General features: G+C 28.0%; 11 protein-coding genes across 14 annotated transcripts; 4 read left to right on the top strand and 7 right to left on the bottom strand.

Moving 5' to 3' along the window:
• Window positions 1-44,075: 44,075 nt before the first annotated feature.
• On the bottom strand, window positions 44,076-47,194 carry LOC112688184 (probable 39S ribosomal protein L24, mitochondrial). The gene is made up of 5 exons (XM_025561257.1): window positions 47,093-47,194; window positions 46,838-47,023; window positions 46,576-46,778; window positions 46,382-46,518; window positions 44,076-44,269 (listed from the first exon to the last, which is right to left on the bottom strand). The coding sequence occupies exons 1-5, from the start codon at window positions 47,192-47,194 to the stop codon at window positions 44,133-44,135; spliced, it is 765 nt and encodes a 254-aa protein (XP_025417042.1). The 3' UTR covers window positions 44,076-44,132.
• Window positions 47,195-47,454: 260 nt separating this feature from the next.
• Window positions 47,455-51,215, top strand: LOC112688183 (WD repeat-containing and planar cell polarity effector protein fritz homolog). Its single transcript, XM_025561256.1, has 12 exons — window positions 47,455-47,780; window positions 47,892-48,027; window positions 48,106-48,286; window positions 48,349-48,646; window positions 48,726-48,828; window positions 48,896-49,120; window positions 49,553-49,812; window positions 49,885-50,093; window positions 50,164-50,287; window positions 50,350-50,689; window positions 50,775-50,901; window positions 50,970-51,215. The coding sequence occupies exons 1-12, from the start codon at window positions 47,698-47,700 to the stop codon at window positions 51,050-51,052; spliced, it is 2,169 nt and encodes a 722-aa protein (XP_025417041.1). The 5' UTR covers window positions 47,455-47,697; the 3' UTR covers window positions 51,053-51,215.
• A 609-nt stretch (window positions 51,216-51,824) lies between these two features.
• On the bottom strand, window positions 51,825-53,816 carry LOC112688165 (39S ribosomal protein L48, mitochondrial). The gene is made up of 4 exons (XM_025561232.1): window positions 53,426-53,816; window positions 52,329-52,573; window positions 52,156-52,258; window positions 51,825-52,089 (listed from the first exon to the last, which is right to left on the bottom strand). The coding sequence occupies exons 1-4, from the start codon at window positions 53,444-53,446 to the stop codon at window positions 51,898-51,900; spliced, it is 561 nt and encodes a 186-aa protein (XP_025417017.1). The 5' UTR covers window positions 53,447-53,816; the 3' UTR covers window positions 51,825-51,897.
• Window positions 53,817-54,201: 385 nt separating this feature from the next.
• LOC112688200 lies at window positions 54,202-57,751 on the top strand. The gene is made up of 12 exons (XM_025561275.1): window positions 54,202-54,346; window positions 54,687-54,893; window positions 54,988-55,064; window positions 55,154-55,298; window positions 55,427-55,639; window positions 55,753-55,815; window positions 55,869-56,057; window positions 56,138-56,275; window positions 56,368-56,577; window positions 56,684-56,760; window positions 56,853-56,997; window positions 57,114-57,751. Exons 1-12 carry the CDS (start codon window positions 54,248-54,250, stop codon window positions 57,258-57,260), a joined length of 1,710 nt encoding a protein of 569 aa, XP_025417060.1. The 5' UTR covers window positions 54,202-54,247; the 3' UTR covers window positions 57,261-57,751.
• Window positions 57,752-61,020: 3,269 nt separating this feature from the next.
• Window positions 61,021-65,935, bottom strand: LOC112688151 (60S ribosomal protein L27). Its single transcript, XM_025561214.1, has 4 exons — window positions 65,825-65,935; window positions 65,250-65,481; window positions 62,923-63,062; window positions 61,021-61,123 (listed from the first exon to the last, which is right to left on the bottom strand). Exons 2-4 carry the CDS (start codon window positions 65,466-65,468, stop codon window positions 61,075-61,077), a joined length of 408 nt encoding a protein of 135 aa, XP_025416999.1. The 5' UTR covers window positions 65,469-65,481; window positions 65,825-65,935; the 3' UTR covers window positions 61,021-61,074.
• A 2,588-nt stretch (window positions 65,936-68,523) lies between these two features.
• LOC112688172 lies at window positions 68,524-73,562 on the top strand. Of its 3 annotated transcripts, none has more exons than XM_025561240.1 (4): window positions 68,524-68,738; window positions 71,102-71,225; window positions 71,415-71,526; window positions 72,836-73,562. In XM_025561240.1, exons 2-4 carry the CDS (start codon window positions 71,110-71,112, stop codon window positions 73,526-73,528), a joined length of 921 nt encoding a protein of 306 aa, XP_025417025.1. In that variant the 5' UTR covers window positions 68,524-68,738; window positions 71,102-71,109; the 3' UTR covers window positions 73,529-73,562. The 3 variants fall into 3 exon arrangements, with proteins under 3 accessions (XP_025417025.1, XP_025417026.1, XP_025417027.1); XM_025561241.1 differs by having other exon boundaries at window positions 68,524-68,778; XM_025561242.1 differs by lacking the exon at window positions 68,524-68,738 and adding an exon at window positions 68,806-69,038.
• A 1,888-nt stretch (window positions 73,563-75,450) lies between these two features.
• Window positions 75,451-77,658, bottom strand: LOC112688166 (cyclin-dependent kinase 1). Its single transcript, XM_025561233.1, has 6 exons — window positions 77,411-77,658; window positions 77,214-77,349; window positions 76,959-77,117; window positions 75,867-76,030; window positions 75,652-75,793; window positions 75,451-75,592 (listed from the first exon to the last, which is right to left on the bottom strand). The coding sequence occupies exons 1-6, from the start codon at window positions 77,602-77,604 to the stop codon at window positions 75,476-75,478; spliced, it is 912 nt and encodes a 303-aa protein (XP_025417018.1). The 5' UTR covers window positions 77,605-77,658; the 3' UTR covers window positions 75,451-75,475.
• Window positions 77,659-79,828: 2,170 nt separating this feature from the next.
• On the bottom strand, window positions 79,829-93,526 carry LOC112688208. The gene is made up of 7 exons (XM_025561289.1): window positions 93,004-93,526; window positions 92,327-92,901; window positions 89,719-89,935; window positions 85,607-85,986; window positions 81,645-81,837; window positions 81,182-81,469; window positions 79,829-81,108 (listed from the first exon to the last, which is right to left on the bottom strand). The coding sequence occupies exons 2-7, from the start codon at window positions 92,530-92,532 to the stop codon at window positions 80,692-80,694; spliced, it is 1,701 nt and encodes a 566-aa protein (XP_025417074.1). The 5' UTR covers window positions 92,533-92,901; window positions 93,004-93,526; the 3' UTR covers window positions 79,829-80,691.
• A 307-nt stretch (window positions 93,527-93,833) lies between these two features.
• Window positions 93,834-98,802, bottom strand: LOC112688207. Its single transcript, XM_025561288.1, has 6 exons — window positions 98,378-98,802; window positions 95,802-96,006; window positions 95,222-95,610; window positions 94,939-95,134; window positions 94,395-94,682; window positions 93,834-94,325 (listed from the first exon to the last, which is right to left on the bottom strand). Exons 1-6 carry the CDS (start codon window positions 98,611-98,613, stop codon window positions 93,888-93,890), a joined length of 1,752 nt encoding a protein of 583 aa, XP_025417073.1. The 5' UTR covers window positions 98,614-98,802; the 3' UTR covers window positions 93,834-93,887.
• A 186-nt stretch (window positions 98,803-98,988) lies between these two features.
• LOC112688206 lies at window positions 98,989-99,715 on the top strand. The gene is made up of 2 exons (XM_025561287.1): window positions 98,989-99,118; window positions 99,221-99,715. The coding sequence occupies exons 1-2, from the start codon at window positions 98,989-98,991 to the stop codon at window positions 99,523-99,525; spliced, it is 435 nt and encodes a 144-aa protein (XP_025417072.1). The 3' UTR covers window positions 99,526-99,715.
• Window positions 99,716-100,385: 670 nt separating this feature from the next.
• Window positions 100,386-132,004, bottom strand: LOC112688118 (ATP-binding cassette sub-family G member 1). Of its 2 annotated transcripts, XM_025561155.1 has the most exons (12): window positions 131,501-132,004; window positions 119,728-120,034; window positions 116,444-116,561; window positions 111,397-111,634; window positions 108,398-108,543; window positions 107,249-107,487; window positions 105,143-105,244; window positions 104,832-104,959; window positions 101,602-101,770; window positions 101,433-101,533; window positions 101,191-101,346; window positions 100,780-101,127 (listed from the first exon to the last, which is right to left on the bottom strand). In XM_025561155.1, exons 2-12 carry the CDS (start codon window positions 119,834-119,836, stop codon window positions 100,780-100,782), a joined length of 1,854 nt encoding a protein of 617 aa, XP_025416940.1. In that variant the 5' UTR covers window positions 119,837-120,034; window positions 131,501-132,004. The 2 variants fall into 2 exon arrangements, with proteins under 2 accessions (XP_025416941.1, XP_025416940.1); XM_025561156.1 differs by lacking the exon at window positions 131,501-132,004 and having other exon boundaries at window positions 100,386-101,127; window positions 119,728-119,836.
• Window positions 132,005-144,179: the final 12,175 nt, after the last annotated feature.

Here is a 144,179-nt window from a genome sequence, read left to right as displayed (position 1 = left end):
ATTGGCAGGAAGTAGCTGAGGATAGAGATAGGTGGCAGTATGTTTATCTAGAGGTATGGTCTTGAATGGCCGAAACCAAGGAAGAAGAAAGAAGAAAAAAATAATTTTTTTATTAGAGCCACTCAAAATTCACCACATATTTTCTTAAAAAAATAAACATATTTTATAAATATAAAATTTTAAATTATCGCATAAGCATCATTCTAAATGTCACGAAAAATTTTCGAAAATCCCCAGCATTAAAACATTTATATGTTAAAAATAATAATCTTTAACAATGGTATTTTTCATTTAGGAGGGGATCCGAGCCGTCTCAGCCGCCCCCCCCCCCATAAAAATGCCCCTGACGTAAACAATAACAGTACTTTATTTCGCAACAAACATTCAAATAGATATTTAATTGCAATCATAAAACCTATTATAAATATTCTCACTATTCACGTTAATCATACGTTCAACCCTGTCTGGATCAAATAAAAATACGATTATTCACAAACGTATTTTTTTTTGCAACATCATTGTTAATTTTTCAAAACATTTTTAGTATATAACACTATAATATTTTCAATGTTCATTTTTTTCTTTTTGTGGTGAGAAAACGTAATGTCGACATTTTTTTGGCTTTTAGTCAAACTATCTCACAGAAGAATGGTAAGTATTTTCAGAACCCCTAGGGGGCACAGAAAATAGAAGACATTGAAAACGATTGTATCTTGATTTTTTTTTATGAAAAATGGTAAAGCTACGTTTTTGTTTTTTTACTAGTATGATATATCTTCCTTTCATTGCATTAAGGTACTTCAAAATAAAATGTATATACATTTAATTTTGCACATATAATATTCATAACACGCAAAATTTTGAGAAAAGAACTATACTCAAATAAGTAATATTTTCTAAAATATAACTAGTTAACGATTTACATATAACACATACTCATTATGTATTAGACATATATTACACATAAACATACATACACATCTAATGAGTATAGGTTTTATATTTTAACTATTAATTTATTGAAATCAATTACCTACGTGGGTAGTGTGAAAGCCGTTTTTCAACTAATCAATTTTGTTTGATTTTTATTTATTGATTATTAATTCTAAAATGTTAGTAATGGTACTTCCGGTGGTAGGTCATAACTCATGAGTATTATACGAACATTCCAATGCAATGTAAACAGGCGAGCATCATGGTTGTCACTACTGGGTTTAAGTGTATATGACGGTGAAATCCGTTTTGCAAGCATTTCCGGCCCGCAAAAACGTTACCACCACCGTTCGACCTTTTACCCCCATTTTATCCACTTATCGACTATGGCCTAACCATTGTCCAGATGTCACCATCCTCTCGTTCTCCTCCTCCATCTGCACCTACCCTTGAAAGTATTAAGAACGGATTATCTCCGGCAGCGTGGATAAGTCCAATTTAAATGGTAATGTGGTGACGGTTAACGGTATAGCAATAGATGCAACGGCTACGTCCGTGAAGCGCACCAGTATACGTATGCGTATATATATATATATATATATATATGTATTAAAATAACAGACCGAAACCCCGTCGTGAGGTCCTGGATCGTGAACAAGAGGAAAGCGGTGGCGGACGAAAGACGAGGCGATCGGGGTAATTATAAACTTTACACCGATAACCCCCGGAGTTTCAATTACACGCGGGCAGGTAGTAGGCTGAAGCGGGCGGCGGCTGGATAACTGCTGAGCCAGATGAGTATTATAATGCGCGCTCGTATCCACTATTGTCGTCGTCGTCGTCATCGCCGCCTCGTCCTCCGTGTCGCGACCACACTGCTCCGCGTACCCGACGGATCGTGATACAACCGTCCGCGCGACTTCGAAGATTACCCGCCTAGCGCCCTAACCAGAACAACCGACAACGGAGTATAATGCGGTAGATATATATTCCCACAACTGTTTCCCCGTTCCGGCGATCCGCGAGAGCGCAATAATAACGCGATATTATAACAATAATTTTAACACTCGCGCGCGGTAGGTGCACGCGCAATAATAACGATAACGATAACGGTAACGTTATTACGGGCACAAGTATATTATATGATTGGCACGGAGCCCGCCTCCACCCTGCATCCCCGTGGCAACGACCCCGGCGGACCAACACGCCCGTCTGGCGCACACGTGGTCCGTACGCAAACGATACAGCTAACAGATTCCGCCGGCAAGGATCGTCCCGTGCACTTCTGTGATGCGTGACGACACGTGGATCCGCCGAAGGACCTACGCCATGCGCGCTCATCACTTCCACGGGAGAAGCCGAACCCCGTCTGCATATTCTCTTATGGTCACGTTTACCGTTGCGATTTCATTACGTTTACGCCACCGCGGGTTGAACAGAATTCCATTCGCTCCGTGCGCAGCGACTTTCAACCCGAACGATATACCGGACGGCTCTTTTGGCGAAGCTTCAACCGCGATGACACCGGTCCAACCTTTTGAGGTTCGTGGGCCGATTTACATTTCCATAAAAACACTAAGGGAAACAAAAAAAAAAATAATAATAATAATATGTTATTATCCTGTAAGACCTGCAGTCAATAATTGCCGCCTAATAACGACTATTAATAATAATAACTAATAATGACTTCCACGATCTCCCACCACGAGAAATCGGTTAGAATTCAACCATGGTTTTGGACGTTCGCGTACACCTACGTAAAAAAAACATAAAAAGTATACAATCAACAAAGATTTTCTTGTAATATTGTGATATATTTTATTTAAATACATCTTACGTAATAAGTTTTCTATGGAGGAGAATAAAAAAAAAAGGCTTCGAGGGCCGTGGGTTGAACCAGCCTGCCGTACGACGACGTACGAATTTTTATCGATTACCGTGTGTGGACTTGGATCGATTGGATATCGCGAAAATAATTTCAGGAACTCTCGGACCGAAACTGAAATATACCGAAATTTCCCAGATGTGCATAAACGTACGGTTCCAACCCGACCTCCAGTAGTGGTTTAAATCTCTAGACAAGAGATGACAATCGTTTCGGAAGACGAAAAACTGCCGTCATCCTCTCCGCTAACTAGTTAGGTTAATCGATAGCGAACAGTTAATAAGTGCTGAGACAGAAATAGCTCCGTTTGCTTGAATCTCTCACAAAACAAAAAAAATTTAATCATGTTGCATTATGATTATTATTCAATGCTCCATTGTTATCTGTTATTAGGATAACTACTCAAATTACATAAACAAAAATGGCGAGTGATTTAAGTACATTTACTAAATTGTATAAGACTAATGAAAAATGAGCACATCTTTTTTTTTCAAACATTTTATTTTGTAGCTTATGTATATCGTTGTGCATAATAAAACATTTCAGGTATAGGCTTTTTAAATACGTGGTAACCAATGAACATATTATAATACAGTTATTCTAACTAATCTGTTTACTGTCAAAAAGTAAAAAAAATACTACACGATTCGGAAGAAAATAAATTATCTGAAGCGTGCAACATTGCTTTGCGTTCGTGCTAACTTTTTTTTCGAAAATTATTTGAAAAAATTATATCTGTTCTACATTAAAAATTTAAAAACAGATACATTTCAAATTGATTAGTGTATACTGAAAACAGTCGTGTTGATTTTCTGTCTCCGTCTAAATACACGCTTAACTAATCATTGTTCCGTTGCGTAGGATTTGCATTTTCATCGATTACAATTGAAAGGGATTGGATTGAATGTATTGTATTTTTATTAAGTCAATTTAGACCTAAAACGTTGACAAAATTACTTTTAGTTGTACTTAGAATTTTCTGACTTAAATTTCGAAAGTAATTATTAATATAATTGCTTTATTTCCTACAAATATTATAATAGAATAACATTATCATTATTTAAGATGGATTAAAAATGTTTTTTTTTTATGATATATTATTCTAAAAGATTTTATGATGGGGTGAAGGGGTAAGAATAAATTTTAGAGACTTAGGACATAAACACGGTCCAAATATACAAAATATTTTGTAAAACGTTTCACCGTTACTGTCTGTACATAGCTTTAAGAAAATATTCACTTTGGAGTACAATTTATTCATAAATCAAATTATAAAAATTAATTTACGAAAGAAATTACATATAAGATTTGTTTGTAGCTACATCGTTATACGAATAAATTCTTGATGACAGTACATAAATCTTCTTTCCGATCCATATTTATCTGTTCAAAGGGCCATAAAATGAAGTCTCACAATACACAAATTATAGTATATTTTATCGGATATACAGAGAGAAATTTAATTTGCTATATGATGGAGTAACAAAAAGTTATATAATACATAACGTTGTAAATAAAACATGTTGATTTTATATATGTTAAACGTTTCCAAGATAAAACTGTAAAACTGGTGGATTGAAATTAAATTTTAAATTACGTTATAATATTTAGTCTTTTTTTTAAAAAATAATTAATTTTTTAAAAAAAGCTTACTTAAACCGTATTTATCTTATCCTAGACTACTATTTTGATAGTCTATGTGCTTAAAATATTGAAGTACATTGTCTGTTTAGCTAACGCTGACGGTCATGTTATCTATGGCACCCATATTGACTATTTTTAAATACTATGGAAAAATATTCCATTAATATCCTAATTATTCAAGCATATATTGCAATCTTCTATACCACATTTATAAAAATGAATATTTAATGTTGAAAATAGTTCCACTTAACTATTATCTCAAACAATTGCTAAAGTTATAAAATTGAAAATTACATACATTTTTAGTTATAAATATACGATTTTTAATTTATATTTTTAAAATAATTAACATACTATATAATATAAACTTATTTTTTATTTAAATGTACATCATAACATTTTATTACCTTTAGTAATGTTATTTGATTTAAAATTGGCCAATCTACAGAAATTTACACAATAATTGTATTAATATTGTATATACAATATTATATATATATATTGTATTATTTAATTACACAATTATTGTGTTTTTTTGGTAAATACGCTTATTCCATTAATATTGTTTAAGAAGTTTGGTGTACCTATATTATATAATTATTCGAAATACTGTATTTCTTTGAATTGGATATTGAATGTGTTACTCGAAAAGTCATTTTTTTAATTTCCCAAATGCATTTCGAAAAATTACAAGTAACAATCGAACTACGAGAAAAATGGTTAACCAAGCTTTACTCAAAATATTTTTATTAATCCAATGATTTATCGTTGCTTTTCAAAGTAATAATACAATGCTGGCTACTTTTTATTATAATTTGCAATTCACAATAAAATATAAGTAGATAAAAAAAGTTTTTGGCTATCTAATGCTTTTTTGAGAAAATATAGTATTATATTGTAAGAAATAAACTTAAATGTTAGTACTGAGTCCTACCGTTCTTCCAGTCGTTATCATTCTTTATATAAGTATGTGAAAACGAAAATGTTGAGCAAAGTCGGTTTGTATACATTTTTTTCATGTGTGTCGAAATTCGACCTTGTAAATTGATGTCTTAAAATTTTATGCGTAAAAAAAAACTTAAACAATTTGAATAAATACTTAGGTAGGTAGTTCCATTATACATAAAAATAAAATAAAAGTTTTGTTTATTTATTTATTTTTATTTATTTATTTATTTTTTTTTTAAACGTTTTATCCAGATAAAATATATTTAACTTTTTTTTCAACCCGTAGGTTTGCAATTATTCTCCTCATGTATTTAATATGATGAAACAAATTAATATTTATCATACATTTTTTTTATTGCATTTACATAATACATGTAAAAACCATTTCAAAATTCAAAAGTTTTATTAAATACTAATTCACAAACTCGAGGTGTATTATTAAATGTTACAATTATTACAATATATTAACTATAATGAAAATCGAACCCAATATCCCAGCATCTATGTTAATTTTTTATTACGTACTCATTTCATATAGAATTATTTTTATCTGATGTACAATATTAATATTATGATACATATTTTCAAAAACAATTTATTATTGATATTCTATAATCATTTGAAATCTGCTATTAAAAAAATTACTTATTTAGTAACATAAAATGCCTAAAAATATTTATCTTCAATTTAAATATTATAAGTAACTATATTATGTCTAATAAATTTAATTAAAAATGATTAATATTTACTATTTCTGACAATTATTATAAATTTCAATTTAAATAAATACACTTATATTTGCGTATTTGATAATATTATTAAAACCTATTAAAAATTATATAAATAGCAGTAATTCAATTTTCAAACGTTAGCGATTAACGAAGGAGTGAAAGTATAACGTTTTTTTATCACCCTTATTACATGAATTACGATCATTGTCGAAAAAGTAAGATTATTTGTGTCAAATTTACTTTGACGTTTTCTTTATTTTCAGAAGAACTTTGTTAATCGTAAAAAAAAAAAAATCTGCATACGAGTAAACTAGGTCGAAACTCGTAATAATTTAAGCAGAATCGTAGACATTCCGCTAGAAAGGGTAAAACTCGAATCGTTTGTCGTTCCGCTTTTGTGGAACTTCTTGGGACGTGAAAATGCCAATTTGATATTGAATCGTTCGTTACACATTGTTTGGACATTATTCAATGGTCCAAACGACAATTAATCGAATTCCTTACTGACCCCCTCCTCCTCCTTTCCGCATAATCACAAAACATAATACCCACTAACGCGCTTGAAATCTATTCAAATTTCATAAACCTCAGGCGACGGAGATAAGTTTTTAATAGTATCATGATATTCTATAGAAATGAATGGTAATATTGAAAATCTAAACCATTACATGATATTATAAAAGTCTAGTTCTACGGTGCGACAATTAAACTATGCAAACAAATACAATATCAAACAATGTACCTACCTGCATTTCAGAACCACCGATGTATTCTAATATTGTTACTAGTTAAATTATTATTCAAGAAAATACGTTTTGTTGTTATAAAATATTTTGACAAACCACTGAGCTATACTTTTTAAATTATTATTAATAATATGGAATTATACAATAATAAATCATACCACAAAATATCATAAATTAGAAGACTACATGAATAAACAAAAAAATCAATTAAAGATTTTAAATTATAAATATAATTTTGTTCTTGGAAAAAATTAAAATATCAAAAAACATAAAGTTAAAAAGTAAAATAATTTTTGAAAACACAGTCTGAAATAACGACATTAATAATTTGTTTATAATTTGAACTAAAATTCAAAATATTTCGTATATTTCGTATTTTAATCGTAATAAAGTATATAAATAATACCGTACATGTATTTTCCTTTGCAGACTCAATTATCAATAAGATTCTATTAATTTCATATTTGAAAATAAATTAATCCAGATTACCTATTTTTAAACCATTTTGTCAAAAGAAAGTACGATAAGTTTAAATTTTAGATTTATTGTAAAAGAACCAACCCACGCGTACACCGATAAATACAAATCATATTTCATATCTGTCAATATAAATTAGCAGCATTGAATATCACGATATTTAGGTTAATAAATATTCCAACTGACAAATCCTACTAAAAAATGGGTTACTATAAGTTATTAATTGTTTATGCTGAATTGAATATTTTAGAATCAATAAAATGTATAATTTAATTGAAAAGATAAATTTAAATAGTGCATGAAGTAAGAACACTAAACTAATAATTCGCAATTAATCAAGTGTTTGAAGTCGTTAAGTATTTGTTGACAAAAATCGTAAGTTTTAAATGCATTTATTCAGGTAAACTGATTGATAACAAGAAATTTCTCGTCAAATTAAGAAAAAATATGATGATATAAATTGCATCTATTCGATTTATGTGAAATATTACAACTAAAAAAGCTCATTATTCGTTTGAAAATTGAAATATCGTAAAAAACATAATTCATCGCACAGATAAAAATCTTCCCATTAAGTTTGATAATAGGTCAGTTTACTCAAATATTAAAACTTACAGTACAAAATTTGTTCTATTAAACGCAGATTTGCTATGATGTACGATAGTAAGACGGAGACTACACATACGGCTATGGCGTCTTCTTAATGCCTTTTCACCACAACCCTTGGACTTAAAAACTTTTTTTGAGGTCATATCGCAATGATCATAGAACTTATAAGTGTATCATATTTTTTCAAAAAAAAATCTTAAAATAAGAATATCCTTGGAACAAAATATAAAACGACCAGAAGAACTTGTTATACTGTGGATTTATGTTTTTATTTTTTTCCAATGATTCCACATTGTATCGATTCTTTCAGAAAGTTTGCGAATAAATCCGTTCATGAGTGCAAAATTCTTTTATCAGGGTAATGGTTAGTTTGATTCTATTTGATTCTAAGACGATTCTTTGTACTTAAAGTTCATTTTGAATTGGATTAACGTAAAATTGTTAAGATTTATTATATTTAAAGTAGGTATCTATAAAAAAGAATCAAAATAGTTTTTTCCCCTATGATTTTGTTTATTTATTTATCAAGAAGAAAAGAGTTACAATGGAACCCCACCGTTCAAGATTTGGGTATTATATTTTTAGTAAGACCGAAGAGCTAAATTAATTTGAAAACAATTTTAATGGAAAAACAATATACGCATAATCACGATAAATGTATAAACTGCAAAGAAAAATAGTACCTACTGACAACTCGGTGAAACTTATTAAACTATCTATTGTCTTAATAATACCTTATTTAAGCTTGAAAAAGTTTAAGTTCGATTTTATTGTACATTAAATGAAAGTATAAAACTCATAACAATAATTATGTTTTGCGTTTTTTAAGTTTAATCAAAAATGCAATAACTATAATCATCAGTGCGCGATCATAAAATCATAAGTTATAATTAAATAAAATATTTTGTAACTCTAATTGACTTAATAAAACAACTGCATTAATCATTTAAACAATAGTAAAAATTGAAATTTCCTTAATGGATCAAATCATAAACGGATAAAACGAATATTAAACAATCAATGAACAGCCGAGGATAGATTAACTACTAATATCACATAGTCACGTATCTCACGTCATAATTCGAACAGTTCTAAAAAAAAATGTATAATAAATGGAATTTTCAAACTAGGTAATGCATATATAATAGAAAACACTCTTAGTATAAGCTAGTTATTATAAAATCTACTTATTCCATTTCATACCTAGTATGTTATTTATTTATGTATTCAACATTTCGTAAAGTTATAAATTATAATATATATTGTGATATATTTTTACATTTTGGAAATAAATGGAAAAAACATTATAGATTTAAAAAAAATATATTTATTAATCTAATTTAGAAAGAGAATGCATAAAGGTTATATATACATAAATATTTTATATTTTGATATATTTATATTTAGCCGAAATTTAATTTCCTTTTGCAAAGAAAATTTCTAATATAAATACATACATTTTGGATAACTGCTAAGGCATTTTATTTTGTAAATACGTAATAGTAATACTATACTGATCAACCATCTAATACTTTAAACTTGAACATCCTTATGTTAGACTCAATATTTGTCATTTTCATCTATCATATACAAAGTAAATATCACAAAAAAATTTCTAGTTTTACAGATGTTAAAAATTAAAAAACAATATTTAGCAAGAATCTTCAGACTATTTGAAAAACTCTAAATTATGAAAATGGTGAATTTTTAGATAGAATATAATCATGTGAATGTAAATACATTAACTAGATATAACTTACGCATAAAGTTAAAATAATTTTCACTGCTTTAATTTATATGACATATTTGTTGCCCTAATTAAAAAAAAACAAAATATTAGAATCTTAAAGTGGCTTTATTATAGTATGTTATACATATATAATCACACGTGATAAACATAAACAAAAATGTACAATGACATCTTCTCAAGTTGAGATATTAAAATTATTACTTGAAATTAAATGTCAACAATGAATTCTCATTCAATCTCATTCTATTCCATAACAACTAATTGATACATATATCATATTATATTTTATAATCTATACTTTGACATTTACAGCAAACTTTAGTGTCAAAAAATGTTAGTTATATATAGTTAAATATTTTTCATAAAATCCAGTTGAAAATGCAATGAAAATACTAAAATCAAATCTCATAGAGTTTTTCTCATCATGGTTCTTAAACTCTATTCAAATTGCAGCTAGTAAAACCAACATTGAAAACTGAAATTACTACTCGAGTAATGAAATATAATTTTCTTAAAACAAAATATACAAGTTTTAAATGTATATCGTGTAATCTATTTGGATTGCACTGGCGCTTACAGTGGTACGTAAAGTTTACCAAGAAAAATCATTCCAAATAATTTGTTTCTTTTCTAGAACTGTAATGAAAATAATGCATTTTGTTAAGCTATTATGGTTAAATTTATGATTTTTTAATACGTCTACAAGTTAAATACATGAAACCAAAATGCCGTTAACTTCTTAACTGGTTCGAGAAATAATTATGAGATAATCAAATTACAACTGAAAATTTCGTTTTTTGTTAAATTTCAATACTTATAAACTTTTATTGACATTTACTAGATTGCTTATTTGTAGGAGAAACAACCAAGACATTGTTTATTATTTTATTTTTATATTCAATACATCGTCAAACTTATGTACAAATGCTTAATGTTCATGACATTGATAAACCACTAGGTAATTTGTTCAACAGTCACCGCATACGATCAATAAGATATCCAAATAAGTTGGAAGCGAGCCACACGTAGTCAAATTTAAACAATAATAAAATAAGATAATGAATCTTATTTGTTAGTCGTCTATAAATGTATACCAATACATTTATAGATGACTAACGAACTAACTAACTGGTTAAGCATAAATATTATTAGAGACTAATAATATATCTAAGGAGGAAAATACATTTAATGTTCAGGAATATAAAGTGCAGTTGTCCGATGAAAATATTATTTCCAAACAAAGATTACACAATACTGGTTTGGTATGAGCTAAAATTATAAATATATTTTCCCAACATTGCATCATTTAAGATAATACAAATGATAAACAGTTACATATAAACATACAAATGTAATATACTTAAAGTTTAGAAATCTTACTATACATAAAAAATCTTGATTATATCTAAGAATTTATTTTTAATTTTAATTATTATGCGATTTAAATAATTTTTTCTGAGATCTAAATTAATTTTGAAACATTTATTTCAATCCAAAATTTGTTTACACATATTCGCGCTTTACGAAAAAAAACATATAAATGACTAGTTGTTTAATTTCTAATTGATTTTAATTCTTAATCTCTATTTAGAAGGGAAAAGAGAATATAGTTATTGATTATTGGATCGCGAAACCGAAAAATTATGAGATACTTAATCAAACACAATCGCTTCGTAAAGAAAAATTCAGTGGACATAATAGAAAAAGACGATCGAGAAAAATATTCATATAATTTAAATTGCTGTAGTAATTAAGTATAGTAGAAGTAAAGAATATCAATTTAAGCTCTAATACAAAATAAAAATTTCTTGGATGCTATAATTTGATATGTTATATTGAAATATTGAACTAATAATTTACGGAATATCTAAAAACAATGTTTATCATATTACATTTTAAGTGCAAACTGTAAACAAAATCAAATGTATTGAAGGTTTTTTTTTAATAAAACTTATTGAACACTTTTTTAACACGTAAATTTATTAAAGATATTAGAAAACGAACTATTCAATTAATTAATACAATCTTTATTCTACTCATAGTGTTATTATTCTGCTAATAATTTTGTTGGATTTTTTTTTTTTTTAACAACGATTATTTATTCCCTCTTTTGAATCGAAGCTTATTCTTAAGAATGTGAATACCTATACTAGATACAATTAACGACGTTCTTGATCTAATTTAGAGTGGAGTATAGAATAAGGCTGAAAAGAAAAGGAGGAATAACGAACAAAATCTTGTTTAATTTAAGCTTTAGTCTGAAACATGCGTTCAAAAACATATTAAATCCCTTCTACCCAGAAAAGATAAATTATTATACCTACAACAACTGTGTTTACGAAATGCGTTTTTCATTTAACTTGACCTTAATAACAGCCGTCGTGGATTACTAACTATGGATACAAATACGAACTCTTCCAACCAATTATTGTTTTCTGCTAATTAGAAAAGAAGTTTATAAATAGATATTTTACAGTAAAAACATACTATGAATTAAATACATATTTTATTTATTCTTTGGTATTGAATTATAATACTTGTCTGGCTTTCAAACAATGGAATGTATTATTACTTTTATTGTTTTTATTATTATATGATAATATACATATGATCAAATATGATCAGCAGTTAATCATTTATTTATTTAACATCGCAAAGTTATTTTAAAATAATTTATGTCTAAATGCCCTAAACAGAACACGAGCCTAATAACTCATAAAAATATTAAACATTATAAAAGTTCTACATTAACACAATACTACCTCGTACTAATTTTTTTTATTTTTTTTTTTAAGTAAGCATTAGTCGTTATAAAAAAAAATATTACTCTGATAAAAATTTTTATGTTCAACATAAATATTAAACAGTTCAACACTGTATTCTGTAAGCAATGTTTTCATTATATTTCATCATAATTTGCATAATTTTATAACAACTTTTTACAAAAATAATAAGGTCATCGAGTTGAAAAATATTCAAGAATTAAAATATAATCGATATGGCTAGAAAATGAAAATAAATAGTAAATAATCCTAGTTACCAATAATGCATAAATTATAAAATATAAAAAGAAAAAAAATAAGAAAACCTAAATTAATAGAAAAAAAATAATATTTATGGAGGTTAGAGAATAATAAAAGAAACAGCAGAACCACCTCTTGTAATAATACCAATCAAAGATAATCAAGGAGTCATCCTTATCGACAAATACATTGCAAAAAATGTATAAGTACTAAAATAAAGATAAATATATATATATATATAAGTAGTAGGCATTAGTCTTTAAAAATCATTATAAAACACAACAATCAAAATAACATATAAGCGTAAAAAAAATATGTTAATATTTGAAGAACCGTAATTGGTAATCAATATTTTACGGATTATAAAATTCACTAAAAAAATATAATTTTAACTCGATACCATAGTTTCCAAATTTCAAATGACTAATGTCAAATTTTTAGATATGTTCTGCAACGAAAATTTTAGTTTCACGAAGAAAATGTATAGTCTTTTTAGTGTAACGTTGAATAAAATATTAGTAATTTTCCATTCTCCGAGAAATTGTTTTGAATTATTGTCACTTTGTCTATCCCGCTGTAACGATTGAACCTTTAAGACAAGTTTTCTCTCGGGAAGCTGAACACATTACACTTATAAAGTCATAGGGCTTTTTGATTGAATCAATTTTTTAAATTAAACATTTGTAGAGCAGCTGTTGTATAAATTATTATAATTTGAATTAAAAATTAAAACTTCTCAGATATTTGGATTAAATATACGATTTAGTCGTATTTTGTTGATTTATTATTCAATATCATATTAACTGTAACATATCGAAATCCGTATGAATATCCATATATTTTAATAATAATTACAATTTTTAAATATCGAAGAAAAAAAGAAATTGAAACTTTTCTTCTTCGAAAATATTTTCCTTAACGTACCTACCTGAAAAACTAGTGATGTGTACGCCTATGTAAAAAATGTGAGTGGGATTAATTCCTATCCTCCCCCCCACCAATGTCCATGAACGATTAGATTAGGTCACAAAATTAAGACTATTGTAGCGATTTTCAGCAGTATAACGGCTTTTTAAACTATATTACCGTGCAGTACCATTAAAATAGATGTGTAAAATTTAAAAACGAAAACCGTTCCATAGAAAAACGATAACAAGAAAATATGATTGGGATTTTTGATTTTTTTGATTTTTGTACAAAAAAAAAAAAAAAAGGACAACGTTTACTGTTTACAGCTATAGTTTATAGTAGCAGCCGTATACCTGCGTATCACGTATTATAAGTAAACAACATAAAAATGGACAAGTCGTTACACGCCGTATACGCTCCGCTACACCGCTGCTGAAAACTAAATGATACGTATTTGTACACGATATACGTGAACGTACATAACAGAACCACCGACCATCTTCGTATTGTTCAGAATATATTTGATTCGCAACGGTTTTTCCGATCCTCGAGTGGCGTACTCGAATCGTTCTCGCTGTTCGAACCCAAACGGAACCTTATCGAACGTTTTGTTTTTGATTCTTCGCGCTCAACGATCCTTGAAGGATATTACGATTGAAACGATGACGTCGTTTTCAATTCGATCAAGCCGCCGCACACGGTGGGCATTCCGTTTTGGGAGTGATCGGGGGTCGCTATAAAAATGCGTTACCGCGTTCGGGTGCTCCGATTGAGCGGTCGTCGCCCCCCGGGGGAGGGGGGGCGAAAACGGTTCTCACTGCGCGCGAGGGCCGACGAGTCTAGGTGCACCGGTCGCGCGCCCATTCCTCCCGCGCGTACACGCGCAAACGGAACGGCGTCGCCGAGCGTTTCGCAATCGTTGAACGCGTTTTCGCGCGCGATTAATTTATTATTGCAACTAACGCACGGCCTTTTCGGAACAACTCCTCCCGGCGTTGTCCTCCACCCCCCCCCCACATCCATCCACTACCGGTCACGGATCCTCGTGTTGTTGCACGCACGGCTCGCGGGTCCCGCAGCCCGACGGCCGATTGCACTTGCTCGGCGGCCGCGCGAGTTGTTGATTTTTTCCCTTTCGGAAACGCGCCCCTAACCGCGGGCTTCTTTATTATTCGCGCGGGCCAGGGAAATTAACGTCCCGGAATCGGAATTTTACATTTTACCACTCTGCTACAATGCCGAGTCGGAAATAAATTGGACAAGTTTTACCATACACACACACACACACACACACACACACACACACACACACCCGCTTGGCAACAAAAGTTTTCAAAACTCGAAAAACCTGTTAACGACAACATGACTTATTATATTGTACGGATGCCCGGCGCGAGCTAACTTTATGATATATATTTATACGCACTACGTTATGCGCCGAATAACATTCTGTCCCCTTTTCGTTTAATTAACCTAGCTAAATATTATATGTACGATATCGCTGCAGTTTTGAGAACCACCACCGCGGGTCGCTTTTACATGATATGACGCCACCGCACACCGTTAACCTCCTGAATCGGCTGGCACTTTTGTTTGCAATGCAGAAATCGATCGAACGACACATATTTTAAAAAGGAAATGAAACATATATTATTTCGCTTTCTCTCTTTCTCTCATAGACACACACACACACACACACACACACACACACATACGTAGATTATTAATCATATCATACGTCCGATACAATATCGGTAGTTGCTATGTTCCTGTACCTATTAGTTTTTATTTTTTTAGTGGTTTCAGTCAACAAGAAACGAATTCCGATATTTTTTAACACAACGAATAGTTATAATAGAACGAAATAATTTATTATTCTATTTCATAACGATACGGTTACTTCATGAAAAACATTAAATTTATTTTTAGTTGCTTGAAAATAAAAAATAATCATCTAGACATAAATGTCTACCGATAAATTACCGATAAATCCAAATCGGGTTTCAAAAAATAGTATAAACAACTTAGAAAATCATTACAATTGACAGAACATAAGTGAATCTTAAACAGTTTTAAAAGGCTTTGCGTGCACAACAAGGATCAATTATCAACGGAGAGGTTATCGCTTGAGCGTACACGAATTTATGATTTTATCCCATTCATTTAGTCATATACACTCAAATAAATTACGTTAATTTACAATGAAAACACAAACACATGGGTATTAATTGATTATTTCCGATCCCATATAACCCTTTAATCAATCACCACTGAGTTTATCAAGATCAACGAAGTTCTAAATTTTCCGAGTGTAATAAAACCACGTTAGTAGCATCAAACTCTACATTTTACAATAAAATACAAACAAATCTATCGAAAGAGAGTTGTACGTTTATATAGTTTAAGCGAAATATCGACTTTGCTTCACTTTTAAAATTATTATTTTCAAATGAAACCATAAGTCAATTCGTAAACGTCGGACTATTGTAAAAATAATACAACCGGAGAGAGGCGTGCCATCAACATCTTAAAGAGATAATATTTTATACAAAGTATTATTTTCAACTATCCCCCCTTTATCTCATTTCCAAATTTTAATAAAATTTTGATGATTCCATTTTCTATATCAATTTAGTTGAAACTTAACTCAAAACACCTAACGCCTCCAAGTGATCCAAAATAATATTTAAAACGTAAACTAAATAAGAATCTAATTGAAAAATATCAAAGTAGAAAAAGTAAGTCAATAGACAGTAGTAATAGTCAGAGGCACTGAAAGTAATAAAGTTTAACTACAGTATAATAAAGTGAACAAACGATAAAACATCACTAATGGAAACTATATGATATGAGTCTTATGAATACATTAACTCAGCCAATTTGTTTTCTTTTGAAATAAAAGAAAAAACTATTATTATCGATAAATTTGCAACGAAAATTATTTGAAAATTATAAGGAATTTCGATTTATTTAATTGAATAAATATATTTTAAAATACCTATTTAATAAAAATCCTTATAAACTTGGCTCGTAAATAAAAAAAATAATTCAATAAATGTGAAAATAACATTTATTCTACTTTGAACCTCAGAATTCTCAATTTTAATTATTCTAATCTCATATAAATTCTAATGTTTTATGAATATTCATTTTTTCAAGTATGATATAAGTAGCTGAAATTTGATCACGAATAACATAAATTGACATAAAGTTACAGTGATATAAGGTACTGCTCGTTACATGTTCAAATATTTATTAAATAATTGTATTCTTTAATTAAATATCAATCACAATGCATAATTTTAACTAAGCAATGCGCCCTTCTTTTAAAAAGCTAAAATTATTTACTCAAATACATAAATATATGTATATATGTATAAATTCTTATATATTAACGATGATTTTGAATCATCTTTATATGGGTCAGTGTCATATTACTTATGACCAAAGTTTTTGATTAGCTAAATTTTCAAGTCATACCATTAACCTATGCTATCAACTTATTATTAATGAATATATTTAATTATTTACATATTCATTAGAACTATTTAATTAGTTTTTTATGTTGTTGAATAATTAATATGTAATTAAAAGATATTAAATAATTTAAAAGTTTTATATAAACTATCTTAAAAATACTTGTTTCACCAGACAGTTTTTAATTTTTTATACAATATTAATATTATATGAATAATTGGAATAATTGAAGTCTAAAACGCGAAATTTCTTGAGAATTGATTTATTTGATTTCCTTATATAAAGTAATTTTAATGAAAAATTAGAAACATACTGTTTGAATATAAAATATAGAAAATATTATACCGTATCAGAGCATTATACTATGTCCTATTTCTAGTCAACCCAAATACCATAATTTATTTATTATATAATATACACATGTACACGGACTAAACTTTTTAGAAAATACATTTTACGCAATACACAATTATTTTTTACAACATTTATTACTAAATATTAACATTTTAGTAACATACGTATACACTACATTGGCATTGGGTATAGTCCATCTAACAGGCTATTTTTTTAGATAGTAAACGGCACTAATATGAATACGACCCCCTAGATTTTATATTTTATATAATTATTGTAAAGAAAAATAATTCAAATATGACCTACGTAGTAGGTACATAATACATAAAAGTATTTTGAAAAAAAAACATAATGAGCTATATATATATGAATATTCCTTGACAAAATACATTTCTTTATGGTATAAACTATAATGACAATAACAATTTTATTTTATTACTTATAAATACAGTCAACAATTTTTTAAATGAGGTTGTAAGCGTCGTATAAAAGAACCTACATATTTAGAACAGTATAAAGTATTATTAACTACTTCAACTGAACAAGTCCATGTTGTGGTTAATTCTCCTGCTGAAAGTTATTGAAAAATATATTGTTTTTATTCAATACTTGTTACTATTATTGCCAATATGGAAAAAACGATTTTCATCAGAAAGTTTGGAATTAGCTCAGTCTGTAGATCAATTTGTTAAACTAAACTTTAATAGCAATTTTAATTTCATTGACCATTATAAGACAGAGACTTACTCGTAATTTAAAAGTAATTTAGGTAATAACCAGTAAATAATAATAATTAGTATTCAACTAATTTAATTATTAAATTTAATAATTACTAGATTGTTAATGTTAATGATGAACATATATAATATTTTTTAGAATTTATTTAGTATATTTAAAGACTCCTTAAGATTAAAAGTTATGGTAATAAAGAAAGTTTTAAAAATAATAATAATTTGGATATTGTTACAAATCAATTTAAAATCATTAAATAGTCAAGAAGTTTTTCCGAATTATTATAAATTATTCAATATAGCAATAAAGTTACCAATTAATTCTGCTACATTCTAAAGATCATTTTTTGCAATGCGAAGATTAAAAACTAGGATTAGATCTACGATATTACAAGATCGTTTTAGTAGTTTGGGTTTACTCAGTACAAAAAAAAAGACATAAATATTGATGTGGAATCGGTCTTAAATAATTTTGTGAACTCAAAGAAAAATTAATTTAATTTTATAAAAATTAATTAAAATAAAAATTGTATAAATGTATTATTTTATATGATTGTGATTTTTTTAAATTTAATTAAACTTTTATCTTGCAATATTACACCTGTTAGTGTTTGTCTTTAATAATTTAAAGTTACGGGGACGAAGCCTCAACTTATAATTTTTGATTAAAAAATAATAGGGAAGGATGAAGCCTCTCTCCCCCATTGAAATTTCCTATTTACACCTTGAATATATTGTGAAAAAATATATATATTATAAAAAAATGTTGAATAAAATAAAAGTGATAAGGGGAGTGACAAGAGACGATAGAATAAGGAACGAATAAGTAAAAAGTATTATTGGTGTATCGTTTATAGTGAACAATATGGAAGAAAATAGACTGAAGTAGTTTGGGCATGTGATGAGACGAGGGAAAACAAATGCAATAAGAGTTGTTATGAAAATGAATGTCGATGAGAAAAGAGGAAGAGAAATACCAAAAAAAGAGATGGTTTGGATACAATTGAGAATGATATGAGGACCATTACACCAATGGTATATCACACCGTGTATAGGGGATGTAAACAATCGAAACGAATGGAGGTTTAGGACAAGGTGGCCGACCCCACATAGTTAGAAGAAAGGTGAAGAAGAAGAAGAAGAAGTTTATTTAAAATAAAAGTACCATCAGGTGTAATAATTGTGGTGTTTGAATTGTCAGACTAATTTTGATTTATTTAAATGTTTATATGTATAAAATTTCTTCAATGTTTTTATTTTTCGAATTAACTACCACAATGATTTCGAATTGCGGTAAACACTACGTTGATTATGAATCAAAAGACTTGCACAAAAAATGGAGAAAAAACGTCCGCCGCTAACTCGTAATTAAATTACAACCAAACGAACAAAAGACAAACAAAAACCGAGTGTGCCGCAGTATTATAATATATCGAGGTAATGTAAACGAAAAAAAATTGATAAAAATGAAAACGTTTCGTTGATTGTGCGAAGAAAGAAATCGTACAGAAAAATCATATAGTGACGCACGTTCAAAGCTTCAATTACAATTATAAGTCGTTCGCGCTCAACTATACTCTATGTGGGACGTTTTTTACGAGGTACAAAAAAAAATCAACAACAGTAAATGTTGTACCAGTAATAGTGGTGGTAGTAGTACGTGTACATGCTATACATGTGTAAATTATAATATGACACACACACACGCGCGCACGCACACATAAAAACACACGAATAAACACGTAATATTGGATTGCGAGAGAGTACACGGTGTATGTGTATAGAGCGGCGTGCGCACAATAACAAATGGGCCGACGATGACAGGACTTTAAAACAATGGCAGTTTGGGCGAAACGCAAAGGCATTGGGAAGATGTGTGCGCAAGAACGGCGCGTGTGTCCACGAGGAAAACAGCTGACACGTTTTACCGTCTTCTAGCGGGTCTAGGTTAGGGTAGAGGGTGGAAAAAGACTAAAAAAGGAAAGAAAAACTACTGGAGCATCCTCACTACACACACGTACGTACGAACGAACCCGCATACCCACACACCCACACAAACACACACACACGCACATTCACGCACGCACGCGCGGTATAATAAAAGAACATTTGACATCGAATACCCACCTCCTCGTATAACACCTCCCTCGTCCCTTAACTTTTCACTACCCTTAGCATGTATACTACTTACGACGAACGCACTTGATTTATGACGCTATTCTTATATATTGCTGAGTCAAGATTTATTTATGGACCATTTCGATTCCCGTAGCCGCCGTCCGCGAATTGACATTAAGTAATAATAATAATAATAATAATAATAATAATAATAATAATAATAATATGCGAAAAGAATACCTTTAAAGTTTTCCGCACACCGATGAATAGTTCATGCATGATTTAAGTGAAACACGAACTCGCGCACATCTTGGACCAGAATATGTTAAACGATCGTCGTTAGCGACGCAAATATTAAATATCACCGTCGGTTTGAGGACAAAAAACGACACTTGAACAAAAACCCCCGTTATAAAGCGTATACACAGTGTACGGTAAATTGTTATTGAGTAAACGTTTAATACATGATACAGCATAGTACAAGATTAAGTGTGTGGAATTAATACAAATGATGTATACAGTAAGTCCATTCGTGTAAAATAAAATAAATATAGTTGTTTAATTTAAAGAGCACTTTAGATCGCTGATCAGAAACTATAAATAATTTGTCAAACATGTGTTCAACCACTCGAGTATACTATCAATCTTGTGAAAATATTTTTAAATCTGAGAATAATTCTAGAAGTAATAAAATGTGAAACGTTATCAAATTTTATGTTGAGTTAGAGTAACTCAAATCCTTGTAAGCCAAAAAAATAAAAAATCCCAATTTAGTACAAACAATTTATAATAAATACCTTCATTAGCATATTTAAGGGTGAAGCAAGATAGGGTTCATTATCCGTAAAAATAAAATACCATAAATATATACACTAAATTAATTTATTCTCCCCCTTTAGAATTTTACATATAGCTGTCCAGGTTCGAGTTATTTATTGTATTGCTTAGGTTGATTCCCTACAACTTAAGAATTAGTGTATTTACATTTTCAGTGAAGTATTCTTAATTGTAATATTGCAATTGCATTCGTGCATTAAGATTCCTTATATTTAAGCATAAATCATATTTTATTGATTCAAAAATAACTATTGCCTTACTAAAAAAACTTCATATTAAAATAATTAATACTAATAATAATAACCAATAATACAAACGAATGATGCAGTATAAAAAGAAAAGAAAAGGAACTTTGGAGCTTGAAAATAATTAGGATTTCTTGCCGTTATTTAGCTTGTACGCAGTACGATTCAATGATGTTTCTCTGTAATTGATAACTGTAAAAAATTGTTTTTTTTTTTTTTTATTATAATATTGTCCAAATACTTGCTTTCATATAAACATTATTCTATCAAGACAGTAGAAATTATTTTAATGTTTAAGTTTACAAGTTACATAGGTGTTAGCATTTCAATGTAATGATGGATGTCAAGCAGTGGCGTGGCGAACTCAAAAATGTTTAAAGGCAATATATTTTGTCGATACCTACCCAAAGCCCAAAAAACTAAGAGGCGGCCACCTCTCGATTACTCACATTGCTACGCTACTGGTACCAAGTGTTTTATTAAGAACTGTATTTGAAACTCTTCTAGAAATAAAATAAAATATATTATAAGTGATCACATTATTAAGTATTAGAAGTTATACATTTATGTTACGTCTTACGTGACTGTGTTGAAAATACATGTGTATACAACCAATTATTAAATTAATTTAAGGTTCAAAGTTACATTATTTTTACTTCCATCTTTTATTTTATATATTTTCACTAAATCAAATAATTAAATCAGTTGGTCCCAAGTAATTCTTCGAATACATTTTTTTTATAGTTTTAATTAATTAAGATCATGAAGCTTCGAAATACATACTTTATCAATATAGATTAATATTATAGTGTGAAGAAACACACTATAGTATTCTTATATACTGTATTATTCATTAATACACATTAATGTAGTATTTATTTTAAATAAAGATTTTATTTTATTTTATTTTATTATAAATAATCCTTTACTTTTTAATAATAATCTTCTTTTATGAAAGTTTGTAAAATGCATGTACACATTTCAAAAAATAGACAATTTTAATATTTAGATATTATACGTCTTAAGAGATTTTTAATTTGATAGATGGTAAGAATCTCTACTTAAAATTTGGCTTGAAAAAAATAACTGTACTAATTTTGTACACGAAATATGCAAAAACATTTCTAAGAATACGCATGTTAAATAGAATAAAACAATTTCAAATGAACTATGAACTACTGTGATCTACTATTTGAGAAATCAACAACTATAAAGAATAGTATAGCAGCTTAAGCATCTATGTTCCAGCCAAACTTTGTTCAACCGACTGTAAATTTTCTATTTATTTTATGTTTATACTTTTTTATTTTTATTTCTATATTATTGTGAATAGTACTATAAAAACAGTTATTAAAAATTGGTTGAGTGAAACACGAATGCATTAGTTTTATCAAGAAGTGTTTTATATTTTATTTTTCCCAGAAAAACTTAGCCTTCCCCAGAACATTTTATTGGGTAGTAAATATGCAGTTTCATGCAGTAACCTTTTAGATAGAAAATCGGACATAGACGGTACTTTAGAGAGGTTATTTTCAATTTTCAAAGTAGTTTTTCTAAGCAAAATAAAGATCTTGAAAAATAAAATAAAATATTAAAAAATATAAAAGTAAAACTTGGCAAGCAAGAGATAATATACTATTTTAATTCCGAAATAATAAATATTCCTAGAAACTTATGATTAATTATTATAATATCATGCAATTTATTTCAAAACATTTTGAACATTTCAATATTTTTATAAAATTTTGACTTTTTTAATTTATTTTAATGCATGTTTATTAAATTTACAATACTCATTATTTATTTGAACTTAAACACTAACTAAAAAACTTTTAAATAAAAATACATGATATATTATGTTATTCAAAATAATTATTCGATTAAATCTGAAATTTCTAACCAAACAAATATTTGTTTATTTATTTAAACATTAACAATCAAGTTTGTTAATTATTATGCTTTATAACATATTGCTTTTGGCTATAATTCTTATGTGTTTTTAATGACAAAATCATTGTACCTTAATAACTACTGTTGTAATTAATGTATACTCGTATACATTTTACTCAATTATTATACATGTATGAAATAGCAATTTGACAAAAAATACAAATATGTTTTATTTATAAAAGAGGTATCTCTAGCTGTTAATATTTTAATAAAAAATTACATAATACATCAAATAATGGTACAACCAATATATTTTGATACATCGACTACTGATCAAAGCTAACGCTAATCATCAGATAAAATGTAAATTTATACTTCTGTAATATTACTAAAAACAGGTATACAACACGTTCAAAGTAAAAATATTATAATTTCCCAGTTAAAAAAAAAAATCATGACATTTTTTAAATTTTCTATGCTGTCAAGTACAACGTAGAACTAAAAAAACAAATATAGAGTAATTTAGCATAGAAATTACTAATTAGAATACCTAGAACAAATTAGCATTTTTGCCATACGTAGACATTTAAATTTTTATAGATAACAATGTTGAAAAAAAATACAAAATAATTTTCATTTAAAATAAATAAAATATGTTGTAGTACATACAAAAAATTTTATATGGTATTTAGATACACGCAGAGCCGCGTTCAACGGAGGACCAAGGGGGGTAATTGCCCCGGAGCAGCAAATTTATGATGTTTGATGGGACGACAAATTTTTGAGGATCAACATAAAATAAAAAATATATAATTATAATAAATTATTTGTAATAATACATATTATTTCTATTACATATATTATTTTTTATTTTAAATTATAATTTTCTTAAGGGTGGCATATTTTAATTTGCCTCGGGGCGGCTACATAGCTTAACGCGGAACAGGATACACGTCTTAAAATGTTTTTCTTTTAGATTTTGAGTAAATTTAGGATTGCATTTTCATTCACGAAGTTATATAAGCTTATAAGATATTTATTTAATTTATATATCTATTCAATTTCTTTCAGCTAAATAGAAGATCATCTAGGATGAAATTAAAGATTTTATACAGGCAGATAAAATAAATTATTTAGATCAATAAAAAAATTATTTTATAATCTTATATTACAAATTTGTTTGCATTATCGACCATGTAAAAAATTACTTTAGAAACTGAAACGTCAATTCCCACACGTATTATAATACTTTAATCAAACATTTATTCTTTTTTCTGAGGTACCGGTATTTTTTTAGAACAAAGCAAAAATATTTGTACTATAATAAATAAAAATATGAATACGAATTTTAAATTTAACTAAATAATATAAATACTACTTTTTTCCATAAATTTGAAGGAAAAAACTACAAAAACTGTACAGTTGATTTATAATTTTATAGATTAAATTGTTTTTTCCAAATATATAACCTATCAATTTCAAAAACTTATGCTAAAAGTACATGTATGTTCCGACTTATACTTAAAAAGAAATCCAAATACATTCAATAATTTATAGCTTGGTGGTCTCCTGGGGTTCGAAGAAGGATCACGCTCACCTTGGGCAGTTTTCGGATATCTAGTACCACGTTCACCCCTTTGGGTGTCCATAGGGAAATCATATAACACTGGTACACTGGAATGATTACCATGCGACCTATTCCCAACGTAAGTCTACCGAAGCACCGAGGCATTGAGTATTTAATATGAAAATTACAAGTAATAATTATTGTATTATTAATACTCCCATGACCCGCTTTATACAAACGGTTTGAATCATTCAACAACACTAGTATTCGCAATGTAATTTTCTTCATTAATTCTATGATCACGGCGGGTAGTTGCTTGTAATAATTTAAATGTAACAATTTTCTTTTCACAGGCATTGTCAAACTCACGTAATAATCACAAGAATTTTCATTTTTATACGTTCATCGTATTGTATATTATACCATAATCGACGATGACATTTTAGTAAATAGCACGTAAAGTAGTATTAAATGCAGTTGGGTGTAATCGTTCAACAAAGATACTAAACTCGACTTGTTTAGAGATATTAAATTTATTTAATATAGATATGGTATAAAACTCAAGAAAAGTAAAATATAAAACTTATAAATAAAAAATAAAAATAAAACTTGCAACTTTTTCCGTTACTGGATTTATTTGCTAGTGATTTTCCGCAAAAATGTGTAAGTAGGTAGTTACGATTTTACTTTTACCAAAACTAATGTCTTGCGGACAAGATAAAATTATATATTATACGCTTCAGCTCAATCGTAAGCGATTTGTTTTAATCAACAGTTCGTCGGCGTTTAGTGAACCGAAAAATGGTACACACCCGCAGTGCCTACTTAAACGAGTGGCGCACAGTTCCACACGCGTGTACGTAATAATATATGCACGATAAATGTATGTACGACACAACCGCACGCACAACAATAATATGATACGATTATATAATTATGATTACACGTGATACTATTGTAGGATTTGTATTTAAAACCTTTTTAACTTTTATTTTTATTTTGTATACAAAAACAGAAAAAAAAATCACAATTGTAAATAACCATCTCGATTCATAACGTTGAAAAAGGTTGACAAGTAGCGGTGTCCCACACGAACGTTTTCCGCCGCCACCGTACATTTTTTTTTCTTCTTTGCTTTCACGTCTATTCTTACTCGCAGTTTTTTAAACAAATTATAATTTGTAAAATACGTGCGCTACAGAAAATGAATACGAATGGCACGCAGTAAAGAGAGAACGCGGTGGATCTGTGGAGGCGGTATGTGCGGTTACGGTTCACAGAGACGCGTACAAATGTGCCCGTTTAATTAACAACAGTTAGGCGTAAAAAGTTTCGATGGGGCAAAAAATCACGTCGTTAAAGAATGATATAAACAAAACTGTCATCCAGTGTCAAGTGCAATAAAGACCGTGCATATCTCGTTCTGTATATAAAGTTAAAAAGGTTAACTGTTGATCGTTTATTATGAGAAAAAACAATAATAATAATAATAATAATGAGAATATAGCAAAACAATGTCTATTGAAAGCAGCAACATTAAACACTATACACTCCAACCCTTTGTGCGTGAATAAATTTATTGTCTAAACTGCCAAAGAACAAAATAATAATACGATAAATTATTCTATAAATCAAGCATGCTGAAAAATATTTTAAGATAAAAACGCCAAGACGTTGGCAAGCAAAATCGTATACATACGACGCTTACGATAAGTCGACGTTTACAAAAATTAAACAGTATAATGTATTCCACAACCGTTAGTTAGTCGGATATGAATCAAACAAATACAATCACTGTGTATATCATTATAAATAAATCTTTTCAATAAATTTGTCAAGTATAATTGAAATATAAATATATGGCTCAAATTAAATTTAACTAATTTCCCAAGCGTATTGAATTTATATGGGTTCATACCTACAACGTATAATATAATAAAGATTACAATATTTAGAAATTGTCTCGAGTTAAGTATGATTATTCATAAAGCAAAATATTTTTGAATATTTATAATGATCAATAATTACACCAATAACTATGTAACACAGTTTAGTAGATATGCATAAATGAATACAATTAAATAAAAAATATATTTCGATACTAAATAACAAAACTTGAGTATGGTATTATACTTGTATACTTCAAACATTATAAATTAAATAAAAAAATGCATTCGTCAAAAAAGTAACTTCTGTAGGCTGACACTTAATTTTCCAAGTTGATCTCGACGCGTATTTTATAAAAAGCCTATGTGTTATTTTTTTAATACATATAATGTGGTTTAATTTAGGTAGTTTTAATAATTATAATAATATTCATCTATTTTTGTCGTGTGAACTCATATTTTAAAATTCTTATACTTGTATAATCATATAAATGGTGATTAAAGGAGAAATTTAACGCCATTAAATATTTATAAGTCTCACGAAATAAAAATAATATGGTTTACATATAGTGTAAATAATTTTAATGTCACGATTTGATTTTTTATTTTTTACATTTCAACCTCCGAAGATAATACTAGATATTTGCCTATGCTTATATATTTCATACATCTTATATTAGTTAAATTCTTACACGTAAAATAAACGTATTCAATGTTATAAACAAAATATTATCATATAATATGATTGCTATTTAATTTTTTTTCATACAAGAATATATTTTTAAATTTATTTATTCATCAAAGTAAATTAATAATATAATTTACTCCAATATATTTATTGTATATTAGGCCAATTTTTAAATTTATAAATACAAATAATTGTTTTCTACTGCAAAAACCATACTGTTTTTATAATAATAGACAATGTGTTTCGTTTTAACATTAAAATCTCTAAGTTTGTGTTTTCATTTAAATTTCAGATATTCAAGGAAAATCTATCAGGAAAATCATTTACTACATAGTATGTAAAACATTATAGTATTACATAGTTTTGGTTTCGTATTTAGTTTTTAAGTTCTAAATGGTAAGTTTGGTGTGTGGAGGCTATTCTTACTTCTCAATAATGAAAATTGTAATGTTTATTTTTACGGAAATAAACGATCGTGTTTGTACTAAAATTTTAATTAGATACTAGAAAACATGAAAAATAAGCTACAAAAAAACTACTTGACAAATCAATAATAGTCCAATGTTTTTGAATATCCGTAAACTTTCACCTCCACGGGTACTACACGCGCAAATACAATATAACAAATAAAGAACCTAACCTAACCTAACCTAACCTAACCTAACCTAAAATATTCTCTTGATAATATTTATGTTAGCGCATGAAGTACTCGCAATAGTTTTGAGCAGCTTGGGCGCAACTTGAATTTATAATTAATAATTAACAAAAAAAAAAAAAAAAAATAATTGTGAACTGTATAATTGATATAATAAATTTAATTGATACAAGAATAATAATATAATAATAATAAAGATCACAGCCAGTTGTAATTTATGTTAAAACAGTAATAATAATAAATTTATAATAATAATGGCAATGCAAAAACAATAAATGGTAAATAGATAAATGAAATAAATAAACGAAATAAATAAATGAAATGTGTGGCCCACACGGCACACACCAAATAATGAATATAATACAAGTGTTGGCCCTACAGCGGCAAAACAATAAATATATAAATAAAAAATATCAAATAAATATAATAAATAATCTACGGCCCACACGGCACGCAAATACAAATAATTTAAATACAATACGTGGCCCACATGGCGCACGGAATATAATAAATAAATACAATAATATAAATAAATAACGTGCCTACGACGGCTAGGCCCGTCGGCCTTTAAACAAAAATGAACAAATATGGTCGACCAATACTCACTTGTGACTATGTTGAAATGGCTGATTCCATCCACGCGACCGCACCAACCCTGTGATTAAACAATTGCCTATGACGGCCCAACGCAGTGTATCAATAAAAAATAAATCACAGAATTGGTACGTGCGACCACTCAAGCACAGTCACCAACGAAAACACTGCAACGGTCCACAGCCCTGGACAATGAAACAATGAACGAAAACCACGTCAATCACAAAACGAAAATGACACTACTCAACAAAAAAACGTGGTTTGAATGAAAATGGCTGCGAACACTTGAAAACGAAATTTAATGTGCACATCACGAAGACACAGAAACGAGAGACCGACGGTGCCGACGACATTCACCACGATGGCTATGCCGCCGAACACCACAATGAAGATAAAAGGCCTCAGTGCTACCGCACAAAACTGAAGAACACTCGAAATTGATGAACTTTGTGGCACTGAGAGCATGACTATAACTTTAACTGGAGAACATAACCGACAAAATTTGAAAACGTGGAAAAACAATCATTCACGCGCGACGATAACAGCGCAATAACGTATTCGGCCGGTCGCACGCGGAGGCTTATCACCACCGCCGACGAGGGCTGCGAATACGCAACGCACCGCTACGCATCGCACGAAAATAATGACATGAACAAATTTTACAACAGATAATTTTGGCGCGAAATTCAAACAATATATACAGCACGAACAATTTGTAAAATGTATTTATAAATGCCTTCACGATTAAAATATAACAAATTTAGTAGGTAACCAATATTACTCAGAGGAATTAATAAAACAATAATCGAAGACTACTAAATTAACTTTCATTGGAAATTAAGCGCCACCGTCAGTTTTCCATCTTTTTTAAATTTGTAACAAGTCAAAAAGAAACGCTTTTTGCGTAAATGTTCATTCTGATTAGCGGTTAGAAACCACTAAATTCTGGTATCGAATTAAATGAATGTTGTTATATTTTTAACGATTTTATTTAAATGACGAATGGCAATGAATATTCAAAATTTTAATAATATCATGCCGCGCAGATAGAATAAAATACATACATACTTACCGTCTGCAAGTTCTTAACCACTTAAGCGGTATTAAGTTAGGTATTTTACGACTTCCGGGTTTTCTAAAATTATTACAATAATTTGACTGCTATAAATCAACTCCGTTTTATGTATTTAATAAATAACGTGTCGTATAAAAACAGTGTTTCATTTTTTAAAACATGTGTAGGAATCTATTTTAACCAGTGCATGTACATAAAATATAATACTGTTAATTTTTATATTCGGTTATTATTTATGAAGGGCTAGAAGAGCTTACCACTTATGACTAAAATTTAAAATGTATTAAACTAGCCCACAGCTAGATTTTGTCCCTTGTGCCATCAAATAATTTAATCCCGGCTCAAACATTACACAGTTGATGAGTTTAGTTTATACCTATTCAAATTGAAATTAAAGTTATTAACTTGATTTTTTGATAGTTCAAACAATGTAATGTATAAATTGCAGTATTACGAAATGGTTCGTTACTATAGCTGGCAATATTCCAGATCCAGAAATTGATAAAATAAATTTAAATAAATTACCAATAAATTATTAGAAAATGCAACAAAACAATTATTGTAATAACAATGATGATCAAGATTAATAACAGTATAAATAATTATTAAAAAAAAATTATTTTTATTAAATTGATTAAATTAATTTATTATTTTTATCCAAATCGGTACAATTTACTCGTGTATAATATTTTGTTTAAATTTTTCAAATCTGCCACAGATAATGCAGCTGCAGCTCTACTACCGAGTGCAAATAAGATAATCTAATATTTATAGAATTAAAATATATTTTTTTAACAGTAACATCATTAAAGAAATAACCCTTGTAAATATAATTGTACTATAAGCAGCGAACGAACTCTTACAGTATGTAACTTTTAAAGTATAATTAAAAATATAAAAAGGCAGATGACTCGGTCGGTATTGTGAATAGGAAATTAATTTAATAAAACTTTAACAATTAGAGTTTTAATGATAGTTAAATAAATAAATAATAAATAAATTATTACTATTTTTTTATTAAATAAATAAATTGTATTTATTCGAAAAATATGAGCCGTATGTTTTTTTTCTATGCCAAAATAATTCCAAATTTGTATAGAAAACGATTAGCTTTACAGCTGTATATTTCTTTAGGGGTTAAAAATTTCAATCATTATCGCGTCTGGTAAAGATTTTTTTGAAAAATCGGTTATTTTTCTCATTATTTTTTTTATTTACGGTTCTGAAGATATGAAATAATGATTTATGTTTTCAGAATTGAAAATTTTCGAGCTTTTTCAAAGCGATAAGTATAATATGTAAATATACACCGAGTCACAGCGATCGAAATAGATTTTCTAATACGGCTGCATATGGAACAATAATGATTTGAGACGCATTTTTCACAGCCAATACGAACGTGTGAAATCTCACGAACGATTATTTCAGATGATTAGGAGAAGGACCGACATCTTGGTACACGGGTCAGCAGAATGGATCCAGTGAACGTTCACCGGCGCATGGTCGTCGCATGGAAATCGTTCAACTGTTCATGATATGCTGTCGTTGTCGGTTCGATTGCAATATCGATACGGCTGTTCGCAGAGGCGTAAAGACAAAAAAGTCTAATGTCGTCGGCACTTAAAGCTGCGCTACAACGCGTGTATATATTACGGCACAGTTCGCCGTCGCCGCGATCCGCACCCTCACGACCGGCGCACGACGACTGTCAACCAACCCCGTGCACGTATACCTATGCATACATGTACGGTGTACTAGATATGGATACTTATTCTTATAGCTTCTTACCCCTTCATGTGGTTAGTATAACCTAATCTCCGTATACCACACATAATAATACGTCATAAACACGTACGGAGGAGGTAGACAACAAATCGAGAGTGTTAAAACGTAATATATCACGTCATGCATATTTTTTACGGGGTTTGTACCACGTTTGAATACCGATCTAATTATGATTGGCCACGCAAATTTTGTTATTATTTTTATTGTTATATTATTAAAACTTTAAGTCATTATTGCATTATTAAGTACGGGGCGGTAAACGAGAGAGAGGAAAGAGAGAAAGAGAGAAAGATAGAGAGAGAAAACGAAAGAGAAAAATAATAATAATCATTTGACGCACAGCATTATGATAATAATACAATTTACTAAGAATAAAAAACACGAATATAAATTTACATAGTAATATGTTAAAATATAATATAGATATACAACACTGTACGTGTAAATTTGAGTTCGTTTAATATTTTTGCCGCGAAATCCAATACATAAATACATGTTATTATTATAATAATAATTCCATTATCGATTTTCTGTTTGGGATAGACTCCCATAGTGCGGGGTAGGGTAAGTATGCTGCGCACGATTACGAAAGACGCCTTTCAAGAAGTTAAATCTGTAAATCGACCGTCTAAAAATTTAACTCGCGTACCTAAACGTTACATGGTCAAAATTACTTACGTCTAAATCGTCACTATTGACACACATAAAAATTAATTAAATGTAATATTTTATTGTGATTTCTACTGTGTGCACTATAGTCCAATTAGAAATTCATGTATATGACACATTAGACTTATGTACAATTTTGTAATCACCCCCTCTCCCACCATCACTACAACCAGAAACCACTATTTTCATAGCATAATTTGAATTTCAGTGTGTGTGTGTTTAATATTTATATCTTTCCCATTTAAAATAAAATCATACTACGTTGATTAACAATAACAATATAATTTTAAAAATATTTAGGGATTTAAAATAAATTATTTTCTATGGCTCTTTAATATATGAAATTTCTAATTCCGTCATTTACATGTGTTATTTGTCACAAATATACCGTTAAATTGTAACCTTGCACGATAAGGATTATGATAAATATATTTATGAAACGTGCACAATAAAGATTTTGAAAGTATATTTGAATTCATCCTACTTAAAATCAACTTCACCGCATTTTCGATATTTCAGTTTTCTGTAATCTAAATCCTATCAGAATATAAAATTAACATTTTTTTTTTTTATGTTATAGTATATTTTAGTCAAAAATTAAAGTGTAGAGAATTCGACTCAAGTAAACTTAGCGCGCAAATCCAGATTGGGTTTTAAATTTTTTATTGCATTACAGATACTACTAGAATACTAAATTCATGGATGTGTATGCATTGGACCATGGATATGTGTATCATTATGGTATATATTAAAATAATATGTATTACTTCGTTGACTAAGAAAACCAACAATTGTCGGCCTTTAAACGAACAATATACACGAAGCAATGTAATATATATTTTCATATACGTGGAATTTATTTCTAATTATTTAACATTAATCTTGCTTCACGTGCTGATACGTACGGTACAGTACAGCGGTTAATTAATACTAAATATAAAAATGCGAGAATAATAATATCGTATTCGAGAAAAACAATTTGATCCAAACGGTTGTACTGCTACTTGCTACTTATTTCTTTTCTTTGCCGTTTTGTTTATTCGCGATCGTCTCTTGACGATTAATGGGAAATTCGAAAATAGCCTCTTTAAAGTAACATCTGCGACCGATTTGCAATCTATTGATGTCGGTCATATGAAACTTTCATATCGCTCATTTTATCTAAAAGCTGTTTATATACTCGTACATATACTACACAAAAAATAACACACACGCATACACATTGTTACAATAGAGAACCCACGGGTAGGAATGTCATATCAAAAGAAAGTATCGGATATTTACTCATATTGATATCGACATTTTTATCGTATCATAGCATTGAAATTTAAGTTGGGTGTAATTATTAGGCTTTTAGAGATGTTTGATTATTCGAACAATTAAATCAATAATAATTATTATCAAAATTCGTGGCTGATATAAAATAATTTTATATCAGCCACGAATTTTGGTAAATTTGTATGTTTATTAAGATGTATCATAAAATTCGACGTATTTCTATAGTAGATTGACATGAACAAATCTTGCAAGCAGCTATTACATAGTCTACTGTATTAAAGTAAACTCAAGCCTTACTTCTTAGAGGAGTCATGTTGAGAAAGTTAGAGAATAATTTGTGAAAAAGTAACGCGAATTAATTAACTTCGACTTCAAAAACAAATAATAACGGTCAACGGACACGTCTCAACGTAACAACTAAGAACAAGTACATCGGTCATTTTTCAATAAATGTAAAATTATTAATAATCATGTAATGCATTAATGAAATCATTTATGCGGACATGATTAATAAAAATTCCATGAACAATGAAAAAAATGCATTCGATACGAATAAAATATCGAATAGGTGGTATAAGCACCAAAAGTACTTGTATAGGAACAAAAGTATCGATACTTTACTCATATCACTTATATCGGAAGTATCGCAATGTCCCAACCCTCGGGACTTCCGGATAACTCGGTTTGGAAACCAAAAATAATGAAACCTATCGGTATTATGCACGTATGTGCATGTGCACTAGTCACGTACCATGTGCATGCTTGTACAAAGGTAAAAATAAAGTATATTAGAAAATATGGTACTGCCTTTAGGCACAGGTAAGTCCACGTCTGCGGTAGGTACATTACTTCTTACTTAATCCCTAATTTCCCCCATCTCCAGCCTGGTTTACATATTTCTACAGACGTCCTCGCGTAGGTACGGTTGACGGCCGCAACCTTTGAAGGATATAACGTGCGCGCTTAAAACCCAAAGACCTGTCGACGGAAGATGAGAACGGTGGCGGGATTGTCATTCAAAAGCCGGCCTAAATCTACCGCGACAATAAAGAAGAACCCACTTCAACTCTCGATGAAAAGTATTTTTATTTTTTAATGATGTCGACCGTCGACGCCGACGATTGAAAAAAAAAATATTTTTAGATGATATAAAAATAATTTTATTTTTTTATTTTTATTTTTTTTTTTTTACGGAATGTCAACCACACACACTACGTGCACCTTTTCACCGCCGCCGCCTCGTCAGTCCAAATCAGTGTTTCTTAAACTTTTCGAGATCGCGGAATTTTTTCACGCGGAACCCCTATGACAGTTATCCTTAAAAAAAGGAAAGTACACAAAACATGGCGATAAACGGTTACACAAACACAGCGGTTCCCAAACTTTTTTTTCCGTGGTGCCTTTTTTTTGACTCAATTTAGCCACGAGCACCTGTTGTGAATAACATGAAAGATAGGACAAAAAAAATACTCATTGATAATTTATTTTATTAATTCTATTAAAATTTAACTTAATTACAAATTAATGCATTTTTAAACTTAAGAAATAAATTAATAAAAATTATTGTTATTATTATTATAATTATTACATAATAATATTATAAGATTAAAATGAGAATGTCCGAATATGCAATAGAAAATATTTAATTATTTGCTAGAAAGTTTTTACGAAAACAATAAGAAAGAATTCTATACATTTTAAACTATTTGTTATGAACCGTATGAACCACGGTGCCCTTAAAAGGTGCTCGCTAGGAGTTTGGGAATCGGTACACTATGTACAACGAAATGCAATTAAATTATTTATGTACGGTGTATAATTTTAAAATACCTGTCACATATTATAATTAAAGCTTATTTTGTTTCAGTTAAATATTATAATAAAACTATTTGTGTACGAATTTTAAATTATATTGCATACATAATAATAATAAATATATACATACAATATATTCATACAATGATATGACTTTTTGATGTCATAATATGTTTTAATTTATTATGTCAATCATCCGGATATTTGCTTATCCCGACCACCCTTGACATTAATTAGTACAGACAATCGGAATTCTACTGTACTTAAAAATAATTCTGTTTATGGAAAATGACTATACTTGTATTATTATATCTGTCAGGACATTGGCGGGACAAAACATTTTCAGGTAAGGCTATGGCTCTGGCGCCGCCACTACATAGATTTCGTAATCACAAAACACGGTCGATGGTCGTATCGAAACCAAACCGTCATTTTATCTGTTATAATTACGTGAGCACGTACTAATTATTCGTCGTCAAAGGTAGGTTTTCGACCTTTCTTACATTGTATTGGTACACAATTATTGACTGTATATTATTATTTATAGTACATAGCATACTGTAAATTGATTACATGAAAATATAACAGTATTTTATAAATAAGCACGATGGTTATTTAGATTTTTCAAATTAATTTTTTTTAATATTTTGAAAGAAGCACTTGAATTTCGTGGAAACAGTTTAACAAACACTGGTCTAAATAAACTAGTGCCCTTTGGTAACGTTTCCAGAAATAATAATAATAATACTGAACCCGAAATATAGCTCCACAAATAGGTACGAAATCAAATTTAATGGGTCGATCGGAAAATGGATTGCACAATATATTATTGTGTACTTACAAATCGTTTACAATCGTATAATGTTATATTGACCAATAATAGTATTACACTCGCCGTGACGGGTATAAAGATTTATGATAGTTTTTTACCAAGACAATATAAAATATAAATACGTCACATTATTTTAGTTTAATTGCAACCGTGAATGGCTATCGGCGAACAAGAATCCTACGTTATTTTGAAGTTTTGAATCTCCGATCTCGAACACGTGTCATTCAATGATATTTACATTATTTTGGCCAAGTGCACGCTATAGCAAACATCCGCTAACATTATATCATGTATTGATACTAATGTGGCAAAACCGAAATGGAAACCAATATCAATACTTACTCGTATTAATATGCAGTTCCCACGGAACAGAGCCTATTTTTAATATCACAGAAACAAGCTTCCTTGTTCACATCCGTCAGAATCCCCATCGACCTTACTCTTATCCTAAATGGCTGCCTATAAATACGGTATCCATTTACCCATACATTTAGAATAGTAGAATGATTTAAACTAGTGTTAACTAATTACTCCACTTACTGCACCGACACTCATCTGATCGTGAAACCCGCGCGCCTCACATCGCCGCCAGCTCTGAGAGTCAATCTTTATTATTCTCGGGCAGAGCTTAAATATTCTGTCCTCACACTTTCAACTATAAATTACTATCTTATTTGTATTAACCACATATATATTTTATTTTATTCATTATTATACATATCTGTATGACTTTAAACCATCGTGTTTTGTCATTTAAACACCTTCCAACAACTCTACATCACAGACGTGAACCGTTCAAGTATATTCGTCAACGGTGTGTTGTGTCGTCCTCTTGCAGGCCGGCCCACTACAACGCGGTGGAACTATTTCGAGACAAAAGTTGTAAATCAGTTGAACTTACAACCAGTTTGCGACGACCTGTTCGTAACTTATGTCCACACGCGGAAATTACTGATTTTGAATCAGTTGAGTCGATGTAGGTTCGTGAAAAAATAAACAGAGTATCAAAACAAACTGAATATACATGTGCACGAAGAATACAGTGGTTCGGTGAAACTTAATTGCAACGCGACTGCGATCGCGGAAAACGATTGCGTACAATTGATTTTAAACCGATTGCGAACTAATTTCATTTTGATCGCCTCGTGTGCGGACGCCGCAGCTAAAACGAAACTGATTTGCAACTTTTGTCTCGAAACAGTAACGCCGTATATGCTTAGACTTAGGCCTTCTACACACGGAGCTATTAAAAAAAAATTAAACTGTTTTGTGATTGAAATTACTAATCGGTTACAAACGCATTGGTGACTCAGACCCATACACGAGGCTACTCATAACATACCTACTCGTGATCGAAACCTGTAGTTTGTTCTGAGTGACTATGGATGAAAGACGTTTTTCGTCATCTTTTTGCTACACCATGGATGTTGACAGTGATTCTAGTGATGAAGAAGTAATAACAGCATACTACTATTACAGAAGAAATCAAAAAAATAGAAGGTGTTGGGTTCATCCATACTTCGAAAAAAATTTTCATCACCGATTATTCATTGCTACAGGAGAATTGAACCTTTCCGATACTAAATTTTTATGTTTTTATCGGATGTCAAAAGAAATTTACTTATATTTGGTGAACCTGATTTCCCCTGCCATAAACAAGCGAGATACAAATATGAGAGAGTGCGTGAATGTCTTCCTACTTCACTCCAAGCTTTTTCTGTTTCATCCTTTCTGGAATATCCCGAGAGCGTGAAGTTATATAGAACGGGATATTTTTCTACTTCTTCCACCAACTTTAAATTAATTTTTTGTTCGTTCATTTTTACACAAATAACAAATTTTTGCAATAGGTAAAACAAAATAAGTTTCGTTGAGCACCAAAATATTAAAGTGAGAAAACTCAAAAGTGACTCGACAGTTGAATCACTCGGAACTTATCACTAACGCGTTAGTAACTGGTTAGTAACTAGTAGCGCCGTCTGTTATGTTCCATTGAATAACATTGGTAGTGACTCTACGGGGACTAGTTAGTGATTCGCGTCAGTATTTAGTTTCAAATGAGTAGCTTCGTGTGTAGAAGGCCTTAATCATTTCAACTATTTAACCTACGCTGGGTGTACCAACGTTGCTGCGATGTATCTTAATCATTTTGTGACAGATCTACTTCGGCCGTCACACCATTACGACGCTACGGCACGAACGGCATAGGTCAACGGGATAGGGTAATTTTAATTTTTTTTTTTTAACTGAAAAACGTCTTTACGTTCCATCAGTGACGCGAGACTCGAGCAATATTTTAGTGTTACAAAAATGTGAAATTAATGAATTGGCGGTAGTAAACTCTCACTTGAGTTGAATTAAGTTAAATTAAATTGGACGATAAGGTCTTAAAGGCCGAATATCAACGAGAAGAAAAAGAAGAAGAAACTCTCACTTCGTGCGCGTATAACGGCCGCCAGCAGGAGGAAGTGATTTTACGCGCTTACTGCGAAATGGAGTGCGAAAAATTCAACATTTCATAAAAAAAAAAAAAACAAGATTTCAAAAACACGAGTGCTGATTTTTTTCAAGATGGAAGGCATTCGTGAAATCGTAAAAACGAACGTAGATATGCGATCAAGGCCGGATTGGACAAAGTCGGCCCATCGAGTTTTCTGTATGTTACCGGCCCACTTACTAACTGGCGGCTCTTGTCCAAATTTTTTTAATCGCATATTTCAATAGGTGCACTAATCTTCAACTTTAAACTATTAATATTTTCTGTTAGCGGCCTTTCACAACTTAAAAAGCCAAAAATTGTTGTGGCCCACCGAGTTTTGCTCGGTAACTCGCCGTGCCAATCCGGCCCTGTTGCGATACTAATACGATCGATCGACCGTTGAAATCAATACCGACGTCTAGAAGCCACTTACTGGTATCAGTTGAAACGTTTTTTAACGTTTTCTAACGAATCACGTCAACACGGAATAAAATACAGTAACTCCATACTTATAAAACATCGTAATTTACTCCTTCGTTACAAATGATTCTTCAGAGATTTTCCCATCACAGCTTATCTTTTCGTCTAGTCATGTTGATGCAACGACAAAGTCTGACAGAGCACATAGTATGCATTTTAATGTTTTACGCGTTAAAAAGTTTTAGGTATACTGACAAGGTAAGGATACTTTGTACTCGTAAATCGACAATCAGATATTATTTTACACGTAGGGTTGTTGAATAGTATTAAGTTTAAATTAAATAGGTAATTTAATTACATTTAATATTAATAATCCCTTATTTGAACCACTGCGGCTATTCCCCACCTTAATCACATCCAAATGAATAGTACACGCTTATAAAAATAACATACATATATACATACATACAAGTACTGGTCAGATAGGAATACTATGTAGAGTGACTAATGCAAAAACAATTTTTTGAGAACGATTTGTAAACATTAATCATTTTTTGATTTAAATTGTCATATTAACTAAAATGTATTTAATATGAAGGTAATTTATTATGTTCGCTGTCGGTTGTCACCGACAATCACAATGATACTGTTTAAATGATCAAGCAATTTAAAACGAGTGAAAGGAAAATAGTAACCAAAGAAATGCAATTAAAAATAAATTAATGAGTAAAATATGAACATGCTATACATTTTGGAACTATTTTGAAGAGCAAAAATTTAGTTTGATCAGCAGCAAGAAAATAAAAATCTTACATAACTTAGGTAAAAGTTATTAAACACTGAATAATGGGTGTTATTTTTTGGACGTTTTATTTTTTTATATATATATATTTTTTTTTTTTGCATACGTTGATAATAACGGCATGCATATTACCAGTATATGTATATGGTCTCGGCACTAGGTACAAAATAAATAATTTTCATTGGGCCGTTCAAAATTTTATATTTTACTGCGCTTTCGTCACCGATATTTTGATAGCAAAATTATTATCAATAATAAAATTATACATAGATAAATAAATAATATTCAACATAGGTATTTTTAACATGTCCTACATTGACATACGTATTTTGAATTATTATTACAAACGTTTACAACTAACAACCGAGAAGTCTCCGAGCACAGTAACTAAACTATAGTACGTAGTAAACGTACTGGACACTAAAAAATATAAGTAATCGTAATGAAAATGTTTTGGTTATTGAATCAAATATGACGAAAGGGTGTCGGGTATTACTGAATCGAATGGATCTTTTAACTCTTCAGAGTCTCGAGACGAGCATATTTGAAACGATAGGGTCAAAAAAAAATAAATATACTCTACCTGCAGTGATTTAACAGTTTAATAAAATAACAAAATGTATGAAAAAGATATTCAATCAACCCATTACCGTAGAATATATGACTAAGGAATATTCGAGACGAGTTAATCAAATGCGATACTGCTGATAAGGAACCTAGTTTTATAAGTCAGTTAAAAGTACTGGCAAGCAAACAGCTGGCAGACAATGTCGTCGATGAACTGGAAAATGATTTGGTAAGTTAATAAAAAAATGTAATTAACAACCCTGGTGTAAACAAAATAGTCTTTTGATCATAACATTATGGTCCTAAGATTTATGATAAAAATAATGCTAACAACAATGAAATTACTAATGTATTTTATACTAATTTATCAAATCGGTAAACGCTCGGTTTAGGCTGCGTGGACATCGGAAGACGTTGCGCGGTGAGCGATGAGCGACGAGCGTTGACAAAAATAAATCAAAAATCGGTAATTTTATTGGAGCTGTGTACACTGACTTTGAGCGTTGAGCGTCAGCGATGCGTTGTTTTATTTTTTAAGACGTCTTGAATTGTGACAAATATTTGATTGACAATGATACTCACGAATATGGACTATGAACTTGTGAGTAAAATCAAGACTCGACACTTGAAGAGTTGATTTGAGTAGTGGTAATGTAATTCAAACAAACAATTGAAGAGATGGGAGTCGATTTTTTGATCCGACTCATTACACCGAACCTAGTTGAAAGATTCAGTTCAGCAGAATGAGTTGGAATTCTCATCCCTATTAAATATTGTGGACAACGCTGATCGCTTGCTGTTTAGTTTGCTCTCTTCACCGCTCACCGATCAACGTTTATCCCCCACCGCTCAACGCTCGCCGTGTGTTTGTACGATATTTATACTCCGTGTTTTTCTCAGTCTCCGTAATTTTTTTCAGTGTACAATTTAATACTATTTTCAATGGTATTAAACCAAACTAGACATCTGGCTGACCTGTTATGATCAGTCATATGTTTGGGCACAACCAAATAAACAATTTTATTTTCATATTTCTCATTGGTATTTCGTTTAATTCGTATCATACTATAGCAGTGATATAAAAGTGACTCTCTGAGGTAGGTACTCGAATAATATTAGAAATTAAAGTGACCACGAACGTGTTAATTATTAAACATCTTATTTTTAGTTAGCTTTTACTGCTATTAAATGTCTAAAATGTTTAATTGTGAACTATGTTCATCACTGTTGAAATCACGGTCATTCATCATGGTGAACCGTGATTTGCCCGCACACTAGAAAAAGTATGACTGCGTGCTTAACGACGTATGAAAAACTTACATGGTGAATATTTATTATTTTACACTTAATGTATATTCATTATTAATACATTTTATTTGTATTTATTTGCAAAAGAATTTTCAATGTTCCCGCAAACCGCAACCAATATACAGATGGCGCCTCAGATTTTTGTTCCAGATATTCCAGTTGGTACATCAAATGCGGATTCCCATTCAATCAATTCTCGTTCTAATGACGAAATTTGTATGGCTGTAGTTAATAGTTAATTTTAAGTAAATTTATATCAAAGTTTCATAATGTCAATATTTTAAAAAATTTTATATTATACCTAATATAATTTATTATATAAATATATATATTTTTTTTTTAAAAATCTTACATTTATCACAAGTAGAATAATTTGATTTATTGTTTACTGTGCCAACAATAACGAGCTCACTCTTCTCACTAATTTCATTGAAAGTAAGTTCTTTTTAACATTTTTTGTGTGTTAGTTTTCAATGAAATAAAAATGTATGTAGGTTTTTAAATTTTTTTATATTTATTTACTAATTAAGAAGGGGTACACAAAATAGTTTATTGATTAAAAAGAGTACAGTATTAGTAAAAGTTTGAGGATCCCTGATCTGTTGGATGATGACGATTTGTGCTTAAGAGCAATAAACGATTACGAGAAAAAAATGAATATCGTGTCTGATAAGGTTTAAAAATATATTTGCACACTAACAAATATTTAAACAAAATTTTGGATGATGAATCAATTATTTATGTCAGCAACATGCTTTAGTACCGAATTTTTAGAAGAATAAAAATAAAAATGTTGATAAGTATCATAAAGTGATTTTTGTAAAATAACATTATGGAGTTGAGAATAGTTAACATAAAAAAAAATATTGTGATCAATACACTAGCAGTAGTCATTTAAGTATACTCATAGATTTTACAATAAATTTTCAAATTAATCTTATTTTTCACCTTTCTCCCAATTATTTGAGGTCGACCACCATTGTCCGAAACCTCCACTTGTCTCAATTTTTTACATCCAACTGCCCTTATATTATTCTCAATTGTATCTCCAATCATTCAACCTGTTATTAACTTCTTCCAGATTTTATCCTACCAAAACTATCAACAAACATCATACACCATGGTATCTCACCCAGTATGTCATTAATAACTTCATACATTACCTCGGAGAACAAATAAGGGCTTAAAGTCGACCTCTGATACACACCAACTTCTACGTTAACATTTTCTGTTACTCTACACAAGTTCTTAAGCTTTCATACATATCCTGAATCAAATTTATGTAATTTTTGGAACCTCCTTTCTCATTAATGCCCACTTTAAAACTTCCCTCTTGGCACTTTGTCATACGCCTTTTCTAAAATTATAAACACAAAGCAAAATATTTTTTTCTTTTCCCAAAACTTCTCTACTACTTGTTTAATTGTAAATTTTCAAATCAATAATATCAATAATTAGTAGATCCAAGAGGGATAACAGCTACTAGAGGTTATTTTTGTGAAGGCAAAATATAGTAGACATAGTAATTACATAGCTTAACTAGTATTGCATATTATAATAATTCCTCATTCAACCATACCTACAAAATAAATTTTTGTTCTAACATAGTTGAATAGTTTTTTGATCAAAAAGGCCACACACTCTCTACGTATAATAAATGTTGAATAACGAAAATATGATATCAATATTCTTCAAGAAGATAACTAAAGGAAGAGTAATATTGGATGCATTAGTATATTATACACAAATATGATAAATTGAAGACTGTCTATGATCTCCAACTAATTTTCTCTAGAATACTAGATTACAAATGAAAACAGTGTTTTCATCTTATTTGGTTAATAACGATGAGAAGAAATATTCGATTTTGTCAAAAACTGATATATTGTAAATTTTGCCATTTTTTTAAATTTTCCATTTGTTTTTCGTAATTCTTATGTAAACTATTAGAATGTTCGTAAAATACCCTTCATTAAAGTATCAATATGATTACATTTTATATTAGAAGTATCAATTAACTGTAATGATCGGAGCAATCCTTATGGTTGAAACTGTATAAATAGATGAAGATAAAAAATTGCACACACCATGATGAAAATAAAACATTCCTTATTTCACTCAGAATCAAGAAAAATTTGTTAAGACTTATTATTTTGTAATTATTTTTAAATGACTGAAAATATTTTAATTTATCATGATTTTTTTTTAATCAATGATGTAGAATTTAGAATAATGATGCACTACATTACTAAGGACTTATAACCAATTTGCTCATATTTTAATGACAATCAATAATCACAAATAAAAATGAATCATAAATTAAATTTATTTATATTTTAATACAAAATTCATATTTTTTACGGTAAAAACTATTTTACTTCTATTTATAATAACACAAATCATAATCAATACCAATAAGTTGGAGCAGCAACTCTGTCTTCTTTTATACCCATATTTTCCATGATATCCATTTCAAATGTTTTCAATGAAGGAGCGAAAGTTATTTCTGTTAAATCTTCTTCTCTGGTATCTTTTTCAGATTCTAAATATAAACACAATAAAAGAAAATATTTAAATAAATACTAAATACAATATATTATATAATATATCATTATTATTATAAATACATTATTTGTGATCTAATGAAATATTAATTTAAGAATTAATTATTACAGTGGCATGGAATAAAAATTTGAACACAACAATTATTAACAGTCCTACCCACTTATTGAAAAATGTAGTGAAGATTAAACTTAGAATGCAAATACATTTTAAAATTATTGTATTTTTAATAATAATAATTCAATGTATTCATCACAAAGAAAACTTACATAAATTACAATTCAAATTAAATATAAAGTAAGATGTTCAAGTAGGTATGTTACTATAGATATAACTTATTACTCATTTTAGAAAAAATGTGTAGATGCCATTGTTTGATATTCATCAATATTTTATACGTTGATCAAGACTTGCATTTAAAAAAAAATTTTTTTTACGTTATTTACAATTAAAATGTTATACAAATTTTGAGTTTATTGTTATTCAAAATTTAAACATTATTCAACTTTTGCGTTTATAGTTATTCATAATTAAAACGTTATACAATTTTTGCGTTTATCATAATTTAAAATTCAAAAGCATTTAGATACCTGTTTTAAAAGTATACAGGCCACAATTTAAAAGTGACTATGACCTTTTTTGAGGGACATAATTTCCCTATTCTGAGTTTTGAGTAGGTATTGTATAATTTTATTTATTTTATTTATTTAATTAAATGGGTTAGATAACCCAATTACATATTTTTTACAAAGTATAGGGTACAGTGATACAGATTAAATTACAATACATAGGTTGTTTGTAAAAAAATGGAAACAAAATAAATGATAAAACAGTATGATAATAATTAATCTTAAGAGTAATAAATAATAATGTATTATTAAATTTAATAAATTATCTAGGCTCTAAGGACTTTATAATAAAATAATAAATATAAAAAAAAACCATGATTATTATTTTGAAATTTTGAATTTCGACTATGAATAAACTAATATATAAAAACGTATGCACGTTAAAACTATAAGTATATTAGTATAAAATATAAATATTAAACATTTAACAACAATTAGACAAACACTGACGAGTGACGACTGGACAAATCTGAGCAAACTGAACACCGAACACAATAGTTGAATAACTTTCAAGGTATAAATTTCGACCATAGTACAGATAGTACAGTACATTATCAGAGTATCACTATTATTAGCTATTGGTAATTAAATTATTCTATTAATACCTTCTTATTAAATTTTAAAATAATATCTAATACGGGATCTCTCGAATAGGCTGGATACGAAATAAAATTAATTCTTGGATTGAATAAATAATTGAATACTACTAAGTTTTATTAAATAATTGGAAATTAATTATTACGTTTAATGGAATACAATATATACCGTTTTGCGTTATGTTTTGTTTAATAATATATCATTTATTTTGTTAAATGTTACGTTTTGTTTTGTGTTATTTATTTATTTATGTTTATTGTTTTCCGTTATAATTACGTTTACAAATTTCAATCATTTTTTTATCAAATATAACGATATAATCATAACGTTATTATAACGTTTGCAAGTCCTGATGTTGATAAATAATCACAGAATACTCACGTTTAATTGTACTAACATTTTTTTTTTATCAACACTGTTGACTAAAATGAATTTAAAAATGTTTCTAAGCATGAATAAAAGACATAACAATTATATAATACACTTAAGTAATTATAAAGTTACAATTTATTTTAAATTCACAATTTAAGAAAAGCTAAATTGACTTAATTTTGAATAAATATTAATTAACCATTTACCTACGAAGTATATATATATATAATAGAGTAAGTAATTGATTGATAAAAGATGGTTAAAAACTTGAACAATCTAAAGAACCCTTAAGTATAGTTATTAATAGTGTTTTTTTTCATATTTTCTATACTCTATTTCACATAAGAAAACATTGACAATTCAGCTTACAGCAATATCAAAACTGAATACAATTAGGAATTAAACTTGTTGATAGTTGACGGTTTACAAATTTCATTACAAATTTTTGTCTGCCACTTAGTATATTTATAAACTAATATTAACAATTTACAAACCTTTGTATGTTTTTGGTGTTTTATAGTCATAAGTTTCTTGAGCTAACGATGGTATTGGAATTATTTTTCCCGTTCTAGTAGATACACGTACTTTTTCACCAGCTTCTGTGTACCTCCATTCGACAGTACAACCTTGCCTAATTAAATTTAATCAGTTAAATATATTATGTACATAAAATATTCAATATCCTTACAAGTCTGACGGGTCAACTAATGATACTTCACTAGTGACTAACAGTGGTTTCTCCTGCATTTGGATCATTGACAAATGACCTTTATAATGAGAAACTTCTTCTATTTCACAGTTCAAACCATCTACAATCACCCAGTTCCTCTCCTGGATTACATTTCCGACGATTCCTTGTTTTCCCTTGTCAGGCCCAACTAATATTTCAACCTACACACAATTTCAAGAATATTGAAAAAATGCTCCTCGCAATGTAACGGCATACAAACCCTGTCCCCTTTGAAAAACGACCATTCTTTGATTGGTTCTACGAACACTTTTGGTTTCACAGAGTTGACATTGTTATCAGCAGAGAAACCAATCGACCACGGTCTGTGGGTAGAGAAATGGTATTTCTTTTTCTTAACAACTCTTGGTAAATATCGAGGGTTGTTTTGTGGCGTTTTCCACACTACCTGTTGAAATAATATTAGCAACAGTAAAACCGGCTATTACGTTTGATTTCTCCGCAAACATCTACTTACTCTCTCCATGCTACGCTTGATGTACGAATCCGGTAGGTTAGCATACTTCTTCGTCAGTTCGCCAATTTTTTTAAAGTCGTTCAAACAGTTAGTGAGTCTCATCGTGATGTTAATGTATCACTGTTGCAGAAATTCACCACAGTCCTCGCTGATGGTGCCGCAAAAGGATGCGCAGTTTAAATGTTTTCGAACTATAAATCGCCAGTCGATTCGTCGGGTAATATCGATTTGATAATATATTATCACACAAATGCTGATTAAACGATCGTGGAATAAAGAACGCCGACGTGGAGGTAAAACTACTGGCACAGCTACCTGTTGATTATATCAACCCACAGCTATAGAAATGGTCTAACGACTGATAAAAACGAAATAGTAATCATTTTGGCATTTTTTACTTTCGAATAATAACAATAATCAAAATAACTGTACATGGACGGTGGACGCTACTGCACAAAATCTGTATATACTCGACTCATAATTGAAAGATTTTCGTTCCGAATTTGCTTCAATTTGTTAACTGATTGTGTTTGTTTATTTTTAATCGAAAACATGATCCAAAATGAATAATAAGTGCGCACAATTATTGTTTAGTTGAAACAGTAATGCTTACATTTATTTGTGAATTTCATTACTGGACGTTGAAAAACGATCTAACCGTTAGCAACACAGATTTTAGTCACTTTAAGTATGTACAAGTGATTCAGTTAGTCAATAGTTTACTTGACCCACTTGGTCATTTAAAAATAATACCATAACACCCATTATGGCACTTCATCAAGGTACTATTTTTGTGTAGGTATAATGAAAAAAAAGAAACGGAAACGTCTACAGATAAGATCATCAAAAGAAACTATGTAAAGGCACGCGGATTTAATTGGTCAATATCAAATAAAAGACCTGCAAAATTAAGGGAATCATTAAAAAATTTCGAAGTAAGTAATCTACGTTTAAAGCATTAATATATGTGTAGCTAACTGTGTTGTATATATTATTTCCTACTATTATAACAGGCAGAGCTCAACGATCATCATTTGATTGCTGTTGAATGGATAAAAAAGGACAGAATTGCATTTATCCTAGATAATGGATCAACTATATTTGTTACATTTGACCCTACTACTTGTAATTTAATTGAAATAGTTTCAGACAAATTTCTGCAATCAAAATTTCAATGTGAACAACTAGTTAACAGTATGTTGTCTTAATAGTGAATAATGAAGGCTTAAAGTTAAATACATTTTATTTTATTCCAGTTTCCTTCATGAAACAAGTTTTGTTATGCTCATTTTCGGATAATAAACTGGGTATTATACATTTTGGACGTTCATTCGATCGCACTCTGAACAAATGGTCCTTACTTGAGCCAAAACCTGGATTATTTGATTTCAATAATTCAGCCATCAATAGGAAAAATGAACGGAAGATTACGTTTAATGTATCTGCGACAATGGTGGCCACATGGTCGAAGTCATCATTGAATGAAGTTTATCCATGGAATCCATTGGTAAAAGATGAACATAGAGCTAATATTCATGTTTATAAAATTATTGGGTAAATCAAAATATTTCTAATCTTATAATCACAATGTTATATGTGTTATATATGTTAAATACAATATGTAATTTTTTAGCTCTCGACTAGAACTTTGTTGCTATTTTCACACTAAGCAAGATCCTCTCATTGTATCGTTTAGTAAAACAGTATCAAATATTTTATTTATTTTGGAACATAAGGTAAATTGATATTTTTTTATTTGAATGATTGTAAATTTTATAAATATAAGCAATAATATATTTTCAGAACTTCAACGATCCTCGAATTGACTTTAGCACATTTGAAGTAACTAATACAAAATTACATCTAGTCAATGTAGTGACAATTAGTCCTTTCGATTGGTGTTCAGCCACTATAATTAATGCTTGGTTAAATAAAGATGACTCACGTTTGTGTTTTTCATATAACGATTCTATATTATTTGTTTATGATTTCAAATTATGTATTACATGTTCTGTAAAAACAGCTTTTGTGAGTATATTTTATTTTTTTAATTATTATATTTATTAACTTTTCAAAATTGTATTATACAATTTTAGTGATGGTTTGATTCAGTGACGTGTTTAGGGGGTGGGCCCGGTAGGCATGTGCCCACCCACATTTTTATATTAGTACTAGACTATTGTAAATCCGATAATCAATGAAAAATGAAAATATGATTTATAAATAGTTAGAAAAAAATTTGTGGCCCATCCACAACAAAAGTTCTGGACACGTCACTGGTTTGATTAATATAAAATGAACTAATAAGTAATAATATTCAATTCTATAAATATTTTATGTTAGTTATGTTATGAATGATTTTAATACTTCATATAACTTCTTTTTATTAAATTCTGTCCCAATTAGAAACAGAAATGTGATTTTTCAAAAAAAAATTTTAATTTATTTAAAATTATTTAGCCTGTTGAGTACTTAGATTGGCATCCAGATGGTAATTTAATCGCTGTGTCAGATAGTAATGGTAGAGTACAATTTTACGACTCGTGTTTATCGTGCATTCGTCTACAACCAGTAACGGAAGAATCAGGGACTTCAGATTGGTTAGACCTTCAATCTAAGGTTGGAAACAAAAAACTTTTCCATATAAAATGGATGCCTCACGAAACAACAAAACACTCTGTGAATCTAACTGATGCCATTCTTCATCTTATTTTTGAAAAGTAAAATTATTTTTAATGTTTTGTTATTCTTTTACTATATACTTATACTAACTACTTATACTGTATTTTCAGAGGTCCTGTTGTAGCTATTAAGGTGCTTGGCATTGGGAAGTTATGTGTTAATCATTTGGTGTCTATGTACCTTAATGAAAATGATGTTGATCGTGCTCTCAACTTTCTTTTAGGGCTTGACTGGCATTCTGATGGGCCACTATGTTTAACAACTTTACAGCAAATAACAAATTATTTGTTCCGATTACCGTTTACTCCTGTAAGAGAAGGTATGTTTTTGATTTATTAGTAAAAAGTAAAATTAAAGATTATGTGATTATACAACATTATTCCCTAAAGTGCAATTACAATCAGCAATCGGTAGTTTCTATCAACCCGTTATACCGCTTAGTGAAGACGTTAAACATGAATATTTTGAGCCCATTCGGAATATTGCTCGACGTTTTTTTCATCATTTAGTAAGGTACGTAAACATTACATATCACAGTTTGCGATCTAAATTATATAAAATGCAATTTGTTCTAGGTATGAACTTTACGAAAAAGCTTATAGCCTAGCCATTGATTTGAATGACAGAGATTTATTTATGGATCTATATTGGGCTACAAAATCAGGGATTGGCACCAGATCAATGGCCACTATGGCATTAGAGAAAGCAAATCAAATAGTGTCATCAGAATCAGATGAGTCGCATTCCAGTCAGTCTTCTGACTGTGAATGCAATGAATGCCATTCGAGTTCTCCATCGAGTTCATTGAGGCCGCCTTTACCAAATGTGCCCATAACGCCAGCTTCTCCATCATTATTTGTTCCAACTATTCAAACCAATAAGTCTTTGAATAATGTTACAACAATTAGTGTACCGGTATGTAGTACAACTACAACTAAAATTTAGTATTAAAAATTGTTCTATCTATTTATTTGTGTTGCTTGAATTTAAATGAATTTAGTATACAAGCACCCATGTAGAACATACTCATGTCAAAAGTATTGAGCTACCAGCTACTTCGTTAGAAAGTGTGTCGCACATTAAATACCCGTACGAGCAACAAATACTCACTCAAAATCCACATCCTGGTTTGTATTAAATTTTCACCTTGTTATTTATTTTTAATATTATTATTTAATTTTATTTTAAAATTTAGAGAATAATAATCAGCAAAGTCAACTTCCAAATAAACCACAGCCTGATAAAACTATTAAAGTTGTTCATTTTGGAATTGTTTAACATTTTTAACGAACAATTAATACTATTTAAGTAACTATAGAAAAATTATTAGTATATGTAAACCTATAAAGACTGTCTAAATTTATATCACTAAGTTATAGTTATGACTATGATTTAATATAAACCATATTCATGGTGTTAAAGACATAAAAATAATATAATTTATTTCACTTGAGAAAATTCTAAATTGAGATAATTTAATTTTAATATATTTACAATTATAAAAAATGAATTAAATATTCATTAAGGTGGTTTGGTATTCACTAAAAATTATGTAATTAAAGGATTTAATTAGTTTTTCTTGCCCAAATCTACCAAATCAATGCCATATTATATTATTCTTGTTAATAATGTTGAATTTAATAGTAATTAAAGTTATTTAAGTTATTATTATTTAGTTATTTAATTTTATAGTTATTAGTTGTTATTCTGTTTTTTCGTTACTAATAAGAATTAATTTGCTTTAATAACATTGTTATCAAATGTTTTCATTATATACATTCAATATTATTTTAAACACCAAATTTAGTTTTTAATAAAACCACAAATCAGTATTATATTATTATATTTTTTTTACATGCATTTTATATTTTTTTATATACTATTATTTATTTTTATACTTTTATAATTTATCATACTTTGTTATTTATACATTTAAAAATTGTTTAATGAGTCAAGTATTAACATTTATTTGCCATTAACATTTTATCTTAAGATTCATTACCAATGTTAAGACAACATACAAATTATTATTAAAACAGTTTAATATTAAAAAAAAAAAAAGTTGTATTATTTATATTAGGCACTACATAGTATTATAAATATTAACTGAATAACAAAATTGATCACTTTTTCTTCCTAGCTCCACCCATATCTTCCAATTGATCTTTCAACATTTTTAACTCATTGTCGGGTATATATTTAAGTACCTCGTGTTCTTCTGTATGTTTGTGAATTGATACCTTGACGCCTGCTGGTAGTGAATCTTCAATTACTTCAATAAGCAAAGAAAGCTTATTTGTAGGAACATCAACTACCTACAAATCATAAAATACCCAAAATTAACTAACTACTTGTTCTATTTTATTTTGAATATTAATTACTTGTATGTTACGTTCATATACATTTAATGTAAATTGAGCTTCTATATTTTCACTGTTTTGAGTAAATCTTTTAATATTTATTATTTGAGGAGGTAAAGCCCACCTAAATAATATACCAAAAATAAAGAATAATCATTAAAAGCATTTGCATAAAACAACTTATATTAATTTACCCATCGGATACTTCTATATTCATATTTTCAGCAGTAGTATGAACAAATTTTTGAAAAGATTCTAATACAGCAAAATCATAACCTTTGATCTGAACATTTATTTCTTCGTATTCTGGAATATCTGGTTTTAAACTGTCCAGGTATTCTGGTTCGTAAACACTACTGTAATGACGAAAAACGATGGGAAAACTAATTTTAACCGGTTTTAAATGTGACAATCTAGCTAACTTGAAACACTGCTGAGCCTAAAAAATAAATTCATATTTTCACAATTATAAAAATATCATTTAATTTCATATACAATTAAATAAAAACAAACTATAACTTTTAAGTAACTAATTTCTATCAATGTATTTTATAACTATTGAAAGTATTCATGAATTTTGTAAATTATTAATAAAATGTATAATAGATTTACAATAATATTATAATACAATTAAAAACCATCGCACTTAATAAAAATCTATTGTGGATTACAATTTCGACTTTGTAAGAAATCTAAAACACGTGAAAGCCATAAAAGCTACCATAATTTGACTAACTGAATAGATCCAAGGTGTGTTTAAAAAGCATCAAAATATTTGAGAACTGGATGAGTTACAACAAACATTAATAAGTTGATGTTTATATATTTTCTACACAATAGTTGTAGAACTCCCAAAAGGAAAGACATTTAGTGACCAAAATGCTTGGGTAAAATGATATTTAAAATAACTATTAACCAAACAAATCGTAGGAAGTGAGTCTGTGATGTAAATAACAAACGAATGTCACTATAGGAATTTCATCACAAATATCTTATATAACAACTTAAATAAAAACTAATATCATCTCCGAAATCCATATCTTTATGTTGACCATTAGCACCCAATAATACCAATGGATTGTAATAAACGGAAATATTTTTTAGTAAATAGTATCTAAGATTTAAGCATAATTTTATACATTGAGAATCGAAAAATGGCTATTATAATAAAACATTGGGGCTTAAAGTGTTTCAATTTATTTTCTATGAAAACCGTATGCATTTTATACATTTTAACTAGGAAAGCTGTGTAGACCATATTTCTTTTATAGTTGATAAATAATGTACTTACCAAACATTTCGTCGGGAACATGTTTCGGTAAAAATAAAACAATTGTAAAAATTAAAAAAATGAATTAACAGCAAAAGACCGGATTGGTTTCGTAGGACTTCGAGACTACATGGGGTGTAAAGACCTAATATAATCTGCGAATTATATTATTACAATTCAGTTATTTTGCCGAGTGATAAGAGCTAGATAAGAGAATATGAATGAAATTCTCGGACTATTTAGTCAATGATAAAATTGTCGATACATTGATTACAGTTAACTTAAACGCCCCATACACGGAACGATGTCGTCAAACTTGTCATCAAATAGCGTTTGACAAACCAAATCCGTCACGTATATGGACGTGTTTGTCATTTTGTCGTCGAATAGGGACGTGGTATCGAAAGAAAAGTATTGATAGGTACTTTTACTTCGTCGTATCGAATCGAATTAAAATAATGATAAGAGTAAAATATAAAAATGACTGATATGTATAAACGTTCCGATTAAGAGGAAACCTATTGACGCTATTGTATTGTGGACTGTGGTTTCTGGTCCTTGGAAATAACAATATAATCGTATAGAGCAGTGGTCTTCAACCGGTGAGCCGCGAGCCAATTTTGGGTCGTGTAAGCTTTAAGATTGGGTAGCGATAAGTTTTCTGTTTAAAATTTAAAAAAATCATATACATACATTATATAATGTATGCCATATGATATTGCATAAAAATGTTTTCGAATAAACCCGAAACCATACTATTTTATACTATTTTAAATTTGTAAAATATTAGAATGAACACTTTTTTCTCACTCATATTTAATTAGAAAAAATCCTCAAACCAATATGCAACATATACCACTAATCATTGTCGAACACATAGTGGAGGAGTGTACACAATTTACCTCAATTACGAATCGACCTGAACATGCCATCCAACATAGTGTAAGTACTTAGCGAAAAACAAACTCGGAAAATTGTCACATTATTAAATATCACAAATATTATTTTAGTAAATCTTAATTTACATCTAACTTCACCTTTATATTATTTCATATGTAATATTGTAATTTTAAATCTAATACCTAATTCATCAAATATGTAACATCTAATAGCTAATAATATTTGCTGTTGAATCCTCAATTTTCAAATAAAAGAAATCAAATAATAAACAATCGAATGAAGTGATAGCTCGACTTAATTTATAAATCTCATTTACATTTCATACATCTATAAACTGCATATTTGTGGTGTATATTTTTAAGCGTGTTACAAAAATTTTCAGGCCATAAACGAACCGAATTTCACTCCGCAATACGCTTACATATGTACGGCATTGAACACGAAAGAAGCACAGCAGAACGGCGCGAAGTCGAAAAATTCGTTCAGAAAATTATTGACAAAGTGCTGTGAAGACCGGTTGAACGAAATGCGAGTTCACGAAGAAACTTTGGCAAAGGATCTTCGAGCAATTGACGAATGTCAAGATCAAGTAAACATCTCGTTCCAACCTCTGATAAAGCTTCAATTTACCATGACACCACCATCTCTCTTACCAATTGTACAATAAGAATACAATTTTACAGGGTGCTAAGGATCAGCTCAAGTCCAAGTATGACCAGGAAGAAGCGGTCTACAGGAAAAGATCCATAGGGAATTGCAGGCACGAACATAACGAACAAAAATTAATTAATTGATTAACTAGTGAAATTAATAATCTCGGCTGTAAACGATATATTTTTGGGTTTTCAGATATATGTGCGAACTCTATAAGGTGAGCATATTAACGAGCCGCACTCTGGAGACGAGTTTAAAATATTTACTAAAGTCGCCAAGTGAAGAAACGCTCGAATGTGCGTGTAGCATACTGAAACATACGGGAAACACATTAAGACACGTAAGACAATATCGAGTTCTGATCATGAAGTGTATGATACTTTACTAACACAAATGTTCGACGTTGAAACGTCATAGATTTATATAAAAAATTTGTTTTAATGTTTATTGGTTGAATTACGGTTACAGAAAGCCACTTTTAATAAGCTTAACGAGTACATGTCTGCGAAGTACAAGAGTAAGATTCCGACAAGAATACGATTCATGATACAGGACACGATAGAACTCAAGGACAACGATTGGGTACCAAGAAATGCCCGTCCCAAACAGCAGGTCTGCAACTCAGAGACATCGTCGAATCCGAAAAAACTCTTACCACCGGCACTAGATGTATTATCGACAGTAAAATAATTTTATTTTTTTTTTCATTTAACAAAAGTTATGCGTACCCATAACACAATCGAAATAATTTTGTTGTAAAATACGTGTTAACATTCTCGCATTGTTTTTATTAGAAAAACATACCACGAAAACCGAATGAGCAGACGAAAATTAAACTGCCAAAGGAAATTCGAAAGGTAATTGAATGTTGTTAAATATTTATTTACATTCACATGTTGTTTTTCTTTAGGTTGTTGTGATTCAAGATAATGAATTAGAAAATACCGCAGAATCAAGTGGTCTTAAAGAGGCATCGTTATCCAATGGTTCAAGTCATGTTAAAAAGAGTAACGAATCACTGGTATTGCCATGTGTAGACCTAGGGACCGAAAGCATAAATAAATGCCATTCGTCGAACGCTGAAGATGTTGAAATCGAAGTATGTTTTATTCGACGAAACTCGATATTTTTTGGAGCAAAACTTAGCGTGCGACATAACGTATTCTGTTGTTCATGCAGGAAATACAAAAAAAATATCGATCGATTATTGACAACATAACTCCGGAAAATATTGTGCCGATGACAAGACATATGATTTCACTACCAATGAAAACAGACGGTTGTCTGAAAAACTTGGTCGGATTTTTATTTCAGAAGGTACCTATATAAAAAAGAATCGAATCAAATGATACAAATTTGATACACATGCTTTAATTCTGTGGATAATTTGTTATTTTTAAATTCTTTAGGCTTTGGACGAACCGGAATTGATCCATCAATACGCACATGTTTGTTCGCTAATGAAAGACACGGTAGTACGTTCAGTGGACCAGAAATGCAGTACTTCGTTCAAAAAGCATTTGATTGGAACTTGTCAAAAAGCATTCGAGGCGATAACGTTCAACAGGAAACGAACGGTAGCCAAAGACCGCATCGAAATCGAATCTTGTAAAGATAAGGTATGAACGACTCTCAGCTGCGCCGACCGACGATTTGACAAAAAATAAAATGTTCGTCCTTGATGTACGTATATGATATTAATGCGATATGGTTGTAACGTTACAGGAAACGCGGAGACTACTTCAATCGAAATTTGACCAAAAAGAATCGGATCACAGGAGCCGTTCGATCGCAATCTGCAGGTATACTCGCAAACGATAGTTTGACAACGTGTTATGATCGGAAGAGATGCAATAATAATAGGTGTAAAAAATGTTTATCCCCTAACTTTCAGATTCATATGCGAACTATTGAAAGTGAACATTTTGGTGCCTCCTATACTGGAAATGTGCGCGGCACAACTCGTACAGAGCTCGAAATGTACGTCAATCGAATGCGTGTGCGTTATACTGAAGCACGCCGGGAACGCATTCGACATCGTAAGATCTACTGTCACTTCAATTTACTTTATTTCGGATATTTCAGCGATAAATATTATTTTGAATACAAAACATCTATCGCACGACACGCGCGTTTAAAATATCATAAATTATAGAGTGGCGTGATTGAGAAGCTTAGCGAGTACTCGATTTCGGACAAGCAGAAATTGTCCTCGAGGATGCAGTCCGTGGTCCTGGACACGCTACGGCTGACTAATAACGATTTTATGTTACTCGAGAACCGTGATAATGTATACAGATAATAAGGACTTGTTGTCCACTAAAAGCAGGTGAAAAAAAAAATTAGAACAAGTAATTACGTTAATCAGCTGGTTTGTTGTACACAGCTTATAATAAATGCTAACGTAAGTGTTTGTATGATTACTGGCAGGAGTACGATCTGAAAAAAACATTCAGAAAACTGACGAGTACAGTGTTTCGAATGATGTGGAAGTGATGTATTCTAAACGTAGTAGTGTGATCCTTAAAGAACTTGTCGCCATACGCGACAATAAATGAGTCTTGTAGTGAAATTAATTAACATGGACCAATGAAATCGAGGGTTCTCATCGATTGTTCATCCTCAGACGCCAATGGTTTCAGTGAAAAACAAACTTTATCATTAGTCACTATTATTCATATTTTTACTTTTCATATAGAACAGCGTAGAAACCATATGTAAAAGCACGTTTTTATCCATGAATAATTGTGGAATTGTTACTCTTTAGTCATTCGTGGAATGTTTTAAATTTTTGAGGAGTGACCAAGGTAGTTCGAAAAACCTTAAATTATATCGTTTATATTATTTATTTAATCAAATATTTTATACAATATTCAGATTACTTGAATAGAAAAAAAAAAAAAATTATAAACCATATTTTTAAAGTGAAGTGAGGTATTTTCGTGGCATAGGAAATGTCGTGATATTATTTGTTGAATATATAATGTAATTCACTGTTACACGATCGACTTGAAAATTACATTTATCCTTAAAAACTCAGCCATTTTACGAATCAATGTAGTTTTCCAGTCAATTGTGTAATAGAGAATTACATTATACGTTCAACAAATAATATCATGAAATTGTCTATGAATGAAAATACCTTACTCTACTCTAATTAAAAATAAGTTTTGATCACTCTTCGAAGACTCAAAATATTTTTCATTTGGCTATGAAATAAAGAGTAATAAAAAAAAATCGTTTCTGTAGGAGTTCATGATTGAATTTTGGCCTTAAAAATTAAAAAAAAAACCGTAACTGCAAATTTACCATTAATTTTTAAATAAAATATAAGTGCTTCACATACTTATTCGTTATGATCACATTAGTATTACATTTTTTTATAATAAATATATAACCATTGATTGTTAATAATTACTTAAAGATGTTTAAATAATTTACTTTTGTTCACCACACAAACATACAATCAACGACTTTGAAAAATAAAACGAAGAATTATTGAAAGTTCCATCTGTAGAACAACAGTTATTGCAATTGAAGATCCGAAATATGAACCGAGTATATTATGCAGCTACGTTGCACAGACAATTGCGCCGTCTTATCCAATGGGATCAAAATTTGATATTAATATAGTTAAATATTTTTGAGTAAAAAACACATAATGACAATATTTTACAGCTTATGAACGAATTACATTATAAATATTTTTTCAGTATACCGTTCTGAGTTTATCACCTACTGGTAGAACAAATCATTTGAACAACAACATGATTCGATTTCATATGATACCGAGGAAGACTTTTGGCGATCGAAAACCAACCAAATGTTATGGGAAATATTCAGATCAAGTTGGCCGAATATGCCGAATAAAACGTCTCCAACCGCATAAACGTTGATCGTATGAACACATCCCAGATAGCAATTGTGTGATGATAATAATATAATATTATTATTATAGTACATAGATAATATTATATAAAAAATGTTATTGTAATAACATAATTATCTTATTAATATAATATCGTTTCAGTAATTCAATAATATTTTTTTTATGCAGTAATACAAATATTATTTTAAGTATATTATAATAAAATTATTATAATATTTTTTCCGTATTTAATTATTAATAATATTATAATATATTTTATGTATGGTAATAATAATAATAGTAATAGAGTTATTATAATATTTTTGGTAAAATTAGTTAATAATAATATTTGAATGTTTTCAACATACGGTATTATATTAATACTATTTAATTATAATTAAGTAAGGGCAGACGGCGTGAGGGAAGGGTTCTGATTTAACTGAACTTAAAATATTTTATTAATAGAAATTATAAGACTCAACATTTATTTTGCCCAGGGCCTCGCAAACTCTAGCACAGTTATTGAGTAAGGGTATATATAAAGTGTAATACGTCGCTTTTAAAATACCGATTAGGCATAACAATAAATATTACTACGCATAAAGATGAATAAGAGTGTACCTAGCTATTTATAGGTACATTGATTTTAAAAATTTTTGTCAAACGTGTTTGAATAAGTGTATAATCAGTAACCATTAATCAGCATTTTTATAATTTATGTTGGCACTTGGTGTACGTGCGGGCTCGTCGCGAGTCACTCGTCTTTCCTAGTTGCAATACGTAGTACCATTGATAGAAGCATTGATTATTGATATCTATCTATAATCAATGCTGTTATTTATGAATATTTTACTAGTTTATTTTGTTACGTGCCAACCGTTTGATCCGTGATTTCAGTACTAACGTCTTAGTTAACGCTTGGATGTAGGTGTAGTAGAGAAATAATTTAGACTCTTTGTAATAATTTAAACTATAGAAATTATTCTAAGTCCTAACAATTATAACTTATAAAAATAGTTTGAAATATTTCTAAATCCGGACCATGACATACACTGACGTGAAGGTGCTCAGTGCAGCATAGCTAAAACTCGTCCGATTTGCCCTTGTTTTCGGGTCCCTTTTATATCTGATATATCCAAGTTGCGTGTGTATATGAAAAATGATAATAAAATATGATAATTTCCTGTTTTAATTATCTTTCGACCGGCCTATAATTATTGACACAAAGATCCAGGATATGGTCACTATTGTTTTGATTAACTATTTTATTTCAATTTCACATAAAATGATTATGTGAAACAATTAAATAGAATTTATTTAATTTATCTCACGGGTGTGTCACAATCAATACAATTATTCCTTATTGAATAATGTGATATTTTGTGTTATCCTAATAATTATTAATTTGTCTCCTTGTTTAATTCTATGTAGGTGTGTAACGTTTGTGTGATAATGTGTATACTTTAATTCATAAAATTAATTAATAATTTAATTAGTCAAATGTTCCGTAATGTAGGGTGATCATAGTATTTATCTAAGTACGTGGCACACGACAATTTCCAAGCACACTTCATCAAAATTTCATAATTGCTTAATAAAAGTATTAAATGAATATGAATACACATTTTATAAGAAAATAAATAACCTAATGAAAGCATATAAAAATAATTTAAAAATAAACCATTTTAACTATACACTGCTCACTAAGTAAAAAAATAATGAGCTTTTAAATACAGGTCAATCGTGCTGTAAAATACACATGGAACTAAATAATTGAATTATATTACATATTATATACATTATTACATACATTTATGAAACAATAATATTGAAGGTTTAGCTTCAAGGTTTGTTAACACACTTAAATGTATGTAATAATGCAGATTTACTGATATTTATAATATTTTTGTTTTTGACATAAAGTGATTATATAATACAACATCTTCAATATGTTTTATAACTGGATAAATCAATTAACTATTAAAGATAGTTCATGATAATTTTTGTTATAATTACTACACTCAATATTCACCTTGTGAAACCCTTGACATTGTCCCATGGAATACACTTTGGGGAACACTAATGTATAGCATAAGATATTCATATTAGTATTAACTATTAAAAAAGTAAATCTTTGGTTTTTTTTTTATTAAATTGATTTGTTGATGTTGAATTATAAATAAAATACACAATCTGAGGTTTTTTTTTTTTATTATCCAATAAAAAGATAAATCTTACATAATTTCAACTAGAACCTTAGCTTTTGGAAAAACCATTTATTTTTCCCTGACTTGAACCTGAAAGAAAAAATAATGTAATTAGAAAATTTGACCATTACAACCACATTAAATACAATATATATATATACTAGCGATACATGTGAATATTGTATTTTGATATCTGACCAATTTCAACAATATCGATATCAAGTAGTTACAATTTTTATTTTTTAATGTAAAAATTCAAAAAAAAAAAAAAAAAAAAATCTGTTAATAAATTTAGAATAATATTGTTTTTAGTTTTATAAATTATATTTTTTAATTTTTTTATAGCTGTAATCACTAAAAATTTGCTGCATCAATTATTAAATATAATAGCCCAAACATTAAATCAATTTTAATTTTTAGATAATTTTTATAAACCTCATTGTTTGGACAATTAAGTAAATACTATATAATTTTTTTTTTTTTGTTACAAATTATGTATTTTAATGAAACACTAAAAACTTTGCAGCTCTAAGCAGCTACCAGTTCTTACTTTTATTTAACAGTTTATGATATTAATATCGTTTTTTTTTTTTTTTATATCAAAATACAATATTAATATAAATCAGGGTTGAAACGTATAATATGGTATAGTATAAAACAAGTACTTATATACGTTTTATACTGTATAAAAAAAAAATTCCATATTAACAAAAAGGCATTTATAATTCAAACACAATAATACAAAGAAATATAAATTATAAATAAACAATTGTGGTGCTATTAATCCATTGTTAATAATAATCATTATTTTATTGCAGACATATTTATAGTAAATTCATTGTACTTGTGATATTTGTAATACTTTTAACCCTTCACCTGTACACTTATTTTTTGGGACGTTTGGTCATCTGTACACTGGGTCATAAATCGACAAACATATTTTTTAGTACTAAAAACACTTAGGAAAAGTTTCTGAAAAAATTAACATTTACTAATTGAGGGTTGCTTTTTAAGATCCTGTAATTTGTCATACAATTCATTCATAATTACATTTTTATAACATTGTAAGTGACGAAATTGCAAAAAAAAAAAAAAAATGCATAATCAAAATATTGGTTGTGCCATAACAGACCCAGTGTACAGACAAAAGTTAAATGGATAATATAAAATAGTAAAATAAATTTTCAATTTTTCAAAGTGAATTTCACAAAACAAACCGTATTATACGTTTTATTTAAATATTTATATTACACATGGGATATTATACTTATAACGTAAAAAATGTTTTATGCACGTATATTACCAACCCTGATATAAATGAAACAATATCGAGAATTGAAAAATATTAATATACAAAAATAATAAATATATAAAAACAGATCAAGCATAGAAAAAATACTTATGTTCTTATATTTCCTATAAGTATTTAATTTATTCTTGAAATATTAAGTTTACAAATTGCAATAATTAATAAGTGTAAATTTACAAAATAATTAATCAATTTAACTATAAGCGTAATATCAAAATATATTATTCAAGAAATAAAATACTAGTTGAAAATAATGTAGTTTGAATGTCCACTGCCCAAAATCAAAAATTGAGGAATTAATCTTGCACATAATATTAGGACTCGCCACAAAATTTTAAGAGACAATTGTTAGATAAAATATTGTTATTTCATGAATTTACAGAAGTACAATTTATCAACACAGTTTAATTTAAAATTTATTTTTATTAATTAAGTTTAACTCACAATTTAAAACAATATAAATCCAAAAATACAATAAAAGATTTTATTTTTGTAGACTCTTAAACATTAACTTTTTTAGGTAGAATTTGAATGACACAGATTTATACATTCATTAAAGAATTATTAATGAGTAACTTACTTTTCTTCAAATTTAACCCTAGTCTGGAAACGGTATTTCTTTTTAATCATTGGATCTTTTAAATCTTTAGGTGAAACCTTATCTACTGTTACATCTTGAACGGAGTATCTAGTTGGCATAAGGTGGTTATAGTTGAGCACCTGAAAAGTTTAATAAATGCAAATTTAGAATAATTAAGAAATAGTAACTTAACAAGAGTACAATTTAAAAAAAAATGTATTCAATTAGCAGTTAGTTACATAACGGTTAATCAATAATTTAGTTTTAATTCAATTTTCCAATGAAAACAAACTTAGTAATTTTTATCAGATATTTTGTTATCAACATATATAAATATGTCAGACATATGCTTGTCTCATTAATATCATCATTAAGAATTTAATCACACAGAATAAAAAAATCACGTAAATCACTAATAGAGTAATTTTTTATAATTACATAAGTAGAACAATAGTAGTACAAGTAGTACTTAGGAAGTATAAAAGCTATCTACTGTAAACACAAGCATTTAATTTTAAAGTAATTATTATAATTTCACAAAATCAATAAATAAATATACACACATGCACATAAAAAAACACTAACAGGTATGTCTATTACTACCATTAAAGATACTAAAAATAATATAAAATAAGATAAAAACTAAAACAAAATTCTCACAAATAATTTTTTTTTTTATAAGACAATTACGTTGAGATGTGAGACACCATTCAGTATAAAATTCAAAGAAGAAACTTTTTTAGTTTGTTTTATAGAAAATAACATTATTTGTATTGTAGAAATTAATTTTTTTAACATTAAAAAAAGATTGAAAGTTTTTTGAAGAACTACAAAAATGATTGAAATAAGTTACTTAAAAAATGAAAATGATACTACTAGGATATAAAATCTTTTAAAAAAGGATCTTCTACTAAGAATTTATAAGAGATGTTTTTGTCCCATTTAAAATGGGTTTTCAATATTAATATCAGAAAGAAAGGAACAATTGCAGTTTAGCTACCGAGGGATTTGTGCAAATTTTTTTTTCGAAATCTATGTAAATCAACGTTTTAAAAAATTATAGTGCCAAAAAAAAAAAAAAAAAACGGTGCCGACGTTTAGTTTTTGAGTTATAATGGTTTGAAATATCCTTCTGCAGTGACTACATGTGTACATGTGTATCGGCACTCCGTAAATAGAAAATATTCCTCGTCTTGTTATGCAAAACCACCTCATGTAGGTCACAGCCCACAGGGTAAAAACTAAATAAATTAAAGTATTTATATTATTATATTAATAAGAGGCGACAATCTGATATGATCTATTGGTAGGTACACTGAAATAGTTCCCAAAATTCGAGGATTCTCGAATTTCAAACCGATATAACCCTTTCACGACGAGCCTTAATTTTTGTTTTAATATATTTTACAACTAGCACACACAATTGTGTATATAAATCTATATTATCTTTAGTCCTGCCTGATTAATTGATTTTAGTAATTGGTATTAACGAACCTACACAAATGTGTGGTTGGTTTTTTTAAAATTGTATGATTTTATATTCGTTTTTAATTAGACACACGCTAACCTACACAAATGTGTGTGTTCATCGTGAAAGGGATAACATAAAAACCAATCGCCGGCGCCTATTTTTTTTTTTTGGCATCATCATTTTTGAAACGTTGATTTACAATAGGTTTCAAAAAAAAATTTGCAAGAATCTCTCGGTAGCTAAACTGCAATTATACCAAAAGAAATATTATTATTGCATTTATAGTTCTATAGACACTTATCACATGTATGTAGGATTAACCTCTATTGTCACATATCCATGAATCATTACACCTAGGATAGATGATTAAAAATTATGTATTCTTAACCAATTTGAGATTAATATAATTAAATTATTTAGAAAATAGTATAGTTAAATAATATAATTTATTAATAGGACCAAAATACATGTAAATATTAAATAAATGGTTAATACATTATAATTTTATTAAAAATAAAGTTGCCTATTGATAAAAACAAATTATTGTTAATTGTTAATGTTAATTTAGAATTTGAAATTTATTTTAAAATAAATGGGTTAGTTTGTAATAACTTATGTTGGGCATTGTTTTAAAGGAGATTGTGATTTACTGTAGATATAAATAATTTAATAAAATAATAAGATATATCAAACTTTGAAAACAAAAATTACTCGGAAATGAGAATAAATACTGAATTTAGCGAGATAAGCATTTATATTCAAGCCCAAAAACCATAGACAAGATGCTTTAAAGAGTTGAACAAAATATGTTAAGTACATGTGCTTAACATAGTTTAAGTTAAAAATAATGTCTTACTTTCAGAAATGGTTTAATTTTAGATCGTTTTTTCAGTTTCTCCTGTGACATACGTTTGGTGACTTTCCGAGGATAGCGATCTATACCGGCCACCAGTGCGTGACCATACTGTCTTTCCGCTGTACCTTCATCATAGGTTTTCATTATGACTGCTTTTCGGCCGGCGTATCTCCCAGATAACACCAGCACGATTTTGCCAGATTTCATTATTTTACCCATCGTGCCGTTTGTGCTGAAATTACAAGGACAAAAAATTTAAACGGAAAACAAACACAATTGTATGTTTTGAACCTAAGTCAACGGTATAATCGGTTAAGTTAATTCGCTATTAAATATAGAAAAGGACGTCAAAATATATTATATTGAATTCAATAAAATGTAATTGAGTTCAAAGGAAACGATCGAGACATTTAGTCACACGTTTGGAACGTGAACATCGGGTATATCACGTCAACAAATATCTGGTTATATAAGATTTTTATTCACGATGCGTTGACTTAAGCATAAACAATATGGAAAAATGCTTAAGTAAAAAATAAACTCACTGATGAAATTAATTATTTTAAATTACTTACCACAAAACTACGCGATAGTTACACGAGGCAGGCTACGAACGCCAAAAAAGAACTATTTGTTTTCAGATGAATTTTGAGGTTATGATAGTAGAAGTTCTACCGACTCGTGACAGTCGCGATTTCGTCATGGAGCAAACGACAACCGTCGACTGTCATATGCTTAGTTTTCTTACCCATGAACTTCTCACGGAACGTTTAATTTAAAATTTCCATGGATTTCGAGCATTTCCGGATGAGAGAGGTTCAATACATTCCTTTTAAATGTTGCAAGAAAAAAGTATTGTTTTGTTTAAAAAATAACATGTCGTAACGTCATAACGTATGGTCTTATTAATTTTTCTTATTATTAACTTCACTGTTTTTTGCTGTATGTATCGCATAAACAATAAGTACTCGACAGCCGTGGCCGATCATCGCGAATTATATTTTATTGCATTTTCGCTCTATTTAAAAATATTTTAATATTACACGAACAGACGTAGTATTACTTAATAAATAACAAACAAATCTACCATACAAGAAAAATCTTCACTACTGGTATACAAACAAATTTTTCTTTCCCTAATCACATACACATGCCCAATATAGGGTAAATGTGGAAAAAGCCATCTAAATAATATCCAAATTTTTCAAAATAAAATACTCTACATAATAACAAACAAATGCATCCTGGTTCAACAGAAATAGCTCTTTAAATATCTCGAAATCTTGCTTATCAACGATTTTATTAAAAACACGACTAAAAACTTCCATAATACATTAAAAAACTCTGGAGCACGACACTACCAACAATTTATGAATATTTTGAAAATAAATGAGAATAATTAATTTAAATTGATTTCATTTTTATATTTACAATGAGTTTATTATTATTAGTTTATTTTAATCATTTTATTTAATATTTTATTTTTATTTAAAAGGTTGAATTTATTTTATGTAAGTTAAATAATTTTGATTTTTATAGAATAAAATTGCTCGTGTAATTGTGTAATCTATCAATACAATAATGATTACACGAAATATCACAATATAAAACTCACAGTCACAATCTAAAAATAGATATTTCTCGGTCAGTATATTTTTGAGACCGATAACACGTTATCTCTAATTTTACTTCAAACCATTTTGAATTTTTACATTCATAGTCCAGTGGTTTTCAACCTTTTTAACAATGCGATACACTTCATCTAAAAATGTTCGCGGCACACCAGTTCATATATTATGAGAACCTTATTTTATATAAATAAATATATATATATGTACACTGTTTACAATTTACTGTATTAGAGGGTTATTTATTGTGAAATATATTAATGCAATCGATCGATCGAGATGACTGAAACGGGCATACTTAAAATAAATAATATTATATGTATCTATGATTTATTCGATCAGTTATCAAATATCGAAAATAAGCTGGTAAATACATACTTATAAAACAATTTATAGATATATCGCGACACACTTCAAGAGCGCTTCAACGGCACACTGGTTGGGAACCATTAATGATTAGTCATTCCTTTTTTCAAATGACAAAATAATACAATTTAACAAATATTATCTAAAATCAACATGGAATATTTAAGGGGAGCTAAATCTTGGTCCGGGGGACTAATCCCCTTAGCCCCCCCCTAGTTGCGCCTATGATTTTGCTACAAAGAAAAACTAATGATTATTTAAATGTTGAAAGTCACAAGGCTTAGTATATTAATATTCTGTGTATCGGAAGTCTGACTCGTTGGCGCACCGTCACGTCAAAGGGACTTGTCAGCACATTTGTTTAAACCAACGATGTTTTAGTACAGGGATGAACAACTCATAGTAAACTTTGAGGGTCAATTTATAGAACTTTAAAATGCGGTTGGCCAGAGTAAAGTAAGCAAAAAGTAAAAATAAACCATTAAAACAGAAAATTAGCATTTAGTTTTTAAAATTTAATTTTACGACTAAACCAATATAATACTTACCTGTGGCGTATATAAGTGGGGGGCTTAGTGGGCTATAGCCCTCCCCCTCCCCGAAATGTTTTAAAAAACTTAAAAATTATTTTAAACGTTTGTTATGTTTTAATGGTGCTTTATGCTTATTTAGAATTTGCGTCCAACGTCAAATCGTTTTGGGACATTCTGTAAATTAAATGTAGGTAAGTACCTACTGTGTCTTGTTTGTAATTTTTAGATGGCAGTTGTAATTTAACTCTGTCCATAGTAGCCCCTCCCAAAAATATTTTCTGTATTCGCCACAGATACCCAATACCTATAGCTGTGTTAGCTATGCCAATATGGATATGTATTATATAGAAATATAATAAATTAGCTGCAGTTAAATACTAGAGAAAAATGTAATATTAGGTATCATTTTACGATCAAAGTGATAAATGAAATACCGTTAAACGCTGAAATGTTATGAAGTAATTTGAAAATGTAACAAGGGCCAGATAACAAAATCACAATGCCCGTGGGCCACCAGTTGCCCGTTCCAGGCTTATAAGAAATATAACATACAATCACATAATAATACATAGATTAAATAATAATAAACTAACACTATTATACTATTATACTCAACTTATTAAAACCAGGGGTTCATATCAACACGTATTCTCATAATATTATAGGATCATTTATTTGTTGAGAAGAATGTAAAATCCCCCTCACAAAAAATTTAAAAATATGCCACTGACACAATCAATGTTACTGGAATAATAAAGATACCTAATCTGTACTTAGTATTTGCCCATTCCAATAATACGTGTGGTCGTGATGCATCACCCTAACTCGATTCAGTGATAATTACTATTTTTATATTCCGTGTGTTTGAAAATTGTCTCCATTGCGCGATCGTCGTTTATCCGATTATTGTCGTCGCTACTCAGTTGATTAATAATTTTCTATTGTTGTTAGAATCTATGCGAGTAAGTTAAATATTTCATATTTTCATATTATTCTTTACGAGTAAGTATAAATATTGTTTGCATTTCATTTTAACATTCGTACTATACAGTGACGTAATTGAGAATGTTTCATGGGGGGGATCAAAATAAATTTGTATGACAAACTTGTGGGGGGAAATGCCTCCTACACCTTCTTTATCTAAAGTTATCGAAAGTAAACGTGGAAACAAAACACCAGTACTTAACAACTTTAAATTTTTTATTGGATCAGTTAACAAATATCAACTAATTTTATATATAGTTACAATTTACATAACCAAGGTAACCCATACCATAATAAATCATTTTTTTTCACATTTTTATATCTGACAATTTTTTTAAATAAAATTTAACATTTTCTAACCTATGTTGTATATATTATATGATGCCTTTTCATTTATTAAATTAATAGTATATGTTAAATAAAATTATTACTGTGCTATAGCTTTTAATTTAAGCGTAGTATACAATTGTTTTGATAAAAATGTGATCAATATCTCATTTTGTTGAAAAGGGAAAGATATTCTTTTGGTGGAAACGGGCATCGCCCAATTTAGCATAGGTACCTTCAAAAATTTCAGAATGGATTGAAAATCTTTCTTCTATTTGTTGTATAAAAAAGTTTAATTTTATTCAACACTTAAATTGGGATTTGGGTTTGCTCGATTTACTTGTCATTTAGATATTCTTTTAGTACTTAAGTCTATATCTATAATTACTGACATCTCCTATTACAAATGTCAAATATAAACATAATTCTTTTCATATAATTCATATAATAATATACTTTATTTTAGTATACTTTAGCAAGTAAAAACAATTTGTGAAATTCAGTATCACAGTTTAATCTGATATTTTTTAATACAATGATAATATCTTCAGCAAGGCTTACTACTTCTGTTACATCAATTTTTTCCCTTATTTTTTCTTTTTGTAGAAATTTACACTATGGTAATCCAAAATAAAAAACCAACTAGAAAAATATTTTATTATAAAATAAAATAAACTATATTTATTAATTACTATTTACTTGTATAACTTGTAAGGATATAAGAATTTCTGAATCAATAGCTTTTAATAGTATATTAGCTTTAGATTCAGTGGAAACATTCCAATTAGAAATATTTTCTAATGATTCAACTACGAATGCAAATAATTCATTGAAATCTGTTACTGCATCATAATGTTGCATTCATTGTGTAACACATAATCTTTTTAAAGTTTTAATCTTAGGATCATCATTACTATTTTCAATGTTGGTTCAAAGAACATTTTGATATTTTGGTATATTAGAGAAAACATAGACGTTTACGGATAAATATTTATAACCGGGTTTTTTTTTTTTTTTTTTTTTAGTTTTGTAATAATTTATAAGTTTATATTTGAGCTATTTGTAGGTATAAGAAAATATATAAATACAGCTCATGGGGGGGATCTATCCCCCATATCCCCCCTGTAATCACGCCCCTGGTATTATATTATATTACCAAGCATGTATTTAATGCATAGGTTCTTAACCCGGGGTCCATGGACCCTTTGGGGGTCCGTAGATGACTATTCGGTGGTCCACGGGGTGGCTGTGAGTTTTTTTGAAATAAGCCAAAATAAATTTGTTTTGATAGTATTTTTAAAATAATTATGATTGTTAAAACATTCGAAAGCCATTTGAAAGACAACAAAGTTTTTAAATATAAAACTTAGATTACGATAATCTTATATGCCATAAAAAGCTATCGTAATCGTAAAATAATATAACATGGCAATACAATCTAACGAGCAGTTCAATTTAACACTGAAACCTATCACTTTTGTTGACCCGTTGCCGTATAATAAAAATTATATTTATTTACCTATACATATATTTTTTTTTTTTGCAGGGGGTCCGTGATTTTATTTTACGCTTTAAAGGGGTCCATGACTAAGAAAAGGTTAAGAATCTATGATCTAATGTAACATTATGAACATATTTAATGTACATAATGTTGTAATACACACTTAATCCTTACGACATAGGTGGTTTTTTTTTTTTTTTACTGTGTTCGTTTTCGAATTTACAATTTTTAATCAATTCTTACTTTCATTTTTAAATAAAATTCTCTACAATATGGTCATGCGTCGTTCACCGCTGTTTATCATAGTTTCTTTATGAGAACCTTATAATTAAATATTTATAATTTATGCTTAATCTATATACTAATACAAAAATATGATTTATTTTTTTAATTCAATTACATAGCCATGTAGATATTTTATTTATTTTTATTGTATATTTAGTTGTATGGCTTTTGAATGCCATTCATTATTTGATTAAAATTCATGCTAAACTGTTGTATTTTCTATTTCAGATCCAAAAATGTTTTGCTGTAGTGTTTGTAGTGTTATGTTTAATGGTGTTTATCCAGAATCCGTATTGACAACACTTTGTGGCCATTTATTTCATTCTGAATGTATTTTACAATGTTTAAAAAAGTATTAATTGTTTCAAATTCAGTTAATTTCATATTTTTTATTTTTGATAAAAAGAATCATTTAAAATTATAGCTCCCATTGCATTGTTCAAGATTTACTTCAGATTCTATTTTTTAATATTTATTATTATATATATATTTTTTATTATATTATGTCATTAATCAGATTTTGTACAAACCTGTTTTATAGATCACATAAATGTCCTTTTTGTACATTACACGTTGAGGAAAGCCAATTGATCAAACTAAACTTCCAAATAGATACTAATTGGAAAGATACTGCAGCTGCATTAAAAACTAAGGTATAATATTTTACTTTTTTTTTTTAATACTCTTAAATTTTTACCAATTACAGAGGACTTACAATAAATAATTATAATTTTATTATTAAACTAGTTAAGAAAAACTGTTTATAAATTTGTTTTATATTATTGTAGATTATGTTATTGATAATATTTCAATCATGCAGCATTAAGTTACTAGGATCTTGAAATGGCATGGTCTCAACAAAATTATTTAATTATGCAAAGTAAATTTAAAAATTAACAACATTGGCTGTCAGAAAATAAAAAAAAGATTTGTAGTATTTCACATATATTTGTATAATATTTTATACTACACAAAGGACAAACAGAATAATAAAGTTAGGATACTTAGCCTGCTTTAGCCCCCCCCTTATATAGGATACATAGGTTATAAGTTAGGTACATTATTTTATTTTCGTTTGAAAAAAAAAATAATAATAAGGCAGCTTCCCATTACAAAAATATTTACTAATTTAAAATTATTATCAAAAGTCTTTATAAAGAATAAAAAAATAAAATTAATATGATTTTTATATATCTAAAATTATTTCACTACAAAGTATTTTCTTATTTAATATTACTTCATTTTCTTAAAATTACTGTGGAAAGTAAATTACATGAAAAATAGACTGTTTTACTTTCATAGAAACTAAAATATGTATATTTGTTATTCATTAATATTTTATTTCAATGGTAAACAAGTGTAAAATAATGAATTTGTAATAAAACTGAGTATTTTACTAGGGTTGAGGTATAGTTTGGTAGAGTATTATTAATCTCTATTTTGTATACTTAGCCTAAGTTTATATGTTCTGATGGAATTTCTACTCTGAACGATTGATTTATAAACTTGTACATACTTTTTACCTTTATTTTTTACATAATACATTTAATTATCATTCAATTTTACATTTTAATTATAACATTTACATCGATCAAACTATAAAATAATAATTAAATTTGCTAGCTACTTTAAAATAATTATATTTTTAGACTCCCCTCTCTTTAAAAATTCCTGGTTGCGCCACTGATCTGAATACAATACATACAAAATATAATTTCTTTAATATATCCGCCTTGGATGTAATTATTTTTTCTTTTTTTTTTAATAAAATTAGATGTGTCTTGAACTATACTTAAGTTTAGTTTTAAAAATGAAATAAGATTTATGAATTATAAGCTAAATTAAATGGTAATTGTATTTTAAGTTTGGAAAAAACTTGAAACCATTTTATTAATTAAATGTAAGAAAATTATTGTACAAATTGATCAAGTGATATTCATATACATCTATTTTTCTTTTCAGGCCAATACAAGTGTCATTAATTTGGACGAATCATTGAATGAAACTATTAAAGACCTCACTTTATTTGGCAATATAAGTCTTATTGAAATTGATGAGGATGAATCAATTTCGGGTCGTGAATTTTTTGCAGTGAATAATCAAATAGAAAATGCTTTGCAAAACACAAAAACACTACTGACCACATCATTATCAAGTGTAAAATTATCAGTGACTGCACATGATTTACTTTTAATTTTTAATGATATTATTCCTAATTCAATCATATTAAAGCGCGAGCTTATATCTGAACTTAAAATAGTTAAAACTGCTATGGACCAAGGATTTACCAATTTATTAATTATAAATACTCAATCTGGTAATCCAGTTGGATTAACTTTTTTTGATTTATTAATACATCGTAAAACTTTTGTTGCCCTATCATCCTTTGAATGTTTTAAGTATAGTAATACTGTTGGTAAAATTGAGGTACCGCAGTTGGTTATAAACTACGATAGGAATTTGAATGAATCTCAAGAGTTTGTATTAACATTTTTCTCTACAATTCTTCCAAAACAATGTGATCATAAAACTTATGATTCAAATACAATTAATATTAATTATTGCAATGATTGCGAATCAATGAAATTTGAGTTTAACTTCATCGGTCTAAAGTTTTGTATGGTACCACAAACTAATTTTAATATTTTGCGTTAAATATCCTATGTATATACTGTATTTATTGATAATTATTTCCAATTTATTTAACAAAGATTATTTCATAGTATGTTTACAAAATAATTAAATTTTTCAAAATATAAGATTTATGAAAACCATAAGTTCAATGCTACAGTTATATACTTTTTATAGTTTATTTGTTTGTTTTTTTTATTATTTTATTTAGTTTGCTATATAATGTGCATTTGATGTTTATTTAATTTTATGTTGATAAAAAACTATTATTAATAAAACTCACAAAATCAAGTTAAGTTGTATTAAATATTGTTATTTTTTTTTCTTTATTAATTTTATTTATGTTATCCAAATTTATTAATTTTTTATTATAATTTTATTATAAGAATATAATGATTAAATAGTTTAACAACATGGTAACATATTGTTATAACAATTATAACATTATGTAAAAGTATTATTTCTCAATAAAGCACAGTTATGATTTTTATATTTAATCCTTATAGTTTTGTATACCGAAATAGGTAATATAAATATTTTAATCAGTTAATGATGCTAATTTAGTAGTGATAACTATTGGCCAATTACAAAAATTTATAATTATTTGTTTGGCAAAAATATATATACTATGTATTAGATATGTTCCAGGCACAGTGATTCTTAGGGAGAGTTACCAGATTTTTTTTTTAATTGGGCGGTCCTATCTAGTGTCTGGTCATCATACATCTTATGATTTTAGTAATGTGTTAGTTTTAATAAATAGGTTCTTCTAGTGTAGCCATACTGAATACAGTATAAACATCCGTCATATTACTTTAAAGAGTTAAGACCACAATCTAGATAACATTTTATTGTGATATATCTTATGTAACTTTTTGGTATAACTATAGGAAAAGAAAATTAAAAAAAAATTACTTAGTTTAGAAACAATTAAATATAATATTTAAAATAGCATACAATATACATGATAAATAATTTAACATCACACAAACGATTCCACAGAAAAAAAAAAAATTTAAAAGTATATGAATTATAATATAACAATATATTATTGGCTGAACAATTTAGTAGGTATTTAAATATAATTACAATATTTTTTCTTGGGGCAGAAAGTAAATTTTTATTTTAATTCTTAATAGCTTAAAATATTTTGAAACGTATATATAATAATTTTAAATATGATTATAATATAATTTTTTATATTCAATGGCAATAATAGCAAACAATAATAAATTGTGCTAAATGTTTACAAACCTATTTCTAGTTCCGAATTCGTGAAAAAATTATATTATGGATCGAATAATATTACATCTGTTGACTACATATACTATGAAGCCATACCCTGGGGTACCAACTTGGACTGCGCAATGTGGCCTTAGACCCATTTTGGTAAGATAAAAGTTTATGTTTCATTCTTGTAAATCTATGAATGCCTTGTGTCTTTAACTTAGGAAAATTCACTAGTCATTAATGTTATGCACATACCGTTCAAACGTTCATTGTTTTTGATATAAATATTTTATCGTTTTGTTATTTTTCCTTATATTATATATTTGGCCTACACCCTATTGGTTAGGGAAATTCACTAATTTGTCATCCTTTTTCAATTTTATTTAAAACTTTAAGTGTTTTGTCTAAAGTTAAAAAGTATGTTTTCGTTGTCTTTGTTGAGACATATTAATTTAATACGTAATACAACACTTAAACATACAATAAAAAATGTCAACATTAATTGAAATAAAAAAAAATTAAATATCTAATTGGTCTGGTCAGATTTATTCAGTTAGTTTTATAGTTTACTATAATAATTTTATGATAATAACAAAAAAATAAAATACAATCCGAAATTAAGAAAAAATGAAATAATATAAAATATGGTAGTGATATGAAATATATAATTGTACTTAATACTTCAATTTATAAAAAAAAAAACAAAGATTGTAACTATTAATTAATTAATCGAGTAAATATTTAAAATTTCATATTTGGTAAAGCTGGTAAAATGGTTTTGTTTAAATCCTTGAAATAATGATGCTGAAGTGCATCTCTTGCATTGATTCTTTTACTTGGATCATAAATCAACATTTGCTAAAATTAAAATAAAACATTAATAATTTTAATTAAAATGGTTATTTGTTTAAAATTACCTGTATCAAGTCTATTCCATCAGAGTTGAGGTTTTTAATTGAATCCTTTAATATGGATTCACTCCATTTTGGGAATGTTGGTTTATAATCTTTAAGTTCTGAAACTCCTGGCCATGTGTCTTCATTTGGAGTAGTTAAAATCCTATACAATTAAGTTCAATACAATTTTTATAAAGAAGAATAAAGTGACTAAAACTAAAAATAATTTACATTACCTGAAAATATGAAACAATTGATCAATTTCTGAATCTCCCTGAAATAATGGCTTCCCTTGTGCCATTTCAGCAAATATACATCCTATAGACCAAACATCAATTGGGCAACCATAACGTTGAGTATTTAGTAATACTTCAGGAGCTCTATACCATAAAGTTACAACCTAAAATAATAATTTAATGTATACTAATATTCATATAAATTAGTATCAATTCCCCACGTAAAATGTGCCAATCACAATAATACAGTGAAACTTCTATATAACAAAGTCTAATGGGCAACTAAATTTTATAATATAGAACAATTTGTAAAAAAAATTATAGATTTTTTTAATAAAATTATATACATACATGTATAATTTTAGAATAAAGTTTAATAATTGACAGTGACAAATATAGATTTATTGTTGATTAATTTATTTGTAATATAAAAATATCAGATTTGTTATTTGGAGAAAAATATACATATAATCAACAATAAGACATAGTTTTTAAAAATACTTCGATACATGGATGTTTTACTTTATTAATATTTAATTAGAAGTACTTTCAATTTTTTTTATAAGCACTTAAAAAACTTAAGCACTGGTTAGAATTGCTTTTACAAGCATTATGATATATTAATTAATAATATATTTATCAGAGAGATCCATAAAATTTATGTTGTAACTAATATACTAATGATAATTAAGGTAAGATAATATATTTTTATTACTAAGCATAAAAAATAAAAGTAAAAGCTAAAGAAGAAGAAGAAGAAGAAGAAGAAGAAGAAGAAGAAGCATAAAAAATATTTTAATAAAAAAAAATCATTAGAAAAGTGAATTATAAATTAAATTAAAACATTTTAGACTTATGGTTGTATATTATCAATAATAAAAGAAAATATTTTCTTTTTTATAGTTCATATTTTAAATTGATGTTAATTAATTTAAAGTTGTTAAGTGAATACATAATATTGTAATAAAATCAATAATATTAAAAAAAATTAACAGATATGGAATAATATCAATAAAAAAAAAGTAAGGAAAACAAGTATAATTATTTTAGAAGGTTCTTACTTTTAAGTATTGATAAAATAATTTTAAATACCTCATGTGTAAAAACACTTATTGGTAAACCAAAAGTACGACCCAAGCCAAAATCAGCAACTTTTAATATATTGTGCTTAGTGTCAATTAAAATGTTCTGTGGCTTCAGATCTCTATGCAATATTCGTCTTACATGGCAAAAATATATAGCAACTAACAGCTATATTATAAAATAAAAAGTAATAAATAAATGGATACATTTAAAATTATTTATATTGTTTATATAATACAATATCATAAAAATATAAATACTTACCTGATAAGTAAATGATTTTGTAGTAATTTCATCTAAATGTTTTTTTGGCCTTGTATCAATGAACTTTTTTAAATCCATAGGAACAAACTCAAATACAAGATATAATCTTGAATCATCCATAAGAATTTCTCTTAAACTGTTGAATTTATAATAAAACATATTATCATGTAAATAAAAGATATATTTTATAAAGTTACTTCACAATATTTGGGTGATTGAGTTCCTTTAAAATAGTAATTTCTCGGATAGCTGTAGATGGTATGCCTTCATCTTCTATTTCCATGCGAATCTTTTTTACAGCAACAATTTCTGTAGATGATCGTTCAATACATTTATACACAACACCATATGTTCCTTCTCCAATTTTTTCTAATTTATCGTAAGCGTCCATTTTGACCCTTAAAAATCAACCTCTAGTATTAAAATAGTAATTTTACGTATAATTAAATAAAAAATTAAATATAAACTATTACAGATTACATAATATTAGATTTTATAAATAATAATTAGGTATAGTATTGTTGGTGGTGAATAAGTGAATTAATCTAGTGGCGACCGTATCACATAATATCAAATATGAATGTTAAAGTATTTTTAACCCAACCGATAAGACATGGATGCAATTATTTTCAATTTTGAACACTTGACTTGGTTAGTTGGGTTATTTAATCTGTGGTTGTCTTGAGTACGAAATATGAATAATGTAATGTCCTACGAATTACGATTACTATTATTTAATATTTATTATTACTACCACTAGGTATGAATTTCGTCGTTGTTCTTTACTCTGACAGCTTCTTGCACAGTTTTGAATTATTTTAATTTATTATTATTTACAGTTCAATTCAATTCAATAATTTATCAGAATCGATTTTACATAGATTTATATAAATAAATTACATTATTGTCTTTGCATTTTTTTTAAACTTGTTTATTTCAATTTTCACACGACTTACGAGTTACAAGTATGTCTTCAAAATATGATGTTAGTCCTTGCGGAAAAAATTTAAAAATAATAAATAATGAATACACAATTCTGATCTTCATTTTAAATCCTGCGAAAAACGAAAACTTGTAAATGATTCTAAGTTAACAATTAATACATTTTTTGTTGTTAATTGTCCAGAACTTAAATCTTCAAAAAAAAATCAAATTCTAAACACTATATAATAGTATGTAAGTATACTAATATATATCTATATTAGATTTAATATATGAAATTATATTTGGTTAAAGATATAGTTCTGTCTATAATAGACTAGTTAAATTTTTAACCAAAAAATAGAAAATGTCTTCTATTTCGGATTTAAATCATGATTATTTTTTATATTATGTTTTTAATTAGGTGATTTAAACACTGTGAATGTGACAAACATCAATTCAACATAACGATCATTTCTCGTCAATACGTAGTACATACATCATTTGACGATTAATGACATTTACTATCAATTTAATTCATTAATTTAATATTTTTAAATGTTTTAATGAACATTATGAATTTTTTTTCAGAGCATATTTCTACTGACATGTAAATACGTCGGCCATCAGTCAACAGACTCGACGCGCAAACTTCTTATTAGTTATTCTATTCTCGGTTTCTTCTTATCACTTGCTGTTCTTACTTCGCTTGTTGTCCGTTTATAATTTGAAATTTATGCATAATTTAAAATTTTTTTTGTTCAATCAATATTATAAAATATGAATCCAAACTACGACGATGAGGAGCGTAATATACTCTTATTCCTTTTATTTTGTTTATAATTAATATAAATTAGAGGTGTTCCGTGTATCAAATACTCGATGTAATGATTAAGACTTGGCCCTTACCCAGTACCTGGTGATCCTAAATTTTTGACTCGTCCCTTTCCCGGTACCCGACTTAACACTTAATTTTTACCCAGCTAATACTCAGCACCCGGCTTGTAATCAATTTTCTACCCGGAAATTTCTACTGTGTACATAGCGTCTTTTAAACATGTGACTACTGCAAAAAAAAATTAAGTACACATTTTTGTTGCCAACCCATAAGTCTATTTTGTATTGCTGATTTCCATGATGTATATATAATCGTTATGGGCTGTTGTAGGTACAAACTGATAATTATCTAAACATACTATTATTAGCTATTGTCGAACTGCTCGATTTAAAATGTATATATGTCTAAGAGTTTGTGTCATTTTGGATTTCTTTTGGAAGTCAATGTATCAAAAACTTAAAGTATTTACATTTTTTCTTTAAAAATTATAGCAACATGTACAATTTCAAACTGGCCGATTTTAAGAATACATTATCCGTAATAAAACAATATTTTTCAACTGATTATAGAACATATAGACATTTAATATAACAAAAACATTGGATGAATGAGATTCGACCAATGTTTTTTATGTTATTAGTTGCCTTATACACTATAATTTGCTAATGAACGATGACAGGGAAATACTTTGAATAATAACACGAAACTCTGAAATTGCTAACTTAAAAAATCCAAATCCGGTAAAAATTTAAACCGCCATATTTATTACGTAACTCGTATTATTTACCGCCATTACTTAGTAGATACGTATACGAGTCGAAAGGATTATAATAATTTATAATAAAACTAGAAATAAACTTTATTCAATTAAAATCACGTACTGTAACATTTAACACGTATTAAAACATTAACGTATTTAACATTTATGAAACGTAAATAATAAAATGACCTAATAGTATAAAAATTAATATTTTCAAAACAATGGAACCGTGGAAGTCGCAGTGGTTGTTGGCAGCCTAGACCAGGTACCAGGATCGCAGTAGAAACGTACTCGACGTTCGAGCCGAGTGCCTGTCCATTCTCCCTCGGTTTAATCTTTATTCGATGGTCACCTTCGTTGCACGGTACGCCGCCGCCCATGACGGTACACCATTCTACATATAGCCCTAGTACGAATTTAGATCAAACGTGCAATCGGCAACGGAGACTGACGTTGAGGATCTGAGTGAATGGTTTTGATCCTGCCTGCATTATAAAATTTTTTGGCTGCTTCACAAACGTATTGTAATAATTAACAGTTATTTTGTTGTTTCGTTCGTTACTAACATGTGACTAAATTTATAAATTGTAATAAACAAAATAAAATTGACTCAGTGATTTTTATTTTCTTTATTTTTGTGACGATATTTTTTTTCACGTTGTATAATACAAAATTTCATCACTTTATCATTTAAATTGTAACTATGTTTTGATTACTTCGTATTACTTTCACTTCAACACTGTAATTATTAATTTTTGAATTTGCTCATGTATCATTATATTATATTATAGATACGACGTGTAACAATAATTTGAAAATCGTTTAAACGTAGTGATTTGTTTGATTAAGTTATTAAATTTTGTATAATAAGGTTACATTGCAGTGATTAAAACTGGGGGGATGGCCACAATATAATTTACTTTAATAATTAGTTTATCGTTATTGAGTACTTTTTATAGTTACTCGTTTACGTTAGTCGGACAATACGCGCGATTGTAATATCGATATTTATTTAATGTGAATACATTAGGACCGTTGTTAGGTTTGAGCGTTCTCCAGTTTTCCGTTTTCGTAACCGTGTTAGTAGTATTATTGAGTGAATTGTCTTCATTGACTGGGTTGAACACCTTACAACATTCGTTTCCAATAATTTCGTTTTGAGTCAAAAAATTGATCATCAAGTCCAAGTCAAAGCGCATCACCTTCGTTTTTACAAAAGTTTTTGATAAGTCATTGATTTTCTCAAACAGTCGTCTTACCAATGCAACATTTTCTGCAGACAACTTTTCGTTTTCCAAATTTTTTTCCAGTTCATCTAATATAATTTTTAATAGATTCAGCTTTTGAGTTTGCCGGCTAAATTTTGATTTGAACACCTGAAAAGAAAAATGTATCGGTCTAGTAAATCAATTTACCAAGTAACGGAGAAAAGAATGGTACTGCACTTACTTGCAACTTGCGAATAAACGCTGAGACTTTATTATTAAGTAACTTGTCTATATAAATCAGAGCTCCAACAATATCGTTTTTATTAAGTAGCTGATAAGATATTATAAGAATTAAAATCGTACACTGAGAAGATATTGATTGGTATACGTTCAAATAACTGTCAAGAATTAGCACAACGTCTGTGTTGTAGGGATCCATAATAAACAATAAACGTACATAATCAATGGATGCACTGAAACATTTACCGTCGGATGCCATTTTAAAATACATATTCGCTTTTTCCATATTCTAGAAAAAATAATAAGTCAAACATGATTTACAATATATTTATAAAATGTATACAAAAAATTATATTATTTTTTAATTACTAATCGAACGGATAAACAGTTACATAATCATTGTATAAATTGTATGGGCACGTGCTTATAGCAAAATACTAAAAATAGATGTATAATCTTATAACCTTTTCACAACACATGTAGTAGTGTCCAATAGATTCGTATATATAACTATTGTGACTGTTTTCCATTTTGGAGATAATCGTTGTGGCTAACGAATAAACTTGATGGCTAACATTTTTAGCTTTCGATATCTTTGTGATTGTTTTCAAACAACGTCTTAACGTAAATAAGTCGTCCGAATCATTTACTATGTTCCTGTAAATAAAACAATACAGTGTTATATTATCCATAAAATTACTGAGTTGGTGCCTTGTGATATCATTCTAAATATGGATACAAATAAATCATAACACCAAAAGGTCTCAAACAGATTATATAGTTTTTTTTTTTTTTATAGGTACTAAATTTTTCTTTACGTAACATCAAAAATATTATAGACACGTTAGCAAACGTGAAGCTCGAAGCACAATTCTCCTTAGATTTTTATTTTACACATAATATGTATTTACATACATATATAATAAATACCATATTATAATTTTATGCAACTCTTTATAGAATTATGATTTTCATCATGACAGTTTAGCCATGTCAAATAATAAGTAAAAGTATGGTTATTATGTAGTCTTTAATTTGTCGCGTAACAAGGTTTTTCTAAACAAGATTATTATATTTTTAATTTTTTTCTCGCTCTCTATTTTCCTTAATTTCTTTTTTCTTGTACCTTACTATTATAGTTATTATATTATATTATATTAACTACTGTATGTAATATCTATAATCACATTGAACTGTTTTGCCCTCAGAGGCGTTATTCTCAAATTAAATAAATAAATATCGTCCAGGTTAGGTTAATACCCATGAACTCAATTATTAATGAAATATAATCATAATTCAGTAATTAAAATATATTATAATGTTTTAATAATACGTGTAAGAATTTGAACGTGTGATATGAATATTAATAACGAAGTAATATAGGTACCAGTGGTGTGAAATAAATCCGGATTCTCCGAAAATCCGAAAAATCCGGATTTCGGATTTTCAAATCCAAATTTCGAATTTTCGGATTTCAAATCCGAATTTCGAATTTTCGGATTTGAAAATCCGAATATTTGGGTTTCACATTGTAGATTTCTGTATTCTAAAGCAGAAAATAAAAATTTGTCGTTATAAATTCTAATATAAAAAAACGAACATTTTCTATTTTAAATAAAAAACATTCAACGTTCCACTCAGAATCTAAAATTATTTGAACTTTAAAATTGTAATACATATTTTTGCGCTTCACTTTGTGAACAGTATTAAGTTTTAGTTATTAAAAAATAAAAATTATAGTACCATAAAAATGGTAGTAAATTAAGATTGTAGACTTTGATAGTATACTTCCACTTTGACTTTTGCGATAAGATAAATCAAACAGACTGTGTGTTCGCTACCATGTTTAAAAACACAGTTTCCAAAGATTTGGCTAAAAGATTTTCGATGGAAAGTGGGTCAGAGAAAAATACTAATGAAATACCGGTGAATGTATCTCAAATAGCAAGTCTGCTTGATCTTAGGTACAAAAATTTAAAATTTGAACACTCGGAAGAAATTAAATACCGTATTCAATCAATTGTTCATTCAAAAGTATTATCTGTAAATCAAATTTCGACAACTGTATGTGGCAATACTCAAATTGCAAAAAAAACTATATTAGACGAGCTAATGGGCCAATTCTCTGATGATGATGAGGACGAATTTACTCGTTATTTGTCAGAGCCTCAAATAAACCATAACGACAATCCATGTTTATGGTGGAAAGCACGGGAAAATGTATATCCTAAAATATCAGTTTTGGCAAAAAATATTTTATGCATTCCTGCTTCATCAACATCGTCCGAACGTGTATTTTCTACAGCAGGTAATATAATTACACCCAAGCGAAACCGAATGACGCCATATCATTTGTCAGCATTGGTATTTTTGAAAAACCAGGCATAATATTAACAACTTATTATTATTTAAAATATTATTAATATTATTATAACCATAGAAGTATTATTTTCATTGTTACTATTATAAATTATTATTATTTAATTATTTATTTATTTATAATTATTATTTCAAACTTAAATTATTATATTTGTAACCTAACCTAACCCTATTTAGGTATTATTTATTGTGTATTTTTGGATAAATTATTCTGCTACTTATAAATGTTGTTACTAATTTCATGTATAAACTGAGTTTAGGTTGTAATATCTACACGTTATTGCAATATTGATGATTGTTATTGTTATATTTTTGCTTTAAAAGTTTTCCTATAAATATATTAATTTTTTACAAAAAAAAAAAAATCTGTATTTATCAAGGCTTTAATATAAGGAATCCATAAAAAATATTAATTTAATGCTTCAAAATCCGAAATCCGGATTTCGGTTAAAATCCGAATTTGAATTCCGAAATCCGAATTTTTATCCGAATCCGGATTACGGATTTCGAATTTCACGAATCCGGATTTTCGAACTTCGGTAAATCCGGATTTTTCCCAACACTAATAGGTACATATGTCACAGTGGCGGTTCGTGCTAAGGTGATAGATTTACGTACATTTTAAAATATAATGATATTTGCAATTATACCAGTTATAGTACCTAAATAGAAACCATGATGGTGTATTTTTCTTATAATTTAAGATAAGAATTATATTGTAAAATAATAATATTTAAAAAAAAGTATTCAATGCGATAAAATAATCTAGCACGAGTTCGATATTTACGTATAATCAGGAGTGGACTCACAGTTAGAGAATTAAGGCTATTTCAAGATGTCAATTTTTAGGACTAAAACTGGATTATAAGAATATACCTTGTAACAATAAAATAACATGATTATATAATATATATTTTTAAGTTCATAATTATCATTGAAAACATTAACATTTAACATTCATTTTATTTTATGGAGAATTCCGTTTTATATGGGGTTCGGCATGTAGGTGTTTTATTGTACTATACAATTAAACCAGTGGCGTAACTTTAGGGGGTTGAAAACTGAGACATTTGCTACAGTATAGTGTTAACTTCAACCTATAGTTGGCACACTAAATAAATATAAGTCTTCAAGAAGCTAATTTCGTTAGTAAATATTAACTGTCAGCTGAACTCCTGAACCTCCTCCTTCTAGATCCGCCCTGCTTCTAATAATAGTTAAAGAAATTACATCAGACATAAATGATTGTGAAGTACTTGATATCAATATCAGTGATATTAATCATAACTCGTATTATTTTTAAAATGTTTGGTAATAATAAAGTGAGTTACGTTTATGCGATCACATGAATACACGTTATTTTTTTTTCATAAAACATTCGATTTTAAACGAATCCAATAAGTATGTATTTTTTAAATTCTCTTTAAAGCTTTCTCTTCTAAAATAGAATTACTGACTGATACGTGTACATTTCGACCTTGTTGAAACCATAATTTCAAACAATCTTCTGACGCATTGACATTGTGTCCATTCCGTTTTACCGAGAAAAAGAGACATTCCGTTTTCTACAATTTACATATGATTTTTTAAAAATTTAGTTTTATGAAGACTGGGAAATTCTCAGAGTCGATGCGGCTTCTCTTTACAAACATTTTCGAACTTATCTAAACGTATAAGTAAATCTTTTTTTTTCTTTTATTGATAAATCTTTCCATTTACCATTTGAGGCGAAGCGTTCTACAACGATAACTGAAGCTGAACCGTACACCAAATATTTCTTAAATTAAATTGATTTTATAACTTCATAAGTTATCATAAAATTAATAGAAATGTTTAAAAAAAATATAACAAAAATTCTAATGAAATTTCAATATGACACCGATAACATAAAATTATTTTTCTTTTTCGATTCCAATAAACGACCAGTGATCACATCAAATGGAACTCGTTACAAAATATACCAGCCAGATACCATACACAAAACGTGTCCCTATGTATTCTCGGTCCTATTCGTATTACAATACAGCGTTAACTTCGATCGACTTACTTGATCAACGTTATTGCTTTGAGCGTGTCCGTTATGTAACTGCCCGCGTAGTACACGCGGTCGGAGTGCAGCAACTTTGCCAAGTGACATTTGTAATGCGCGTTGTCGGACATACCAACGGCGAGTTCGGCTTCTTGGATTTCTTGTGGCAGAACGCTGGTCATGCGCAGCCGCTTCCGGTAATGAGTCAAACCGTGCGACAGCATGTAATGCCATTCCGGTTCCGCAGGGTTCAGGGCGATCGCGCGGACTATGCACATCTTGGACAGAATACACCACTTGTTGACGTACCTGGCCAAGAATATGGACTGCACGGCGTACAGGGCCGCCTCGTTGGCCGCGTCCATATCACGCAGCGCCACGAACGAATCGTGCAAGTCCTGTAAAATTAGAAAATTCGTTTGGTTACGGAATTATAGAATTGTTTGAATCCTTTTTTGCTTTCTTTCATATTAACCCGCGAAATCTATCGAAAATCAATTACCAGTAACGTCTGTCAATACGATGATAAGAATGTACGTTACTGTTTCCTTGTTATCAATCAAATTTATGAAAATAAATAAATTACACCGACCCAAAAATCCAGATACTTGTATAATTATTATTCCGTTCTAATTGTTGTACGAATTTCGATAGTGGGTACCTAAATCTTATCTACCGAATTACATTTGAGTCGAGTCCATACCTTCATGTGCCTACTAGACATTACTCTGGTCGAAACAGATATTATACCGTTATACGTATGTATGAAACTAATAATAATTTACATAGTTTGTACGTTTGTGAACACGTATCAACATATAATTGTTTTTTCTTGCTTTCTAATATAATCTACAATAACGTTGAGTCAAAGACGTTTTGTTCACTAATAATTATTATAATTAGTGATACTTGCTCATTGCTCACTGTAAGTCTCACCACTTCCATGGTCTATTGTGTACCGAAACATTATTGGTACCATTGCAATCCTCGTTTTTAGCCCAATTGAGTGTTGCAAATATATTAACAGTTGTTAGGGTTTTGTTATTGACATATTAAAATACCGATAAAGCCGCGTACATATTTAAACATGTATTTTTTTGTGAATTGTAAATCGAATTACAATTTAAAAATGAACCGTGTAATAAATGCGAATAAAATCCGTAGTGTGTCGGTTTCTATCATAAATTTAAAAAGGTAACAGCGGCAGGGAAGTATAGTAATAACATTGATCAATAATAGATGTAGCGGAAGTTGGCGGGATTTTTTTTTTTTAAAAATTCTGTGGTAAAATCCCCAAAGTATCGCGCAGTAAATTTAAATAATAATGCCCGTGTGCTTATATATCTTAAGATTTACAATTGTAACCGATAATTGGTGTACAAATAAGTTGTCTAATGGTTAATAATATAATATAAATGCACAAAATATTTTGTTAATTATAATTATTGTTTGTACCTAACTACTAATAATCAATAACAGTATAGACAATTTCGTAATTTATATATATTATATGTCATTAAATATAGTTGCAAAAATAAAGGTACAAAATATAAGCATCGTACATTAGCTACATTTAGATTCTAAATTTCTAAATTTTAAAATAATGAGTCTAATGGACACGTTATAATGTTTTAACTAAAGACCGGATTTAATTGATATTGCAACTTTTTATTGATACCCGGTATATCAAATCTGATCAAATATGTGAACGAATCAGATTAATTACAGCCTTCCTATTTGATTTAAAAATGAAATTTTTTGAAATTTTCAACGATTTTGCAAATTTTGCAATTACTGTGATTTTTGTTTACGTGATAAAATATACAAATTATTATTTCCAAAGTGAATTTATAAAAAAAAATATAACTACGATATACATTTTTACATGTAGTTAAATGTAGTTTAGGATTTTTAAAATTATATTTATCTGAGTTATCCACAAAACTCATAAGTTTAGAAGAATCAAATAGTCAATTACGCGTACATCGGTTAAATGTATAAATCGTTAAATAAGGATCCCCAAAAAAAAACTTAACGGTGAAAAAAGGCCAAGTTCCGAACTCCCTCCCAATAAAGTCGACCTATCAAAGTAGTGAAATCTACATTGTGGCCAAGTCTGGTATTTTTTAATTCATAATCTCACTGCACTCCTACATTAAAGAGCAACACTCCTCTTTTATTTGTATTGGTTAATACTTGGCCAGTTTCTGAATGAGGCATTAACTAGATTTTGCCGTAATGTAGATACCACTACCTACTATGATTCGCTTTTTTTTTAAGAAAAAATCTGAACCTTTTCCTTTTTGTCTGAGTTCTCTTCTCCTCATCACCCACGTTACGTTAGCTTAAAATTTCAAATTTTAAAATCCTCCCATTTCGAAATGGTACAATATTAAGGGCTAATTTTCTTACAGCGTCCTAAGTTACTCGAGATTAATCTGTGTTTTAAATTTCAAAAGTTTATCTTAAGAGGAAACAGATATATATGGGTTCGTGTAAAGATACAATGGCATTGTTGGAACTTGGTCGGCGCACTGCCGTGCGCTCAGATGTAGGTATATTAGTTGACTCAGGAATGCTGATAGATTGTATTGCCAGTTAATTTACTACAGTTACGTAATACTTTGTACTCCAAATGTTATTATGTAAATGTAATTGTATAATATACGACTCATTGGTTATTAGAAAAACATAAACACTGCAGTATAAAATGTAATTAGCTTGACATTCACCGATATATCTACTCCGCTAATGTGTTACAACCAACAATTTATCAAACTTGTTAATTATTTTGTTGACGTATTTATTGGGTGGTACATTTTTTGTAACCTTTAACTCAAAACATTTGTTTTATCTTGCTTGTTCTAATATTTACAAATGATTAAAACAAACTCATGTCCGATTGTTCTTTAGTCAAAACTATTTGCAGTATGGTTGTGTTTCGATTAATCAAAAATAATCAATACATAGCAGGAATGCATATAACCATTATTCAGTTAAGATTGATTTAAATTCGTTTTTCAATAATAACTGAATATTCAAAAATCTAATTTATTATAACTAATATTAATTAATTTATCATATAATAATATCCATATACAATTTAACGAGTTACTTCGAAGATTGATAGTTAAGTGGTTTATGATTGAAAAATTAACAGCTGAAGTCGTATGTTATCTATGGTATAATTACCTATTTTTGTCAAAATCATAATTATTATAACGTTAATAACATTGACCGGATTTATCCAAGAGCCAAAAAATAATTTTATAAGTATACACGAATGTCGCCGTATATTTGTTATTGCTATTTCGTATATTGTTGGCAATATTCGAAACTCGAAGAAAAACATCTGTGAAAATCACGATGGAGGAATGGAGGATTGTATTTGACAGCCATAATAGAGAAAGAATTCTTAGTGGTGCATAGTCTTAACGATTCCATTATCCAATGATTTTATCAAAAAAAAAAAAAATTGATGTATACTTGAAGTAAGGTGGAAGAACTTAAATAAGTAAATAAAAGTAAAAGTAAATAAAGTAATAATAAGTAAATACGCACAAAGAACATTTTCAATTGTATCATTAGAATATGTATATATATACATGCAAAACACACACGAAGAAGAGTAATATTAGTTAATTTTTTTTTAATTCCCAAATAATGGTGAACTATTTAATAGTACTTAACCATTATTTGGGAATTAAAAAAAAATTAACTAACTAATAATAATAATAATAATTAACTAATTAATAGTACTTAGAAAATATCTTATCAAATTTTCAGTCTGTTTGGTAAGAAAAGGTTCGCTAATATCAAAGAGATAAAATATTTGGATATACGAAGTAAAAAAAAAAAAGAAAAAAAGGGAATCCGTGCGGTCTTAAGACGTAAAATAAAATTAAAATCCACTTCAGAACGGACTACAAACATTTATACCTATACCTAAATCCAAATCAGCCGACTGAATCCAGTTTTTATTTAATATATTAATTTTTGTTGTGTCGTTTTATTATATTATGGCGATCAACATGGGCAATAAGTGAATTATGCGTTTGTAATGAATATTTAAAATGCTTTAAATGTATTCGAATAATACTAAAACAAAAAATACGTTGTATTATAGGTACCTCGGTGCTCTTATTACTCTTGACCAAAACATATCCTTTTGTGCTCAATGTGATGTGGCGCAAAGCATTGCTTATAGAATCCAAGAAATCGGTCGTGTTCTCCGTTATTTTGGAATGTGATGACAGTATTTTTTCCGTCTCGTTGATTATTTCTAAAGCGTTGTCCAAATGATCTTGCATGATATAATTGAAAGTTATGTAAGTGTTGTAAAGGAATCTAGAACAATCAAGAACAAGTATTTTCACACATTTTTCTCGATATTTGAAATCATATATTTATACGTTTTAAATATCAAATATTAGTAGTTTATAAGTAGTTTAACTAAGAATACATGTACAATATCCATACGTGAGCTTTCATTAGGACGGTTATACCTTTACTGTACTGTATTAGCTGAATTAACCGGCCGCGTCAGGAAGATGGTTATATTACTTAAGACATTGACAATTACAGTTTCGACGGAAGGAAAAATTTAGATTAAAGAAAGTTGAATTGCAACAGTGGCGCATATTCTATCATCCATATGATGTTATATAAAAATAATATCCTAGAACAACTGAAATAAATGCTGAGTTCATAATTAAATATATTGACAGCATTGAGTTATAACTTTAATTTTGAAAGTCTTTTAACTAAAATCCAAATTGTTACGAACAGTACATCTCAGTACCAGTGTACCCTAATCTAACACGATACCACCTACATAAATAAAACATAGGGATCGAAAGCCATTGAATTCTAGAAATTTCATCGTATGTTCTAATGATATTTATTTTTATTTATTTATACGGGTCTGATATGTTTGTCCGACATAACATTTACCCGAGGCCCGACAATATATTTTACATATTTTTACTGTACGTAATACTGATATACAATATTTTATTACTATTTCATTATTTTATTATTATTATTATTTATTAATATACAATAATTAAAAAAAAAATCTAAATCAGACGAATATTTTATCATGGATATTGCCGTTCTATGTGAAAAGGTACTAAGTATTAAGTATAGTATAGTATATTATATTATTAAGTTCTCAATTGTGTTACAAAAAATGTTCTGTCGTTCCGTTCTCAATTGTATTTTACCGCTATTCGCGATAGATTCATAAGAATCGTTCATAACATTAAATTTTAAGTATTATAATATGTGTTATTATTAATTTTTGATACAATTATTAATTGTATAATTTTAAAATTAATCATTAATTTGTTAATAACATAATAAGTATAATATATTTTATTGACATTTTTAATAATTTTTGACGCATATTTATTTATAATATAATTTGAGGTTGTCGGGCAAGTGTAGTGTCGGGTAAATGGTGTCGGGCAAATACACTGATCCCTATTTATACTACATCGAATTTACACACTAACCTCAATCGGTAATTATTAAAATCAAATGTTCAAAAAAAAAAAAATATTCATAAATATGTATTATAAGCCACCAACATTTGGGAACACATTTATACGTACGACCGAAAAACTGTTTCAAAGATTATAATGCGATCTCCAACAAATTCTTTCTCAGTGCACACAACAATAGTAGAGTTCCGGTAAAAAAATGTTTAGTGTGGGTGGATCAGTAGCTCAGTAGTTACATAATTAACGTTTTAACGTTAAAGTATTTACAATGTAAATCGAACGAGGACAGAACATTTTTTTTCATATAGGTGAGTTAGTGCCAATGCCCTCAAAAAGTCTAAAATGGATTGGTGCACGATCGAGTGACATCCGATGATCAGAGGTGGAACTAGAAATTTTTACGCCTGGGGAAAATGTTAAAATTACGCCCTATCATAGACCAATAATCAAATACTATAAATTATTTTCTAATAACTAATATACAATCATACTTATTGGGTTTTAACCTAATAAGTTAGGGTTAAAAAAATGAATTAAAAAAATAGTTTTAACAAAGTTAAAAATATCAAATTAATTAGTTGTTAACAATTACAAAAATTACATCCTCTGCAATTTTACATCTGGGGATAAATCGCCGTCTTCAAACCCCTAGTTCCACCCCTGCCTATGATACACATAATAGGTACATGCAAGGGTGCCCGCAGATGAAAATTCAGAGAGGGACAGTATTAATTTTTATGAATAATCAAATACTTTTATACTAATTAAACACTTTTATTAACTAATTGAACACAAATTGCAATTTTATTTTTCCCAAATACATCAACAACTTTTTCAGCTAAATGAAATTCTTCGATTTTTTTTCTGTGTAAACTTAACATAGGTACATAATCCGGACAAACGATTCTCACACATTGTTGAACGTAACCAGCTATAAATATTAATACACCTTGATACCAATTATGATTTTTGGGATTTTGGGATATTAAATTTGGATATAATTATTTTAAATAGCTGGAAAGCTAGGAGGGGAGAGTTGTCCCCCTGCCTATCCTTGCGGGCGCCCTTGGGTACATGTGATAAACGTTGTAAATAAATAATTTATAAATCTAGATCGATAGGTGCGTAGGTGCTGGCTACAATAGTATTGTCGCCATAACAATAACGCGGCGAGTTTCGGAAAGCCGGAAAAGAGACCAAACATCGCCGACTAGTAAACGGTAAAAATACTTACAGATCCCAAACGTATTCCGGTTTGTTGTCGGCGTACTGTTCCGTCAATACGGTATGCTTCATGTCCATCACGCTGTGCAGGCCCAACTTGGGGGTGAGGTTGTCGCGCACGGGGTGCCGACGGTACCACGACACGGGGTTGCTGCACTCGTCCAAGAAGTAGTCGGGCCGGTCGTCGGACGACGGGAGGCGCACGTGCTCAACCATGACGAGGTTTTATTGATATGACTCGGGTCTTCCAGCAGTACTGCTAGCACGAGGGACTCGAACGTGGAAAGCGCGACCCGACTCGGACGGTCGTGTCGAAACCAAACAACGCTCTTTGTGTAACGTTAATGTTCGTCGATGCAACGAGCAAAGGTCCCCATGTGTTGCGCCCACAGACAATGGGGGGAGGGGCTATTAACGTGTTTGTGTACATTGCGCGACGTAAACACATTAATGCGACCGGTTGTCGGTCTAGAGCGTCTAAACCCGCGAACCGATCGACGAAAAACAATACGTACGACGCTGCTAATGTTCGCGGGCGGAACTCTGGACGGATTCGACGTACAACCGCGGACGAGGGAGGTGGGGCTAAAGCCGAACAGATCAAAACCGAAATCATTACTTTTGACCGCACCCGCACAAGTGTAGCGAAGACCACATCAATACGACTTGGTAGCTTTCGGTACCTACCACTTCTTCGAACAGCGATTTTCCTCGTTTGACCTTTACGATCACTTTCGGTGTACTTGATAGATTTTCATTCTCGTTTAACGCAACTAAAAAAAAAAAAAAAATCACATTTATTACAAACTTGGTTGATGAAGAGTAAGACTAGAGTGTAGTTCTACGACTACGATAGCAACTTTGTTTCATACAACTTTCCAAAACACCCTTTCACGTTTTGTTTTGTTATTACGTGCTGTTGAGATTTTATCACTTCGGATTATGTTTCGCACTATTTTGTGGAAAATAAACATTTATAATCGGTGGGGTTTTAATGTGTACGAGTTTAATGATTAAGATTCGGTACAATTTATCTTAGTTACTTAGACTTCGATAATTGTTTAAAAATGTACTGTCATATGCATATTTATATTCTAAGTTTCAAAACATACATTAAAATATATTACGTTCACCACACCACTGGTCTAATTACTGATTTATTATACCCGTTTAGTTGTTCAGGTGACGTTTTATAAAAAAAATTTCCATCAATATTTGAAAATAAATTAAAAATGTTTCTTAACCATTAATATCATAATAAAGATTAAAAAAATATTTAGAACTATGAATTTCCATATTTCTAAAAAATAATATATAATACAACATAAAATTTCTTAATTTTTAAGAATTTCATAATTTTATAATTACTATAATATGAAAACAATAACATAATAAATTAATAAAAACAAAAAAAATATTTAAACAATTTTCCTTAAATTAATTTTTTACAACAAAAAATGTATTTTGGATATAAAACAAAATAATAATATAAATAATGTTGATAAGTGTTATGACAATGTAAATAAAAAAAAAAAAAATTGTTTTTAAAAATTAAAAAATAAATGAATTAATTAGAAATCAAAACGAGACTTAATTTTCACTCCATTGTTTTTTATATCTTTTTGTTGATTAGAAAAAACATGAGGATTTGGATTAGAATCGGGTTTCAAAGTTCTCCAGTTTTGTTTTTCATTAATTTTCACATAAGTGTTATTCTGTGTATGTGATTTTTGCTTCCAGCTTTCTTTTTCTCTAGAGTTCTGATTGAATTGTCTATTGCTTTTACTAGAAGAATCTTTTTTAAAATTGTTTCCAAAAAGATGACTCTTATCTTGCATTAAATTGGATACAAACATTTTATATGGCTCAAATATTTGTAAAACTTCTACAACCCTTTTCTTATGATCTGCTGGCAATTTTGAATCCTTAAGAGCTGCATCAAGTCTTTCTGATAATAGATCTATTAAATTCATTGACTTATGTTTAGGATAAAATTTTAATCTGTGAGTCTAAATTATTATAAATAAAAATTAATATAAATAACATAATAATAATAATAAATCAGTTATTTATGTTACCTGTAGACTATATACACAAGTAACATTTTTAAAACTCAATAAAATTGGAATGTATTTAAGAGCTTGAATAAGATTATTTTTAGTTACAATCAGGTAGGATACAACTTGACTAAGAATTTTTTCGCGGTGGACAGGATGAGTAAATGTTTTTAACATATCTACCATCATTTGTTCTACTGGTGCTGTATTAGGATTCATTAGGTATAGTGTATAAATATAATCAATAGAACAACCAAAGCTTTTAACATCGTAAGCTTTTTTAAGATGAAAATTGGCTTTTTCAATATCCTACAAAAAAATGTAATACAATAATAAATTATTTATTATAGTTTTATTAAAAATGTAATATGGATTTTACATTGATGTAACACCAGAATTATAATCAAATAACATAATCTATATTTTCATTAAATAAATACTTAGATAGGTAACAAAAAGATGAAATTGGTTATTTCGATTTTAATTTCCACATTAGTGTGGTTAATTTGTTCATAGTTTGTTCAACTGCCAAATGTATTATATTATATTTAAACCAATAAGTTACCTTTTTATTAAATAGGTAATAATTCCCAATAGCACCATGCACATAACCATTATTAGTCGATTCTAATTTACTAATTAGTGTTTCCAAAATTTCAGAAATATTGTTACTATAAAAGTCTTTATCGAGAGAAATTTTCGATAAGCTAAGTAGGCAATTTTTCAATAAAAGTAAATCATTTGTACTATTCATAACTTCACTAAAAATGAAATATAAACATAATTTAATTAATTATTTAAACACAAAAAATAACAAGGTAATTGAAAATATAATTATTTAAACCAACTTTAGCAATTGTAATCCTGCATCCAAAATTTCATTTTTAGCATTTATATTTTTTTTCATGTTTTTACTCATTCGATGATATATGTGAATTAAATGTAATTTATGTTGAGGTTTGTCACCAAGTTTAACTGCTCTTTCAGATGCATTAATTTCTTGTTCAGAACATTCAAAATAATTACCACATGTTCTTTGCCAATAAGTTAATACTCTAGCCAATAAAAAATGCCATTCGGGTTCACTGTTATTTAATTCTATAGCTTTAAGCGCACTATTTTTTGCTATGTGTGCATATGGTAAATCATATTCATAAAAGAATAATGTTTGAACACCATACAATCCAGCTTTATTTGCATTATTCATATTAATTGGCATAACAAAATGCTCTAATTTCTATATAAAAGAAAAAAAAATAATAATTTCAGTATTTTAAATGATCAATTATTTTTATATGTTGAAATCCAGTTTATTTTTAATAATTATACCTATGTAAATAAATAAAATAGTAAATAGAATTATAACAAATACTAAGTACAAAATTGAAATGTACTGAATTTCTATATACACATAGTAATTTTGTTTACCTTTATATCCATTGAACACAAATGCCATAAATGACCTTTCATTGAAAATGTGATGTGATTCAAAGCTACTTTGATAGATTTTAAAAATGGATCATTATTTCCGATTGAAGATAAAATATTTTCAATATCATTAATAATTTTCAATGCGTCATCATTATTTCCTTTTGAAATATATTCATAGCATATAACTATGTTATAACCAAATCTGAAATATGTTTTAAATTGATGTAAGCCCCGATGTAAACAATATATAATAATTAACACAATATAAATTGCACAATAACTCATCATCAAATAATAGAAGGTATTTTTACCAAATATATTCCAACAAAAAAAAAAAAAAAAAAAAAAATAACTTTTGTTACATTAAAATGTCTTCTTCTTTACCTTCACTTTTCTCCCAACTATTTGGAGTCAACCACCCTTGTCCAAAATCTCCATTTGTCACTATTTTTTATATCTTCCACACATACACACACCAACAGCCCTCATATCATTCTCAATCATATTTAACCATCTCTTCTTTGGTCTTCCTCTTCCTCTTTTCCTTTCAACATTAATTTTCATATAACTACTCTTACTACTTTTGTTACCTCTTCACTTCATCAGTCTATTTTCTCTCATCATGTCCACTACCACATACCTACAACAATACTACCCCTCACATATTCGTTCCTTATTCTATCTTCTCGAATTATTCCATTTATGTACATCCATATCAAAGTTCCGTCCTTTGGTACAAATGATCCTAAATATTTTAAGTTCTCAACTTCACCTATCACATCACTGCTTATTATCATTGGTCTCTTCATACCTTCAAATTCTTAGTATCTTCCTCCTAAGTTATATTTCATCTATTAATTATCCTTGCGAACAAAATATTTACAAACTTCTATGATTATATTGTGAAACATTAACAATTTTCCAATTTAATGACTATCTGCAATGTTATGTAATTTTTAAAATCATATCTCATAATCAAGACTCAGAACTTAAGGCATTTGCAAATTCGTCTAGAAAGTGCATATTGAAATTCTGATTCGATTCATAGTATTTATATTTCAGATATAAAAATTTTGTTGCATAATTTTGCATATTTTGTTATTTTTTGTATCAATTCACATACTTTGGGTTTAAAAACATTTATATGCATATTTCATAGATTTAAGAACATTTTTAAAAAAAATGTAGTTAAATAATAAAAAAAATTAAGATATATGACAACCAAAATTCTAAGTTTTATATTGTTTAACAAAATAAATAAATTCATCAATGGCTATTATTTATATTGCTCTGGCTCCCAATGCACTTAACAATAATATTATAATCTCTATAGTACTAAGAATTCGTAATAGTGACCACTGCCGGCCTGTATTTATTTTTATACAAATTTACCACTGAATTAATATTTTGTAACTAGACATAAACAAATTGTATAACCATAGGTAATTTGTAAATAATTATGTTTAACCATTAGGTTATCAGCTTATACACAATATTATTTCTGTTTGTCATAATACTACATACATCTGCATGTAAGCAACTTCATTGTATAATATACACTACTCAATAGTCAGTCTATTATTTTTAAGAAATTATTTTTCAATTTTTTACTACATATTATAATGCATATTTTAGTACTTTTTAGCGCATAAAATTCCGAGCGTTGCTCATAATTATGTTATTCATATAACATAAATGTTAAAATGTAAAAAACATTTAATTATTTCTGTACAAATTTTTTTCAAGAAAAATGAATTATAATCAGTTTCCTATCGAGATAACTTATATGCATTTATTTGTAAACAATGTGTCAACGGGTCAGAAAATTTAAGCCTTTGAGATAGAATATTAGAGATTTAATGTAAAACGTTAAGACCTATAAAGGAAGAACTCTCGAATATTGCCTATGATGGTATTATCACAGATTATACAAAATTATATAAATTATATAAGTTAAATGATTATTATTTCATAAAACTTATTATATAATAATTTTAAATTTCTTGCTCACTTTGCCATTTTTATCATTGATTTTATCAACTATCCCAACTGGGAAACTCATTAATAGTATATATTATGTATAAACAAATAACTACTAGACACATTAGGTATCTAATGCAAGACTTTGTTCATTGGCACAACTATGTCTAAGTAATAGCGAAGGGAGAGATGCTGTATCTCTAATATGATTGATAACAAATATAAATGGATTATAATCAGTGGGAACTTTCTCAATCCCCCATAATAATAATAAACGACATACATACAAAAAGTCCAACAGAATAAATTTCAAAATAGCACATTGAAAACGTTTTGAATTATACAAAATTCATGGATTAAGATTCACTTTTCTATCTTTACTACTGTCTTAAGTAAATACTAATGTCATTACCTATTGACAGTATTTAGTCGTTGGCTTTGAAATAGATGTAATTTTTACATATTGCTTAGTTACGGTAATATATTTTATAAAAAATATATTACGGTAACTAAATTTAAAAACAAATTTTAGGGAAACCCTTAGGCGACAATGGGCACCACCTATACGCACAGGGAGTCCAGCGGCAACTTACAGTCTCCATTTAATGTATTCCGGTAGGTTGTGTGGGTCGTATTGGGCCATAGTGATGGATTTCATGTCCATGTTGTCGAACAGCACGTCTTTCCTTAACAAATCATCACGCAAATCATATTTCTTGTGCCACGACACGGGGTTCTCGTATCTTTCCACAAAGTCCATCGCCGGCTCCATTTTAGATGAGACCACACATTTTTTCGAAATATCGTTACAAAGCCTTTGGACGGACATGACGAGCTGATTATCCAGTGACGGCAGACACGTGTAACGACCGACAACGGATCGGCCGAAAACACGGTTGTTTTACAAAAACAATAAATACAATTATAAATTAAATATTAACACGTTAATCATCAAAGACGACCGTCAACAAGAGTGTTAGGTGAACGAATGAAGATGAAATCTCGGTGTACGGTGAAATAAAAATCGAAAAGATAACCGTTGACCACCGGGTAAATCCCATCGTTGCCGCCGCATAGAGTCTATTTTTGGAAACGACATCGTTGTTTTAAATATTTACCGCCGTCTGTATCTGTCAGTGCCGGCCCGACGGTTTTCGGTGCAGAATTTTGCGGGGCACCATATATATTAATATATTAATTGTATATGGAAATCTATGTTTGTTTATGTTATTGTATAACTAAACACGAACGAAAATTATATTTCGAACCGTCGTCGACGATAAACAATTTTACAAGTGCGTGCGCCTACAATACTTCAAAGCCATTCGCAATCGGTACCGTCTTAATTTCCGTCGATAACAACTCATTTCCTGAGAAAACCACACGATCGCATGGTTTGCAATTTGCATTCTGGGCTACACTATTTTTATTTACAGGTAAAGTGATATTTGTAATACATAATTTGTGCCATCACACCACTAGCCGCCCTCTAGAGCCAGCACTGCGCATCGTTAACACAATTAGAAAATATATCATGTTATCCTTAAGGGGAAGGAGGAGTACTAGTATCCAATTGGGTGCTCGTCATTCGATAACGTCGGAATCACAACAACATTCGATTCTACAACAGAACGATCCAAAAAAGAAAATTCACAAGAAGTCAAAATGGGTGACAAATATGAAATCAGTTTTTACCCGGAAAAAAACCCAGTTTCAACTCAATTACCGGAGTACAAATTAATATTGAAATGTAATTTAAGATGTTAAACCGTATCGTACAAATAAATAAAAAAATAAAGTGTTTATCTTTACTTAATTTTCGGGGAACGTAATTGAGAAACGAAATGTGTATTTTTAATTTCTATCCATCAATGTTGACGATGCCGGTAGGCAGTAATACTTAGAAAATCGTTAATTGAATAATAAATAATATACGCAGAAATCTTTCTTTGACCATTCTGTAGAAATTATTATGTTAAATTTAATATATTAAATAAATAAAAAAAATAATATTACACTGTTTTATTTTACTATTTGTTCTTAGGTACATTACTTTTATAGTGTATCATATTATTATTTATATTTCATTTGTTTTCCAGTGCCTAAGATTCCTATAATTATTTAACTGCACATACCAAAATATTTTAAAATAATGGACCTAATAATGTGAATGCTGCATATGAATAATTAGTTATTTTTCATATTTTTTAGTATTTCATTGTATGAAATACATTTTTAAGCTTTCTCTAGTCTTAGCAGTACAGTTTAGTTTATTTATAATAATAATAAAAAAATATTCTTTAAACGTTTACAATATATACATTATTATAGTCTACATTGTTTATTTAGATAGGTAATATATTTTTGAACACTAAAACCAGCATAAAATAGTCAAATTAAAAACATTCAAGTATTTTTTATTCATTTTGACATAATTTTTACATTTAGTGGAGTGTTTAATACACCCAATTACCTTTAACAATATATTGATGGGAAAAATCTTATATTTTCTTTCTGATGTGCATAATTGTTTTGACATCAATTATATTTTGGGTACATAAAATTAGGTGTACACCGGTGCTATTTTATAAATTAAAATAATTTTAAAAAACTGATTGGTTTTATTTTATTTTCACAAACAACCTATCATATTACATACTAATTCACATGGATAAAAACAATATAGGTAAGAAAATTTTACATAAGTAGGTGACAATCTTTAAATAATATTTAGAATTAATAATATAAAATTAATCACTACATAGATTTATGTAAATAAAATCATTTTGGACAATATTTAATAAATTCAAAAATAGCAAAAAGCACTACTCAGATTTAATATAAATACATCTGTAACACTAAAACTTAAACTAAACTATTTACATTAATTTAGTAAGATGGTACCAATTTTAATTACAAAATATTACGTAAATGCTGTTTACCAGGTTCATGTTCAACATACATTTTATAGATTATAATCACAGATGAATAGGGTTTAACGACATTTTAAACTTCTTTTTAAAGTATAAAAACTAATTATTATAATAACAACTAAAAAACCGACCATCACTGATATGTCTGACCAATATTTCCCATCGGTCATACCAATTTCTTTGAATGTTGTTTCAGGGAAACGATAATGGCAATAACCTTCTTCATTTAGACATTCTAAAGGTTCACGACCATAACCATAGATGGATACAACCAGCCCTTCAAGTGCATATTTCATATAGCTGATGTAAGACACGTAGTACAAAACCACAGGCATGTGATTAAATAGTACCAAGAAACCAGCAAAAAGAATACACAAACAAGTAATGATTGAACCAACGAAAACTCCGTTCTGAAATGCAAGTTAAAAACAGGTAAATATAAATTATTTTAGCAATATTATACTTTGATTTACCACTGGTGCCATAGCTGTCCCGAGGATAAGTCCAATACCTTCGGATATTAGAGTCATTAACTGGCATACAACCAAGAACATTAAGAATCTTGTCCATGTTAGCAATTGCGCAGACAAGTAATAAGAAATTGATGTATAAATAAAACAAAATATCATCTGTATAAAATATGTATTATTAAAATTATATAATAAATAGTATTTAATATTTTACTGAATCCTCATAAAGTGAACCCTCTATTTACCTGTAATGGCATGTTTGTGATAAGAAATGCTATAAAATATGTGGACAGTTTGTACCAGTTATTAAATAATTCTTTTCTAAGAATATTTAGTTCAGACGGGACTAATAAATAAACAAAAAACAATAAATTAGCATCTTTGTTAAAAATGAATTAAATTGTACCTACTTACATTTTAAAATAGCTGGCATAATTGATGTATAGCTCAAATAGACAAGAGTTACAATACAAAATCCAATATTATTGAAAGTTTTGCCACCATCAATACCAGCGTTTTCGAACAAAAGTCCCAGTAATATACCTACGAGGAAATGCATACATATTTTTACATGTGTAACCGACTGAAAAAAAAAAATAAAAATAATCTTATAATTGTATGGCATTTATTTTTAGTTAAATAAAATGATAAAAATAATTTATTATAAGTTTGATTATAATTGATTAAACCAAATCAATGCCTTATTGAAAATTGATAAGGAAAATTAAGTTTATTATATTATGCTTAAAAAGTTAAGATAAAAGTTTGGGAAGTGTCAATATGCTCATAGGCGTGTGCAGACCTCTTTTTCAGAGTATGCAAAAGGTTGCCACTGCCTATCCCTGCCATCACTGAAAGTTAATTTAAGCGTTCAAAACGCTGGTAAAAATATTTACACAAATGTCTAAAAAAACCGTTAAAATTAAAATTTTTATTTTTTCTAAAAAAAGTGACTAAATAGTAATTTATTAATTGTTATAACTATCTTCATAATTTATAAATAAAATTTAAAATAAATTATGAAAGAAAAAATTAAATACCCAATACTTGCAATAGTTTGAGTAATATATTTAAACAGGGTAAATAAACAAAAACATAATCATTTAAATGAAAAAATAAAATACATTTGATAAATAATTATAATTGATTATAAAACAATTCTGTGTTCAATTGAGTGTTTAATATCACCAATAATGTCTTCAGGATTTTAATTTAAAGTTCTTTCTTGCTCTATATTTGAATGGTAATTAATCACTCTTGAAGCATAGTACTTCTTAATTTCATTAACACATTAAATCCTTACTATAGTATAAATTGTGAGTTTCTAAATAAGTAAAATGTCTAGGACTGAATATAAAAATATAATAAAAATCATAATGTAATATAAAATCACATAATATACATTTTAAGACCAAATACGTTAAGATTTTTATTTATTTTATGCATTTTTAGAAAAAAAGGCTCCATGTTTAAGGTATGCAGCTGCATACCCCCTGCGCACGCTTATGGATATTCTGTACTGCTAGCTATAGTACCTAGTCTCATAGTTTCTACCAACTACCTATTTTAATATTTTATTATATAAATAAAACTTGGCACAATTGACTAATTTTTAAAATCTAAAGGAATAAGAGTACAAAAATTATTAACTATTGACAAAACAAATTTACAAAATGTGCTCTGGCTGAACAATTTTTAACATAATTAGCCGGGATTCCGAGACATACGACGAGAATATGACGTTCTGTTGATACGTATCTACTCGTAGTTTATGAATTAATATTTCATTATTTTCATCAATTTTACGATAGTCAATACATACTTTAATACTAATTACCTTTAACCACTAACCTACCTATTTAAACCACATCAAAGATCACCTATTACGATAAAATGTATATATTATTCAGTATTCAGAAGGTATTTAGATTAATTTTTTTTTTTAACACAGACGGCATTAAAATAAGTCATAATCAGTGTTCAGTATTTCGTTATCAGATCAAATACTCATCGTCTGTCGAAATCAGTTTTCACTAATTTTCATTAACTAATGAGTCAAAAATCTTATGGAAGAATAAAAATTGAGTAAACGAACTAACTCACCGCCATAAAATGTGATTAATTGTATTACGAATGAGTAAAAAAAACAATTGAAAATTGGTTTACTTTATTCTACCATTGAATATTTTAAATATGGTATTATATCATATGCAATTTAATTATAATTCCATCGCAAATAAATAAGTAATTCAATATAGTAATTTGAAGTAAAATTTTTAAAACCAATTTAAATAGGTAAAATAATCGGTGCACCGTAACTGCTAACTAACATGCATCGTGGCCATTTTGTAATATATCACCTAAACTCTCCATACAAGATTTTTTCTACACCTTAAATCCGCACATAATTTTTGTATATATTTTTGTACATCAATAAAAAAAAAAAACAATCAAAATTCTATCAATTGGCCATCGTTATATAATTCTATGTTTTTATTTTTAGTAACAACTAAAATCTAATAAACTAAAAAAATTATAATAATAAAGACAATTTACAATAAACATTATCGTCGTTTATATAAAATAAAATTTAATAAAATTATAATGTAAATAAAAACTAAATATTATTAAATAGTGCCAAACTTTTTACAAAATTATATCTATCAATTTGACCGCATCGTTATATAATTCTATGTTTTTATTTATAAATTCCATATTGGTTTTTTTGTTTAGTCCTAATTATCCTACTTTCATTATTATTAGCAGAATTAATTCGTATGTAAGAATCCGTCTGCATAGCTAATAAGTTTTTAATGAAAACTGCAATATTTGGATGTGCTAAAGTAAATAAATTACCATATTTGGTGTGAAGACTCACAATTTTATGTCATGCGGATTTTCGGTGTTAAAAATATTTTTAGAATGTGGAGCTACGGTACTTTAATTTTTTTGACCATGCGGAATTACGGTGCATGCGGAGTTGCGGAGTTGCGGATTTACAAAATAATTTTATTTGAGCGGATCTACAGTGCGTCGAAAATAATATTTCTTAAAAGTAGAGTCATAGTTAAATTAATAATCAAAAACTTATTTAGAAAATTTGAATAAATTAAAAATATTCGTTTTCTATTTTTCATTTGTATTTTGTATGATAAATTGATATTTGAATTTAATACAGATAATGAATCCTAACTATTTTTCGGTATTACCATGCCATAGTACAACAGCGTTCCTTGTATTAATTTGTTTCCTCAATTTGTACAATTTTCGTTCATAAAACTAGGATTTTTTATATTACGTGTATAATATTCGAAAAATTAAAAATAAATTGTAATGTAATGGTTAGATATTAAACTAAAGAAAAACATTAAACAACTAATTGAACGACTGAATCAAAAATAAAATATTTAAATATTATTAATATTGTTCATACATTTTTAGTAAAGCTCAATTCAATTGAAATATACAACTAATAATATTTTAAACGAATAATTAACGTATTTTCATAAATAAATTATACAAATTAGATTTACTTTAACTATTTATTAACTATTCGTTTTAATTTAATTAAAGGCATTACTTCGCTTTAATTAAGACAATCAAGTATATTACATGTTGATTTAATTCATCACAAATTTACTAACCCAATCTCTGTAGACCTGCATTAAAGATCTGTGTATAAGTACTAATAATTTATTAAATTCGGAGGGCTGATTAACCAAGACCAATGAAGTTGGACCTGGATTCTTAGATTTTCTTTTTAATAATATATCTGGAAATTAAAAATAAATAAAAAATAATTTATATATTTTTATACATATTTAATAATTATAAGTAACGCAACAAAAAAAAAGGTTTTATTTATTAATATAATAATTGTTATATTAGTACCCACCTATAGTGTAACGTATAAATTGTATACTCAATAAAAAAAAAATATTTCAAATATAATTACGTGAATTGTCGATTTGAGGTTGTGTCCTCCATGCTTCATCAATAGCTGCTGTTCTGAGTTGAGAAGTAAAGTTTCCGTATTCTCCAGTAACTACTTCCATTACTAACATAACATGTATATTAATATAAATAATAAATTTATAAAATGTAATGGCAGATATTAGGAATAGAAAGTGTAAAGATTGAAAGAAAAGTTAGAAATACCGAATTTATTATTAATATTATATCCCACATGAAGTTACTATAGGAGTTTTAAGAAATATAAAAAATATTGATATTTTTAAGTTATCGTTATGTGTATCATAAGTTTTATAGTAATATTATAAAACATTTAGGAACAAAAGAAATCAAATTAGTTTTGATCGTTTTTAATAAATATTTAAGATAAATTATTTATTTTGTATGGTAGTTTTTTTTTTAGTAATTTATAAATGAAAAAAAAAATGCTGTACAATAAAATATTACTAACGATACACTGTTAATGTTTTGTCCACATACATCTATATTTCATTTTGAGTTATAAAATATTTAGTGTACTAAGGTTTTAGATAAATAATCTAAAATTTCAAGGTTATTTAATCGATATTCCGATATTCATCTTAAAATTTGATAATAAATAATATAAACTTAATATATATATATATATATATATATATATATATATATTTAGAATCCAAGATGTAAATTGTATTAAATACAAGTATGAATTATACTTAAGTTACAACAAAATAATATAATTAAGTATTTGTGTATCTTTAAATAGATTATTTATAATCGAATTACAATAAATGTAATACATTATAAAAAAATATCTACTACAGTAAAATTCTAAGATACATATAAGTGTATATATACATATAGATACACCTAGTTGCTATCTATGATTAAATGTTAAAAATCTATATTATTTTATAAAAAAAAATCTGAAAATTTAATATTTGTACATTATAAAATATGAATAGACTGAAATATTCGTAAAAATCTGTTATTAGTTGTTTCCTTGTTAGTTTTTCTTCGATTTTTACTACAAAATTTTGTATAAATTAATAAACTGTCAAATGATTTTCTGGAAATACTTCCTATCTATATATTTATAAGAACGGCAATAAAAAAAAAAAAAAAAACTTGAACAACTATGCATAATACCATTATCACTCTTAGAGTAAGTGTATAGATATGTAAGGAAGGAGGAATAAACAAGACGTTTAAGGATAACGCAAGGCCATCAGGAAACTCGGGTGTGTACTTTTCTTCCAACAAAAATAAAATAATAATAATAAAATACTTTTACAACTAAATGTAAATATATATTTATGAGTGAATATACCAGTGGTTCTCAACCTTTTTTTTTGTTAATGTTCAACTTTAGAAGCAAAATATTTTTTAGTCCTCAAAAAAAAAAAAAAAAAATGGTTTACTTGAAAATAATATATCAAAGACAATAAGTTTGAAAAAATAACAGATAATTAAATGCATGTCAACCTAGATGATAAGTATTTATTTTATTGATAAATTGATAAAACAATATGGTTTGATAACAGTTACAGATCATAGTGTGGGTTCAACATACCTTATTTATGTACTTGAGTTTTTATTTTTCTTCAGTTTTATGTCTTAATGTGATTATATTTAATATGCTCAACATGACCACGTTTTAAGACTAAATCAATGTTCCCCAACCACCAAAAATAAGTTCAACTCCCTTCAGAACCTTTTCATCGCCTACCATCTACGTTGAGAGCCATTGGTATAAACCGTGTCCATATATTGTACATATAAATCTAATTAGGTATACTAATGGATACAAAGTAAATAATATGTCATTTATTAACTATGCGTTTTAATGAAAATGTCAATATTAAAGCACGGAGACCACTTAAGCTACCAAATAACTTTGAAAATATCGCCATAATTGTCGCATGTTATTAAGTACTATGTACAAGTAACTTACGGTCAACAACATTTTTTTCAATCATCGGCACAGCTCAAGTGGACCAGTTAGAAGAAAAGTGCGCAAGATGATTGGTGGTGGTGGAAGCGGTGAGTAAACGAACAACAGCCTTGACTGATGACAATGGGGAAGCAAATTGAAGAGAAGTATACTTACTGAAATCTGCCGGGTTGTGGTATTGTGGACAGTTAAGGCCTATTGTTTGCAAATATGGTATTGTGTTCTGACTAGAACCTTGATAGACACAGTACCCCTCGGCCATAATATAAACGTGGTCAAACATTTCATAAGTACTAGCGCTGGGTTGATGAATCGTGCAAACTACCGTCCGGCCGCCTTTGGCCAAACCTTTTAAAATCGAAACACACTGATGCGAACTCGTACTATCCAAACCACTACAAAATAATAGCGGTTAAAATAGTATTGATTAAAAGAATACATTTTAAACATCACGAGTTGCAGATTAAACGTATTCATGCGATTTAAAAATAATTTTACAAGTAAATACTGATCAATTTACACGAATTAAGGATGACGAACGTAGTACACCCACAAAACAGGTGCTGAAGTAATATTTAAGAAGTCTATAAAAAGTTTTTAAACAGTTTTACTAATTCAAATTGTATTATCATTATACTATTTCCAGGACTATATTAAGTATTAATAGCAATGATGTTTTTTAAGCGAAGATTCGAAATTAATCCATGTGAATGTAAATTAAACAGATAGAATTCAAATTATAATATATACTATTATAGTAACTTACATCTTATGTGAAAACATATAGAAATATACAAATATTATGAAAAATCGAATATTAATTTCGTATATAGCATATGCGTAATACATAAAATTTAAAATAAAAATGTTAACGCTTGTAGCAAAGCAAGGTAAGAATTATTTCAAGATACGTCATGATTATTAAAATAAAATACTCAACCTAACTATAATAATTTTAGGATTTCGCTATGTCACTTATTTTATGTACACATTAATGATTAAGGAGTATAATCATAATATATGGGTAGTTAAGTGTTTACTGTGAATACTTTATATAACTATTTATAATCGCTTGTCATTATTAAATAATTTTTAAAAAAACAATTATACTTAAGAAACAATCTAAAAATACAAAGTTCGTAAAAATTAGAACAATGGTTAGATGACAAATTATTAAAGAAAAACCAACTGTTATTATTAGGTAGTATATTTATTATTGTATACGGGAACAATAATTAATTATTACACCATAAATTATAGGAATTGTATTGAAACGCAAAGTTAAAATATTAAAAAAAAGCTTACGTGGTGGGTTCATCGAGAAACATAATCGGTGGATTGTCAATAAGTTCGAGAGCAATGGACAAACGTTTCTTCTGTCCGCCTGATAGTCTACCGCACCTGGTGTGAAGGCTGCCCGAGAGTCCGATGCTGTCGAGGATGTCCTCGATCTAATCAAAAACAAGTAGAACAATGTCAGTTTAAATACGTGATTATAATTATTTAATTTTTTTTTTTACATATGGGAGAATAATATTAATGTGTACGTGGACGCTTGCAAGGGGAGCAGGAAATTAAATAATGTATTTAAGTATTGTTGTTTTTAATGACGTAAACATATTTTGTGACTGATGTGAAAAATAAAAATTCATTGTTCCTAACTAAAAATCATAAGAGCAGCTGAAAATCATTAAAATAGTACCTATAGGTATACTCTTAATTATTCGAAGGATGTCATGTCATAACTAATTGTATGATAAATTACATGGCCTTGGAGACAAATTAATTATATTGCAATTTGAATTTCGGGAGGCCATAAAGACTATATTTTTCTGTAGATACTTATACACAAATATAAAACAATATGCTTACAGAGAGAAAATTAAGGATTTATAATAGAAAAAAAAAACCTTAACCATAATAACATATTTTAATAATATTATTATTGAGATTTTGTACTTCAATAATTGTATTTTATATGTATGATGGTCAGTTATATCACAAAATATATAGATACATATATATATATTCTATGGTCATATTATTGACGTTACTAATTAACAATCATAAGGAAAATTACTTATTTCAGCGTTAAATACCAACTATTTAAAAAAATTTAATTATTTCCTAATTTACTTGTATGTTTTTAAAATACACTTTATATTTACGCAATTAATTCTTTTTTTGTGTTCGTTAATTGTATGTGAATTATCTATAAAGTCTATTAAAACATTTGATTAGACAATTAGTAATTCATAATTTTTAAAAAATGTTAAAACGGTTATAATTTTACGAGGTAGAATTCTATTTAGACGAAAAGTTTTTATTATTATCACTTTATCCATTAGTTTTTTTGCAATGATAATAATTTTAAATTAGAAATGTCGAATACACGGAGGATATAAGAATTTATTTTTCATAAAACCATATTGATTATAAACTTTTGTTTAACTCCAATAAATAAATGGTTTAAAATTAAATAGGTCTATAGATGTACAGTTATTTTGTATTAGAATGTGACATGTGGAAGACAAGTTTTGTTTTATAAAATAAGGAATATTTAACTAATTTAAATTTTAAATACCTATTTAAAATAAATCAATTGCAAAATTTCTGAAACATTGAGTAATTGATGTTAAAAATATCATCTTGTATTAATAAAAATTAAGCCATTGTACAGAGATTTAAGTTTTGTGTATAATATGTTGTATTTAAAAAAAAAAAAATAATTTTAAAAGTATAATTAAATTAATGCCTACGTGTATAGTTATTCATATCAATCATCATAAAAGTAATTATTAAATTAATTTGTGCGCGACATGTGAAAACTTTAAACATTCAGTATAGGTATGCTAAAAATTAATAATTGTTCTATGTGTTATGAAATCATTACTTTTATAACGAAGGAACATACAATTAATTAATTTTTTCACTATTTTTTAACTAAGTGATAATTTATCCGAAAAAACACAATGGAATGTATATTATGAATGCATATTATTTTTAAACACAAAATTGACATTATGCATTAGAAAAAAAAAATTACCTTTATAATGTTACAAGTCATACATTGCAAGACACATTAAAGGAACTATTATGTAAATTACATATAATATAAATTAAAAAAGAAAATATGACTTATTTAATCTGCATACTTATTACCTATTCAAAACAATGTTAGAATTCATTTTCACAATATCAGTAAATTGAATTTAACGCATAATTATACTACACAATTTTTTTTAGGCGAGTTCAATGATATTTAAAAATTGAAGAATACTGAGAAAAGGACTTAGAGGATTTTGACGTATATAGGTTTTAAAGCGTGTTTTAATAAGTTTATGCATAGGAAATCAACATTCTTAGGCAACAAAAATCTATATCTGAATTAGTAATAAGTACATATAAGAAAGTAAAAATAAGAAACAGACGACAAACAAATTGGGCTTAGGTATATAGGTACTTCTAATTTTTAAAATGACAAGCTGAAACAAAAACTTTAATTTATAAATAAATTATTGTATTCAGGTATATTTCCAATTTTATTCAATTGGAATGATTCATTATTTAATTTAAAACGTATATTTTAATCCTTGCTGTTCTATACAAAACAAACTTGTTCAGATATGCATAAATACCGACATTATATTTATTGAACTGAAAATAATTATTTAGATCTGAAAGAGAGTGGACAAGATCTTGAACTTAAAAGAAATATTATACAAAACATTTAGGTTCATGGCTTGTGTGTTTAGTACAATTTTAATTATGTAAATGTACATTTGTTTGGATCCTCAAACATTTTCACAGATGTAAATTTAAATTTGAATAACAAATATAATTCAAATTAGTTGGTCATAATAATTATTTCATACAGGTTCCTATATAATAGTTCCTGTACATTAAGTAAAATAAATATTTATACTACATTATAGTTTTAATTATATACAGTATCATTATTTATAAATACCATTTTGCAAAAATTCCAGAGAGTGGTAAAGCAATATTAGATAATTGTAATTTTAAATCAGGTACTTTAATAAATTATTGATAATCCTATGAAATAAGTAATAATAAACGTATAGAATAGCTGTTAAATGTTGAATGAGTGAAATTTCTAATTTCTAAAAAAAACGTCTGTGCAGTAAAATATTAATGAAATGAAGGAAGTTTAATAAATATAATATAAATTAATAATTCTTAGATAACTTTTACTCTTTAACAGAAAATGACTAAATATATTTTACTAAAATATAAAAATATGGAACAATAGTTAAAATTGAAAAAAAAATTTTTTTACTTACTACTAGTACTTTCGATTTATAGGATAGTGTGTATCCAAGTTTAAGATCAGCTGCCATCATCATAATTTCTAAAACAGTAAAAAGTGGACACAGCTGGTCATCTTGCATTATGTAACAGGATTCTTTTCGGCACATAGTGCGACCCTGGTTAATTTTTTTTCTTAGATCATTATTTAAAAGTAGATCTTCATGATCATCAACTCGGTTTGTTCTCACTTCTCCAACCATTCCTTTGCGTCTAAATGTTTCAAATTGCGATAAATATTTTGTATTACAATAATAATATAGAAAACAATTTTTTTTTTTTTAATATATCTATTAATATATAATGTTCATTATAATAGTTTTGTTTAAATGCATGTAAAAAAGTATAATCTTATAAACAAAAAAAAAAAGTAAAATATGCAGATAACTAAACAATAATAAATTTATAATTATTTAGTTTTATATATCAACTAGCAAAAATGTCTTTAGTTAATTGTTTAGACATAACTAGTACCTAAATGTCAAAACGCTTTAAAAATTAGATAGTACAAATAAAATGATACAGGTGAATACACAAAAAAAAATGTTGGGAGGGATTTTAGGTTGTATACTTTCAACTTATATAATCTATAAACCACTTTTACTCTATAAAAACATATCGAATAATTTTCCTACATTTCGGGGGAGGGGAGATTAAACCCCTAACCTCTACCCCTTATGTAGGTGCCTGAGATGATAACTTATTGTTTCATTTACTGTAATATTATAGTTTATATTTTATATCTATAATGCAATTTAAAAATCAAAAAATTATTTATTTTTCGCAATAAAAACAAATTGCAACTTAAAAATCTTAAGTAACAAAATTATTTTTAAAAATATTTTATTTTTTATGTCTAGGTGGGTCAAAAACTTTATAATGCACTTGCTTTTAAGTAAATAAAAAATAAACAAGATCACCAAAAATAATTCATTCAATATCTAGATATGATGTACTTGCTATTGAAATAAATATTTGTGTGATGTGGGTCATCCGTTCAAATGGTATGTGTTAGAAGGTCATATATTGCGTACAAAGATTATTGTGTTATGATATAATATATGTCTTAATTTTAAATACAATAAATAAGTTGCAAACATAATTATGAAGTCAAAATTAATAAATTTAAATTGTAACTAATCATTTTAAACAAATTTTAACATGATTAAATTGTATTTTTATGGTTTGAATTATGTTAAAAGTGACTATCACAGTAGTTCATTAGTATAATATTAAATGGAACGTCTAAGATGCTAATATATTTAATGCATACATTTATTTTTATTGTGAGAAATGAGCATTGTAGATTTTTGTTTATACGGAGCTAGAAATTGTTAAACACTAATACACACATAGTTCATCAAAATTATTGTGCAATTAATATGTAATTATTGTAGCAACATAGGAGGATAATCAATTTATATAAATATCCAAAAATTTTTTTACTATGAACAAAATTAAGAATTGAGTAAGCTTAGATTTGTGGGAAAGGGTTGAATCTCAAAGCTAGGCACCTTTTAGGTATACCTTAGGTCAGTGGCAGCTTGATACCATTGTATATTTGAAGCACGTGATTCATAAAAATAATGGGTGGGTGGGTTCATTTATATATTCAAAAATGTTATATATGCAAAAATAAGCAAAATAAGTTTGCATATTTGCAATCGAAATTTCATGAATCGAATTTATATCATATTAGAGTATAATTCTGATTGCGCGAAAAATATGCCAAGTCATTAACATCTGAGCTCTAATTATTACATTTAAGAGTGGAAAATTATGTTTATTTCTTTAATGGTTTTATTTTTAGAATCCTGAATAAAATCATAATGTATATGTAATTTTTTTGGAGCGAGAAAAAATATTGGGTTGGTAGTGTGGACATTTAACATATGATTCAAACAAAAAAAAAATTCAAATCTCCACTGTCATAGTTAAAAAGTAATATAATTAACAAAGTATATACAAAGATACACCAAAAATGTTCCTGTTTGGATATTGAGTTATATTTTGATTTAAGATTGAATTTGGACAATATTTAATTTAAGTGTTTGTTAATAATAACTATAATACTTTTATTAATCCAATAAATATGATTGAAGATAATATAGATAATAAAATATGAATATAAAAGTACTATATTATATTATAGTATTGTATATAACTTGAGAATCTAAAGATAATATTTTTTAGTATTTAATATACAAGAAATATTAATGATATCAGAAAAATCAGTGGACAGTTTTAAATTTTTAATTCATAATAAATAAATTAAAAATTGTTTTTCCAATAACATATTATTCAATAGAATAAATCGTTATTTGAAAATGATTTGATCTTTTAGTATTCTAACAAATCTTAAAATATTTATTTATTTATTTTTTTAATTTGCCTTTGTTCGCACATTACAGTAACTAAATATTTTTAAGAGGCAATAAAAAATATATAAGTACTTACAACACATTTTCTATTATAAATGATTTGATGTTATTTTAATTTGATTGAATTATAACTGATAATTGTAAATATATAAGGTAGAGTAAAATTAGATAGAGATACAAAAAATTTTTGTTTATTAATATAAGAAAAAGTGAATTAAAAAACGTAATTTTAAAATTGATTAAGTCGAGCAGGAGAGCAATTTGTATGGCCTAGAATTACTAATCTAAGAATAATATAATTGTACATATGGTTTGATATAGAATATATACATATATATAAGTACATTTGAAGTTCATATTACTTTAACTACAATATATAATTATACTAAATTATAATTCTTTAAACAATTTATACATTAATGAATATAAAAGTTGAATATAAATACTATATAATATGAGTACAAGAATTATAAATTATTAGTTATTAGTGAACATTATCATAAATATTTCTAATTAATTAATTTATATATATATATATATATATATATATATATACTCGTATATAATATAATTATTTCTATGTTTCTACTTAAAATGATAATATTATTAAAAAAAAAAAGAAGGCATTTACAATAATTATAAGATTTTTATTTACGACTATGATTTTTTTTACATGTTCTGTCCACCTCTAATTTGTGATATACTAAAAAAATTAATTTGCTTTACAAGCAAGCAAGACCATTTGCATTTACCAACAATTTTCTTTGAAAATTTATTATAAATTAGATATAAACAATTAGATTTTAGTAACAAAATAAATAAAAAGTAATAGTTTTTTGTGTATTCAGTGCAAAATGTTGAACCAATTACCCGAACCTAGTATGGAATAAAAATAACAAAGCACTAGTATACATAAGGTCATAATCAATAAACATAATGGAAAAAGACCAAGGGCCAAACACCGTCGATTTAATAAATTAAACAAAAATTTGAAAAACCTAGGAACGACAAGAATTGAAGTTTTCGATGATCGGGGAGTTTTGAGAGAACTTGTGGAAGCGACAAAAAGCTTCAATGGCTTGTAAACATAGAAAAAAAAAAGATTTTTTGCGTAGAAACTAATTCAACATAAAAATAAATTCTTCCATTATATATTTTAAATGATGAATATAAAATTAAAAGAATTTACTTGGTATATTATAATTTATATTAACTATATCGTAAATTGGGAAACGTGAAATAAAGAATAATAATAAAAATTTTAGTTTATGAAACGGTATATCAATATTATATGGTATTTAAATTGTTTTGTTGGAATACATAGTAATAAATACTTTAATACAGTACACATTTCTATCATTTTTCTATTACGAGTATGTTTTTGTACATGAATTCAACGCTGTCATTATATTTTGCGGTTATAATATTTCGGGTCAATACCATATATAAGTAAATAAAATACAAGGACACTTTAAGGTTTCATTCAAATAACTTCTAAATTATAATAGATAATATATAGTATCTATTTATGAATACTAGAGTGGCATATATTTTTCGTGGAGATTTTACGAAATCATAATAATAGTAGACAAACATACTGTAATAACAGTATATTGTACACTATCAATTTCAACAAATATCAAATTAAAATAAGATAAAAAATGAATTTTTACTGGCAAAATAATAATTAAACTAATTTTATAACGGTAATTTTTAATTGAGTCAGTAATTTTATAAAAATAAAATATAACACGTGAATTGGCTATTTCATCGTTCATTTTATAGTTATTGATTATAATATTATTAAGTAATTTACCTTGAATATAAAAAGTGTCTATTATAAAAATAAAAATTGTAAAATATTATATCAAAACAAAATGTATTTCAAAGGAAATTAATAAATGATACACAAATAATTAATAAAAATACTCATGCTGTCGAAATAAAATAATGCTTTAATGTAAAATAAGTTGATCGAATACAGGTTTTGAGTTAGATATGAGATTTGTTTAGGGTGTTGAGGACACCATAACCTCGACGACCTTTAATTTGAAAGTAATGGTTCAACTTGAACTCAACATTTAAAAAGAAAAAAAAAAAACATAATTTATTATGTTAATAAAATAAATAACTACCCATATATTTCACAAAAAATTGTTATTGTTTTAGTAAATATTAAGAAACTTTTAAATATATTCAAGTAGACACACAGAATACATTTTTAAAATTCAACGAAAAGCATTAATACATACATCTTATTGTAACAAAATATAATTTTTTTTTCAATATTTATAAAAAATAACATGCATGCATAATACATACAATGGTATTATGATATAATATATTATGCTAGTATCTTAAATGTAGTATATATCTAAAGTTCATTAAAAACAAGTAATTATAGATGTACGTCATGAATATTTTGAAATCTCCGAGCGAATAGCTTTGGTTTTGTTTATTACAAACATTTTGAAATTTATTACGGAAAAGTTTTTCAAAAACTGACAAAAAAATCATATGCATACAAAAGTTATATTACCATTTATAATTCTTTTATATTTTTTGATCCAAAAATCAAGGTAGTATAATTTCTTAAAAAGTTTTAAATAATTAAATTTAAATAAAAGAGTATAATACTTACTGAAATCCAGTAAGAATATTGAGAAGAGTAGATTTTCCGGCACCAGAAGGGCCCATGATAACAGTCAATTCGCCCGAGTTGAAGCGTCCAGAAACGCCTTTAAGTACTTGTTTTTTTTTTAAAATAAATTAAATAAATATTTAATCAACAATGCAATTTTATTTTAAAAATAAACATTTTATGCATTCAAAATGTAGTTATTGTAAAAAATAAAACACAAATAGTATAACTTACAAGTAAAATTACATTACATTTTCAAATCACAAAATCAAAATTATTTATCTTACTAAATTTAAATAATCTGGTGGTTGAATTTGTGTTAGTATCTGATTTATATTTAGTTTTTCGTTAAAATCAAAAAAAATTAAAAAAATTTTTTAATCTAATAAAATACTAATAAATGCCACTTTTGATTTGAGTAATATTCGAAATATTACTATCTAATTATTACTATCCGAAAAAAATGTAAACAGGAAGAACCTTAATTAAGTAAAAAACCTTACTGTAAAATTAACTTGAACCAGAATCTATAAAATATTTATACATTCATGAAATATGTATATAAAATAATTAAATAAAAAAATCTAAGTATATTAATATATATATATATATATATTACACATTAAAATATAAATTTAGGACAAGAGTGACTGACCCTAAATTGTTGGAGGAAAGGCGAAGGAGAAGAAGAAATAATATTCAATACTATACTCCTTAGTAAACCATTATAAGAATTCCATTCCTTGTCTGCCTTATGTACTTGGACCACAATATAATTGTACATTATACTTCTAATAAAATAGGGAGTATTAAATATGATTTATATATCACTACTCGTCAGGTAAAGGTTTTATAAAACTGAGATAGTGGTTTACACGATAAGAAATCACTTACAATATGTAAAATAATAACAATATCTCATCAATAAAAATAAACTAACATTTTAATACTAAAACCAATAATTATTAAAAGTCAGTCAAATATATTAATTTATGGTTTCGAACTCCTATTATCCTAGTATATAGCATAAAAACTCTATTGTTCTGATATCCATATACTACGACTAGATTATTCATCATGTCTATCATGTATTTTTATTTATTATGTATTTAAAATAATTATTAATTTTAAGGTTGACAAGATTCTTAAAAATCTATAAAGAACTTGTTTTTACAAACATATTTTCTTTGTGGGTCACAAACTAGGTTATTATATTTTAGAATTAATTCTTGTGGTAAATAGGTACTTTAATTACAACGGGTTTCATTTCGAAATTTAATTTTTTGTAAACCACTATATAAACTCAGTAATAGCTATATTAAAACTAATATTTACATACAATGTTAAGCTACGTGTACACTGATTGTGGCAGTTGAATATTGCTAGTCTAATATTTAGGTTAAACTGGATGGCCATGTACTACTAATTTTAGATGTCTTCACTGACTAGACTATACTTATTACTTTTTTTACTATACCTATGATAATATTAATCAGGTTTTTTATACATCAAAATATACCTGTTTACTATTGTTTCATTAAACTATTAAGAAAACTATCATATTAAGTGAAATTACTATTGTTATTCAAAATATAAAGTTAAACAAAAAACTTAAGTCAAAAACTTAAATTATCTTATATTATTCGTATATTTCAAATTTACATATTTAATTTCAATTATTTTTAAATAATGATGATACAGATTTTTTAGCTAAAATAGAAGATTAATTTTCTCTAATTAATATTTATTTAATGTTTTAAACAACAAAATAATACGTCGTAATTACACGTGTGAATACTACAAATATCTTTCTGCAATATAGTTGTTACGGAAATACACGTATTGGACTTGTATACAACTAAACATAACCGGAAGGAAACTGAAGTCAATATTAATCCGTTTTCTCTTTTAACAGACGACAAAAACCAATAGCTAGTTCGTCACAGTACATAATATAGTTTATATTTTGAATAAAAAATAGGTATGACGAATTTAACTGTTCATTTTTAATCAATGTAGATATAATACTATACACATAAATAGGTTCAATACATGTTTAAAAGTGTAATATTTGATTATGCAAATTAATTCGTATTCATATAAAAATAATAATTATTTTGGATAAGTGTATAATATATCTATGTAACTTCACTGTAAGGGGATAAAAATAACTTTCAGTTCATTTATAATGTAAAATATAAAACATTACACCACTCAATACGCCTCCACCAAAAACGACATGAAAAATATTATATTATTCATAATTTAGATTTGTAACAATTACTAATACGAACAGATGTTAAAATATGTTTACAACATTGTTAAATAATTTGATATTAAATTAACTACAGTAAAATATTTGGGAGATCATTATGAATTTTAATTCATAAGTAATTGCACATAAAAACTTGCTCGTAGACTGGCAACTTAACAATAATGATTGATATTAAATTTATAAATAATATTATAACTATCAGCAATATTTCACTAAATATTTTTTTTTTTTTAATGGGTTAAAAAAAAAAAAGGAAGAACGAACAATCACTGTGTCGACACGGACTAAACGCAACTAAACAACAGTAAGTACAATTGAACGAAATGGTCATTACAAAACACTAAGTGAAATTACTGCGAAATGCGAAACGCGAAACATGCATAGTGTATTTAAATATCAATGAAACACTACGAATAGTAAAACACGAAACACGCATACCATGGAATAACCTTTACGTTAAAATATACAAATAGACATTTAATAATAACAATAACATGAGTTCTGAAAATAGGGTTCAGTTCTAATACCTACTGATAGTTAATTCTGATAATTTTTTCAAGTCGTTAATTGAAATTTTTTTTATAATTAGTAAATATTCAAATTTAAGTGTTATGGATAAAATATTAACTATGATCAATCACTCAAAAACGTTACTTTATTCTAACGCAGGCTGTAAATTATACCTTAAACCAGTGGTCGGCAACCGGCAGCCTCCTGGCCAGATTCGGCCAGCGCGCCTATTTAATACAGCAACATTAAATTCCAAAACAAGGAATTGAATATCATATAATTGTTTGCATTGTCTGACCCGTGAACCCTTTTTAATTTATGAATATGGCCCAAGATACCAAAAAGGTTGCCGATCACTGTCTTAACAATTAAATTAATTATTCTTTTAGCCGATTGGAGCTGTACCATTAACCAAATATTATTCAGTAGGTCAATGCTAATCAAGGTTATGATTTTTTATGTAACTACTGGATACGTACTATAATGTATCATTATTTACCTCTTCGCAGCGCCCCAATTTCTACAGTGAACTGGACGTCTGTAAATGAGATGTCGATCGGATTATTTTTGGGAAGGTGCATGAGCACCATTCGAGAAGCGGATCCCATTTTAAATAGGTTTACAGTCAACTAATTTCTATATTGGATTGGTTTTGTAAGATAGTTTCTGCTGTTTAACGATGTTTCATATAAACAAGTACGTATTACTCATCATAAGATTGTGTCACAAGTGTCTATGTTTCAATGATGCTCGATCATCAATGATTTTCAGCAAAGCTATAAAATAGCTACGACACAATTGACAACCTGCGAACAAAAAAAATACACTGGGTTAAATTTAATTAATATATAGATAGAACATTTTGATTTCCAAAAATTAGGGCAATCAATTGTTTTTAAAATAATTTTGATTTACTTATTAAGTGTAAAAATAAATTCCGATAAAATTATAAATTACTTGCGAAATTGCAATGCATTTATTATGACTACAAAGTATATTCTACAGTCCATTTTCACAAAAAGTTATTTTCAGTTTCAAAAAGATATACATCGAGAAGTAAGTAAACGATAAAGGTTATAAAGACATGAACGTCTAAACAGATTACTTTAATCAAGAATTTCTAGGATTGCTATTTAATTTAAAATATGTGAAACATATTGCTACCTAGTTGAATTCATTGTTATTTCAATTGTCAACGTGTATAAGTGGAATAATGAAAGTTGTAATCAAATAATATATACAGATTTGATTTGATAGATATATTAATTTATATTTACATTAAGTTGCCTTAAAGTTATTTTTCATTCAAAAAAATGGAATGTGCAAGGAATGAAAGTTCATAATTATAATATACAATAAAAATAAATTTTTTTTTCATATGCGGCCGTTTAAAAATTACAAGTTACAAGTTACGAAATAAATCTAGTCATCGTGAACGTGTTGCAAGCACATACAGATAACGAATCATTTGCATGTCGTTGATGGTGAAATATCCTACGATTATAACTTAACTATGCAGTTAAAAAAAAAAAAAAAGTTTAAGGAAGAGATTATTAGGAAAGCGATTCTTTTTATAAATATTATGAGCATTGCTCAATTTAGTAGAAGATATAACTTGCACAACATAATATATACTCAACGAATGCATACACAGAACCACTTCATCAATAGCGCCGAATGAAATTTACACTGCCAGTTTAAATACAAAAAAAATTTTTTTAAGCATTTATAAATACATTTTAAATAGAAAAAATTTGCCAAGTAATAAATAAAATAATTGATTTGATAATTTATTATATTTTATTTTTAATATTTCAATGTTTTAGGCAGTTCAATCGAACTGCCTGGTGTACGTGTTCGGCGCCAATGCTTCGTGTAAGCATGTGGAGCAGTGTGAGCCATATATTAAGCTCCAATGGTGTTAATTTTAACGGTTGCGAATTCACCAGCAATATGTTTTCGGTACGTTCGTCATTCGAAAACGTTTGAACGTCGTAATCAGAGGCGTTGTGCGCGTAACGTTGTACGTATCGCTGTGTTCGATTTGCGAAAAAAAAAAAAAAAAAATTAAACGTGACTCAAAAAACAGGTAACGGAAACTTAACGTTCGACATATCCATTGCCAAGGTTTCCATACCGATATGTAGTACTTCAAAATATACTACTTAAATGGGGTCGGCTGTAGTAAACGCATAGCAGCCAGTGTTAAGTCATAACACTATTAACACCGCATGACAATACGTTTCGGGTTGTATACTCGACGATGCACGGTATCGTTATCATTGCACGTTCTCTTACAGCCACCGTACCGGATGATACGTGTGTTATTATTACGAGTGTATTATCATTCGCGTAAAACGGTCGTAAATCCAACGCGGACCGATAGTGACCCGTACAACGCACTTGTGAAGTCGACACATATATTACTGCGCTACCATTATACAGGTTTCTACATCGCGCGGAGAGGCTGTGAAGTACGCGCACGTCGGGCGAGAGAGCGCGAGCGAGTGTCGACACCACAAACACAACCGCCGCGAACTCACGACCGCCACGACTATTTCTGCTGCAGTAGGTCTGGTGAATTGCTCAACGTCGGCGCACACGTATCGACTCGACTCGACACACATCTTTTTTCAGTCGTACCTACACCATAATACCGTATATACGCGTCGTCTGAAGCTGCTCATATATGTACATACATACATACATACATACATACATATATATGCACAGAAAATATATAAATACGCGAACAATCACGTTTTTCTTATTGTTATTACTATTATTATTGTGTTTGCGAAAGATCCTGACCGCCCCCCTCCTGTGTCCCTTAGTTCATTAACCTTGTCGTCGTCGTGAGTGCGCACGCATTCAATACGTATATAGTTTCAAAAACATTTAAGCGTCTAGACATCGAAGAGAGCGATAAAAAGTGAGAGAAAAGCGAAACGTATTAGTAGATCTACCCATCACCAGACCGATTCAAAAATGTTGCGCAACAACCCGTGAATCGATCCGATGCCAGGGTCAATTCTAACGTAATGTACGTATTATATCAATACTTGAAGTCAAAATAATTTGTTGACCTTCGCTCCACTTTTATACCTGGAATATATTTACCAATATATTTTCAAGTGCACAGGAGTCGCGTTTTTTTTATGTTTTAATATTTTTTCAAATTCATTTAGAGAGATTTATTAATTTGTTCCAATAATATACTAAAGAAGTCGTGTTTGATAGTAATAATAATCAAAGTACCAAGGTATTTTATGTACATTATAGTCATAAAAAATTAGTAAAGTAGTGTGTGATTAATACAGTTAGTAAATAAGAATGCTAAATGCGAGTTCAGTTAAATTTTAAAAAATACAAAAGTTTAATATATGTTAATACTACATGTGATAGAATACATTTAAACATTCTTAGTTATTTTTATTTTTGATAAATCCTTATATTTTATCACACAACAATAATATACAAATTAACCCTGAACATAAATGATTATGCAATATACTTTAATATTGTTAATAAAATCTTAAGACCACGCTATTTTTATGAAAACATAAACAATAAACACGAGGGCCACCACATTATGATGCGCTGGAACAAGCTTGTATTATTGGCGTAGTTATAGGGGGGGGAGAGTTCGGGTTCTTACCCGCCTCCCAGGACCAAAAAAAAAAGTTATGAAGTGATATTTTAAAATATTTATTGTTATATTCTGAGCTAAGAGTAAAAACATAATTTATGGTTGTGTTATCTTTATATTCATTAAAAAATGTATGTTTCTATGAATATACATTGATAGTTAATTTAAACAACTATTTTAGTACAAGCTTCTAAGAAAGATGTATGAAATAATATTTATAACAAATTAATGTTTAGCTGTACGGGTGTAATATTATACCTATGATATAACATATGATATAACAACTATGATATAAATTATTAAGTATTTGATTATTGGAATAAGGGGTATTTATAAATTGTTGGTTTTTGGAGTATATTATTTTTTTAATCCCCTCCCCCCTCCCATATAAAATTTAAATGTATGTCACTGGCTTTTATTTGATAAAAATAATTTTCACTAAGCTAATAAAATATAAATTCATAATATGATTTTAAGCGACATAAAGTTATAATATTTATGTTTGAATTCTAGTAAAAGTATTACAAATTCATAAAATATATGTTTTGAAGACACGTAAATTTGAGTATTTGCATATATTTGCATAAGTAAAGCAATAAAAATTATTTCATTCATATGTATAACTTATTTTACTTGAAATTATGGTAGGTAAACCATATTTATGGAGCCTTTAAATTTTCCAAAAAAATATATTTACGTAATAAGTTTAAACGTATGATTTTAAATTATAACATGTTCAATCATTAAATAAGTGCAAACATTTTTATTGGTATACTCTACTACTAAAATTTAAAATAATAAATTGTTGAATTTTATTAAAATAAATTATATATTAGTATCATATACGTAATATTCCATAGTAAAGAGAAAATTGGGAGTATTTGATTAGAACGGCATGTTTAACGTGTTACGATGAAAATGTAATATAGCATAAATATATTGCAATTTATAAGTCTTATATAATGTCGTACTGGTTAATACGATACTCCGATTTTTTTAGTTTCAAATTATTGATATAGTTGTCTAGTAAATTAACTAGTTTTTGTACTTAACATTAATTTATTTAATTTTTAATTTTAAAATTGTATTATTATTATTTTTTAATTTAAATTAAAAATTAAAAATTTTAGATTCTAAATGAAACTAGAAATGTATTGGTTTTATCTCGTGTTTTTTTTTTATTTATGTACACAACTTCGAAGGATGGCTCCAATCATCAAAATTATAGGAAACTTTTGATAGCAAATTACTAGTTAGGAACTTTAATAGAAGTTATTTTACGAATTCCTTATTCTTTACTTTAATAATCATGAAAAACTAAAAACAATAAAAAAAACGGCAAGATTTACAGCATAACTGTTTTCGACAAAATCGAATTTTTGTTTTCATCGTAACTGAAAAAAAATATTCAAAGAGACATACTATTTTTACTGATTATTTATATTATTGTCTACTATAAATGGTATAATTTAAAAAAAAAAAATTTTAGTAACTTATAGAAAATTGAATCTTTTATGATTTTTTAACCTTTTTTGAAAACGTCTAAAAAAATCTTAGTATAATTTTAATATTTTTATGTTGAATAAATGATAAAAATAACGAAAATCCGCTTAATTTTTGAAATCTATAATTCATTTAATTATCAATTTTTCTATTTTAGTTTTAAAAATTACATACAACTTTTAAAGTTTAAAAAAAAATTTTGAAAACTCACATTTAATTTCTACAAAATCGAATATTTTTCGAATTTTCATTAAAAGATATCAGTTATTAGATATTTCATTGTTTTAATTAATTTTATTAAAATATATGCTGTACATATGCACTTTTTAATTTTTACATCTTTTTTTTGGGTGGGGGGGGATTTATAACATTAAAAGTTTAATTTACTTTAATAAATTATTTAATTATTCTACCATATTAACTATCTTTAAAATTATAATCTGATTTACCCGACCTATTTACACAGAATGGTTTATTCGAAAGCAATGGTACATTGGTTTTAAGTTTAAAGGATCAATACAGCAATACCATTCTACTCGTATTCATATATTTCATTCATCTAAGAGTTTCACCTTATTTTATATAATAGGATGTAAATATAAATCAATTTGAATTGCAATGATAATGTGTAATTAAAACAAAACAAAACAAATTAAATCAACAAATATAAAACTATAAATCATAATTAAAAAAATTAAAAAAAATTAAAATATTTATTGATTAGTTCATCTTAGCGACTACTTGTATAACTATTATGTTTATTCTAGATTCTTTTATTAATTTAAATATTAATATTACTGTAAACAATAAAATATAAGTTGCAACCTTGAATTTTATTGTTTGAGTTAAATTCTATTCACGAACCACCGATTATTAAATTGTTGTGTTTACACGTTTCCTCATATTATTTTTATCATGAATAATTTAAGTCAAACTTACGTACCCATTAGAAATATGCATAATTATATAAATTAAGCTTTAAAAATAAAATAGTAGTTAGATAGGTTCAATTTGTAATTTTTATTGATTATTCATTTTTAATACATTAATGAAAAACTGAAAAATAGTACAAACTTGGTTTTAAACTCAATTAATTATAATTAAATACAAATAAATAATAATGATAATAATAATCTAATATTATCTTCAATAGTATTAATTTGAGTACTAGAAAAAAAATTTAAGTAATTTAAAATATAAGTGTCGATTATTTAATTCCACAAAATAATACAATTTTCAAAAAATACATAATTTTACGCAATTTCATTGTTATTTTTTAATATTTATTGACCACTATCACCATTATCATACTATATTATTGACATTTTATATTCTTAACTTTTGTGATGAATTTATAAGAATTAGGTTAATGTCAGACCTCTTATGTACTACCACTACTATATTCTACGGTTTCGTTGTAGTGACCTCATTTTTCATTCTCCGTCTCTATGAAACGATTCATCTTCATTGTTTAGGACGTTTATTTTATAAGCAAACTAAATCTTTGAATTTCGTCACATATATTTAACTGTTAAAGAATGTTTTTGCAACTGTATGTCAAATACAATACACCTTTCTCTAGCGCAATTTTTAGCAACAAAATTAATATACTATTATTATTGCATAATATTCATCAAATGTATTATTATACAATGCAGCTGAAAATGTTTTATAAAGTATTTTTTTTATTGATTTGTTGATTTGATTTTTAAGTCTAAATAAACAGTGATAATTCTTGAAAATATAAACCTATTGATACGTAAAGACAAATTGTGTATTGTAAGTACTAGATACCAAATCAATGCTGTTTATAGTATTAATAAGTTTATTTTTGCCTAGGTTATCTTCCACGAAAAAACAAATGCAAATTTTACAATCAGTAATATCCGAATATAATTTGATGGAAGCTTTTTAGATAATTGAATTAAACAACTGTAACGATGTTTAAATTACTTGAGAATATATGGGACGATATTCAGGAATCGAATTCCTCTAATATTCTTCTTTATGCATAATTTTTACAATAAATCTATTGATATTATTGAATTTACGTCAATAACAAAATTATTTCCTTGTTAAAAATATAAATAATCACCCGATAGTAATATTATCATGATATATTAATTGAGGGAAAGGATTTACTAAAATTAGACTGTTGAGAAAATGTTATGTTTATTATCCCCCCCCTAAATTAAAGCACTATAATTACGCCACTGGTCATCACTGTGAACCGGTTTATACATTTTATATCGTGTGTAAATATATTTTATACATTATAATAGCTAAACATAATACCCCACAGTGTACAAGCTCACAAATACGTATTATATAAATATTACACATAAATGCAGTATTTATTTATGATTTATATTATCAAATTATTCATAGATGTTGTATTATTTTAATCTTTTAATCATAGGTAAATAATATAACTTGAATCATACTGATGTATTATAGTTTAAAATATAATAATAAAGTAAGACAGTGACACATGGATTTTTTGTTTTTTTAACTAATGGCTAGGTTAAATACTAGGAGTTAGTAATTTTTTTTTTTTTTTTATAGTCGAAAAATATAACCAGTAGATATTATAGGTAAACCTGTGACTATTAAAAAAATATTATATTAATCTATTGAACTTTAGAAATAAGGATATACCTATAATAATAAATGAGAATCAACTAATAATATGTATTCATTTCTATGATTGATAGATACGTTATATTGTTGACAATATGAAATTTTAAAAGACCTATTTATTCAACTATTTTATATTACGAGTAAATTTAAAATATTGAAAACACAATATATTAATTTCTTATGATTAGGTACTTTTCATCAATGACTAAAACAATTACATAATTTGTTTATAATTTATAACTGATAATTTTTTATGAATATTATCAAAAAACAATGTGAAGCAATAAGTAAAAATTATGAGATTATATGATTACATTCATTATTAAATTAATGAAATATCTTTGAATATAGGAAAAAGTAAAAAATAATTACCGAAAAATAAATCATGAAAAATAAGTACAGCAAATTAAATCTAGTACCTAAACATGATTTTTTCTAGAACATTTTTTTATGATTAGACTTTTTAATGTCAAGTCTTTTAATCAAGAATTTCATGCAATAACTTTTTAAAATACAAAATGAATTTAAGTTGATGGTAGAAAAATTGTATTCAATATTCTTACAGGTTCCCAAAATTAATTGAAAAATAAGAAAATAGAAACATAGAAATTAATATACAACTTTTGAAACACTTTTTCTTGAAAATATAGACATCAAACAGTCTTAAAACTTTTGGTTATATCAAAATATTGAAAAATTTAAATGGTAACCAAATAAGTACAAAATGTAAATGTTATTAGTTTTTATACACAATTATTATGAGTGATAATTTTAAATTTCAGGAATATTTTAACCCGACTTTTGAAACAGAAAAAATCGAGGAAAAAAATTGTAGTAAAGTAGTTTAATAAAATTACACCAGGATAAATAAAAATTAATTTTAATTTAAAATTAATACGTTCTATTACTAGGTAAATAACAAATATATTTTTTCTTTTAAATACATGTTGAAAATAGTAAAGAAAATGTAAAAGTCCTTTTAAAGCTTACAAGTTATAAGAATTAAATACATATCTATATAGATGTTGTACTGTTTTATTTAATTAAAGTAAGAGTATTAAATTATAAAATATTATAATTGAGAATTTCATGATAACATATTATGAATATTCTCAAGCCCATATTTTTACTAAATTATTTGATTTAGTATACTTATGCACTTTAAGTTAAGTCCTATTAACAAAATAACGATTATATACATAATCACAAAGTTTATTTATCGTATCACACATTTTCATTATATTTTTTCCGAAAATAAATTTAACTCTTAAATTAATATTGTCATAAAAATTTTTTATATTTTACAAGTACAATTTTTATATTATACATATTTCACCAAATCCAAAACTGAATTACCTAAAATAATAACAAAATAAATAGATAATTTTTATTATTTAGTGATATATTTAAATAAATGCTTGTTTTATATGATGTAAGACATTTATGATCTATAGTCTTTATAACTTTATTTTAGGCCATAGAAATTTATTATTTACAGGTACAAAAATTTTAGTTGAGTGTTAGTTAAAATCACAATTATATCACAACTTACTATACAACTATAATCCTTAAAGAATATCAAACCAATAAGATTAAACCATATTAATTATGAGGATCTAGAAACGGAAATGTAGTAAGTACTTAACTCGGTACTTAAGTAATTATTACAGTACTTATTACTACAGTATAACTATACTGTCAACTAATAACCCTAAATTGTTAAAATTACTCAATTATCAAATATTAAAAAACTATTATTATTTATTTATTTTTTTATAGATATAATTTTCAATTTTTAAATCATAAATATATGTATACAGAGTATTAATAACTAACATTATTCGTCGATCCATAGCAGTAGGAAACTAATCAATAAATAATTAACAACAGGAGCAATAACCTCTGAATCTGGTAACGGTTTTTAATGAATTCAGAGTTACCTAGTATGTTTTATCCTCGGTTTTATCGATGGCTGGCGTAAAATAAATTAATTAGAAACATTAAACAATAACGGGTAATTGTGTTCAGATAGTGTCGATGATAAATAAGTGAAAATATTATAAGTTTACGGTTATGAATTATAATATTAAAAAAAATAATAAATATAAACGTGTAGGTTCGAGACGTCCGGCAAATGATGCATTCGTAATAGATACAAGGCATGCTCATAGGTCATAATGATATTATTATGGCTGCATTTCGTTTAGAGTATACGGTTTTCGATTCGAGCACAACTAATATTATAAATACGATGTGTGGCATTTAAAATTGACAAAAGTTATGTGCCAATTTAGAAAAGACGTACTTATATTATTGAATACCAAATAGAACAACATTTTTTAAAGATTGAATAATCGCTACAGTTATTTATGTTATATCACTTGCTTTTATTGTCTCAAACACAAAACAAATTAAAATATAATTTTATTTCATCATCATCTATAGAACCGGATGATAACATTTATTTTAAAAGTATATATTTCATTCAACTAAAATTGTTAGATGAAAAGTGCGATAAAATTATTATAACGATTTTCATCGGGTGCTAAGGCGTCATCAAATTGAGAACCAAACAATAAATTTTTTTTCTTTCCTTTCTCGCAATCCATTTCATCAACAATCTATCGAATACAAGCCGACCTGTGCCCACTTCGTTGGGCGTCAAACATTTTATACTCGTGATGAAATTATCTTGTGTGTCGTTTAGTGTTTAGGATCTATTTTATTTCTTTTATATTATATAGCTGACCCGACAATGGTTTGCTATTGCTATATTTTTTATAGATATATTTGACCCAGTGATTTTAGTATTACCTACAATTTATTCTTCTTTTTTTATATGTATAAAAGAAGAATATATATATAGCTATACCCCGTGCACATCGTTGCGTGTAAAAATCGTTGAACAGGTTAGATTGTTCTGTTTTATTCATTTTTTTAATTTTAGGCACTTTTTTCATTTTGTAGGGTAATAATAATCTACATTGTGTGTCATTAGAGCATACGATATTCTTAAAACATTTACTTAAATAAAATGAAATTCTATTTAAATGTATTTATTTATTAAATTTAATTAAATACGTCAGAGTTAATACAATTTTTTGTTTTAAATCTTTGGTCATATAGTAAACTAATTTTCCGGTTTACCTGTTCTTGATAATCCTACATATAACCGTCCAAGTGAGAAACAGTCAAAAGGCAAATCAATACCAACACATTGAAATGTTTGACCTTGAGCCTTATTAATTGTAAATGCCAACGAAATTTTTATAGGGAATTGAAGTCTCTCAAACAGTACTGTAATTGTCACTGTAACGTGTTCGACGACGGTGCGACGAAAATACATATTTACTTTTATAATTTTCGGATGTTCAATCAAATTTTTTTTAGTCGATTATACATTAAGACCAAACTTGAAACGCGACCAATTAAAAAATTAATAAGTAATAAAAAGACAAAAAACTGTAAAAAATATGCAAAAAGTTAAGCAACCGAGATCGTGGTTCGAACTCGAAACACTGGGATCTATAATTTTACATACCAAATTTGAACAAAGTTTTAGTAAGGATCCCTAATTTTTTATAGTAATAATAATAGCCGTATTACTCAGTAATAATGTAGCATTATAATGGTGAAAGAATTTTTGAAATCGGTCCAGCAGTTATCAAGATTTTTGCGAGCAAACAAATGCTGTCTCTTTATATAATAGTATTTAAGATAAGATTTTACGTACCGCAATCGAAAGGTCTGTCAAGAGTTCTGCTGCAGCCGTTCAAAGTTACATTAGGTAAAGCAGATCGCGACGGCGTTATGTGGACAAATAAGACCGAAAGAGAAAGTGATACAAAAACAACGACGCATCGCGTATCGATCATCTGTACCATAACACCGTGCGGCAATGATAATATTAAATAATAATACAACAACAATTGTAAAACGTTCCACCGACAAAGAGAAACGAGTGAAAAACACCAGGCAGTCGGCTGTATATTGTTTCGCAACGTTATCGTTGTTATTAATAAGTGATATTATTAGAAAAGTGCACCCAAGTGAAAATGTTATGATCACCAAAGAACGCTTTATCGGTTTACCTAGTAAGTTAGTATTGTACGCTCAGTGCTGCTGACATCTATGCTGGTGTACCTAATCAATCGCACCCAAAAGCCTCGTATAACTACTCCTGATGCACACCGATAATACGCGACGGTATTATTGATATCGATGCACTTTTTTGTTCCGTCTTCAGAAATCGGAATCGTTTTTCATATGCAGCTAACGTAAACCGTGGAATCGTGTGTCGGTTTTGAAATAGTAGACATCACAAATCATGACCTGTGTGTTCAGAACCGATGTCAAAAACCGTTTCGACCTGTTTTCGGTGCGGCCACCGAAGATTTTAAACGCGATGCCGTATCGTCACAACTAATTTTCGACGATCACACCCAAAACCAAACCGTTAACGCAATACAAACGTATTTACCTATTACTCGTAGTCGTAGGACCGATCGTTGCAGTTCATCGACGTGTTGTGCCGTACAACCGGTTTCCGCGGGGATTCAACGCGTTGTACGTTGCGGCGGACGAGCGGATCGGGTTCGCGGCGTCCGTCCGTCACGCGGGGAATTTTTTCGGTGTTCGCGTGCCGTCCGACGGGGACGAAAACCCGGACCGGAAAAAACGGACGTGATATCTCTTCCGCAAATCCGGTGCAACGGACCGGATGTGTCGTTGATGCGCGCGTCGCCGGTGCGTTTAGGTGATTTATAGTACGGAGCGCAAAACAATTTTCCGGTGAAATCCGTGGTGCTCGCGGACTGGTGCGACAGTAACGTCTGCGCGCGCACACCTGCTGCACTTTCGCACCGACGGCGGCGGACTGGTCGGACGGCGGTCGGATTGGTCGGTGGCGAACGACAACGACGGCGCACAGCGGTTTGTTTACTTACGAAATCGCGTCGTGCGACTGTGCGGCGGTGAAAGAACGTCGACGACGTCACAGCTGATCGACCGCGATCGGTTGCCGAGTATCTGCCCGGCGACCGGAGCGCCATCTGCCACCGGGCACGGGCGTTGCGCACCGTCTCGAACCGGTCGAACGGTTGGCGCGGCGCAACGGCAAGACAAGTCCCCCCCCCCCCCCCCCCCCTCCCGACGTGTTCCGCAAACACTTGCAGCGCTTACGCGGCTCGAAAAGTTTCCGACCACCGATCCATCGGGTTCTGCGCTATAATGCGTCTTCGTGAAACTCACTATTGTTCCCTGTGTCCGCCAACACCTCTCATCATCGTTTCGTTTCGATTTTCTGAACGCTCTTCTTTCCAATACCTATTTAGTCGATTGCCTTCAGTCGATCGATTTCCGCGATTTCGATTGTTTCCGTGTTTCTGCATCATAAAAATCTATTTAGTTTACCTGCGTTCGGGTTTAACAAGAGGCTTGTAAAATTTGCAAGATTTACCATGAAACACCTTCGAATCAACATTGCCACGAAAAGTGTATGATTTGCTAGACGCATTCCTATTTCGTTTTTCGTTACTTATAAACTGATACTTATAGATGGCCTAAGGTACGCAGACTCTCTAATATGGCGTTATGTTTGCCAGACGTTTTGTACAGCACGTTCGCTTCTACGGTGAATATACAATTCCATGTAGGTACGATAGAACCGCGATTAACCATTGACTCGATTAACCGTGTTCGCGATTCACTGTTAACGACCGTGTGTATCAAAAGTTAAGTTGTAGACGCGGTAAGCAGTGTATTGTACACAGGTTGCAGATGATAAATAATATTTAATAAACAACGTGTAGGCTAAATTGTAAATAGTACGTGGTTTTCTGTTCGTTAGTTTTAAAACTCATTGTTCTTAATTTATTATCAATACATATGTAGGCTTCTCTCGTCATGTAAATTTAACAATGTCATCTGCATATTATGCACATATATGGCATGAATATTTAATAATGTTTTAATAGGGACATAATATATTTTGTAGTCTCATGCAACTACGTAAGACAATATCGAAGACAGTCATTTACAATTATTTTGATTTATTATTAAAATCTTCAAACAAATTAAGAATAAAATACTACAATTATAATAAATTGAGCAAAACTTCTAGCTCGGATGACATACAACGATGGATGAATGATACAACTGTTTTCAAAAAAATGATTCCGAGTGGTAGAGGTCCGCCCGATCATTTTATATTTCTAAATTATATAGTAGTAGAATCAAATGTCTTAATGAGGTAGGTTGAACAGATAATATTCTAACTTTTGTAAAAAAAAAAAAAAAGACATCTAGGTATGTATGTAAATGAGATCAAAATTTTGATATATCCTTCGTTTAATCAAACTTAATTAAATTTACGAAAAATCGAAAATGTTAAGTACCTACTATAAATAGTATAATTGTCATACTAATATTTCAAAAATTACTATGGCTTTAAAATTATTTTATAAGTGTTCAGTAAATGTTTCGAGCCGCTATGTATTATTTTATAGAATTGCTTATTAACTAATATTGTTAATAGAAATTCGTTAAAATACCAGAATTCATAAAATTTTCATTTTCTAATGCTCATAAAACTTTGTTCTCGAAAAATATTAAGCGGTGACCTTTGTTTCCAGCAACGAAAACAGGGGTTTCAACCCCCTAATATTAAAAAAATTTTATAAAAAATTATCTGACTTACAAATTTTAAAGTTATTTCAAAGATTCCTATGAGAATTGCAAATAAAATATGTAAATATATATTTTATAATGAGTTATAAACATGCTATTTATCAATATTTTATAATTTATATTTTTTCAAAATCCGCCCAAAATTGTCACTACTGCCTATTGTATATTAATATTATTGTTTTTTTGTTATGCATCTATAAACAATTTTTTTCTAATAAAGTAACCTTTAAAATTTTTGTTTTGTAGAAAAAGTTTATAATATTCTACAAGAATTCAGGAAAAGTTCAAAAGATGAGCTTGAAAATAGATCTGACAATGATTGAAGGAAAAGTATGATATAATTATTATATTTTATTTACTATCTTATACATTATACATAAAAATTAATTTATTGTGTCTGAAATATCATCTATGAAATGCTATATAATATTTGTAACTAATATATGACGCGTAGTCATAAAAATATATTTTGCAATTTTGCGAAACATAATATATAATATATATATATATATATATATATATATATAATATATATATATGTATATAATCGATTAAGCTTCAGGATATGGACAATATTATTTTACTGGATATATAAACGTCGTAGACTCTCAACTTCTTGTGTATCGTGAGTGAAAATAATATTTATGTATATTATCATGTGCATCGATCCAACCGGTTGTTTATAAAACACCGATGTTATGATTAATCTAAATAACCCCTAAAGCCAAATTATTGTTTTACAGCTCAGGAATGTGCCAAAACTTCTGAAATCGCATTTTAATTTTCGTGTACTTTTTTTTTTACTTTGAGGCCATAGGCAACCGAGGCTAATTATTTATTTTCGTGTGGATTCTTGGTTCGGTCAGTTTTCCGATTGAAATTTAATTGGGTGGTGTAGAACACATGTTGGGAAGAGCATGTAGATACGCTTAATGGTAGTTTACAAACAACATAATATTTTGATTTTACCCATGCATAACAATAATTATTGTGTAAAAGTTATTATAATACATTGACTTTATTATTTATAACTTATTATACCTGTATCGTGCCAATCACTTGCATATTATGAAGAACGTACTTTTATGCCCATTGAAAAAAAAACCGTTTTTATCTTCGATAATTTATGTATACCTTAATTAAAATTATGTATAATATTATAGTATGTACAAATTATGAATATAATATTTTATAATTAAAAATTAATTCACATCGTTTATGTAACATATATTATTTTAACTCCCCAATACTGGTTATGATTCTATTTATTCAGATTTGAAATTTCCCATACGTAAAGCAAGGAATATTTTTAATTTTATTTTTACAGTAAAATAAATTTAAAAATTAACAATTTTAACTGTAAATGCCACATTTTAATGAAACATTGTTTTTCTTTGAAGCTTGAAGGTTAGTTGAAGGATTAGTAAGTACATAATTTGAGTTATACTTACGGTGGCAGAGTAAATGAAAAATATATATTTCCTTAATAAACCTCCAACTATATCACCTTCAAGCAGTGGCATTCCCAAAACTCTTTTATAGGGGAAGGGGCGAATTTCATAAATGATTTTGCAGTGTACTTTGATCTATTTTCCGAGTGGGATATAAATAATATACTTATATATTAAGAATTTGAAGAAAAGAAGGTCACGGGAGAAATTCCCCTATGTGGCCCTCCCTGTGATCACCTCTGTCTTCGAGTGCATAAGTTTTTAATATCCCTCGCACTATGTTTTAATATTTTGTTACTTGTAAGTCATCGTCATTACTCATTAATAATATAGTTTGATATAACTAAGGTGTTCACATTTTAGGCCTGTAGCTTAATTATATTACAATCGCTGTATTATATAGATACATATACTATATTTATTGACGTATACATAGTACACAATGAAGTCACGCACATAAAAATTACTACGACAGGAGAGTTTTCAAAAAACATAGCTTTATAATTATATTGTTTTTGTGTAGGTGAGAAAAAATTGTTTTTCCAAAAAAATAGTGAGATACGGACCTTGTACCTTGTACGCTTGTATGCGTACAGATATATATATATATTTTTTTTTGTTATAGAAATATCGCGATAGAACATGAAAAATATTATTGGTTTAAATCCATAAATAAATACCGCGTATAAGTTTCATAAATAGTTATAACAAGTTTCCTCTTTTACTACTAATTGGTAGCTTTAGGTATCAAAGTTATCTACGTCTTAACAATTATAGATTCATTATGGGTATCAGAATTCAGAAATTTATCCTTGAACAATAATTATATACTTCCTTGCTTCTCGCTACACATGATATGAGTATTATTTGAATAACTACTCATTATCAATATTATCGTAATTTAGGGAGGCGTATAGTGGATACGATTAAATTACCAATAAAATCACACTCTGTTACACATGAATAAAACAAAAACAACAATATCCGTAATAAAATCTGAAGCCTCGGTAACTGTCATATGTCCATTGTCGGAGAGAAGTGTCGATGGATTTGATATTGGGAAAAATTAGTGCAAGTTTTTCGAGCATGTGATATGAGGTTATAGATTTGACACTAAAAACCTGGTTAAAATACCAACAATCCAAACCAACGGCGGGGCTTATCAGTGACGTTAGCTAACTTACTTGCCATTTTATGCTCCAGTAAAATTATTACTATGATTATATTTTATAATAAAAAATTAATTCATATATTGTCATGTTGATAGTAAGCACGTATAAAACACGAATAGTTTAAAATTGTTTATTTTCCAATAACACCAATTCCTTAAATAATACTGCCCATTTATTACTAAAATTCTATTTTATAGTCATCCCTTCACATAAGGCTGAATAAATTACAAAAATTATGGTGATTTACATATTCATGAAGTATTATATACAACATTTTATTACAACTATTTATATTGAGCTTGATTAAATTATTTCGTATTTCAAGTTTCAAATCATTGTTCATCTAATTTAAGAATAGTAGAAAAACTATCAGCTACAACAGAAAGAAAAAGTAGTAGGTGCTCTATACGGTACTCAGAAAGTAATACTTAAGAATATACAATATAATTATAAAATATTTAATAAAGGAATTTTGACAAAAATACAGAATACGAAAGTCATCGATGGCTAAGGAAATGGTAGCTAAACAACTGGATATTGAAATAAGTTGAGAACAAGAGGACTCATGGTCAAATAAGTATAGATTTTACTGTTTAGACCCGTCCGAGATATCTGTAAAAACAATTAAAAAATTAATGCAAAAGGATTATAGTAGGACATATTGAGTATTTTTTGCATAACATATAACCAATTAGTTAAAACATAAACAAAATTTCTTATGAAATTAAATACACAACTTATAAATTTATTATGTAGTGTTCGTTTACTTAGTTATTTATTCAATTACGTAACGTATATGTATATTAACTCGAATTGGACAATATTTCGAGACGTTTTATTTTCGAAATATTTAAAAAAATTTTAATCAACCTCCAACCGTTTAGGTCATTGGTAACAGTTGGTGTATAGAATATAATTATGTTCTTAGTATTTTGATACACGAGAATATTTCGGTGAGAGCATGGATCATAGAGGCTAAAAACTAAAACCTTGGTCACCTATCTGGAAGTTAATGGTACTGGATACATCTTAATCACTGACCACTGAGTTAATTGTTTAATTTAAAATTTTATTTTTGTCCTTAAAAAAAAGTAACACTGATTAACCATTTCTTTATTGTTATAACTTTTATAATATAATGAACTTGCATGTTTTTTTCCTCATGTCCGCATTGATTGGTTTATTAGTATGTCCATGATTTGGCTTATTGTCGATTAAATAAAACCATTTTTACTTTGCATACTTTTACATATTTTGAACATAATGCATATAATTGCATATTTATAGATTTTGAGAATATTGTTAATTTTGTTAATTTTTAAACTTAAAATTTCAAGTTTATTCAATTATTTTTAAGTTATTGTTAATTTTAAATGGTACTTATCTAATGAATGTTTATTTTTCGAACTGTCGTAAATATACTACGTATATAATCTTATTTTGGTCGGATATAATTATCCACACATTATTTTAAAACTTATTAAAAGTCTGCACGAGCCAAAAATGTTAGGCCTGGTCCAGTACGGAATTTTTGCTAACCTACAAGGCTCGCGTTTTGCAGCCGCGCGTTCGTCTGTCACGTTTTCGAATTATAGTTCATTTATATTACATTATATTACGAATTATAGTTATTTAAGTTCATACGCGCCGAACTGACGATATTGCATAAGGGTTTTTCCGATCGGCACGTATGAACTTGCACCGTTGGCATCAGATTAAGCCGCACAACAAAGCCTTTGCGCGTCCGCGCAAACCAACGAGTACGTGCCCGTGAATGTAACAACGATTCTGTCGAGACAGCGCGCCCCTCCGTCGTCAACCGTTTTTTTCACCGGAAACGATCGACGACTACCAGCGTCATCGCCTGTCTTCTTCGTTTGCAGTGCATTTTCTGTTGGCTTTCGCTGCGTTTTCGCAGGTGTCCGTCGCGACACCCACCTAGCCCAGATATAATTCGGCCGGCATTTTTTTTGCGTCCGTCAACGGCCTTATGCACCACTCGCGTGCGAATCCTCGTGAGTTTTTGTCTCGCTACGCGTGAATGCGAACCAGGCCTTTGCGCCGCCGTCACGCCATCCGGTATCGGTGTGCTTCCCGCCACTTGATTCCCGGGTTCATACGCGCAAGGGCGTCAACCACGTGTTCGCCGTCTGCCTTCCGGCTGTCACCGTCCGGTGTATATTCTTTTGTTGCGTTTCGGCCACGGTTGTTTTGTCACCACCACCATACTGCAACTTGCCGTCCGGCCAGTTCCAAACTTCAACGGTCACCATCAACGGCGTCGTCCCTGTTCCAGGAGGGTTAGGTCACGTTCATCTTTTTCTTTTTTCTTATTATTATATATTTGTTTTGGTCAGACTAATTATTTATTATATAATATACGTCAAATAATACAATTTTATTTAGTTTGAATTGTTAATGATCACACAAGGTTACTTATACATATATATATATATATATATTTATTTTTCTCTCTTCGGCAAAAGTTAACAGTAATACGACCGGCGAAATGCGCCGAGTAAAATTATTTATTTATTCGATTTTATCGTCCTAGTCGACATACACAATGTAAATTAAAAACGCTATGTATGAACGTCCGGCTGTGAAACGGGTATAAAGCTTTAAAGATATATTTCAAAGCTCGACTCGGCCCTAAGGAATGTTTTATCAGCAAAATTAAATTTTTGTACAGGTTTTTACATTCTGAAAAAATCTGGCCCGGACCGTAATAGATTTATAAATTTAAAAGCCCGGCCTGGGGTCCGTGTTTCATTTAAATAAAGACCGGCTCGGTCTGAATTTAAATGTTAAGGTCCATGCAGATAACTAGTGCTCATATTGTGAGACACTACAGAAGTATTTCATTTCATTAATACGACTTATAACCCATATTAGTATAAACTAATATTTAATGTAATAATAAAAGGTTATGATAAATAATAATTCTAGAAATAATAAAAAAAAAATGTTTGCATATTTTTACATATTTTGGTAAATAAAATGCATATTATACAATTTTTTATTGCATATAAATCCTAGCTGTAGTTATAACTGACTTTATAATTAAAATCAACAAATAAATTACTGAAAAAATTAAATATATAACATTTGAAATCGTTTGAATAATATATTTAAATAGTATAAATAAATATATATATAATACTTCGAAAACAAAATAAATTTGATAAATAATTATAATTTATCGCAACACAATTTCACGTTCAATTGAGTTTTGGAAATCATCAATAATGTCTTCCATATTCAAATTTATAGCCATTTCTTGCTCTGTAATTAAAAGAATTTAATTACAAGAATTTAATTTAAAGCTATTTAATCTCTTTTGAAGCATAGTATTATTTTTAATTTCGTTAATACATTAAATCGTTATTACACTAATATATAATTTGTATTTCAAAAATAAATAAAAATTTCTAGGATTGTATATATAAATGTATTAATAATTATGGTGAAATATAAAATTACATTGTATAAATTTAAATACCAAATATGTCTCGAATTTTATTTAGTTTTGGTATTTTTAGAAAAAAGCCTGTGTTTAGAGCATGCAGCTGCACCCTTCGCACGCTTATGACCTTCAATCGTAATAATTAATATGCAATTTTAATTTTAAATAATACTGATCCCACTTTGGACCGTGAAAAACATGTACTTGTATTATAAATATCGTATATTTATTTTGGCTTTGTCAAATTTATTATTATCATTAATCAAACGTATATAGTTAGAACCTCACAAAATGTACTAACATACATGTGAGGTTCTGTACATTACAGATCTTATATAAAAGACGTGAGGGTATGGATATATTTTCTCGACTCTTATGTTTATTACTTTGGAATTTATGCAAATTACTCGTTTTAAAGAAAAAAAATCTATCCGAATGGTAATAATTTAAAACTATTTTTGATGAGCTTACGTATACGTTTACGATAAGAAGAATATATTAGCATACTAGTATTCTGCAGTACTTATAATATATAAAAATAACGTAAAAATATGTTACTCCTTTATTCACTAATCTAAATATAACTCTTTAAGATATTTATAATTTAATTTAAATTTTTAAAAATACTGATCAACAAAATTTGAATAACTAAAAAGTGCAAACCATTATTTTCCAATAAAATAATAAAAAATGAAAACTCCATTCCTGTCATCGATTCCATTGTAAAATGTATTAATTATTATGGATTCATAATTTAACTAGTTGTTAGTTTTATTATGTAATTAGTCTTATTTATACCTAATTGTTTTGCTGTAATGTGTTTAACGAAGACTAAATAAATATAAAAAAAATAAATATAAATAAAATTAAAAATTATTAAATGGTTAATACTCGTAAATTAAAATATAAATAAATTATCAAATGGACATACACATTATTTTCTACGCCAATAATGTATTTGCCAAATAATAGTTACACATTTTTGACCGTCATTAATTTTTATTGTCAAAAAAACCAAATTAAGATTTGTAATTAAATAATTTAACGTCATTTTAAAGTCCATTATGATGGTTTATAATAAAGTAAATATTAGTATAGCAGTATTTATCTTTTTTTGTTATTTTAATCAAATTGATTAAAATGAGATTGATGTTGTCCTAATAATATCATGGAAATGTAATTGAAAACTGATAAATATTCAACATCAAGATTTTTAAAAATACTATTAGCATATTACGTAAGCATTTATGACTAAGGATAAATTATTTTACTAGTTCTGAATAGTATTGTCGTTGACAAAAATAAGATATATTGAAAGCGATATCAAGACCACATTTTTAGTAATGCAAATAATTGCCATAGAACTCAATGTAATTCAATATTGGTAATTAAAATTTTATTTGATCGGGTTATAGATATTACTATGCATAATTATTTCTATAATTTCTGAACAATCAGGGCGTAAGTATTCAAATTTTTTGGTGATAGAGATTTTTAAAAGTAAACATTGTGGGTTATAACTTTTTTTTTTTTATTAAATAAAACAATAGATTGAATTTTTATCTCCTGTAAGCTTATTTTACTACGCTTTTGAATATTACTAGATTTTTATATACCTACTTATTATTCAAAGCGATGAGCTTCCGATGAATATTTGCTAGCTCACACATTTCATATATTTTAGAAGTCTATATATTACAAAATGTAATACATTGATCTTATAGAGTTTGTAACTTATTTGAATTTAGTTAACACAATACTTAGGCCAAAAAATTAACTCTATGAAAACCGAACTGCATGAACCTATCGATTATTTTTGGTATATTGAAAATGGTCTAAACAAATACTATCTACGACATTTTGGCGAAAATGTTTTAAACAATTTTTAGTTCTTGAGGCATTAATTACTTATTTCTGTTTGATAAGTACTAACAATATTTTAGCTAACCTACTCATATTTCTCGTGTTAAAACTAAAAAGCGCTTCATTCGCATACGGATAATTAATGTTTATGATTTATCAAAATGTATTGTATTAAAATTTATAAAAACTATTTAAACTTCAAATAACTCTACATTAGGTAATATGCCGTAGAATAAGTTAATATATATATATATATATATATATAATTTATTCAAATATTGTTAAATCGTATTAGGATTGAAAGCATATTTTAATGAAAATAATAATTTTAAAAATATCATTCGATAACATTATAAGGTTACGTTGTTACGTAACGTGGTTGTTTCGTTTCATTTTTTCAAAAATCACACAAATAAATAAATAAAATTTACATGGGTTTTAGTTTGCTAAAATTATGATTAAAGTTCCAGTGTAAATATAAATGTGTACCTACCAATATATTACTCCTTTTGCTCGGAGTTTTAAAATAGTTAATTAAAAAAAAAAAATTAAACTTAAAGTGTGATTGGTATTTTTAATATAATAATTAGATTGGATTTATCAGTTATTGGGAGTTATTAAAAACAGGTAATATTATATAGTGATTTATATATTGTACCAACTGTTACCTTTATAGTGTATAATAAACTGAGAATTTCCTAAGTGAACAGTGAATAACAGTGAAGTTTATTTTAATTTTTTTATATCAGACATTAACTTTACATTAAGGAATTTCAATTATGAGTGAAGCCATGCAGAATGGTTGAAACGACTTATCTTCTCTGTTTTTATAGCGTTTCCATGGACAACCAGTTTTTATGGTAACTTCGATGGCCACGCCAATGCAATTTCTTGCAGGCAATTTTTGTTCAACTCATTTTTTTTGTCTCCCAACGCATTTGACTATGTCAGTCGATACGCAAATATTATTAAATCTGCCCGACACTCGCGATCGTTTGGTATGCTGTATAGGTACTGTGCAACTAATTCTATCAAACGCTCGGTCGAAATAATCATCTAAGAATATTGATTTAATGGTTTTCTTTATAAACGAACGGTGCCCTATACATCAATTTAGTAAATATTTCAGTTTTAAATGTAATCACAAATATAACATATAACTACATAAAATATTAATAGTATCAAATTTATCATCCGTATCCTTTATGGAATAAAGAGTTTAGTTAAGCAGTTATACTCGTGAATTAATTAGCTATATACGTCATAGCTGAGAGACAGTGACGTTGAACCATCTCAGTGTCATGTATTTAATAATACTATGTACATAATAATAGCGGGTAGGTAAATCAGTAATATGTATATACGTACTTAATAAGTACTACTTACCATATAATTATCAGTAGTTTCTTTGTGTTATTTTTAGTGAATGTTTTTGTAGACATCAAACGGAGTATGGTGATTGAATTGCAAATCCTTGAATAATCAAATCGTGACTAAAACTCATTAACTAAGTGAATATTATATGGACAAAAAACCAATTATTTTATTTTATTCACTACAATGGAATAAAATGCAAAATTATGATGATAAAAAAATATATATCAGTTCCACCATCTTGTTCTTTGTATACTACACGTATATGTAATATAATATAATATAATATTATATAATAATAATAATAAAAATAATATAATAACCTTATAAGTCTTTGGTATTAAATGTATAAGTAGATATATACTGCATACACGTAGGAGTAAATAAATCCTGTAAAATACATTACTGCGCATTATTATTTTTGTCTTAAAGTCGTGTACAGCTATATTTTACATACTCAGTGCATGGGTTGTGTTGGAACAGTAACGATAATAACGTATCACTGAGATTGTGACAAAATAAATAAATAACATGTATACAATTATTATATATAGTAAAGTTTCTTAACACGCAAGAAAGATATTGTATGGATAATTCTATTATAATTGAATAAAGAACTAGTTGGATAGGTGGTTTATTTATTTATAGAGCTTTTACAAACACTATTAAGCTCGAAAATTATAAAAAAAAATACTTAGGTTAATTAATTTAAATACAATAAATAAAACATTTGGCATAAAAATATTAAAATAATAAGATATTGTATATAGGAATCAGCCTCACGAATAAAGGAAATAATAAGAACGAGAGCAGATTTTGAATTAGAATTTAGAATGCTGAAAGTATTGAATGGGATATTGAAAGACTTCAAGGAATTAGGATATTGCGTTTGGTAGATAGGGAATGACAATCAAAAATCATGTGAAATGAGATAGACTACAGATTTATTTTTTTAAATAGGTAATTTATTATTTTATAAATATAATATTATGAAATAGTTTAGTAATATATCTACTGAATAATAGCACAAGACTAATGTACATAGATTGTGACACTTAAGTAGCTATTGTTTTCTATGTATTTTGTTTTTTATCATATAATCTTATTATAATATTTATATTAATATAATCGTTAATTAATAATTTA

The sequence above is a fragment of the Sipha flava genome, unplaced genomic scaffold, assembly GCF_003268045.1.
Source record: "Sipha flava isolate LNK unplaced genomic scaffold, YSA_version1 37_pilon_pilon, whole genome shotgun sequence".
NCBI lineage: Eukaryota > Metazoa > Arthropoda > Insecta > Hemiptera > Aphididae > Sipha > Sipha flava.
The sequence above is the reverse complement of the archived record's forward strand: the minus strand, read 5'-3'. Positions and strand labels throughout refer to the sequence as shown.

Bases quoted from the DNA above. Each gene is read 5' to 3' on its own strand.
- LOC112688184 (XM_025561257.1), bottom strand. From the start codon at position 47,194: ATGAGACTCACTAACTGTTTGAACGACTTTAAAAAAATTGGCGAACTG. The intron at 47,024-47,092 runs GTAAGTAGATGT...TTATTTCAACAG, and splicing joins TCAAGCGTAGCATGGAGAGA to GTAGTGTGGAAAACGCCACA. The intron at 46,519-46,575 runs GTAAGGATATTG...AAATTTAATTAG, and splicing joins TTAGTTGACCCGTCAGACTT to GCAAGGTTGTACTGTCGAAT.
- LOC112688183 (XM_025561256.1), top strand. From the start codon at position 47,698: ATGCTTACATTTATTTGTGAATTTCATTACTGGACGTTGAAAAACGAT. The intron at 47,781-47,891 runs GTATGTACAAGT...ATTTTTGTGTAG, and splicing joins ACAGATTTTAGTCACTTTAA to GTATAATGAAAAAAAAGAAA. The intron at 49,121-49,552 runs GTGAGTATATTT...AAAATTATTTAG, and splicing joins GTTCTGTAAAAACAGCTTTT to CCTGTTGAGTACTTAGATTG.
- LOC112688165 (XM_025561232.1), bottom strand. From the start codon at position 53,446: ATGTTCCCGACGAAATGTTTG. The intron at 52,574-53,425 runs GTAAGTACATTA...TTTATTTTTTAG, and splicing joins TGTTCCCGACGAAATGTTTG to GCTCAGCAGTGTTTCAAGTT. The intron at 52,090-52,155 runs GTAATTAATATT...TATGATTTGTAG, and splicing joins TATATGAACGTAACATACAA to GTAGTTGATGTTCCTACAAA.
- LOC112688200 (XM_025561275.1), top strand. From the start codon at position 54,248: ATGCAACATATACCACTAATCATTGTCGAACACATAGTGGAGGAGTGT. The intron at 55,299-55,426 runs GTAAGACAATAT...TTACGGTTACAG, and splicing joins CGGGAAACACATTAAGACAC to AAAGCCACTTTTAATAAGCT. The intron at 55,640-55,752 runs GTAAAATAATTT...TGTTTTTATTAG, and splicing joins CACTAGATGTATTATCGACA to AAAAACATACCACGAAAACC.
- LOC112688151 (XM_025561214.1), bottom strand. From the start codon at position 65,468: ATGGGTAAAATAATGAAATCTGGCAAAATCGTGCTGGTGTTATCTGGG. The intron at 63,063-65,249 runs GTAAGACATTAT...TAAACTTTTCAG, and splicing joins AAATTAAACCATTTCTGAAA to GTGCTCAACTATAACCACCT. The intron at 61,124-62,922 runs GTAAGTTACTCA...TTTTTCTTTCAG, and splicing joins AGGGTTAAATTTGAAGAAAA to GTTCAAGTCAGGGAAAAATA.
- LOC112688172 (XM_025561240.1), top strand. From the start codon at position 71,110: ATGTTTTGCTGTAGTGTTTGTAGTGTTATGTTTAATGGTGTTTATCCA. The intron at 71,226-71,414 runs GTATTAATTGTT...CCTGTTTTATAG, and splicing joins ATTTTACAATGTTTAAAAAA to ATCACATAAATGTCCTTTTT. The intron at 71,527-72,835 runs GTATAATATTTT...TTTTCTTTTCAG, and splicing joins CAGCTGCATTAAAAACTAAG to GCCAATACAAGTGTCATTAA.
- LOC112688166 (XM_025561233.1), bottom strand. From the start codon at position 77,604: ATGGACGCTTACGATAAATTAGAAAAAATTGGAGAAGGAACATATGGT. The intron at 77,350-77,410 runs GTAACTTTATAA...TAAATTCAACAG, and splicing joins AATCACCCAAATATTGTGAA to TTTAAGAGAAATTCTTATGG. The intron at 77,118-77,213 runs GTAAGTATTTAT...TTTATAATATAG, and splicing joins CAAAATCATTTACTTATCAG to CTGTTAGTTGCTATATATTT.
- LOC112688208 (XM_025561289.1), bottom strand. From the start codon at position 92,532: ATGGTTGAGCACGTGCGCCTCCCGTCGTCCGACGACCGGCCCGACTAC. The intron at 89,936-92,326 runs GTAAGTATTTTT...TGATTGTTCTAG, and splicing joins CCGGAATACGTTTGGGATCT to ATTCCTTTACAACACTTACA. The intron at 81,838-85,606 runs GTAAGTCGATCG...TTTTATTTACAG, and splicing joins AAAGCAATAACGTTGATCAA to GAACATAGTAAATGATTCGG.
- LOC112688207 (XM_025561288.1), bottom strand. From the start codon at position 98,613: ATGTCCGTCCAAAGGCTTTGTAACGATATTTCGAAAAAATGTGTGGTC. The intron at 96,007-98,377 runs GTAAGTTGCCGC...AACATATTTCAG, and splicing joins GAATACATTAAATGGAGACT to ATTTGGTTATAACATAGTTA. The intron at 95,611-95,801 runs GTAAACAAAATT...TCTTTTATATAG, and splicing joins TGTGTTCAATGGATATAAAG to AAATTAGAGCATTTTGTTAT.
- LOC112688206 (XM_025561287.1), top strand. From the start codon at position 98,989: ATGGAAATCTATGTTTGTTTATGTTATTGTATAACTAAACACGAACGA. The intron at 99,119-99,220 runs GTACCGTCTTAA...TTTTATTTACAG, and splicing joins TTCAAAGCCATTCGCAATCG to GTAAAGTGATATTTGTAATA.
- LOC112688118 (XM_025561155.1), bottom strand. From the start codon at position 119,836: ATGGGATCCGCTTCTCGAATGGTGCTCATGCACCTTCCCAAAAATAAT. The intron at 111,635-116,443 runs GTAAGTATTATA...TGAAACATTTAG, and splicing joins AATATTCTTACTGGATTTCA to ACGCAAAGGAATGGTTGGAG. The intron at 108,544-111,396 runs GTAAGTAAAAAA...GTTTTTGATTAG, and splicing joins ATAAATCGAAAGTACTAGTA to ATCGAGGACATCCTCGACAG.